At 36.4% G+C, this 144,179-nt stretch overlaps 1 protein-coding gene across 1 annotated transcript; it reads right to left on the bottom strand.

Annotated features, from left to right (window-relative positions):
• Positions 1 to 794: 794 nt before the first annotated feature.
• On the bottom strand, positions 795 to 112,696 carry LOC131035867 (succinate--CoA ligase [ADP-forming] subunit beta, mitochondrial). Its single transcript, XM_057967616.2, has 12 exons — positions 112,431 to 112,696; positions 81,430 to 81,540; positions 62,611 to 62,722; positions 59,044 to 59,108; positions 47,395 to 47,472; positions 34,142 to 34,216; positions 33,182 to 33,334; positions 32,678 to 32,812; positions 32,054 to 32,218; positions 23,100 to 23,222; positions 1,337 to 1,408; positions 795 to 1,208 (listed from the first exon to the last, which is right to left on the bottom strand). Exons 1-12 carry the CDS (start codon positions 112,542 to 112,544, stop codon positions 1,131 to 1,133), a joined length of 1,281 nt encoding a protein of 426 aa, XP_057823599.2. The 5' UTR covers positions 112,545 to 112,696; the 3' UTR covers positions 795 to 1,130.
• Positions 112,697 to 144,179: the final 31,483 nt, after the last annotated feature.

Below are 144,179 nucleotides of genomic sequence, written 5' to 3' on the forward strand. Positions count from 1 at the left end.
CTGCCTTCAAGAGGCAACTAAAGGGAAGAAACTAAAAATGAAATCAACAGCCAAATGCCTTAAAGGTGTCTGAATAAGTTAATGACATGAACAAGTAAAGAATGGTCATATGCAATTTAAAACATAAGGCCTTGATGGGTTAAAACAGAATGCAATGTATTGACAAAAAGTAAGTGAAAATCTGAGGTAATACATTGTGCGAATCAGCAACATGCTTTTTTTCCCAAACTCCATGGCAGAGTCGTCCACATATTGATCTTTGTGCCCTAATCTTCCCCAAGATCAACTCAATCGTATGATACAATAAATTGCCTCTACAAGTAGATAGCAAGGTTACTAGCCATCCACCACACATACATAATTAAAGAACATAGCTAAAATTAAATGGAAGTCAACAAACAATTATAATTAGCAATAACCCCCAAGTGTCTTGCCCATCCAAGAATCTCCAGAGGTGATCATCTGATAGGATCCTTAATCACCACTCTGCTGCTTTTGATTGAGGATATAGCACCTATCCTATAGTGTGGTTAAGCTTCACTATGATGATGATATACTAGAGCTAACTAGATCATTATCGTTGTGCAATTCAGCATAAAGTCTAATTTTGTGGTTGTTATAACCAATACGTTTTTTTTATATGTTTCAATACTTTTTTCTATTTTCCAAGCCTTTTATTCAAAATCCTGAATTTTCAAATGCTAATGACCTCTCATATCCACTAAATTCTTTTAAACTGATTACTACACTTTAGTCTCGCATGTCAAGACAGGGTTAATGTCCAACAGTCCAAGTAAGATGTAAATAAATGTGTTATAGATACTCACATCAAATGCGTTCAAAGCAAGGAAATCACCCATTACATTGCGCACTAGAATGAGTAAACAAACAGGGCCTCTCATGGTACCATATGCCCAAAATGGTTGATTAATGCTCATCATTGATTAAAATAAATGGCCGAAAGAACACCTCATAAATAAATAATAGAACCAAGAATTCTTTCTTGGACTTGCTTTTGTCCGTAGTACATGTTAATCGTGGATTTCCAGTCCAATGGAAGCCTGCACTCTGTATTTGGCTTATTCAAGAATGATGGGCGATATCCTCCCAAATAAGTATTTACAAGTCATTTACTTTACTGCTACCTTCACAGCCTTTTCAGCTGCATCATCCAGATCTTCAGCTGTAATAAGTTGTATTCCACTTTCCTGCACATATTCTCAGTCAAACAATTTGATCATTCAACAGAATGAATTAAAATCGAATAGTCATTATTTCTTAAATGATACAAATGAAGTATCTGGGAGTACAGGGAGGTTATGTGGACATCCATTACCTTAAGAATGCCCTTTCCCAAATCAACATTTGTCCCTTCCAAACGGACCACAACAGGTACCTTTAGTTGAACCTGTGAAAAGACGATCCTAGTTTTCAGTACCAGGTTAAGGTAAGCTAGTCAAAGACATCATTAATAGGTAAACATAATTATAATAAATTAGAACAAGTGAACACTGTATAAAGGAAAGGTAAAAAAGCGATCAAACCATGTAAACTGTACACCAGAGAATCATTCAATAATAAAAAAATAACATAACAATGTAACGGTTATTTAGATTGCCCATTCTCTGATCAGGCAAGATCAAACAGCGTAGTACTTTAGTTAATAAGGTAATTTAACCCATGGACAACTGTTTGAATGGCACAACCTGCTGAACATTAAATCCAGCCTCGATTATGTGAGTTTACTGCATGCACCCTATCATATTATTGTAACATGTTCAAGCATTTATTATTAATTTGTACTACTGGTCAGATGAAGCGAGTGGTCAAACATAAGCCCACAATATGAAAACTAAGTGATAAAATTGCATTCTTTAGATCAAACTACATAAAAGGAAGAAAAAAACAAAGTACAGGAAGTGAATCTTATAACCTGTAGTAGGCTGCCCTGAACGATCTTAAGAGAGGTTTGCTTCTTTTTTTTGTCTTTGTTTGCTTCACACTGCTGTTTAGTTGACCCTGGTGTGTCTAAGTGTTTGAGAGAGCATTTTAATTCTATACATTTTACACATTCAAAGCGAACAAATTTAAAATAATTGCATCAACCGAAAATTCTTATACATTCACTGCTGCAACTTCTCAGTATACATTACTACCAGCAACAAAGTATTCAATGGAAACATGGTATTCACAACTTGAATTAGAACCAATGCACAAAATTGTAACTACCAAATCATTAGAACCTGGTAATGAGCCTGTGACTGGTTCGATCTTCAATAACAGCATTAATACCATTTATCAGCAGCGAACAGGGAGAGAACACTATTTTATTCAGACTGGGCTCAGCTTGTGTTAGTTCAATATGCTAAACTCATTCCCAAAGTCGACCTCTCCAGCTGGTCAGTCTGCAGCGCTAAAGGTAACACGCCCATCACATAATATTCACTCCCAGCAAAGGTACGCACTCAGCACCAAATATGAATCCCAGGTGAATGAATCGTGCCCAGCAGCAATAATATCGTCCAAGGATAAGAATCGAACTCAGTAACTCCTGCGGCTGCAAAATCGCTTCATGTAACACGCCCAGCAGAGGTATGTTGCCGTCCCAAGTAAAATTGTGCCCAGCTACTGCAGTTACGTCTTCCAAGCCCTGGCTGGAGTTCGTGTTATTGTCTCCAACTGGCGGGTATCTATAAAATTCTTCTGATAAACACTGCCCTTAATACGTCCAACCATCCAGATTAGAAAATTAAACCCTGCGATTTTCTCAACTGTGCCTCACAGTCCATTCTGAGAATACAAAAACCACATATAATTCAATGCAAATTTGTTTTTGAAAGTTTCTCAGACCTGGTCTTTCACAGGCATAAGAAATGTCACACTTGAGGGTTCACGTCCCCAAATGCCAGATAAGACTCCTGAACTTCTTCAGAAATCACCAATTTCCCAAATGACCCAATTTCCAAGATACCCAGCCAGCATTAAAAGCTCTTATTTATAACTCCATTTGGGCACAATTACCAATGCATCATAAATGTGGGATAAAAGAACGTAGTAATAAAATATTAATATCCCTTGTCTCCCAAATAAAAGGGAACTTTTAATTTTTCCCCTAAAACATTAGTCCGAGCATTAACTAATCACTAAAGTTAAATATTTAAATCTAACTTTAGGAAAGCAATCCTGATGAAAAATTAAATGCACCAAAATACTGACATCTAAAATTGCTTCAAATATTACCAATCACTAAACCACAACTAACTTACTATAAATAGTAAATATCTGGTAACCCAGTCAAAACACCTCCGATTGGCCTGAACCTGAAATCGCCTAGGCCAAATCCTTCACTGATCACTGTAAAGTCCTGTTTAGCCCTCGAGACCATGGCAAGATGGGCTAACGACAGATTACCTCGTGACTGCTAAAAAGGGGACATGACATAACCACCCCTGTTCTGTCCCAATTTTTATCTTTTCACAAATTCTACTATTAAGACATTCTGTCAAACAGTTTACTTGCTTCAATGTAAAATGGTTCAGCCTTGCAGATGATAGATATCACTTGATTTATTAATAAAGGGCAAGGGCAGACATTTAACATAATGCAACAAGAGGAAGCATAACAGAAATTAAAGTTACTTTTGTCAAGTTAAAATAAGCTCTTTCTTTATTAAAATCTCAGACCACAACTAGTTTCAGAAATAACAACTCCTGACCTCAATGCTTACAGCATTTATTACAGATGAGCTGATTATGCATGAGTTGATAAAGCTTCAGCAGATGCTAAGAATATTGCTGTCATTACAACACTTCAAGGACTGTCATTAACTGCTGGTAACAGCTCCAAGACACCACGTAACCCTCTGCAGTCTCAATCTCCAGCCCAGCCGATGTAACAGTAACTAAACACAGCAAACAAGGATCGGCCTGCAGTAACAACAGCCCCAAGAAAGGTGATACGGTCTCTAAATCAGATAAAACAGCCAGCCAAGGTAACACGCACAGCAAAGGAGAAATACGGCCCAACAAAGAAGTGAGACAGCCCAGCAAAGAAAGTTATATGGCCCAGCAAAGAAAGTAATACAGCCCAGCAATAGATGTGTTTACAGCCTCCACTCCTTCAATGCTTCAAATCGAACCTCTTGGGCTATATGCATATGCCGATAATGAACCAACCAAACTGAAGCACAATGTGAACTCTGAAATAAATCCACCATTAGATGGAATTGGGTTTTTGTTAGTGTTCCATGGGGACGCATCCCCCCCTTTTTGGCCACGTCTCCCAAGAGGAAACATCTCCGAGACGGGGGGACGGGGACGCGACGTCCCCCGCCGTCCCGCCACCGCCACCCAATGGCCACCGAGATGCCAAGTCGTCTCCACGTCTCCCAAGGAGATGTGTTGATGTGGAGACGTCTGGGCGTCTCCCCGTCACTCCAGACGTCTCCCGTCACCCCATGTCAAAAGCAATTAAAAAAGGCAATTTTAAATAAAAATGTGACTTTTTGGGGGGTTAAGGGGTAACCCTAATTGAACGTGGGCCCCACCCTTTCCCCAAAACAACACAAAACCATGTTTTTTTTAGATTTCACTCTCATTTTGGAAAACTGATTTTTTTCCAGCAAGCTAAAGAGGAGGAAAAACTTGAAGAAGACTGATTGAAGGGGTGAGAAAAGTGATTGCAAGCGTGATAGGAGCTAGAAGAAGCAAGAAGAGGAAGAAGCATTTTGGAGAGATTTTTCAAGCACAAAGTAGGGTTTTTCAACTTTTTCTTGTTTTTTTTTGGGGGTTTTAACTTTTATTTTCTGATTTTCATTGTTCTATGTAGAGTTCCGTGACTCGCGGCAAGTCACGCGAGTCAGCGGGCCGGGTGACCCCTGCCGGGTCACGGTGAACCTGACCCGGGCTCAGACGGGTCAGGGAGCGTGACTCGCCTGAATCGCCGAGTCAGGCGAGTCACTCCCTGACTCGTTGAGTCCGAGGGTCATGACTCGGCTGGGCGATGCATTTTGAGCAGTCATTTGTCATATTTGGATAAGAATTCAATTTTCTAAGCTGAACTCCCTACTCCAAGAAGGCTGTACATCTTGCCTTGGCACATGGGAGTTATAACAGGTCTGAAATCTGCTATTTGGTGGCTTATTGACATCAATCTTGGGTGCCTAATACTGCTGGTTAAGGTTCTATCATTGCTGGAGCAGATTTATATGAGTTTGGAGACTTGGAGGACCTTCATACCAATTGCCCTTATCATTTGAATGCCTAGCAGTGGTGTTTGAAACATTTCTGAGCAATCCGTTCATGTATTTGAAGACTATTCCAGGTCTGATTATGTTTTAAATCTGATTTATAATGCTACGTAAGAGTGTGATAAAGACATGGATTTTATATACATTGGACAACATTTATAACTCTATATCTCTATGTTTTCTAATTCCTTCAGCTACAATTTACATTTCTACACATGTGATGGATGTATGTTTATGTATGTGATCAAATTAGCTTCTATTTGATGATGTTATAGTGTCTTTAAGCTTAATTCAATAATGGGTGTATGAAACAAGTTTTAAATCGTTAAAAATCTCTAAAGTTCAAGGGTTTTCTTATTTTGCCGAGTCACGAGTCAAGTCAGCCTTGCCGAGTCAGAGCCAAGTCCGAGTCTAGGAACTTTGGTTCTATGTCATTTTTGGATATTTTTCCCTCAAGATTCAACATCAAATCTCATTTTGAGATGAATAGAAAAAAAAAATATTGTTAAACTAGGCTGATTTTATTTTTATTTTTATTTTGTGAAATGCAATGTCAATTTCACAATGAGCTCCCAAGGCATGAGTGAAGATGACATGGAAATCCATTCTCATAGTGAGAATGATTCAGAATATGAACCTGAAAATGAGGGGGGTGACCATGGGGCTGATCCTGGAGCCCAATCTAGTTCTATGGCGAGTGCACCAGCTAGTACAGGTTGTCTTTCAAAGTTGTTGGCATCGTATGCTAGGGGTCATTTTAATCCTAAGTCTCCTCTAAAACAGTTTGCTTCACGAATATCAATACAATGCACATCACATTCAAGTGGGGGAACAAGGAAGTGGAAGTGCAACATTTGTGACACTGAATGGTTCGGTAGCATTAGTAGGGTGAATGCACATTTTCTGTTTTGGAGAGGAAAAGGCGTGAAACATTGTAAGTTTTTGGAGGAAGCTAAAAATATACAGTACAGAATTGAGTTTAACAGGCTTTGGGGGGTTCTAGATGACACAAATATTTCAATGCCTACTACTTTGTCTGCTAGGGCAGCACTTCAGGGCAACCAGAATCTGCCACATACTTCTCATGCTTCGCAAACGAGAGGAATGATGTTTGGATCTCCATCCACTTCCACTACTACTACCGCCAGGGCTGGGAAACGTAGGTTGCAGACACCACAGAGCAACCCTATTGCTGATATGTTTAATGTGCAGCTAAGAGATGAGATAGATGAATCCATTGGCAAGTTCTTCTTTGCCAATGGCATTCCATTTCATGTTACACGGTCTCCTTATTATAGGGAGATGATGGCTATGGTGGCATCGAGGTGCAGCATAGTTATGGATGGGTGGACAGACATTAGCCATCGTCCACTCATCAACGTCATGGTCACATGTGCAGAGGGCCCATACTTCCTTAGAGCAGTTGATTGTATAGGGCATTGTAAAGATGCTGATTTCCAATTTCAAGTCCTCAGGGAGGCTATTGAGGAGGTTGGGCCACAAAATGTGGTCCAAGTAGTGACAGATGCAGCCCATGTGTGTAGAGCAGCAAGGAGACTCATTGAGGCAGCCTATAGACACATTTGGTGGACCCCATGTTGTGTGCATGCCATGAACAATGCACTCAAGGACATGGGGAAGATTGACTGGATTAGAGGAGTGGTCACCGATGCGAGAGATGTGCAGATGTTTATCTGCAACCACCACACTTCACATGCACTCTTCAGGACCTTCGCGAAGAAGGAGTTTTTGAAACCAGTTGATACTAGATATGCATCCTATTTCATTCTCTTGGAGAGAATGATTGAGCTGCAAGAGGCATTGCAACTCATAGTTATGACTAATGAGTGGAATAGGAGGGTTGAGGCCAAGACAGAGCAAGGGAGAAGGGTGAAGGAGATAGTGAAGAGTGATGTGTTTTGGACTGATGCGAAATACATTGACTCCATCATTTCTCCAGTATTTCAGGTGATCAGATATGGGGATGGGGATGGGGATGCACCTAACCTTGGAGAGGTGTATGAGTGCATTGACTCTATGCTTGACCAGATGAGGGTTGTTGTGTGAGTGAAGGACCCCTCTCTAACATTCTACAATGAGCAAATCCGGCCTATCATTCAACGTAGATGGGGCAAGTTGAACACTCCTTTGCATATGGTTGCCTTTGCCTTGAATCCTAAGTGGTACAAGGCTAGACCGGGTAGAGTGACACTGATTCAGGATGATGAGGTGAAGGCGGGTTTCTTTAGGTGCATACAGAAAATGTTTGATCCCAGAGATGCCGGCACAATTCGCACTGAGTGGGGAAGATTTGCCACTCTTAGAGGTTATTCAGATGTGGCAAAGATGCATATAGACACTATGGCACAGGAGGACCCACTTACGTGGTGGAATTGTCATGGCCTAAAATCTTTGACCACCACTCTAGCCATCCGTCTGCTATCCCAGGTTTCCAGTTCTTCAGCTGCTGAGAGGAACTGGTCTACATATAGCTTCATCCACTCTCTTAAGAGGAACAGACTTACCTCTAAGAGAGCAGAGAAGCTTGTGGTTGTACACAATGTTTTGCGTCTCATAGACCGCAAGACACTTGTGTACAAGGAGAGTCCAACGGCACGATGGGATGTAGAGCCAGAGGAGCCTTTACAGATTGATGAGGATGATCCTACCACTTCAGATGCAGGGCTAGTTGGTGTGAGCTTGAGGGACCTTGATCTTCAGGAGTCCAACAGTTCCAGCGAGGAGGAGTTCGCAAATGATTAGAGGCCTCCATTAGCTACATTTTGAGTTTTGTCATTTTGTCTTCGACTCTAGTCTCTTTTGTAATGCTATTGCTACACGTATTTGTATTTGGCTACTCATTGTAATGATGAATCATGTAATCATCTTTATTATTATAGACTTTGCAATGGCAACAGATATTCATATTTTCGTTTTCCTTTTTCGATATAATAGAAATCTCCAATTTGACAATTTCATTTGTCAAATTTTATTTAGCATTTAGCAATTACTAATCTTGGTATTTCCTATAGTTTCATTTGAAATCTAATTCTTATATTGTTATACTGTCATACATCTTTTCAAAACTAGTTTTTCAAGTACTATATGTATATGTATAACTATATGAGCACCACCACCCCGCCACCCCCTTACCGTCATCCCCCCATCCCCAACGCCCGTGGAACACTGGTTTTTGTCCAATCCAAAGAACCCAAGGGTTTCCATCCTAGACTGAAAGCTAGAAGCTCCCAAATTCTCCAAGAGAAAATTATAAACCAAGCATGCCAAATGAACTTCACTAGTTTGCTTTTATAACATTCTCAAGAGGCTCCACTCTCTTTACCAATCCATGTGGGATAAAACATTTCTTCGTAAATAAGCCTCACATAAGGACATCAAAGGGCCTCCTTTTAAACCAACATTGTGCAACTAGGCCAAGGGGTACAATTCACTTAAGTTGTTAAGTGACAATATAATAGAATTAAGTGACTAAAAATCAAAATATGTTTCTTTTAACACAATTAAACTTCACCCAATGTCCAAGAATGACATATTTCACTACTGGGAAAATAGAGGCCGACTCACTGCTAAAAAAAGACACTTACTACCCGCACAGGTAGGTGAGTTGACTTGTGCAGTGGGTTTGCTCCCCATCGGTCTCGGGTTCGACTCCCTCCCAGATTTAAGAGGGAGGATTGGTTGCAGGCTCCGGATTCTCCCCCCTAGGGAACTAGTCTCGCCTCAGTTCGCCCCTTCCTGACCCCAACTTGGCAATAAATTAAGCCCAAGGTAAGGCAGGTTGGGTTGTTGGACTGGATCATGGGGATACCCCTAGCGTATCAAAAAAAAATAGACACTTACTAAAAATAGAAACCATTAAAAATAGTGTCCAAACACCAAACTGGTCCAATCTGGGATGCACTAAAACTTACTATAAATAGTAAGTGCTAAAAATGGCCACTGCTAAAAATAGAAAGTCTTGGACAAGTTGTCTGAAATCACTCCAAAAGGTGTTGTTCATCTCCATTAATCCATCTGAACTCGCTGGTGCATTGGAAAAACCCCAAATGCCAACACCAACTGCACTACAAGAGAACCCTGAAAAAATGGGAACATTACAAAACCCCTAAGAGTCAGCTTGAGAATAGAATCAACCTCAAAATTGTTTATTGATGGATCCTCTCATGTAACAGCATCTCTATCAAAGGAAAGCTCAAAACCACAACAAACATTATAGTCCCAACCTAAATCTCAAGCTTCCCAACTCAAATATAGAGGTCACTTTTTAAAATTTTATGTTTTACTTCAAGCACTTTTTTAAACAGCATATTTCTATTGCTGAAAAACAGTCAGAAGTACAGGGCACCAGAATCTACCTAAGACTATGACCGTATTAAGCAGAGAATAGTTTCAAGATATTACAATAAGCATTGCTAAAATTCTGCTAAACAACGGTGAAGAAGAGTGCAGAAGTTCTCAAACTTTGTCTGCAGCTCATTGCATAACATCAAAACTAAAAACTTACAAAACCATATAATTTACTATCATATCTGTTGACTACCAGGCTGTCCTAGGAATTTAAAAACATAATATCATCAGCATCAACCAAGTTTGAAGAACACCCAGGGTTATTGAAGTACTTATATAAAATAGCCTTTCCTCAAAACTGAACATATTTGCAACTGATTACTGACCCAACTGCCACTTTTCTCTAGCATCCTTATTTCCAACTGAATGTTAATAAACTGAATATTCATTGAAACTCCTTTACACATCATATAGTATCAATCCTGACATAGAAACTGCGGCCATTGATTTCATTTCAATGCCTATTCGACCAACTGACATTGATCTCCATAGCAAGCTTTTCATCATTCAGAATCAAGTCCATAATTATTATGCTTACAATTATTTTATGGCACAGAGGAATTAGATTACTTGTCTGTTTTGCCTGCCAAAATTCCTTTTCCCCAAGGAGTACATTGCAACTGGCAATGACCATCCTCATGAGACCTGGATTCTCTGAGACACCAAATTGGCATTTCCATGGGCATCTACATGAGAGAGAACACCATTATGGTCTTCCAAGTGAAATAAACTGCATTCCTCTACTGCTGTTATAAATATATGGCTTTGAGACCCAGTATTGAGATCAGCTGGAAGCTGACCAAACCCGAATTTCAGATCCTGAAACAGAGAAGAATGCTTGGTAATAATCAAGTCAATCTCAAAGTCCTTGTGGAGGGAGTAATTATATGTTCAAAAATTAGGCATTATATATTTTCTTTCAACCATGCATTCTGGAGGCATAATATTTAGCACCCATATTGCATATTTAATCATGTAGGTAATATTCACATACAAGTTGCATCATCTAAGTTTTGCTGTCACTTCCACTACTGTGACAAACTTCATTATATGGTACGATCATGCCGGTAAACAGAAACTAAGAAGGGCCAGAAGAAGTGGATCACACCTAGGTGCACATCTTGATGGATGTAGCCACGTAAAAATTTTACAAGAAACTACTAGGAGCACTCCTCTTGACTCTTTGCCATTCAAAAGCATTCTCCTTTCAAATGTGCTCTTCTCAACTCTATGCCACTTTTAACACTTCGCCAAGTTTCATCTCCTCTATACCCTAGGTGCAACTTGGACTGATCTTTGCTACCTAGGAGAACTCCATGCTATCCTTTGGCATAGAAAACTGCCCTGAAGCATGTGCTGCAAGAACCTTTGCCATTAAAATTCATCTTCCTTTAGACTGAATTACAATTAGAAAAATGCTAGACCTTGAATCACGACTTCCTTTTACTCGTTCTCATACATGAATTTGACAACATATCAGCACAACTTTAAAACTGATGACCTTGTTAATTTTAGTGATCAGATTAACATAAAACATAGATAGAGACAAAATACACACATAACACACATACCCTGGGAAAACCTCCCTCTTGGAGAAAAAACCCAGCAACAATGTTCAGATCTTATTTATTAATATCAGCAATTGATCAAATACAATTCACCCTCCTAGGGCAAAGGCAAGACTGACTTATCTGACTTGTAACTTTTGATCTGAACTTGGAATATCATTCAATCACCAGTAGGGCAGATTCTAGGGTAGATTCGGCAGATGACATACACTTAGAACTTGATACTATGAGCAGAGATGATGTTAGCTGAGACTCAGATGAAGATCGCAGGCCTCCAAGGTGTGATCGTTGGTCTCTAATGTGTATTCGCTGATGTCCAAAACAAGTTCGCTGATGCCTAAGGCAAGTTCGCTAATATTGCAGAGATATTCGCTGATGAAGAGATTATTGCTTGAGTGATTGTGACGAGGCATCACTATATCTTGTATTTATACATAGTTAAATTGCCTTATAGGCTAGGTCGGCTAAATACACTTGCCGCCAAAAATACAAATAATGATTTATTTATTACAAGTTATATGTTGTTTGTTCAACCGCCCAATTTGGGTCCTGCCCTAAAACAAGTTACACATTGCTTATACACCCAAATAGGGCCAGCCCCATATGATTTACAAGTTACAAATGGGTCCAGCTTATACGCCGAATTTCTAAGGCCAATGGCCAATTAGAAATTCACGGGCTAGGTCGGCCCAATCAAGGGATGCCACCTAGCTATATTTCAACAGACCTTAGTCAAGGCAAGGACAAACATCAAAGTCACAATCATAACGCCCAGCCTTTATATGTGTTAAATTAACAAATGAACCTAGAGAAATGCAAAACAGGACTTCAGCCTGAAAAGTTTTGTAGGGTACAACATTTAGCAGAACTTGTAAACCACAGTCTTAAAGAAATGGCGAATTGCAGATCCAAGCCAGCAATATGGACCCTTAATCTTGGGTCAAAGCCTTTGCTTGGGAAATTACATTCAGAAATGGATTTCACACAAAGTACTCGATCATATTACTCCAAAAGAAGCATGGAGCAAACATGTCTGATATCAGTTTTCGTATTTTTAGTTCTGATGCATTGACTAACATTCCCCATGAAGAACACAAAGCTACGTAGCCCAAAAGTTTATATTGCATAGTTGTTGGCTACAGTGAAGATGTAAAAGGTTATTTTATTCTTGCACCCACAATGTGATAATCAAAGGGGATGTTCATTTTAAAGGACATTCCAGATATATGTGCTTGCCTCTTCAACTTTGAATTCTTTTTCCTGCTCAAAATTTTGCTACTCCCCAAATTCTTCAAATACTGAAGAGGACACTCCCACTTGGCCTCTCGCTCCTTCAACTTGGCAACATACACCATCTTCATCTTCTACTCCTACAACTCAGCCTATTCCAAAATGGGTCAAAACTGCTCATGTTGATGCAGGTTTTCTGGTAGGTGGTCCTGCTGATTCACAAAAGATTCACAATTAGAATCAGTTGGACCAAATCAATCATTCTGAAGATAATTCTGCTTTTCATACCAAATTCTCAGAGGTTTCTTACACAAAAACATATGATGAAGCAAAAGGACACCTAAAGTAGAACACTGCTACAGAAAAAGAAAAGCATTGTTTGATCAAGGATCAAATCTTGGGATCTTGTCCCTCTTCCCAAGGGAAAAAACTTGTTTGCTGTAAGTGGATCTACAAGAACAAATACTTAGAAAATGGAAGCACTGAAAAACACAAAGCATGTCTTGTGGCCAATGGGGTTTCAAGTTGAGTGTATTGATTAGTGAAATTGTTACACCTATCACCAAGATAAAATGTGTAAAGACTAGTTCTTCCTCTTGCTGCATCATTTTGGAACTGGTGATCTTTATCAAATGGATATGATGAGTGCATTCGTCAAAGGTGATTTGGTGCATGAAATTTACATAGAGCAACCACAAGGTTGTATTGACTCCTCAAACTCTTCATTGGTTTGAAAACTCAAGAAGTCGCTTCATGGTCCCAAACAAGCTCCATGAGCTTCATATGAGAAAAGGGGTATCTTCTTGATATTCAATTTTCTGCATCATTTTCAAATCACGGATTTAGTCTGTTAAACTATTTTCTTGGCCTTTCTGTCTCTCAAGCAGACACTAAAATTTTCTTTCTCAGTCCAAGTATGTGATCTATTCCAAAGGTTGACCCAGCCCCGTTTCACAACAATTGGATAGGAGCCTTTCTTACTTGACTCACAGCAAGCGTAACCTTACTTTTGTTGTCAACGTCATTTCTCAGTTTATGCAAGAACCTCATGAGTCACCAGAAAGCTGTGTGAAGGATACTTCACTACCTCTTGAGGCAGTCATCAATTTGGCACTGAATAAAGCAGGGTGACTCCTATTTTGGTGGGCTTCAAAAATTCTGACTGGACAGGTGACATCAAAGACTGAAAATCTACATCCAGTTATACTTCTCTTCATGGTTCAAGTCCCATCACTTGGTCAAATAAGAAGCAGATTGGCATTGCCCTTTCTTCCACAGAAGCAGAGTATAGAACCACAGTCAATGCTTCTAAAGAAGTTCACCAGTTTCAACAAAAGCCCACTGAGTTTGGTCTCCCAAGGGATGAGATGACCATCATTTTCTATGACAATCAAAATGGTCTTTAGATTGCACACCATCCAATTCAAGAACAGAATACCAAATACATTGAGGTCCAAATGCACTTCATCTGGAAACCCCATGATAACGTCATTCACTTGCTCCTTTTGTCAAATGTAGGATAGTCTTGCAGATATCTTCACCAACTGCTTACCATCTACAATCTTTTGTCATCTTTATTTACTCTTGGATAACAGTTACAAAAGTCACCATTAAGGGAGGATATCATATAATTCCTCTTTTCCTTCTCTCATTCTCTAGCAGTTAAGCTAAAGAGGAAATGATATAATATGTTTAAAATACTAGTTTTTATTATTTACAATTATAATCTATGAAATAATTATTAATAATAATTATATTGTTATAAATGCATATTGCTTTGAAAGGTTACACAAGTATGGGAGAGAGCTATTTGCTAGGCCATTTCACTTTCCGTGAATCTTCTACTCACTGCTCTATAACTGTATTTGGAGTCGAAGTGGAGAAAGCTTGAGAAATTCAATTGATATAGCTTCTCCAGAACAATAACATAGTCTATTAATTGGATCATGGTTTACAGTCATTTGCAGCTATCCATTTTATGTAAAAAGAGTTAAAAGCTCTTAAGAGGACAAACTACAAGCTTAAGAGTGGGAGAATCTACTAACACATCCGACATGTAACTAGACATTCTTTTTGGTTGAATTGATATCCCGGATGATGTTTTTGACAGCTTTCTCTAACCCATAACTACTTATCTAAACATTGCCATAAAACAGATTCACTACTACCAATGCTACTACTTATTATTCTACTTGTGAAATATCTGTGCATGAGAAATTGATATCCATTGGTGAAGAAAGGCACATCACATTGGGCGAGGTAACATAGAGGATCACGTACTCTTAACAGAAGAAGAATCATCAATTTGTCAATTATTCAATCCAGTAGCTATAAACACTACAATCTTCCCCATGGCCACAGGCCACAATCTAAGCCCTAAACACCTGTACAATGCATTGCCAAATACAATGGCATCTCCATTTTCACTTTCATTAGTAATCCACCTACAACTGCAAGTTGTGCTGTGAGTCTGTCATCTGCCAGTTGTTATTATTGTTCATTCCAGTACAGTGCTTCTGCCCTTCAATCCCTACCTTAGCTTGCACATACCATGAATATCTTGCAATGGCTTTCAATCTCAGATAGTTCCCTCATTTTTCTACTCCAAGGCTTTCATAGGTCTTTGTTAAACCTGGTTTTGTGCAATGTGATTTAGAAAATCTGGAAAGAGCGCATCGGACAACCCCCTGCTTCACAGTAACACAGGTGCCAAGCATGTTAGCCTCATGCACCATTCTCTGTTTTGTTAGTGTGTTTTTATAAATGTTTCTAATAGTTCTGCTACCCTGTGGACTCCCAAGTCTCGAGCTTGGATTCAGCAAATCTGAAATGTGGGCACAAGGCCTCATCATGGTGACTTCAGATGTAGCCTCTCAACTTAGGAGACGTCCTCAGCAGTTACCATAAGTAAAACATTGTTTTGCAGTCTCATAAAATCATAAAAATTATAATTTTTTGCAGAAATTTTGTGAATAATCTATTTTGCATACCAGTATGGTTCAAAGAGGCTAGCAGTCAAATACATGTTAAAGAGAAAAAACCTAAACTATAGTTAGGCCTCGTATGATTGATTGAAAAAGCTGAAAATGATTTCAACCTATGATACAGGGTAGGCCTGTACCCAGGAATATACCTGTCCCAAATGGGTCCAGATACAGATCTCAGCCCTAATACATCTGAAACATGCTTATGGATACCCTCAATGGCTTGGGCATTACCAACATGCACCCTGGCAATGAATGTAAGAACATATAAACATATTTATTTATTTATGAAGTAAATGTCAGAAAAACAACCACCCTTAAAAGATGGGCTCTGGCAACTCTTCATGTGTTCCATCCCTTGAAAGAAATTGTCCCATGCATTCATCATCCACTTTGATGTGATGCAATGTTGCATTGGGTTGCCTGTTATGTTTCCAATCTAGTAAATTAGAATATAATCAGAAAAATAACATTCCAGTATTGGTATACATTAGTTTACTTTCTGCCATACCAATTAACAAGTTTCCACATACATACGACTTCACGATACATAGTCCATTGTCAGTTACCAAAAAGCCTAAAAATTATCTCTCTTTTTGTTTCAGCTATGGTGAAGTTATAGGCTGAAATGCAATTTATGATCAGCCATTGACTTCTGGAATAAGGAAAACCATGTACAAGTATCTAAAGTTAAAAATTAGAAAGAAATCCAAACATGGTAGGCAGTCATTTGGTTTGCTTATGGTATTCAAATGGACTAGGATGGAGAATCCTATTATTTAAACTGCTTTTGTAATATTGCACTTATTCTGCCAAAAACTCAAGGCCTTGGTGATCTTGAAGAGTATAGAATGGCATATATTTTTGAATATTTATAGTCTTAGAGCCCTTATCATATAAATTCTGGGCTCACTAAATCCAGATAATTCTAAATGGTCAATAAAGCTTATGTGCTTCCAGAAATTGAGAGATATCAGCATCCTAGACTCTCTAATTACTGCTGTATGGAGGCTTTATGTGATTGTTATTGGGCAATTTTGTACTTCTCATAGTCTCTCAACTTTGCGAGGAGAATCATTGGGGTCAAGCAAGGCTGTCCTCTCTCACCAACCCTGTTCATGATTTACGTTGACAAGTTTGAGGAATTTCTTTCGCAACATACCCATTTACATGATAGTTGTATTTTACATGATATGGTTATCATCATTCTTCTTTTTTGCTAACAGTTTTGACCTCTTTTCCCACTCTGATGAGGGCTTACAGAGACAACTTGATGCCCTTTCTAATTTCTATTAAATTTGACAGCTTGTGGTCAACCTTGGTAAAACTAAGGTCATGCATTTCAATATCTCCAAGCGTTGTCTCTACATATTCCAGTTTTTCTAGAAAGGGGAACTTCTATAGATCACATCAGCCTACACATACTTGGGGATCCAATTTTCTAGTCTATCATTTAGTACGAAGTTTGCCTCTCGTTGAACCTTTGCAAAGGGTGTGCCTCTTTTCTTGTCTTGGAAGTCAAGAGTTTTCAAATCCACTTCTGAACATCCCATCCAAGTTGTGCCTTTTTTATACAATCATCAAGCCAATAATTTTATATGGTTCAGAGGTTGCCTAACTTGGGGGGCATTGAACAGCCACACATTTAAAAGGTCTTGACTCTCATGTTGTAGCACATGATCTATTGCAAACAGATAGTTCCTCAATGCAGCATCCAAGCCACACTTGCCACCTAGCCAATATGCTTTGAGAGTATCCTCGAACTTACTTTCTACATCCATAAACTCCAATCCATGAAGGCCCCAATTTCTAGTCATGAGAGATACCCACTTTTAGCACTTTGTTCCTTTGAGAAGATGGTTTCACTTGTCCCCTCTGATTTAATAGTCCCTATTAAACACAAGCACTACTGGTCCTTCATGACCAAATTGTTTCCTCTTTCTATTGGGATCTCTATAATCTATTGATAAGCAACCTCTTTCATGTAATCCCTAGATACCTGCCCCCAGCTCCTCCCCACATAAGACATCACTAGAATTGCCAAAGAGGACATCTACAAACAATATATTCAAACCACATAAGTCTTCCCCATGAGTTTCCGAACTCCAAGATGGCTTCCTATAACAAGCATTTCTTATAAACGGTGGATGATTTTATTCATTACTGTAGCTATCTGCAATGTCACAAACCCTATAGGTTGAGGTTTCCCATTGGTCAGTTGCACATGGGCTCTAACCAATTATGAGTTGCAAGTCAAACCAATCATCACATCGTCTATCAAGATTAGATCCATTGCCTTTGCTCCATCCAAGAGAGGGAGATCAAGGAACATTTCAGTTTTTTGCCCCATTTACTATGACATCAGGGAAGATTTCACTGCCTCTACAAGAACTTAGGGAATAGTCTATCTCCTCTCTTCAGATATTTAGACCAGAAATGCTTGTCTCTTTTTCTCCATGAGGCCATCACCCTCCAACGTAGATCCCTACAAAGGGAAGATGAGCAACACAAAGCAGCCTTTTATTAACAATGCTTCATATGTCAAAGCTATTAGATCAGTTAAGAAGCACTTCTCTTGCCAAACTATTACAACTCAAATTAATCAAAACCCCCAACCTACCCTCTCTCAACATAATGGCTTCCCATATTCTTGTTACCATGATTCGAGCTACTAGATCAATTAAGCAGCACTTCTCTTGCCAAACTATTACAACTCAAATTAATCAAAAACCCCAACCTACCCTCTCTCAACATCATGGCTTCCCATACTCTCATTACCATGATTTGACCTCATTTTGGCAACATAGAACTACTATTTACTAGCTGTTGACTTGGTGGTCAGCACCTCCTTCGGGGTTCGCGACATTGCTTAACCGTCTCCCGTGGATCTGGGTAAGTCTGGTGTTTGTGACGTTTGTTGACAACTCGAGCTTTTGGCACAACAGCAAACATACCAACAATTGGTATCAGAGCCTTGGGTCACGACTTCAAATCTCGGGAGGTCTCCTTCATTCCATCAGTGCGGAACCCTTAGTCGGTGCTAAGGGTGAGATTGTTGACTTGGTGGTAAGCACCTCCTTCGGGGTTCGCGACATGGTTTAACCGCCTCCCATGGATCTGCGTAAGTCTGGTGTTTGCGACATTCGTTGACAGCTCGAGCTTTTGGCGCAACGGCAAACATAACAACACTAGCTGCCCCCATACCATAGAGGCAAACTCATATTACAAAACTTTCTACGATCAGAGCTACAGCAACCTTCGATGTTAGGGTTGTTTCTAGAGGAAGTGCTTTGATTCCTTCTACGGTATCTTAGCATGGTCTTCTGCCCTTGGATACTCCTCGATGAGCATTATATCTCATATTGACCGATGATGGCCAAGGCAATTCCTTCATTTTAAATTCAAACAAGCATACTCTATGAAATTTCTTTCCTTTGATTCCTTCTATAGTATCTTAGCATGGCCTTCTAACTTTGGATGCTCCTCAATGATCATTATATCTCATAGTGACCGATGATGGCTAAAGCAATTTCTTCATTTCAAATGCAAACAAGCATACACTAATGCAAACAAGCATACTTAAGGAGTGTACAACATTGGGGGCAAATGGTGCTTGAAGAGATGTTGCAAATGTTGTTAAAAGTTGTCATGCAAAGTTACAATGTTCTCATGGTTTGCTTTGACCACTGTAGAAGGCTGCTCATGTATCCCACATGCGAGAAAATGATATGGTGTTGTTGGGAATGGAGTTGCAGATGTCATGTTGTGCTCAGATCAGCTGGTGTGGACAGTTTTGGCCCTGGAATTATTCCCTAAGCTCTCTAGCCTGATTCGGGTTTCTGAATTGCCATACTCCTTAAACCCTAAGTCTTTGTTTGGACATGAGCAGTTTTTTTACTTGCTCAATGACTTGGTTTTGCCTGTAGCTGGCTGTTTAAGTCACAACTTATGCCTTCACAATCATGGTTTCTCCAGCCCCTCATTCCTAGCAATCATCAACCAGATTGGATACATAAACTTTACTATTTCCTAAGTAGGAGGCCTAATGTTTTGTCTGAAATTAATGAACGATCACAATTATATCTTTGAAGATCGGACGGTTCCTACATTTTCGCAAGATGGTTGTGAAGTCCTCTACCTTTGGTTGTGAAATTGTGAAATGAGGACACGTTTGCGAGGTGGTAGGAGATCAAATGGCTCCCATGCGACCGCAAAGAATCTATGGGGCCTCATCTCTTTGGCTATGGGACTGCGAGAAGATGACAAGTTAGATCAAGGATCAACGGCTAGCGCATTTTCGAAAGATGGCTTGTGTGACTGAGTCTCCTTGTTGCAATACCATGTGATGGTGCCACGTGTCTATGGCGGGCCCAAATGGGAAGTCTATATTGTTTATTGAAAGTTTACATCACAAGCATCTGTTTTGCTGTGAAATGGAAAGATCAACAACTCACGTTTAAATTAGGGGAACGGCTAGTTGCTGAATTCGAAATTGTTTCTTAGCGCCTATTGTGAAGCAATGAAGAAAATGGGTTATAGGCCAAAATGTTTGATGCATTTCACTGGTTTAAGAAATTCCTGGCCGACATATAAACAGTAGCTAACTACACAGAAGCATATATATAGAAGACCATGCTTTATATGGTAAGTGTTTGTAAGAATGTGTGAGTGATTGAGGCTACCAGTGACAGAGTAAAATGCTCTGTAGCTCAAGCAGTGGAGATCATATCTTACCTTTTGTTGCTGAAGTGAAGAGTTTAGTGCAAAACAGTGTGGATCAAAGGCTGATAAATGACAAAGCAAAATTGCAAGGGTTGGTGCCCACTTGTTTGATGGTGAATTGATCTGGTTAAGGGGATAGCAGTACTCTTGGGTTGGTGCCCAAATTGATGTATTGGTGAGGGGATTGTAACCTCTTGAAGGTCGGTGCTTTCATAACTGACTGTAATCATTGGTTTTCCTTTGTGACGTAGATTTGGGCAGTAGATCCAAGCAGCTTGCTCATAGTGTTTTTTCCCTCCTAGGGTTTCCATGTTAAATCTTAGTGTTGTGGTCTTTGTGTATTTGCATCCATTGTTTGCACTTATTGAAACTTTTGCTAATGCTCCTAACAAATAAATGAGGATTGGATTTGAAGTAGTTGATGTTCAGATTTGGTAATATACCAATTCATTTGTTGATGTTCAAGATATGAGATTAATCCTATGACATCTTAATCATTCATTTGTATTTTACTTTTAAGTAATTGGAGACTTCCACATGCATTTTGAATTAAACATTTAATTTTGTGGGGTTTAACCTATGTGTTTTGTAAGCCATTTGAAGATGATCTACACGAGTATTCATCACACTAATGACATTATTCCTTGTGTTCTTTTAGTAATAATTGCAATGTAAGGACCCCATGTAACAAACAAGCACCCCTCAAGAATTTGTTAGTAAAGAGGATGAACGATGAATGTAATTCAATGCTTTGGGCTTTTAGAGCATGTATAGCCTTATAGATCAACCTTGCCTTACAGGAATAACCCAATTAACATATTATGATATAAGCATGTATTTGTGATAAGTAATCGAAGGTCATCTATTTGTGTTAAATGGTTGAAATGTTTCATTTTAATTTATTTTTAGGATTTCATCTATGTGTGTTTAAGTCCATCTCAAGATGACATCCATGAGTAGTCACTACACTAATGACATTATTCCTCATGTACTTTTGGTAATAGTTACAAAAAAAGGGGGCCCATTTAATCCCACATTGGTATGAATTAAGGAACAAGTACAATTTATAAGGTATCGCACACTCCAAAAGCACTTTGCCAACGGGGAAAGAGGTTAGAGGGTGAAAAGCTCAAACCAGTAAATGGTAAGACAATATAGAAGATAGATATCATACAAAACAAGATGTTTATGGGCTAGGATGCCCTAATATCCAATATATGCAGAAATAGAATAGACCTTTGAGGTAGAGTAACACCATACAATACTCCTTATAGAAGGAGCCACTCCAAGCTATATCTCCATGAAATCCCAAACACAATACCATACTCAACATATATCCTTCCAATAATATTCATCCCTTTATATAGACCTCCTCCTAATAACATAATGGAGGACTAAATCACTAAACCCATCTAGGCTTCCTGATTACATAATATAATTAGCTACTCAATATAACTAACTTAAGGGATGTGTGTCACATGTTAGCATCTCCATCTACTTAAATAAATTCTAGTATCATATCCCTAGGTACATACTAGTAAACTACATTCCTTGTTCCCCTCCCTACTAACATATGCTTAAAGGTGCTTGTTTGATGTGGGAATCACTTTTCCTTGTGATTAATACCAATATACATGAGGATAAATTTAAAATATCATTCGTGCTATTACTAGCTAAGGAGACCATCTTGAGAGAACTTAAAACACAAGGGTCAAATCCCACAAAAATAAATATCAACACATTATAAAGTCGTGTTCTTGGATTTCTATCACACATTTGGAATTAATGTCATTCTTTATGGGCATATTCTTCTAGTATTTACCTGCTTTAAATTATATCACATTTCAATCATATATACAGGTGTTGTCAATGTCTTATTTAACAGTAATCACTTTTTGCCTTTACTTTGGCTCAAAACATATATACGCAGCTATTTGAAGAGAATGGAAAAACAAACAGCAAAATATAAATTTAATATTAAACGCTGAAATGTAACTGATAAAAAACGGCAGCTCTTTGTCTAGATAGATCTCAGATGCAAAAAAGTACAGAACTTAGGGTTCCCGTAAACTTATAATCAAGGGGAAAAATGCAATCAAATCATAACAAAATATTCTACCTACTAAACTAATGCATATGCCAGAAACTAGAGACAATGTAGGCCATCACATACACTAACGCAATATTGTGTCTAGGTACACAACAATATACCCTCTTGAAAACAAAATGAAAAAATTTACGTGAATTGAGAGCCAACAATCAAGCAATGCTAAATACAATACAATTTGTTCTTCCTCCCTACTTAATTACCAAAACTGCCGTCCATAGAAAACAACAGAGGAAAGTAACATTCTCATTGCCCATTATTCGCCTGGTCCCTTAAAGGTAAGTTGCAGTTATGATGGATTCTGTGAAAACTTTTCACTATCTTCTGTTTATAATGTCTATTAATTAAAATGATTAATCTTCAATATCTATTAAAAACAAAGTACAGTCCATTATTTTACTTTTATTTTATAGATGTCTAAATATCTTCTGTTTATAATGTTTATTAATTAAAATGGTTTATCTGCAATATCTATTATAAACAAAGTACAGTTCATGCTTTTAGTTTTATTTTACAGATGTTTATTGAAGTCATAATGGTCATGATTTATGATTTTCTCTAGTGTCAGTCTTTATTCTTCCAATAGTATAGCAGACCAGAACATTTCTCAGTTCCTTTTTTTAAATGTTTAGCTAAATTGGAGTTATCCTGTTTGTTACTCCCAACAATGCATTTCTTTGTCAGATTACATCAAGTCCCATTTGATGTGTGTGATCATCTGCACACGAATGGAGTTCTTGTATTGTGCTGCTTCTTGTACATAAAATTTCCAAGAAAATGCAAGGTTCTATTAGCCAACAATGTGTGTGATTGCAATCCTTGCACAGTTGGCACATAAGGTACACAAGAATTCCAGAGGGATGAACAGTTACCTGTTTTGCAGCATTTACTATTCCACTTGCTATGACATCACATTTCATAATTCCTCCAAATATGTTAACAAGTATTGCCTTGACCTTTTCATCAGAAGTCAAAATTTTAAACGCCCCAATCACCTGCATGCAAAACATAATGGTGTCATTCCCTATACAAATCTAAGAAGTATCACATTATTAAGATAAGGCTACCATTCATCCAAGTGTATGGGCTCATACTCTATGCATTGGTAACATAACACAGACAACAATAGTCAAACAAACTAGGCCATATTTTCTAAACCTCCTAAATAATGTTCCATCTCATTGGTGACATAATCTACAACAAAATTCTACCTAATAAGTGCGAACAGAAATAGAACAAACCCAATGGAAACGGGTGAAAAACTAACTTCATCCAATGTAATTCAAAAGAAAAAAAATTATATGCAATATAGCACAATAGCTATGTTTGGAAAAAGAAAAACAACTGGAGTAACAAATCAGCAAGAAGGTTACTTCCAACGGTTCCCAGTAAAATGTTCAGATGAATAGCATAGATTCATTTTTGAACAAGATTTTCTACTTGTTGAATCAAATTTGAACTCTATTTTCCTTCTCTATTACCTAAGTCACAAGGTTCGAATTCGAATTCGAATTCGACAGGCATGAAATTTGGATGAAATTCGACGAGGGAAAAATTCAAAAAAAAATTCGGATAAAATTCGCCTTCTATAATTTTGTTTATTTTTAAATATATGTATACTTTTAATAAATTATCAGAATAGCTACCCTTGTTGGAGAAAATCCGAGGGCGACCCAGCAGTTGCAGACACCCATGACCCAATAGATACAAAGCATATACAAATAATACCCACGACCAGCTGAGTTGTGTTTAGAGGCGGATAGCAGTGCTTTATAGAGGAAATTCGATTAAATTCGATTTTTTTCTATAGAAGTTTGAAATTCGATTAAATTCGAACCTCATCCATGAAAATCGCCGTATCCTGTGACTTAGTCTATTACTATGGTATTGTTACAACACTCAAACTTGGGTAAATGACTCAACGTGGAGATGAGATTTTTATTGTATCTTTTAAATGGTTGAGGAGTCATATACTTTATGGTAGAATTTTCGTGAAATTCAAAACTCAAAAGTATTCCTGAAATTCAGAGTTTCACGAAAAATAAAAGACCCTCAGAGAATCAATCCATATTAACAAATTTTGAGTCACACACTGATCAAACTTGACTTTTTAACATTTTATGACTAAATCGAGGGTGTCTCAATAGCAATACTATAATTATCACGTCCTAACTCCAAGGGAACAACCTCAAAAAGTCTATGAAAAGACATTTGGCTTTCATATTATCCTTTTCAAAACGAATGGTTGATGCGAGGTCAGAGAATAGAGCTTTAAAGCAAATTCTCTACCAAATGCCTAGGGATTGATATTCTTTGCCTCTATGTAAGGAACTAGAAAACTGCATTTGATCCCAACTCGTGCTCTATCGCAGGGGTCAAGAGAATCAAAGAAATTACCATTGCTGAAGCTTAAAAAGCAGGTCAAAGGAATCTCAAGGACCTCTGTAGTACTTGGAAGCAAAACTGGCCTGGAGGATCATCACCAAGATGGACTAGCCATGGAACAGATTAATGAAGATGAATACACCTAGACAACATGGAGCCCAAGTGTATCTTCACATTGGCATCACTATCAGATTCCAAAGGATCCCACTTAAGGAATTTTATTTGTTGTTGTAAGGAATTGATCACCAACCACCTGAACCAAGAAATAAGAGGAGACCAAACAGAATTTTGAAAAACGTTATTGACTTCGAAAGAAGGATGAAGGAAGAAAAAGAAGAGAATTGAAAGGGTCCAGCAGAGGTCAGTGAAGATCAGTTATGTGAATCCATCTAAGGAGAAAATCATGATCTTCCATGGACTATGGAAAAGGTATGATATAAGCATTGCGTCTTAAAAGCCAATGCTTTTGTATGCCTGGAAACACAAGAAAAGATGCTGATAATAAACTACGGAAACAAGATTGAACAGGCCTCTATGTGCATACAAGAACGAGAGGAAACTATCAATCACCACCTTCACTGTGATTTTTCTAAATAAATCTGGATGAATGAAATTGGAAAACTGGGCATTGCTAAAGAATGTAAGTTCGCACTGTGTCAGGGTTGTGCAATTCTGAAGGGTCAAAACCATTCAAACTATGATAATGAAGGAAAATGTGCATGCGAATACAAAGGAGGAAAAAGATAGACTAATTAATCAAAACAAGCCATTAAACTCAACACTTCAAGATCGAAATGATAAAACCAAAGCAAAAACACAAAATGACAAGCAATGCAAACCAATATCCTCGCTTTGATTCGATTATTCCAGGATTTGATGTGTGCTCATGACGTCAACGGATGCACATATGGAGGTTAGGAGGAATAGGATAGGGTTAGTTGGGAGGAAAAAAAGGACAAGTGGCTCAACAAGAGGGAAGAGGAATGACATGTGTCCATGAGGACGCGTCTATTTTGGGCAAAGCCACCCAAAAATAGGATATTTTCTCCAAAAAGGGGGAAAAGAGGTTAGGATGTGCACATATGGAGGTTAGGAGGAATAGGATAGGGTTGGTTGGGAGGTTTGGAGGATGACTAGGTTGGGGGAGGTTAGGATAGATAGGGTTGGTTGGAACCCCAAGTTTAGGACAAGGGCTAGGTTAGCTAGGGGGTTAAGGTTAGGAGCCATGTGCTCAAATAGGATTTGAGTTTATTAATTAATTCATGGGGGTTTGGGAAAAGTGACATTTAATTAACTAAAGGTAATTAATCAAATGGGGTGGAAGAACAAGGATAATTTAATTAGGAGGATGGGATAATCAATTAATTAGATTAATTAATTAAGAGGATGGGATAATCAATTAATTAGTTTAATTATATAGGAGGGTAGGATAATTAATTAATTACGAATTAATTAATTGGAAGAAAGGAATTTGAGAGATTAATTAATAGGAAGAAAGGTATAGAAAATTAATTAATTAGACTAAATTCGCCTTAAATAAATGTGTTAAATTTAAAATAACTGTTAAATTTACTTAAAATATGTTAAATTCTAAAATTTATTTGTTAAATTTTACATATAAATAGTTTAAAATCTAAATTGACTATTTTAAATTTAAAATATGTTAAATTCTAAAATTTATTTGTTAAATTTTATATATAAACAGTTTAAAATCTAAATTGACTATTTAATGTATTAAATGTTAATATTAAAAAATAAACTATACCAATATTAAATTTAATTATAGTAAATGATACAAATTTAAATAGCAGTTTAATTTAACCAAAACAATACTTGACATTTGTAGTGTTATAAACATATATTATTAAAAAATTATAATACATCATTAAATTTTATAGATGAAAAATTTTTAAAAACCTTGAAAATAATATAAGAGAAAAATGTTAAATAAATAAGATTTGGCATTATGAACATCTATCGTTAAAAATTTAAATGCTTGATATAATCATATAAATGAAAGAAAAACTATGAAAGAAATAAGTGATAGGAAAATAACCCTAAAATAGAATCTACAACTTGCTAGGATGCCCAATGGCTGCGGAAAAGGTCACGACTCGAGAACTAGAAGAAAAGGCATGCAAGAGCCAAAGGAACAATGCAAAAGAACAGAAGGATTTGGACGGCCACTGGCAATCAATGGTGCCTCAATCTTTGTTGCTCAAAAATTTGAAACACACTCTTTCTACCTTCAACTCAAAGATATTTGCATTCCAGAAATATGCTCATGATTCATTTGGAATGAATTAAAAAGTACCGCGATTTTGAACAGAGATCTCCATGCCTTTTGTTTTTCTTTGTTGTGATACCGTACTCTTTTATCAAAAAAATAACTCGAAACTTGAAAAACACTTTCCAAAAACCCTAAAAAATCCTTTTTCGAAAATATATTTTAATACAAAGCATACCTGACGTTTTATGGTACGAATAGTATGCAAACTTTTATGGATTTTACACAGAAGTTTGAAGTTCGCCAAAATTTGAATTCCATGCTTGAAATTCGGCAAACCCTATGGCATAGGTTTAGAGTCTTAGACGTTGCTTAGGTAGATGAAGTTTGGTACATGCATCTTTTTGCATGGTTGCATGGGTTTGTTATCAATTTTTATTCAATAAACTATGACAAATTGAGCTTGGCTAATAACAAAAAGATGTTTGCATTTTTCATTCTACCATTCAGTCGAGGAATGTAGTGAAATTCCCATTGACAGGCAAATTAGTTGTATTTTTCTCCAATACTACAATACAACATCATGAAATATTCAAGTGTCAAATTATTTGTAATAGAGACTATTTCTATTAAAAGATTTACTGCACATAATATTCACAATGAATGTTCCTGTTAATGGGTGAATAGTTCCTAAGTCAGTTAATTAATCTCATAGATACTTTAATGGTCCCCCTCTTCGCAAGGCTCTCTAAAGCTTAAGTTACTGAATCAGAATTGGGTACGAGCACAAGTACATGGATACAGTGCGCAAGTATGGCAATATTTTGTGTAAAGGTTGGGTACATTCTTGGTACGTCTACACAGAAAACATATCAAAATAATAAGTGTATGTATATATAAATAAATATAGGCAGCCTAACAAATTTAGTATATTAATAGTATATGTTTACTGTTTAACTATCTTCAAAAAAACTATATTAATAGCATACCATCTATATCATATTAGTATCTTTTTTCTAACCATATTTGAAATAGCATATCAATACCATACCGTCTATACCATATTAGTATGGAAACTAATATTGATAGGGATATTATTTATATATAGATAAAAACATAATATCTATAGTAACTAATATCTATACTATAATAAATACTTATAGTTTAATTCAATTCATAAAATGATAAAGCCTAACATTCAAACAATATTTAGTGCTGTAATATTTTGTTGGTTCAAACTAGAAATATCGACCAATACACAAAGCATGGTTCAAGCTTGAAATAACATCTAGCAGAGGAGTGTTCCAAATATTGATACGACTTCAAAAAGAAATTTTGGTCTCACTAGGACTAGTGTTCTTTTTCAAAATCGAGGGGGGCAGCTCACTAAAGGTGTTCATTACTTCCTCCAGGTGAAATCAAATAATGAGGTTGTGATTCATGACCTCTCCCTGGCTATTTTTGTTCAATGTCAGAAGCTAGTGATTGAAGGTGATTGATGAACATTGTTGGGCTTTGTCATGGCTCATGTCCCAATTGGCAACTTTGTAGCCTAATGGAAGCAGCCAAAGTATTGCGTACCCATTTTGAGTATGTTAACTTTTTTTCATTGTTACTGGAGTAATAATTGTGTTACTGATTTCCTTGCCAACTAGATATTTCATCAATCTCCCTAGTCTACTTTGCTTAGTGACTATATACTATATAGACATGTGGCATGGTTTGGAGGACTTTTTTTTATTACTTGTCGACTATGATTTTGTTTCTTTTCAACATCATCCACTGATATTGATAGCTTTCCCTCTCCAATATACTGAGATTAGAATGTGGTTATAAGATTGGTTTGTGATTAAACTGTTAATTGAGCTTGCTGCATGAGTTCTTTTCAATGCAGCTAGTTGAACTACTAACCAAAAGCAAAAACTCGCCAAGGCCTGAAAAAAAACTCGGGAAAAACTCGGCCAGTACTCGGCAACTTAAAAAATTGCTTAAATTTAATTAGAAATGCATTTTTTTTGCAAAATTTAGTGAGGAGATGCATCCAATGAGCCAATAAATGAGAACACAAAAGAAACAAGCTGAGTCTAGATATATTTGATTGATTTAAACGCAAATTGGGTTCAAAATGGCATCCTCTTATGGAATGTTGGTGGCTGATAGACTGAAACAAAATGAAATAGCAAATTGTTTTTCTAAAACTAAAATTGAATACCACATCAAAACATTTTACATCTTCCTCTTCTTAGCTCTAGTGAAAAATAGGGGAGAGATAGAACTAGAGGGTCTAGTCCTAGGAGTCTAATGTGCCTCCTCCACCTCGCCAAAATGAGGTTGAGCGTAGCACCCCTTGCAGGGGTCTGAGGGTGAGAGAGAGAGGTAGAGAGATAGTTCTAGATCTTAGGGGAGAGAGGAGAGAGTGAGATAGAGAGTGGTAGAGAGAGGGGATGAAGGAAGAGTGATAGGAAGATAGATAGGTCTAGAATTTGGGGTAGATAAAATGAGGTAGAGAGAGCGAGGAGTGCTGATAGGAGCCTATTGATTACTGAAATTTGACTGTCTGAAAATTAAAAGATCTTCTAAAACCTAAAATTTGCATTATAACTCCTACAAATCTGAAACCACTCTCAAACATCCTACCAATATAACATGAAATATAACTTAAAGTATAAGAAAGGAAAAAGACATTGAAATGTGACTTGTGCTGATAGGAGCCTACTGGTTACTAAAATTTGACTGTCTGAAAATTTTAAAAAATCTTGCATTATAACTCCTACAGATCTAAAACCACTCTCAAACATCCTGCCAATATATACATGAAATATAACTTGAAGTATAAGAAAGGAAAAAGACATTGAGAAATGTGACTTATGCTGATAGGAGCCTACTGGTTACTGAAATTTGACTAAGTCTGAAAAATTTTAAGATCTTCTAAAACCTAGAATTTGCATTATAACTCCTACAGATATGAAACCACTCTCAAACATCCTGCCAATATATACATGAAATATAACTTAAAGTATAAGTGTCACTTATACTTTAATATTATATTTCATATATATATTCTAATGAAAAGAATGAGAGTGACTTGAAAAAAAAATTAGACAATTTTTTGACATGTTTGGGTCTTTTTTTTATGCAGCCGAGATTTTTCCAAAGACTCGCTGAGTTTTTGTGAAAAACTCGCCAAAAAATCGGCGAGTTTTTGTGAGTTAAAGTCATAAATACTCATAGAGCAAAAAAAACTCGCGGAGCACTCCGCGAGTATTCCATCTATGCTTTAAATAATCCCATTAGTGGTGGCTTTTTTATGTTTTGACTGGCTCTTTACTGGTGTGGTGTTTGTTGGTGGTTTTTAGTTAAATGTGGCTTATTAGTGTTAGGTGCTTGGCACAGTAGCAAAAAAACAGAAGTGGCTGCAGCAAGCATGATACCTACCACCAACGGAAGATTATTGACCATCAAGTAAGGAAATTTTTCAATTGTCTAGATTTGATATCACTCAATCTGCTCAAGAGCGTCTAGGGGATGGATTATGAACATAATGGAGGGTTTATTCAATCTAGTGAAACTATTCTAGAAAAATTTCTAGATAATATTCAAAGAGAATTTTGGCAGAGGACATTTACATGTGGGTAGTGTTGGGCTTGGTCAAATCATATCATAGGAAGGATTTGGATGGTATGGTGGACTCGATGATGGCCTCATCAATCCCACCCAGAGTGGCTTGAGTTGTTTGACGGGCAAGGTTAGTTTTCTCTCTCAGCAGCTTGTGAAGGTTAATCAATCCCAGCCAATGTAACTTGAGTGGTTGAAGGGACTAGGTTATTTCTCTCTTGATAACTTAAGAAGGATAATTAATATGTTGAACGCCTTTACTCCTTTTGCCCAAAGATGAAATTTTATTTACCACAAGGGAATTCATAGAGTCCAATTCTTGGCTTTGGCTAATTAGAGTCACAAGCTTCTCAAATTGAACCGTACAAAAGCAAAGGATGGTCCTTTGAGGTCCTCTAACAAAGTGATGGTTAGTTTGGCATCTACAAATGAAGATGGGTGGCATGATGGAACAACCATCTCAAGTGATAATGGTTGGGGCTTGATGGTTCGGTTTCTTCAACCTCGTGTCTATGAAAATGTTTTAGTTGTTCAGTTCTCTTCTTTATCTGCTACTTCTATTTCTTACCTGGTGAGCTCTCATCTATAGTTTATCTATTGTATTGAGTCAATTTGCACTCTTTGGGTAGGGAACCTATAGGACCCTCAGAAATTTAATCAAAAACATTCGCAAGGTTAAATCACTAAATCCATAGTGTTATAATGTTGGATTGTGGTTGATGGGAAAGAAAAATCACCTATAGACCCAAACATGATAGAACCTAAGAAACTTGTTTAATCACCCACAAAACTGCATCAGTCAAATGCAAAATGGACTCATATTGCTAGCATAACCTTTGGTAGCCCCTCCATAACCTTAATAACCTCACATCAAAATATCTCAATCTTCCAAAGCATAAACTCCCTTACTAGGTTATGTACATGACACCATGTAATTAATAGCATATAAACATTTAAATGGCCGAGTAAAAATTATTCCCATCTTAAAAAACTTGTTGCTTTAATAGCATACAATAAATGCTTTAAGCTTCTCCAAGCCCAAAACAATGCAAGCACAATGAATTGTAGAAGATAGCTGGTTTAGATACAAGTAAAAATCCACATATAGTGGATGGTATGTAGATTTTAAAGCTCTGTGTTGGATGACAATAAAAGGACAAAAAAAAATTCCTTAGAAAATAGAGGTATTAAAGATGTTAAATCCAATTTTATTCAACAATGTGCAAAAGGCATGAGAAGATGATTCCAAACAACAGAAAAAAATTCTCACAACATTTTAAGGCATGAATCTCTAAAGAAATATACTAGTACAAGGACAATTTTCTTGATGATTGGACATTCAAGGAATCGTAGGTTTGTAATGCAAGAGACTCCAATAAGAAGCCACTTTGCAAGCCAAGAGTGTATTGCAGTGGGGCCACCAAAAATGCAGGTATGGTTCAAGACCACCTAAAAGGTTTCAATGATTCAAGAGTTATGGGTTTGCATATTGACAGATGATCTTGAGCACAATGCAGAAAAGATGACCATCATTAAGAAAAAAACAAACAGAAAAATATAATTGCAAAACATGCTGTTTATAACAGAAAATAGTCTAACCTGGCCTTCAGAAGCATTTCCTCCAACATCGAGAAAGTTGGCAGGAGTTCCTCCATGTAGTTTTATGATATCCATTGTAGCCATTGCCAAGCCAGCACCATTAACCATGCAACCAATTTCTCCATCCAATCCAATATAGTTTAAGTCAGCTTCAGCTGCTGCAACCTTCAGAAAATGAATACTGATAAATATTTGTATCACAGAGTAGCAGGTCATATTTTTCACATCATTATCCAGCATGAACAATTTCTCTAACAATACAGAATAAAAATGTGGAATTCGACTCCAAAACACCAGTACCAAAATCAATTCAATAATCATAATAAAGGCATTATCTGTTTTAAAGATTTAAGGAATTAAAAAACTTCTCTTAAAATCAGAAACAAAATTAAAGCACTGTAGTTTCTCAGACCACACAAAAAATATGATGGGCAGAAAAGCTCCATAACAAAGCACAGGTGGTCAAATCAGTTATAAAATTGCAGGCAAGGTATCAATTACTTAAAAGATTTAAGAGACTGGTAAGCTTCTCCTAAAATCTTGAATAAAATCAAAACAATCCATTTCCCACATTTATGTTCAATTCCTGCATAAAAAAGACAGACTGAGGACAAATATTAATACCTCTCTTGGATCCTCTTGAGACTTATCACGGAGCTCAAAAATTTCTTTTTGACGATATGCAGCATTATCATCAAAATTCAGTTTTGCATCTGCAGCAACCAATTGGCCATCTGTAGTCTCTGCAATAGGATTGATCTGCTTGGACACCAGATGCAGAAATTAGAATAATCCTAGATTGTTCCAGTATAGCTACACAATCACATTCATCTCGCCACAAAACAGATTTACTGGGTATGTATCCATATCTACCCAATTATCATAAATTTCTGATGATATTCTCTTGTATGTATATAAAAATCTGCACCTGCAATTTTTGAGGGTCTACACCTTTACACTGTGCAACCCAAGCCCCTCTAGCCTTTGTTCATTATAAACAGAGGCAAGAGTGACAATAAGGATGAAACAAACATGCAAGGTTGAAATGTCCAAAGGAAACAAAGATGCATTACTTTCAAACTAATAAGCCTTCTTAAGTGCAAGGAACATGAATGCAAGTGTAGGCACCTCAAGAAGTGTACAGTCCGCTTCACAGAACAGCTTGTACAGCTTTTTGACCTGATCTATTGATGCATTTCTATCAGCAAGTGTAGGAGCCAAGCCATCTACAACTTTTGCAGCATCTTCATCTGTGATCCCTTTGTAAATGTCAATAGGGACCTGTTATTGCATTCAAAAGATGAGTTGTTTTTAATCGAAAAGTCTAAATCACTTAGAAAATAAAATTAAAGATAGTTTGAAGAAAATCCTTATGTAAATTTCTAATGACATCATTTGATATTTATGAACCACACAAGTTCCAAAATTATCAGAAATTCAAAACATATATTCACACAAGACATACCACATGATCTGTTAAAAACTTATATGAAAGTAAGTCAAAGAACGGTAACAACACAAGCACAATATTAGAACTTTTTAAAGAATATCATTTTAACATATGTTGCCATTACAAGGTTTTATAATTGATAAGAAAGGAAGTAAACTATTATCCTAATCTGAAAGCAAAATAAGCGCAAGAAATCTACTCCGCTAAATACTTTCTCAATAAAAAGCACTTCATCTGGCCTGATTCAGAACTAAAAATTAAAGCAGCACCCTTAGAAGATTTAAAAGTTTTACATATAGGGATTTGCAGAAGGATCATTAGTAGCTCTCAAAAGATGCCATTGCCAGTTAGAAATATTCTAGAATTCAACAAGAGCCAAACAAAACAGTAGCAACATAACACAAATGCATAATTATATTCTACAGATTCTGAATCTAGAGAGTTTAACTCAATTCAAATCCCTTCAGGATTTTGCATTGCCTAAGCTATAAGCTATGGTGTAAGGTTGAGACCTGCAAGCTTTGAATACAAGAGAAAAGAATACAAGTTTTAAGAAAGCTTCAAATGGCACTGTGAAAAATACACCAAATTTTATAGAATAAAAACAAAATTTTAGATTATAAAGTAAAAGAAGTAACCTTAATAATCATGTCAGGATACTTTTCTGCAAGGTCTTCAATGCTGGTACCACCCTTTTTGCAAGCAATTATGACCTGTGTAAACATTGCTCCTCAGTATTCTTTGCAATTGGCAATGAAAAATGAAACAAATGCATTTAATACATATTGTAATCAAAACAACCATCCTTAGAATCAAAATTTAGAATAATCAAATATGGATTCACAAACAAAATTTCAATTAAGACATACAAAGAAAGAATGGGTACAGTTGCAGTAAGATGCACATTCAAGTTGCCACTACAATTGCCGAGTGCTCAAGCACTCATGAATTAAACAAGGCTTGTTACAAAAAAAAAAGCAGAACCAACATCCTTAGGAACTTGGCCAAACTTTAAAAAAAAATTGAAAATTTGAGAGTACTCATTTAACTTACCTAAACTAACAGAATTGTACAGAATGACTAGGTTGTATATGAGATAAATCAAAAAGCTTAAAAAGACGAAAGAAGAGGAGCACTTGATTGAATTGATTTATTCAACAATATACTGCTGGTAAAAGATGAACTGTTAATACCTCTGAAAAAGGCCTGCTGCATGCAACAATACCATTCTTTGGCAAATTTGGTGAAGATACTGGAATATCATTGCATGACAAAATAGATGAAAAAAGTTGACATTTACATTTTTTTAGATAAAAAGAGAATTGAAAGAGACTCTGGGAACTCCTGTATGCACCATGAAACAGCTGCAAATGTACCGGCAACGAGTGAGAAATCTTAGAAACAGGGAGGGTTTCCTGGAAGCGTATTTGCATGTTTGGGATGATTCCAGGAATTCCTGATGATCTTATCATTTTTGAGATGTTAATGGGATTTCTGTTTCAATTTCAGAATCAGAAAGAGAAAAATGGGGACTAATATTATGTTTCTTGCAAATTAGGGTATAACCTGTTAGATTAGTTGTTTTAGAGGTGGGAATGTAAATGTTGTCCATGTTGTGACCTATAAGGCTTCCAATTTGTTACTACTGAAAGGAATGTCATGAATAAGCACCCAACAATTTAGTGGATGCATGGGGCTATACAAACAATAGACTACATTCTAGAGACCCACGTCAATAGATTTGTGTTCATGAACAGATTTGTTGTTTGATCAAAAATTAATTTTTGAGCTCCTGCAATGTCTGATGAACTACGACAAACATTTTTGCCAAGCAAAAAATCTCGAGGCATTTTCATGATTTTCCATAATCTTTCCTACTTCACCAAGAAAAACAAACTCCACTCATTATGCACTCCTTTAGGTAGGATCACCAATATCTGTATCACGTGGAACTAGGAGCATCAGCACCACAAAGGGTTTGCATTCATGCAGCAAAGATGCAGAGAAAGCTATTGAAGAAGTCAACATAGAAAATGTGGACAGCAGGCAGATTGCTATTGACTATGTCACACCAAGCCCTATGCGCTTTGTCATGATTAATTCCTAGCTTACTCTTCCTCGACATCATAGCACTCAACGTGACTCAGACCCATTCCAATGGCAAGGACCTTTGATGCAATAGCATCCAAGTTGACAAGCAATCTTGCATCTCAAAAATATTTGCAAGTTTTGCAGTTTTGGCTTGAAATTTTTGCTTGTACTCTTGTTGTTCATGAGTTTCAAGTTTTGCAATCAATGACCCAACTAATAGAAGGCATCACAATGTCTTTTTGCCCTCTTTGTAAATCATTTGTATCCATTAGATTTTGTCAATTTTTATAGCATAAAGTTCAAAGAATGCTACACAAGAAGTCCACCAAACGTTGGACTATCTTGCATCCACAACTAATCCTATTGTTTTGCATACCTTTGCATTACATGTGATCATGCAAACAATATTTTCCATCACCATTAGTTCAATTATCCCAATTAAGATATTGATGATAACTTGGGTAAATTTAGCTTTACCCTTCCATTCAACCATTTTCAAAAACATTGCACCCTTTGGGCTCATTACAATCACAATGAGCAATGGTCTATTTCTAACATTCTTTCATCCATCACAGATGATAGATATTCCTAATATATTCACTGCAAAGTTTGAATCATCTACGATAATCTATCAATAATGAATCTTTTTTTAGCCAAAACAGTGGTCCAAACCTTCTCATGGTCTATAGACTTTAGCATTATTTTGGCACCTCATTGATTAAATGTAATACAAATTGCAAAAAATACAAAGACTGCACCACATTATGATTAAATGTAATACAATTTGCAAAAAATCAATAATCAATGTTCTAGTCTATATCCACTTGACCCTACAAATTAAATGAGTTTTTGAAGATTCCGAATTGCTCCTGCTCCTTTTATCACTTGTAGATGAGCCTAGTTGTGGATGCAATGATGGAATCTATTTAGAGTTCCTTGATGAAGCCTTCTAAAAGTAGTTGGCCTTTATTTTTTATGCTCAAACAATAATATTAATTTCTTTCTCTCTAATATTTGCAATTTTTGTAGGTCATAACCCCTTCCTCCTTCAGCCATCAACATATAGACCAAGAGATTCAAAACCCTATCCCTATTTTGTGGCAAAGGTGCCCATGAGCCTTGAGATATGAAGCTTTGTACTCCTTTAGGCACTCCAAAAATGTTCATTTATAACCTCCAACACCTTGAATTCGTCAAAAACGGTGACATATTTCCGCAACAAACATGTAGCATTGAGTTTGATCCACTTGATATTCTCTTCACTAACATTGGACGATGATGATGCCATGATTAATTATACTATAATAATTAAAGTTTTGATATAACATAAATAATTATAAATTGAATTAACTCTAATAATTTATATTTATTATTATTATAATTTCACAACTACTAAACCAAGGATACCCGGGGACACGATGTTGGGTGAAACAAGTGAGTTTCGGGGACGGGTACTTGTTCGGGGACAAGGGGGCGTTGGAAAATGTTTCCTTGGCATTTCAAGTTCACTGCGAAAAATGGGAAACGTCTCTAGTCTGCAGGGATGGCTGGCCATCCCCCTCCTTCCCCCGGACATGTGAACTTTTTATTAAAAAGAAAATGCCAAAACTACAAAAAAAATGCATCCTTTCTTATTCATTAAGTAGGCCCCACACCTGCAGCTCGCCCTAAATGAGCAAAAAGATCTAATTTTTCCATTGTGTTGTCAATTTGTTGAGGAGAGCAAAAAAGGAGAAAGAAGCAGCAGTTGCAAGAGAGAAAAAAGAGAGGAAACAGCAGGGTTTGAAGGAGCATTTTGAAGCATTGAGACAACTCCAAGTAAGTCCATTGTTCCATTTTTTGTTTTTTCGTTTCAAAATTTTTTAGAGTTTGAAGAAGAAATGTCCATCAAATGTCTGATTTTTATTTTTTTTCCTCATATTTCAGTTCTCTAAACATGCATTACAGTGATTACACTCATAAAACATGGCTAGCAACAGTGATGATGAAAGTATTGACCAAGAAGAAGTTAGAAGTGAAATAAATATAACTAGAGGTGGGAGAGAGGGTGTTGGGGGTGAAGCACAACCACAAAACAGATTTGAGTGTCCTTGGCTACCTTAAAACCCTATGCACAAGGCCCTTTTAACCCCCAAAAACCTCTTCTTTGCCGTGTTCATCCCATAGATGTCAAAAAGAAACACTCAAGAGGGAGTAGGGTATGGTTAAGTCACATATGCAATACTGATTTTAGAGGGAGCTACACAAAGGTGTGGTCTCATATCTTGGGTGTTTCGGGCAACCGAGTTAAATTTTGTAAAGAATTAAAGGAGCATGAGAAGATAGAGTGTTACAGATTACATATGGAGGCAGAAAACAAGTGTAAAACTAGAAATGTGCCAATGCCAATGCAATTTCCTTCACAACCATCTACTTTCAGCCTATGTCATCCAGTGGTAGTGCTATTCATACTATGGATGCCAAAAAAGGAAAGAGGAAGCCTAGTGATAGTGCACAGCAAGGGTCAGTTTCAAATATGTTCAATGTGCAAGCACGGGAAATGACAGAGACTTCCATTGGTGAATTTTTTTATGCCCATGCCATCCCATTTCATGTGGCCCATTCTTATTTCACAAATATAACTAATGTTGGTTCCTCTTTTGTACCCCCTGGAGATCATAAATTACACACTACCATCCTTACAAAGATTATTCTAAGGTAAGTTTGGTGATGGAGGCCATGAGGAGTACTTGGATAAGCACAGGTTGTTCTATTGTGACGGATGGGTGGACCGGTATTAGATATCAACCACTCATCAACATCATAGTCCCATGCACAACTGGCTCTTATTTTCTTAGAGCCATTGATTGTTCAAGGAAACACAAGGATGCAGACTTCTAGTTTAGCATTTTGAGAGAGGCCATAGAGGAGGTTGCGGCCTCAAATATTGTTAAGGTGATCACTGATTCAGCACATGTGCAAGTTGGCTGGCTCAATGATGTAGGGTGCTTGCAAGCACATCTTTTGGACTCCTTCTTGTGTTCATGTTCAGAAGGACATAGGGAAATTAGATTGGGTAAAGGAAGTGGTGACACAAGCTAGAAACATTCAAATATTCATTTGCAACCACCATACCTCACTTGCTCTCTTTAGGACTTTTTCAAAAAAGGAAATTCTCAAACCTGTGGAAACAAGATATGCCAGTTACTTCATTTTGTTAGAGAGGATGATTGAGGTGAATGATGCTCTACAATCGATGGTGGTGAATACAGAGTGTGGAATAAATGGCCTAATGCAAGCACTGCTTAAGGAAAAGTCATCAAACAAAGGATCCTTAATGATGATTGGTGGACCACTATGAGGTAAAACATTGCTGATTTTCATATTTTATTAAAAAAAATCTAATTTTTTTATATTTTAGTTTTATAGTTGAATCTTTCAAAGTTTCTAAGTTTCCTAGTTGTCAATTAACTTACTCTTATTCTTTAATCTTATCCTTATTTGAAAAATTTTTTAACACTTTGCAGATATGTTTGCTCTATCATCTTGCTTGTTGTAGATGTCATCAAATATGTTGATACGGACTCTTCTAATCTTGGAGAGATATATGAGATTTTTGACAGCATGATTCAAAACATGAAGTAATTTTGGCTAAGGATCAACAATTGGACTTATATGAGGAGTATATTAAGCCCATTGTCATATGGAGGTGGAACACTATGAACACTCCACATGAGAGCCTTTTGCACTAAATCCAAAATGGTATGAGCCTAGGGATGGAAGGTGCCCTCCTTTTGATGATACCGAGGTGAGAAGTGGGTTCATGTAGACACTTCAAAAGATGCATTCACTTGAGCAAGCCGGTATACTTCACGAACAATGGGTTGCCTTCTCAAATCTTGATGGTCCTCTCTTCAACATACCAAAAGCGAGGGTGGATGGAGCAATAATGACACAAAGAAACCCTATTGGATGGTGGCAATGGCATGGGGCAAATGCACCAGAGTTGAGGATGCTTTCCATTCGCCTACTTTCACAAGTTGCTAGTTCCTCTACTACAGAGAGGAATTGGTCTACATATAGCTTTATCCACTCCAAGAGGAATAGGCTTATCTCTAGACAAGCGGAGAAGTTAGTCGTTGTGCATAGTGCTCTACGACTTAGGATCGTCAGGCTCCAGAGTATCGACAAAGTCCGGCTTTACGATGGGATATTAATCTCAAAGATGCCACCCAGGTTGATGAGGACAAGGCACATGAGGGATTGGTTGGGGTTCCGTTGGACGATGCAACCTTTGAGGTTGAGGTTGATAATGGCTTTTGATAAAGATTAGGGGCAGCAGCAAACTTTCTTTGTTTTACTTTTGACCCTTGAGTCTCTTGACTCTTTTAAGACTTTTTCATGTTTTGATTTATGCTATTTTTCATTTTGTTCAAACTTGCAGCCTTTGGGCATTTTGATATTCATATAATTATATGCATATTGACACGGATTATTGAGTCTAGATTCAATGGAGTATATTTATGAATGTATGAAATTAGAATTTGAAGGCAATTTGAATTAACTATAGTTACATAGTATATTAAGTTACAATAAACTTGTAATTTTCAATGTCAACATATGAATATATTTAAATTTTGAAATTTCCTATTTTTTATATAGTCCTCCCCTCTGATGTCCCCTTAGTCCCCTAAAATGGCAAAAAAAAATCCATCCTGAAAACTCGGGGTAACATAGGAATAAACTAAATATAAATTTAAAAAGATATTAAAATTTAAATATTATTTATTATTTAATGTTTATTATTTTGGATTTTACTATTATTTATTATTTATTTAATTTATTTGTTTACATAAAATTAAATGTATTAAAATTTAAATAATAAAAATCAAATCAAATACTATACAATATCTAATAGATGTTGGATTGAAAAATTGCCATTAGGTTTTAAATTTCATTACAAAATTATATATTAGATGATGTATTTGATGTAAATGTGGACATCTTTGTTTAATCCAAAGGCATGCATTTACAAAAAAGCACAAAAGGTAGATGATTTATTTTATGCGAAGGTGGGGAAAGGACATGGCAGCAACAAACATATCATATATAGCAATATGTTAAGGATTGCTGCAATCACATTCACAAGAATATGCCATTCATACTCATTGAAAAGAGAAGGAAAACAAAAGCATTTGTTTAACTCTATTCATGTTATTCAATCTCTACTTACCCCTCTAGTTGTGCCATTCAACTTTTGCTCATGCTTCTCAGCATCTTTGCATACTCATGGGACTATGGTTCATTTGTCTTCTCGCAACCATATTTATGCAAAAAAGTAGGGTTTTTTACATTTGATGGTTTGGATTTTTAATTTTTTAAATCTTCACCTTGATATGACACATATAACCATGTTGTCAAAACCACACATATTTGGTGCAGCAAAAAATTGTTCTCATTTTGGTACAAGCAAGCATGATAACCAAGTTGTATCTAGGTTGTATTGAACCCATATAAGTACCAGGTATGTAGATATGCATACAAGGGGAGGGAAAGTGGCATATCCAGAAACCCTAATTAAACCATCATATCCCTTCTCCTCACTACAAGCCACGTATGTGAATGATACAACTCACAAAACAACCTAACTAATATAGGCTTCAATAATATTTATTTAAATCTATCACTCATAGTTGGCAAACTCAATGAGTTTGACAAAAAAAACACTTGCCAAAAGCATTAAAAATGCAAAACATGAAAAAAGGCAAAAAATACATAAAATTTAGTCAAAATACTCACAATTTTTCCCTATAAATGCATGAAGAACACTTCCTTACACAACAATTGGAGAGCATATATTCTTCACAAAAATGTGTCAAATACCTAATTTCTTCGTTAAGTGATCTCTTCTTATATTAGAAATTTGATTACAATGAGGGGATTTGGGAGTGGATACCAGAATCGACAACTTAGACAATTATCTTTATCACTATCATAATATCATTGATCAATGATAAAATATCATACTATCGAAATCAAAGATTCAAATGACAGTATTATTATGAAATAAAATACAACCTTCAATGTTGCATAAGAAAGGTAGACAACAAATCGGAGGTCATTAATTTGATTAAGTCAAAGCCACAAACACATCCTTCAATGTCGAGTGAGAGCTAAAAAGGAAAGCCAAGATTAGAACATTAGAACCTTTCCCCAAGTTTTCACTAGACTAGGGAGGCGGAAGATGTCAAATGTTGTAACATGCAATTTTTAAGAATTATGATGATGATTTTCAAAAGCAATCATTATAAATTCATAATAGTTGCCAGCTAACTACTGTCTCAAGATTTTATATGATGATGTGATTTTGTACTCAAAAAATGATAATTGATTGTTCGATAATTAGTAATTACAAAAGGAGACAAAAGCTCGTTAAAAAGAGATTATAAGAGCTCCTTATAAAGAGATTATAAGAGGATCTTTCAATAACGGAAACGATCAAGAATAGAAACACGAAACATAGAAAGGAAACATCCTAAAACTAACTAAAGACGAAAAACATAAATGGAAGTTTCTAAATACTAACTAAATGACTAAGATAACCGTTATACAACGTTATGGGGAGACGGGGGTACTTGGAAACGTGTTGATGTGTTTTTCATGCACATGCGAACACAGAATAAAATACCAAGGTATCTTATCCTCTCTTGAACAAAGCTTCCCTGAATGCTGAAGATCTCGCAGAAGGATCAATTGGAGTAGCTCCAAGGTTCTTGTATGTAGGATCTCTACTTGTGGATAAGCTCTTGCGGTATGATGTGATTTGCTGGAATCACAAGGGGACTTGCGTTGATGACCTAAGCATCTGATTTACTTTGGATATCACTGGAACATGGGTCTTTACTGATCCTTGATTTTTTTTTAAAAAGGAAAAAAGGATAAGGGTTGGAGAGGAATCTAATTCTAATGCTAAGAATGTAGGAGCAATGGATGACCTTTGATGAAACTCTAACTAAGTCTTGCTTTGACATGCTATGATCATCTCCACAAGGTTAGTGCGATCTTCTAAGGATAGCTTTATGATGTTCAGATCACCGCTACAAGCATAGACACCGTCAGGTTGATGCATATCAATGAAGAAGCGATAATTGAAGTTAAGCTTAAGTTGAATGATTCTAGTTGACTACGCAAGGCAAGTTTGCAATCAACAAACCGCTAGTAGTATGGATATACAAATTTCACCATTGATCATACAAATTCCTTCCATTCATCTAATAACATGAAATTAAATTTGAGAAGTATAGAGACCATGCAAATTATCGAATCAACACATAGAATTCACCATTTCTTCAATGAAGTTTACATGTCTTTTGCAACAATGTCTTGACAACAATCTTTGCCTTCTCTTTCTACTCTACCCTAAAAGCTAATTGCTCTTGAACTACCACTACTGATTATTGACTATCTCTAACTATTCCCCCGACTATTAACCTTTACAAATGAAGAGCCAGGGCTTTATATAGAGAGCCCTTTACAAATTGATGGCTCTGATTGACTTAGAATCAATGGCTAGGATTACAAGATAGAAACCCTAATTAGGGTTTGTTATAACAAACTTCCTTAGCCAATCAGAAAATTACATTCACTGGGTGTGGACCAATAGGAAGTAGGGGTAGGTACACCGAAGTTTGTGCAATCCCTGATAAATTAGGTACATTGAATCTAGACATGCTAAGGTGGACCAATCCGACTGGAGGAAAAGTGACTGGGATGCCACCTTGTCTGACGTTTGTATCTTGGTTGATCCTTCTTTGTCCTTGATGCGATGAATGATGCACTACTTGATTCTCTATGTGCTTGATGAGGCTTCCTTACTGTCAAGTTCTTCTTTCTCTGGTAGCATACCTCGCCTTGAAGTGTTGGTAAGGTCATTCTTCTCTTGTCATCATGTGGTTTCTTCATGTGGTAGAATGAGGTCTTGAAGCTAGCTTGCAATTCCTCGAACACTTGAAGTCTTCCAATGCTTTAGAAGCACCTTGAGTCCTCCTCCATGCCTTTGAAGTGTCCTTGATAATGATGAGACTTGAAGAGGTCGTCCTTGTCCTGGCCTGGACTCCCTCGAACTTGATTTTGTTGGTCTACAAAACAAACAAAAGATGATTAAGTATACATAATATATTCATTCTAACATAGCATTTCTTACCTTAAATCATCAACAAGAAGACATTAAAATGAAGTTCGCTCAAGATCCTCCCCAGGGACAGGCCCTATAAGAATTTCGCTCTGGAGCGAAATTTGCATTTTAGCTCAAATTTCATTATCTCCTTGCCTTGAACTTCTTTTGACCATTGAATCACTTTCTCCTGAAGACATCATTGATTTGACCTCCAAAAAGACCAAAAAAGAGGATTTTGGTTTGGACCTTGGCCAAGGACAGGACCTATAAGGAATTTCGCTCTGGACCCTTTGGAAGGGTCAGGAGCAAAATTCATGTCTTGAGCTCATTTCTTCATTTTTTCAACTCCAATCCACCTCAAAAGGCAAGGAAACATCACTTCACTTCCATCCACGCCATAAGAACCAAGGTCTTGACCTCATCTAAGGGGGAAATAGGTGTTTTCAAGAATTTCACTCTGGACCCTTTGGAAGGGTCAAGAGAAAAATTCATAATTTAGGACAAAATCCTTCACTCCTCCACTTCTAATCACTTCCTAAGGCAAAAACATGTCAATCCACTTCCAAATATGCCCAAGGAACTAAGATGTTGACCAAAACAAGGAAGGAAATGAGGTTTATGGAGACTTTCGCTCTGGACCCTTTGGAAGGGTCAGGAGAAAAATTCACAATCTTGGACAAAATCCTCACTTTTCAATGTTTTCAATCACTTCCTAAGGCAAGAACATGTCAAAACCTTCCCAACATGCCTTAGAAACTAAGATCTTGGTCTAATCAAGGAAGAAATGGGTGTCTTCTAGGAATTTCACTCTGGACCCTTTGGAAGGGTCAGGAGCAAAATTCACAAATTAGGTTGATTTCACACTCCATTGCCTCAATTTGCCTTTAAGTTTGATCAAACTCACCTCTCCTTGCCACCATCAAGTCCATTTACCATCTACTTAGCTCAAAATCTTCACTTTTCAATGCCTTGGGCAAAATAGAGGGTCAAATGAGGATTTCGCTCTCGACCCTTTGGAAGGGTCAGGAGCGAAATTCTCATTCTAGGTTGATTTTCACCATTTCGTCGCCTCAAACCTCTTCTCAAAGGCAAATATGCATCAAAGCCTTCCCAACACGCGTTAGAAGTCAACAAATTTGGTCATATTAAAGAGAAAAATAGAGGAAAAGTGGATTTTGCTCTGGACCCTTTGGAAGGATCGGGAGCGAAATTCTCATTTTGAGCTAATTTCTCACTTCCCTTCTCCTTCTCATGCCTTGGACATACTTTGTTAGGCTTCCTTCCATCATGATCAAGTGAATTTGCTCCTCAAGTTGGCATCTAGTTCAAGATTTTGTGAAGAAATAGGGTCTTATATGAATTTCGCTCTGGACCCTTTGGATGGGTCAGGAGCAAAATTTACATTTTGGGTTGATTTCTGACTCCATTTCCCACATTTCTTCATTCAAACAAGTGAATTGCCTTCAATAATACCTGGGACATGGATTAGCTCATGACTTTGGGCAATGTAGAGTGTCTTATAGAGGAATTCGCTCTGGACCCTTTGGAAGGGTCAGGAGCGAAATTCCCATTCTTGGCTCAATTTACCTTGAATTGGACTTCACTTTGCCCTAGACTCAACCTTTTGATGTAGTTCCTTTCATATCTTTGCAAATTCTCTCAACCACTCACTGACTTGGGCGAAATCTCAGGTCCTTTGTGAAATTTCGCTCTGGACCCTTTGGAAGGGTCAGGAGTGAAATTCTTGATTAGCTCAAATTTCTTGACCTTTTCATCAAATCATCAGGTCTAGACTTGTCCAAGGCGTCTCCAAAGGACAAATAGGTCAACTTCCCATGAAATCATGCCTAGGACTTCATCTTTCACCTATTGGATCAATCTTAAACCCTCACAGATGATACTGACTCACAAAACTTCACTGAGTTCCTCAAACTCAGGCTAGCCACACCTAGAAATAAGAGCAAAACTTGACCTGGGGAAGGCTTTCAAAGAAACACTGACCTGAAGCATCCACTAACCCACCCTAGCTCAAGCAAAGCCTGCTATCTTAGTGATCCCTCTGGCAACACCTAAAATGCAAAGGCTAACAGACAAGGACCCTAAAAGACCTAAAAAGCAAACCCTAGAAAGCAAAAAGCAGGGGTCCCCATTTGCAATGGGGCGATGTGTGAATAAGTCACAACAAGACGTTGGGGACTAGTACGGATATTGGTATGGCTAATTTTCAAAAATAGGAGACCCGCCAAAATTTTTCATAAAAAATCGTAAAAGAATTCTGGAAATAAATTCCAAGTAAATGCCCACAAATTTATTTTTTTAGATTCGTCAAAAAGACTTAACCCACTTTGATACCATGAAATGATAATTGATTGTTCAATAATTACAAAAGGAGACAAAATCTCCTTAAATAGAGATTACAAGAGGTTCTTTCCATAATGGAGATGATTGAGAATAGAAACATGAAAGACGGAAGGGAAACTTCCTAAAACTAACTAAAGACGAAAGACATAAAAGGAAGTTTCTAAATACTAACTAAATGGCTAAGATGACTATCATATCAATATTACACTATTATTTTAGTACTCAATTTATATTCAAATGAATCAAATTTAATAGAAAAGACTTTTGTACTCATTCATGGACCCCTTGGATATATTTTGTCTTTGAACTTTGCAAAAAATGATTGTTGTTAGAGAAATTTTAGCAACTTTTTCGGAGTCTACCAGCTATGCTACAACTTCCTAAATCCTCATTAATATTTATTTATCACACCAAAATGTTATGAAGAGATATTTATTTCTAACAATTGTGACTTAAACACATTAGCCTCAGAAACACATGATCTAGTGGTCATTTCATTGAAAAGTTCATACTAATAGTCGAAATACACATCCTATAAAATTTCATACAAATCATCTAGTAATAAATATTTAAATTTCTACTATGGCTTCATGAATCACTCTAACAAACATCAATTTTAACTCACTTCAACAACTGATTCAAAGCCACAGTGAACATATTCTAAAACTCGACGGGATAAAGAAAATGTACGAGTCATGACTACAAAACCTATGTTCCCCCTTGCTACGACATAATGTTTATCCTCATTAGAATTAAGAGAGACAAATAAACATTATTCCTTTCGGTATCATTTTCCATTTCCTATTTCAACCGGAAGAGGATCCAACAACCTTTTAAGGATTTCAAACTATGTCTCTTACTGGTTGTGCATGTCAAACACATCTAATTCTAATATGACAAGTAGTATGTTCCCATAAAAAGTCTCCACTGTAGAATAAGTATAGACTCTCTAAATCATAATGTTCTTAATTTCTCAGATGCAAGTTCTGGCGCATAAAACATACATACTCTTCCATCATCTCAACAATATGCACAAATACAACCATGATAGAAACTGAATAAATAGTGGCCCAAAGTAAACATGCCTCAAATAACAGCAAACAGATCCAAGAACCAAATTAAATAATGCAAATCCTTATATATCTACATGTACGATTGATTTTGACACTATTAAATATATTAAAATATATTTACAGAACACAAGATTATATTGCTGCAAAAAGAATAATATCGCATCCTCACACACAAATCCATGGTTGGGAATGACAAAGAAAAGAAACTTACAGGACCAGCAGTTACACGATCAAGGGTAATAGCAAAGTACATTTCATTAGCAAGAGAGAGCTTCTGGCACAAGTACACCTGAAAGCCAGATAATGCATGTTACTCTATCACTTCTGTTTAAAATACAATGAACGCAATAGAAAAATTTACCAAACCAAAATAGCATCATCTACAAAGGAGATCACTGATAAGAAAAGGGATATGGGATGATAAAAATGTATGAAATGCAAACTAAAGAAATATGAAACCATTTAAAATTTTGAAAATTTATTACTAAATCACAATATACAGATCACGTTTTAATATTTTATTAAACGCTTAAATGTCAAGAGTACAAACAGCTAACCAAGTTCCTACCTTACAAATAAAAACCTAATATATACATGATTGTATGATGTATCAACTGCTTGTGGAAAATCATAATCAAACTCTTCTGAAACATATCATTTTCATTTTGGCTCATCCAAGTTTATAGGCAGTAATAACAAGAGGGCAGTGCACATGAAACCTTGTGATACCAGTATTGCCTTCACATGCATGCATACATGTGCAAGTACAAAGTGTGTGTGGTTATCAGCAGCCATTGTGTATGTGTAATTATGTGCATCCATATGCAGAAATATGCATGTGCAAATGTGCACATGCATGTTTGCAAACATGCACACACTAGATCAGTAGGTCAAACTGTGGTACTGCTTTGCAACAAGAGAACATTGCAAACAACTAGTGCAATGTCACAAAATTAAAAATACTAATGTACAGCTTGCACTAAAACTTCAATATACAACAAGTCCAAAGCTTTTGAGCTTTGTTCCTTTTTACTCTAGTTGCATTCTTGTTTTGTCTGTCATTATGTAACGTCCCCATTAGTTCTGCAAGCATTGGTCAGTTTTCAAGGTTTTCCATCGGTTTCCAGATGCACTGCAAGAGTTCCAATGTTCTTGGTGAGCTCAGTAAATCAATTTCAGTGGGTTGTGACAGCAGTTGCTATTTATAGCAAGTGTTTGCACAGCACCTATCTTTCTAGGTTTTTCTAGGTTTGTTCTCTTTGGTCCTTAGAGAACACTGCTATTTATAGTAAATGCTTGCATGGCACCAATCTTTCTAGGTTTTTATGGGTTTATTATCTTTAGTTCTCAAAGAACAATGCTATTTATAGTATGTTCGTGTCAGCATCAGTTATCGCCTTTCAACTTCAATTATGTTCCAACAGGATCAAATTTCTACTTCTGGTGTCTTGGCGAAATTCGTAAGGTGGTGAAATTATATTAAATATTTTCACTGTTTAAAAAAGTGACTATATAATATTTAACTAAGTGTTAATATTTTGAAAAGTTATGTCCCCAAGTTGGACACTTAGGCTATGGGCAACAAAAGTTGTTTTTAAAAAAAGGTTTTTATGGGGGCCTTTTCAAGGAAATAAAATATTCAAATATTTTAAATGGCCTCATTTTTCTCTCCAAACTCTATATGTTGGAGTTTAAACTATCATTTCTACATTTTGAGTTTGCACACATACAAAGATGATGTTGAAATGAGCTTTGGAGTTCTTCTTGGAGTTGTTGGGAAAGAAACCCTCTAAATTTTGTCTAGTTTCAATGGTGAAAGACCCTTTTCAAGGAAATAAAATATTCAAATATTTGAAATGCCCTAATTTTTCTCTCCAAACTCTATATGTTGGAGATTAAACTATCATTTCTACATTTTGAGTTTGCACACATACAAAGATGTTGTTGAAATGAGCTTTGGATTTCTTCTTGGAGTTGTTGGGAAAGAAACCCTCTAAATTTTGTCTAGTTTCAATGGTGAAAGACCCTTTTCAAGGAAATAAAATATTCAAATATTTGAAATGCCCTGATTTTTTCTCTCCAAACTCTATATGTTGGAGTTTAAACTATCATTTCTACATTTTGAGTTTGCACACATATAAAGATGTTGTTAAAATGAGCTTTGGAGTTCTTCTTGGAGTTGTTGGGAAAGAAACCCTCTAAATTTTGTCTAGTTTCAATGGTGAAAGACCCATGCTAGGTGGTTTACTGTTCAATCAAAGAATACACTGATTTTGCTTGAGTTTTTGGTGATGTGGATTTTGCAAGATGAAACTCAAGTATTTTGAATTGGACTTCAGGATTTTTGGTGAATTTCGTGATTTTAGGAGTTCTGGTTGCATTTGTGAGTTTTGGTACGAATTACATACCTGGCCATACACTTCCAGCCACAGGTGAATTCATATTTTGGTTCGTATCTCCTTAAATATCACTTATTTGCTTCTAGGCATTGTTCCATTGCACTTCCCTCAGCTGGGCAACCAGGTTCAGTGGGTCAGTTGAGGGTTTTGGTGTGATTCTGAATTTTCTTGGTGAAATTACCCTAGGGAAGGCTAGGTAGCACATGAGGATTTTATAGGGTAAAATCTGCTATTAGTGGCTGCAAATTATCATCTTCTGTGGCATTTGGGCATTAAAAAGACAAACTGGAGTTTATTTAGCAGTTTGGGGGAAAGTATAGTGTCTTCGAACCATTTTGTTGAATCGCCCTTGTGTTTCTGAATGGGTCAGCTTGCTGGAGCAGAACTTTTGAATCTCAATTTCAGACAATGGGGGGAGAAAAATAATCAAGGAACATTGTTTCTCAGACCTAAGTTCATAAGGAGTCTTGTGCATGGTTTGGAAAGGCTTTAGAACCTCATTGAGCTCTTTGATTTGGTGCAAAGATTAAACTAAAATCGATTTTCAGACTGGTTGCTTACTGTTCTCTTCAAGAGATTGCTGCTACAGGTTTGTTAGCTTTGAATGTTGTCCATTTTCTGTTAGTTTGCATTGTGATCGGTTATGAGTTATTGTGAAGACATGGTTATTGAGCTCTTTAGCATTATCAATCTCATATACATTGTAATCTGCAAATGTTTATGAAACAAAAATGAATAAAGTCAAAACTTTTCCTATCAGGAAACTGTTTATTATTCATTTCTTGTTATCAGTCAAAATTGCAAACAATTTCAAAAAAAACAGGGGTACTCATTACATATAAATGCTGGTCCATGACTTCATTCATGAAACTCCTCAAAGAAGCCCTTCACAAAGTCATGTGTTGTTTGGAACCAATATCTAGAACTCAAGCATCATACAAGATTTGTTCAACTGAGGCACTATTGGAATCATTTCATGTGAAAAGAATGCATTGGCTTGCCAGATATCGCCTTCAGCTGGTTGTTTGGCAACACAATTTTTTGTTAACTTCACGAATTCCTTTTCTTCCACATTTTCTGCAAAACATATTTTGTCTACCATTTTTGCCTTGTCATCCATTGATTCCTTGTTCTCTTACCTTTTTTTCGTTCATCTCCTTCAAAAGATATAACCGTGGTGATAAGTTGCTTATCCTTTTGTGTGAAAATAATGAAATACTACTAGGAGTAATAGAAAAATATTTTATATTTCCAAGCTGCACTAGAAGCTAAACAACCATCTAGAAGATAAAGAACATTTACATATTGTTAAATATGTATATTGTATCTGATTTTATAAATGCTATGAATAGATGAATGGCAAACCTTTCATCGACTATTTTTTCTAGTTCTTCAAGTCCTGTTCATCTGTCAATCTTTTTTTGCATTACATTCTCAGACCTGACATTGGTATCAAAGCAGGTTATTTCCTATTTTCCATTTATTGTTCAAAGACATTATATGATGGTCAGCCATCCTTCCACAAGAACTATTGAAGAAACAGATTAAGTAAGAAGTAAGGTTAAGTTGGTGTGAAGCTTGAATGAATTCAATGTCCCTGGTGTGGCGGTTCTACAACGAGGCTTCCCACATAATTTGTGATTATTTCTATTGCTAGAGCAGCCTAAGCTTAGCTTTGACCTTTTGCCTGTGACACCTCTATTGATTACTAAGAAACGTGAATCACAAATGTAGATATTTTTCAACTATTATTGTTCTACAAAGGCCAAGATCAAGAAGATTGTCCTTAGGTAGCGAAAATATATAACGTATTGGATAATTTCTCTATGGTGGGCTCGATTTATGGACAAAGGAAAAAATCTCAATGGCATAGATATATTATATCACGAGCCACGATATTTAATTATTATTCTCAATTGACAGGTGTTCAAAATTAGTTCATAGAATACACTATTTGTTTTGCGAGATATATATCCCCAAGATTATTTATTTACAAATGACTAGTGTCATTAAATCCACAGTTGATATTTTGTGATTTTGTTGGCTGCTCACCATTGCAAATGTGGTGGCATGATGAAATTCTATTGTTGCAGACAATGATATTCTAAGACTTTTTTCAAAGACCACTCATAATTTTGTGGGGACTTTAGCATTTTAGTTTGGTGATAATCTTTGTCTATGGTGAGTTTGGCAATAATGTAGAAGCTCAAGCATCAAAGACAGATGGCTACAAGTGACGTCTGTAGGAGGCAAAGAAAAATATGACATGTTTAAAATGGGAGCAATAGTAAGTTGATTCAAAGAGAAAACCTGCCACAAGTTGCACAACATGAAGAGTCAACTCCACATGCTAGAAGTTAATATGTAAAATGATGGGTGAAGAAAAAGATGGTATCAATAAAGCATCTTGAGAATGCAGCAATACCACAATAGCCACCTCTATGCAACCATTTGTCATACCCGATGGCTTGCAAATATCTCTGCTACTAACCTGGACTCTTCTACCATTGTTACTGTGCCTTCCCGCATTGTCAATGTTTCATTTCTTTCTCAACTGTGGCTCCTTTGTCGCTCAAAGTTTCAAACTATAAGTATTCTTTCTTCAAACCTTTTGGGATATAGGTTTTGAGTCTAGAATTTCAGTTTCAGGGAGCGTGTCAGATATATTCTATGGTTGTAAAGTTGGGGATGATTTTAATCGTGAAGTTGAAATAGTTGAGGGTGTTTTAAAAAAATTCATTATAAGTCAAGCCATTGTGAATGAACTATTGTAATTGATACCTGATATAATTGCTACAATGGCATCTGTGGCCCTACAAATTTATTGGTGAAAATGACATTGCCGTTTTCATTTTCATTCCCTTTATTCCCCATTCATTGTTATTGTAAGATGTAAATTCTAACTGAAGGGAATTTTGATTTCTTTCTAAGCGAGTCCCAATGAAAGGCTGAATCCTTTTAACGCGTGCTACCTATGTGTCACATACCTCTATATTCACATGGTTTAACATCACTTTCAAGTTTCAACAACTAACAAGTATATCAAAAAGAGCAAGCTTCTCCCACATACCAATGAGTATCTCGAAAGGGTATGCATATTGAGAGGTTTGGTATACTAGTCTTGTAGTATATAGAAAGGGCAACTTCGTGGAGTGATGAGGAACCGATTCATTTCTACTTGACAAAAAAATCGATAAGGTGTTGTGAATTGTATTATCTCCGAACATTATCAGTGGAACCCAATTTGAAAGTGTAATCATTGTAATCAAGTCCAGATGATACAACATAGGCATGTTATCTTTGCAAAATGTTAGCAACAAACAAGAAGTAGAGATAATATTTGTACCAAATACCTGTATACAAGCCTAAGTATGGGACTCAATCTGGTATGGGTCCCCATCCAGGTGAATCCAAGGTACTACCTGGGCGTCTTGGTGCGAAGGAACCACAAGATATTGAGGCACCTAGGTAATACCCTCAACATACAAAAGCTGAACTCAAGCATACCTAGTCAAACCCACGGGCCTAGAACACCCAAAAAAAGCAAACTTTTTAACCAAAAAAACAAATTTATAATTTTGCACTCCTCCCAACAAATGTATTCCGCCCTAATGCATTTGTTTCAAATTTGCAAGTCATTTGAAAAACACAAAGTACCAAGAAGAGAATTTTTTTTCTCCAAGCTGCCATTGTTGGGTTTCGAAGGTTGCTTCATTTTTGTTTGAAGGTGAGAACTACGAAGGAAAATAATTGCATACAGCAAAAGCATAGAAAACATTGCATACACCATCAAAGAAAACTCCCACCACCAATAATAACTACATACAGCAAAAGCATAGAAATCATTGCACAAGGAATAAATTAGCCATTAAAAGTGAGAATAAAGTTTTCAATTATTTTCAAGTTTAAAAAAAAAATTTAATTAAGTTTTGAACATTGTTTTGAAATTTTTATTCATAGAAGTTACAATGTCGAATTTTATTTTTTTCAATTGTAGTGTTGTTCATTTGTAATGTTTTTCATTTTAGGTTCATATAAAATTGCTTGAAGTGCTAGTTTGGCTGCTTCAAATGAAAAGAGTTCTTTTAAATTTGATATAGTGACGCCTCTTTGGCGACATACCAATAATGGGAGTTTTCTTTGATGGTGCAGCCATTGTGGAAAAGAGTATAAGAGCTCATATTTTCAAGTTAAAGCTCACTTATGTGCCATCCATTTACAGGGAATAAATTTTTTTTGGTGCCAAATAAAAGATTTGCCAAAGGACCTAATATTGGCTTATATTAAATAACAAGAGGATGCCGACACAAGAAGTAATAGATCAAAGTATTTTGCACATCTTCTCGTCATAAAAAGCCGACAAAAACCTCCTAATGGCTTCACACAACCAACTGGCCCACATCCTTTCATGCCAATGCCACCATCTTTTGAAGAAGAGAATGTATTGTTTTCATGAAAAATGAAGTCAGAGAGGTTGCAAATCAAAGCATTGTTGGTTGCGTTCATGGCAAGGGGCTTCCTTTCAACTTTGTTAGATCACCTTATTGGCAAGATATGGTGAATACCCTTTGCAATACACCTCCTAATTATGTTAATCCCAAACACGAAAAAAGTGTGAACCACCTTATTAGGGAAAGAAAAAGCTTCAGTACAAACATCATTCTAAGTGATAAAAGATACATGGCTAGAAACAAGCGTTTCCATCATTTCTAATGTATGGAAAGATTGCTAAAATAGACCATTGATCAATGTTATAGCAATGTGCCCTAAAGGGGCCATATTTTTTAAGGCACTGGATAGTAAAGGGCACGTAAAAGATGCAAGTTTCATTGCCAATATCCTCATAGAACCCACTGAAATGGTGGGGACTGAAAATTGTACAAGCCATGACAAACTATGCAAAACATGTAGAGCAGATAGATCTATAGTGAAGGCTACATATAGTCACATTTTTTGGACACCATGTGCAGTCCACTAACTCAATCTAATATTGCAAAAGATTGGCATACAAATTGAATGCATCAAACAAATCTACACAAAGGCCAAGGAAATTCAAATGTTTGTGACTGATCATCATATGTCATAAGCCACATTCAGGACCTTCTACAAGTTGGAGTTGTTGAAGGTAATTTAAATTTTTTTTAAATATATTTCTTTTTTTTATTTTTTATTGTTGATATGCGATGTTTATTTTTTATACCATGTTAGGTTGCCAAAACATGATTTGCATCTCATACAATCATCTTAAGACGACTTTTGAAGGTGTGAGAGGCCTTGATTTCTATAGTCTTCGACAACTTGTGAAATGTATGGAGGTAGTCAAGCATAGAATGAGCCAAAAAAGTAAATGAATTTATCCTAGATGATGAGTGGTGGGCTCGTGTAAAATATGGTTTGAATTTCATTCAGCGCATCATGAGCATGAGTAGGTTTGCTGATACTAATCGCCCATGTTTGGGTGAAATTTATAACGGCATGGACTCCATGGTGGAGAAAATAAGAGCAACAATACAAGCCAAGAAACATGACCCAACAAAAACATTTTCCAAAATTGTCAAAACGATTATCATTGACCGCTGGAACAAGATGACCACCCCCTTAAATCTCTTAACATTTGCTTTATCGCCAAAGTATTATAGAAAAAAAGGTAATTCCATAGACAAGGAGGGAGGCATCATATAGAGATGGGGAGGTTGCTTCTGGCTATAAGGCTGCATTTAGAAATCCAAAGTATTCCCTTGAGCGGGTTTTTAATCTGCTCTTCTAAACAAATAAAGGAAAAGTGCTAGTGAGTGGTGGTATCTACATGGTCAAGAATCCATTTTCTCGCAGCGTCTTGCAATTAAAAGTCTCTCCTAAGTATTGATCCTTTTATTTTTATTTGTCTTGTTTTTCATTGATTTATATCATGATATATATTACATTTTATAATAAAAAAAATTTATAATTCATGTTTTAACATTTAAGTTTTGATTCTTGATTTATAAAAGTAAATACTGAATGTTGTATGCAAACTCAACAGGTTGCAAGTTCTTCAGCTGAGTGGAATTGAAATACATACTCCTTCATCCACTCAGTCAAGTGCAACCGTGTGGTTGCAAAAAAAAGCAAAGGATTTGGTCTATATACACTCCAACCTTCAACTCTTGTTACATAACAAACTTGAATTCAATGAGTGTGACAAAGAATTGGGATCTAACCCCTGAGTATGCTGATTTAGATGATAAAGTTACACAGCTTGTTGAGGCCTCTATAGATAATGCAGCTTCTACACTTGACACGGCTAGTGGGAGTGGCAATCCAATTGATTATGGTTCAAATGAAATGAAAGCAAATGATAACCTTAAAGCTTCTAATGAAGAAGAATATGAATATTAAATATTGATTGTAATTTGAATATTGTTGTCTAATGACATTTTGAGACTTAAGTATTTTCATTTTTGCAAATCATGAATGAGGTATTAAATATTATATTTATTGACAATTATGAGTATCATTTTCTTATAATTTATAATTTTGAACATAACATACATATAGATTCTTGTACCCGTACCTGAACCAACAACTTGGGCTCTAAAGCAGACTCCAAATTCTTCAAAAAATGCACTTTTTAATTTTTTTATATTAATGTGGGGGGATATATTAAGAGTCCCCAACTCTTAAGCTAGAAACAAAATTACATGCTAAAATTAAATGCCTACTTCAGATGCCCTTAATGGATTGTAGAAGGCAAAAAAGCAACTATTTTGGAGGTGAGAAATCCCCCAGCGACCCATGCCATGAAGACCAGGTGCATCACTTGAATGGTCATCACATGGTTTAGCACACCACCACCAAACACCAGCACAGTAAAACCACTCAAAAACTTCCAATAAATCCTTAGGGTATGAAACCAAAAAGAGTTTTCATTACCAAATGCAAGCCTTGACAGAACATTGTAAGGGAGTCAAAATCCATTATGAATTCTTCGAACTCAAAATGCATGGCCTTTCATTTCGTACCAACCTATCCCTCATTTGTGGTCACTTGTTCAACCAGGTTGAGACTTGTTGCCTCTGCCACTGCCTCATCCTCTTGATTGACAGATTGGCTGGAAGCAACAAAAGAAGCTCTAACCAACCCCTTGCCTCTTCAAATGGCACAATATGAGAGAGTTCATCTAAAAAGCCAACTAAAATCATAGCTTGAAAGCAGAGAAACCCATTTTCAGCCAAACCATCTTCCCCTAAGATGCTTTTGACATGATTTAGCAATATTAAATTTGTGCACTTGAATATCTTTTGCAAGCCATTAAGAGGCCACCAAACATAGCCAAAAGGAAACCCAAAAATCCAAGTAGACACAACAGCACAAGCAGTGCTCCAAAACACAATAGTCTCTTAAGAAACAGCCACCAGCCTTTACAAAATTATGAGCTGCCAAAATTCCATTATAATCGCTCACACATGTTAGGAGTTAAGATGCAACAGCCTTAGTCAAATTCTAATGAGGCATATTAATCCTTATACCATCAAATGAATTTAGGTGTATGGGGCAAAAGCTATCCAATCATGGTGGCCAACCATTTTCAATAGCTTTATCAACATCATCCCACTCAAACACATAGGCGCTTTCTAAAATTAATGGATCCAATAATGATTAGCCAATAAGCCCACCATTTTATTTTGTTCCCTCAAGCAATGGGAAAGTGAAACACAATCAAAGCACCTGCATAATCCAATAGCCTCCTCAAAAGGGGCATTAATCTTTCAATTTAGACATTCAGCTTTCTTCAAACCACGGATCACATTCATTGAGTCCCCCTCTACCATGATTTTACAACAGCCCTGCAAAGAAGCCATTGACAACCAGCAATAACCACTTCCCAATCTGCCACATTATTTGTTTTCTGGCCTAATGCAAGTGATCCGCCCTTAATGAATTCCCCTATTGAATCATTGTCTAAGTTCAACTTCTGGAAATCATGCACTTGATGTTTCCATTTCTACAATCTCTCTTTTTTCTTCCTCACTAATAGCCCACCAATGGTAGGAGGCACTCGGAAACTCCAAACTTGAAGAATCTGTTTTCCAAAACTAGACATGGAATCTACCACCTTCTGTATATCCTATAGAACATATTTGAAGATGGTACATTCTATTTGAGCCCAACACCTTTCCTCAAAGAAAGGAATTCTTTTCAAGTCCAATGGTTCCTTTCTAATCACAACACCCAAAGAACACACGAGATGCATCCTCCACAAAGACCATCCAGCTAAACTTCAGCTTCAAGAGTGACCTAGATCAAATATTTCTTGAATAAGGCCAACGGGGAAGCAAATGGTCCCCAGTTTTGTTATACATATATCCATACATCCATACATACATATGTACATGCATCCATACATCCATACATCCATACATACATCCATGCATACATACATACATACATCCATACATACATACATATGTACATGCATCCATACATCCATACATACATCCATGCATACATACATACATACATCCATGCATACATGCATACATCCATTCATCCATGCATACATGCATACATACATACATCCATTCATCCATGCATCCAGATTCCATGCATACATGCATTCGTCCATACATGCATCCATGCATACATACAACCATGCATCCATGCATCCATGCATCCATCCGTGCATACATGCATACATACATCCATACAACCATGCATGCATGCATACATCCATCCGTACATGCATCCGTACATCCATGCATACATACATGCATGCATACATACATGCATACATACATGCATGCATACATACATATATTACATACTATATATTATAGTAAATTAAAATTATGGTCTATTTACCTTATATTTTTAGTATAGTCCTCGCTTATGGCACCAGTTTATTTATTTATTTTTTAAATTTCCATCACTTTACAAGAGTTGCAGGGGGATTTTTAGATGCCCCATACTGGAATGGAATTATCAAGCTTCCAACTTCTTCCCCATTTAGATATGAAGAAGCTGTTCTGTTTTCTGACAATATTGTACAGTCTTGTCTATTTTCTTTGCACAAAAGAGTGGTAAGAGATGGGAGAGATCAAGATGGAAGGGCTGATAAAAATGGTGGTTGTTCTTGTGCAAGAAAACCAATTGTTTGACCAAATGTTCAGCACTTGATCGCCCTGAGTGAATTGTATAGAAGGAGCCCTGTAGTTACTAAAATCTAACATTCTTTTCAAGTTATGAACATCCTGGCAGTTACTTCTGTGAGTAAGCTCAACATTTCACATTCAACATTCCAAGCATCACTCAGTGCATTTTATACAAGAAGCTAATATTATTATTTTGGTGTCAATGGCTGTACTTGCTAATTCAACACTGCATGCAAAAGATGGTTACAACTTACAATATTCCTTATCCCTGCAACCCACTGGTATATAGATCGAAATTATTGAAACAATTAGTAAGAAGCAAATCTGAACCTTATTAACGGGCTTCCCTTCTGGTCCAGTCTGTTTGGTAACAAGAATTTGTCCAAGCATCTTCCCTGCAAATAATATTAAAAGATCATGTGTTAAATGTGAGCATTAACCCTTCAAGAATGTACTCGGCCAAAGAGATACTTCCAAATCTAAGTATTTCTAAAGGCAGAACAAAGATAGGAACAATAAAGACCAGTTTTACAGGATATAAGAACACGCATCCAGAAAACTACATAAAGTACCAACTAAAATAACTAAAGCCCATTAATTACCTGAGGATAGAAGCTCAGCCTTCAAAATTATCGTTTAAAATAATTCAAAATATAAAAACTAAAGCCTGGATTTCATATAACCTTAGTAGCAAAAAAATATTTCTGAGGATTGACTCGGCAAACCAAAAGAAATCTCTTCAATAAATCTGGAAAATATGGAAAATAAATAAATGCTGAAAAACTCGTAGAAATAGAAGAAAAAAACCTTTTTCTTTTTAATTTCATGCCAAATAAAGGAAAAAACGCTCCTTTTCCATCCAGCACAGCACAAAACAAATCTGTTTTTTGGGTTTTAAATAACCAAGCGTGCAAATAAGGTCAAGGGTCAGTGGCCCTTGCACTATCCCTGTCACCATGAAGGGTGGGACAAAGAGAACGAGCCCCTGCCACCAAGACCAAATTAAGGCCATTGACACCACATGGACCTTCATGAGACATACCATTTTCATGATTTTATTGTTTTAACCAAGCTCTAAACCCTTCAAAAAGACATGGCTGTCAAAGCAAGGAACAGATATTCACTAAAGATTGAGTGTTCTTGAATGTGCCCTAATCAATCCAAGGCTTAATTATTTTAGCAAAACACAAATCTGCAACATAAAAATGAGGTTTTGATGAAATTTTCAAAAAGTAAGTAATTTACAAAACCCAATTCATTTGCGATTAAACTGGCCTCAGGGACCATGCATCCAATCAGAGGAAAACACCACAGCTTTGGAAATTGTGCTAGTGATTAGAGAAAATTCAAAATAATTATCAATCTGATTCAGATCAGATCACCGACCAGGCCGAGCAGCGATTAATGATGTGAGTACTTATTTTGTTATTCTACTAGCATTGTAACATTGTTGTAATAAGAAAGGAGCGTACTCCTCTAGCTTGCTGTCCATGAAACAAAAGCATCAGACAAATCTATCTATAGAGCCTGTTATGGAATCTTTTTTCTGGTTGCTCTTAAATATTGAGACATAAATACAAAACATTACATATTTTAATTCTAAGATTTTGGTTTTCTTTCTTACAATAGGATTTGTGATGTGAGTACTAATTGCACCACTCCTTAAAAAATGGACTGCAACCCCATCTAATAAAAACAAAAATATCATTAAAACCTTCCATGGAATCTTATGTGTAGATATAATTATTTTGAGCAGGTCAGGCTCAGGGGACAAACCTAATTTCCACCCAGACACCAAATAACAAAAAACTGAAATTTTTACTAATATTCTACAATTCTCAAATTACAATTATTAATATTGCTTATTTACAAGCTTTTCAACATCTTATTCACAATTTTTTGATGGGCAGTTGTGATGGAAATACCCCAAATCTTCAAAAGCTAGCCCTCTAAATTGTCTCATCCTCGAAGTACTTCTGTGCTTTTGGATGCAAGTAAAATCAGAGTTTGTTTGAGGCCATTCACACAAGGAAGCACAATAAGTTGACTTTGCAATACCTCAATGACATAGGATTTATGCAATAGAACCTTAGGCTTTGCAAAATAGAGGCAGATGACACATCTACACAAGAGCTTATAAACTAGGATGATATTAATCCCTACAGCAACTGATCGTGCAAGATGAGGAGAAGCCCATGTTCACAAGGATGATATCATTGTGTTTGAGAGGTAAACCATGGAGGGTGTGTTTACAACAAAAGAAAAAGTGGTTGGATTGAATGACATCATGCTCGATAATATCACACATGAGGCAAAGGAGGAGCCAATGCCATGTAGTAGCAAGGTCAAGCCACAGCCTTCTACGCAGAGCAAGGAGCCACAAATAAGTACGAGAAAAAACCCTCTGCCCAATTTCTCACAAAAGAATGGAAGCAAAAATTGCAAATCTTCTAATTTGTTACTTTCATGGCTATGCAAATCATGATGATGATTTTCAAAGACAATGGAATTTTATATTCAAATCTAATAGGAAGTACTTCCCCAACATTTTAAAGACTTGTTTGATACATTTTGTTAAAAAAATTTGGCATAAATTTGTGCTGTTTTAAAAAATTAAGTATTTTATTTTAAGTTGCCAAGTTTTTGCTAAGTCAAAAAAAAATGGTTCTACTGAGTTCAAGCATGCACACTGTAGTGGTAAGAATATGACTATGACACTTAAGGAAACTTGCAAAACAAAACAAACATGAAGAAAATAGTTTTTTGGTTGATGCAAGATTGCTCTGACACCTTGGATGCTCCTGCATCATAATCTAAAACAATGTAAATACTCCTTGCATTTTCTGGTTTCCAATTATGGATAAACCAGAAAAAAAAAAATACACAAAATCCAGTTCATAAACAGTGTCCTCAACTCCGGGTCTAAGACCAAACAACAGATCAAGGCAACGAAGTGGAGATTAGCACGAAAAAATAAAAGAGAATAAAAACATTATCAATGTCCACACCTGACCACTGTGCACACAATGCAACACTTATCATATAAAGTCTCTATAATCTGCATGTAGTAAATCCTAAAATTAAACAGCAATTTCCTTGTGTATGTATCCCTATCTTTTCAAAATTTTACACCAAATCCTATAAACAACCAAGAAGCTGTCTATGGGGTTACTAATATGTCACATACAATGTCTTAAGGCAAAGCCTAAGATATCTCAAAGAATTCTTGACCACAACTCTTTAAAAAAAAAGAAAAATATCAAGTCTTGTGGTGTAATAAAGGAGTTGGTGAGTTTCAAAGCACCAACCAGGGTTCAATTCTTGTAATCAGCAGAATTGGGATTTTGAAATATGGATGATTAAGTCATTTCTGGCAGAAAGGTACCTGTAAGCTTAATCAGGTAAGCAATAGCATTTTGTGCATAGAATGCAGCCTGTAGTGGGCATGGTTCTTACAACCAAAGAAAACAAAAACAAATATGAAAGAACTAATATAAAACAATGACAACTTACACAAAGGTCAGAATGAATGTATCCTAATCGCATAAAAGAGTGTGTAATTAATACTGACGTATATAGTGTATCAAACAAGTAATTAAATATTATGTCCAAACTTGTTCAATGTTTATTAGAAAAACAAATGCCGAAATCATTTATTTACATTTTTATTAGAAAAACGACTGCTGAAATCAATAATTTACTTAAACATTGCATTGCCAACAGATATATAATACAGAAAATATGCTTATCCTTACTAAGGCAAGAACAGAATAGAACAAAAACTCCTGGATTTTTTCATTTTTGTCATTCAAATTACATTGAGATAAAAGCTGAAACTAATGTAAGTACAACAGTAGCTTTTATTTGTTAAAAAGTAAAACAAGACACTATATTTACCTGCAACATCCTCTGCTTTCTCAGTTTTAACAATATGAACACCGCCTTTAAATCCATTCTTAAATGTTCCCAATCCTCGACCACCAGCAAGAACTTGACTTTTGATAACAACCTGCATGAGTGTTTATTATGAGAGTGAGAGAGAGAGAGAGAGAGAGAGAGATTTAAATTTAGTCTCTTCAGCTTAGAACAATGATAGCAATAGACCACCACAATAGGGAGCATGAAAGATAACATCTATAAAGTTGTGCTTCACATAACTATAATGCAAGAGAAAAAAACTCTTGAACTTTTACATATGCTCTTTCAATAATGATTGCGGCATTGATCTATTTTAAAAGCCATTACTCTAGAAGCTGAAACATGAAACCCAGGAGGTAACTCTAACCATGCAGATTCAAGAGAAGCTACAGAAAGGATTCTCTTTCAAGCATAATGTTACAATCTTCAGTAATGCAAGATCGAAACGAACTCATAAAGAAAAAAGAATTACATATTTGACAGATAACTATAATAGATCAATGGGGCTCCAAAATGCAATCAGTAGACATTCACATGAATCCAAAAAGAGCCTACAAGATTTTAGCTAGAGCCAAACCATAAGCACGACAGTAAAAGAGACTACCTAACAAAGGGGTTGAATATAAAACAGATGAATCCTGAACATGTCAAGAAAATAAAAGAGGATACAAGCCTAAGCCTAAAACAGTTTCCAAATGAACAGGTTACCATGCTTCTCTATCACCACTACACATGAATTCTTTGGTAGGTTAGCTTTAAAACAAAGGGATTCAAATGAACATTCATTCAGCAGCCAACCCTTTCAAAGATTAAGTCTGTCTCAGACTCTCAACACTCCCCAAATTGAAGACAACCAAATTGATACAAATGAGCTAGGCACATGCAGGTCAAAAGTTCAAATCAAACTTCCCAATCAAAAAAATTCAACAATTAATAAGAGAACACCTTCCCTATAAAGAAAATGTTGTTAACCACCATCCCTTGGCAGAAGATTATTCACCAAAAGAGTGAAAATCACAAAGAACAATGAGGATGAAGAACGTGTTCATACAGTCTCTTCACAACAAAAGTTTTCATGTGTTAGAAGAATGAATGAATAGACTTTTAGAGTTTTGGATGGCACACAATTCACTGTGTGCATGCCTGAGTTTATTATTGTTTGGGGGAAGTTATATTGGCAGTTGTAATTTAATTGTAAACTAACTTCAAGATATAACTAATGTGATGTTATTACATCATTTAACGTAAGCAATAAATTCCTATGTTTACAAAGTCTAGTACCAAGAGACAACTCCAACTTTGTCCCAAAATTTGACAACAAAAATATACATAGAGATTTAGTCAGTAAATCAGCAAATTGTCCCTAAGATGTGCAATAGTGAGCATAAGATAAGTATATTAATGTCCATAAGTGACCAAATATAGGTCAAGGTAACTGAAGAATACATCGGTTTACAATAGAATCTTCTAAGAAGGGAACATCCTAGGAAAGCATGATGGAAATGTTGTCATTGATGTCAAAGGAATTAGATGTCTTTGATGTCAAAGATGTAAGAAGACAATTAGTACTGTCAAAGGTGATGATTTATATAATTGGATAGCTGTGATTTATATGAAGAAGACATCAAGAAGGCATCTCCATGATCAGATTACTGATCAGTATTGAAGATGAACTCCATATAGAAGATGTAGGTATACAGTGATCAGAGCATAGTGACTGAGAATATATACTGTATATTCTGATATATAATACTGTACATACACAGCAAGACATGACTACAACAACAAATGGCTACAGAATACATATATGTTTATATACAGCAGCATAAAGGCCAACGGTCACTAAACCATGGAACAAGTCACAAAGACTACTTACATGAGACAGTGATCCATACATATGAAACTGATCTGCATTACAGTGATCGGTACACAGAGATAACAGACAGTGATGTAAGCAAAGGAGCATGCCATTAACATATGTAGCAATATTCTATGATTGGATTCATGAAACCGTGAATAGTGATGGAAGAAAAGTGAGGATTTGTTATACATGACGAATCTGATAATGAAGAAAGGGTCGATTATAATAATGATCCCATTTAGAATGCGGCTATTATCACTGATATGACAGAAAGGGTGGAAAGTATAGAACGGCGACTATGATTGGTATATGAACAGTGATTCATATATTAAGAAGACAATGTGTTATGATGCACAGCAAACTATACTATCGTGATTTGAAGAAAAATAACAATATAAAACAGATTTTTGGTGGCAGATTGTAAGGGCTTCATCAAAATGCTGACAGTGATTCGTATATATAAATCTGGAAATAACCATTAAGAAAGAAGCAATGAATATGGTTATTAATGCAGTGATTAGTAATAAGGCAGCGATTCCATTCTATGGACAACTTTATCCATGTTCTATGTTTGACAAAGTCGCCTAAAATTGAAAAGTAAAGGCAGCGACTTGATAAATAAAAGATGGCGACTTCATCATCAATATGGCCTACTTAGTGATCAGACCGACTTCATCCATGAATGAGGGTATTAGATGCGTTTAATAAGAAACAATCAATATACTCAAGTCCTTGATTGTATGCAGTGAACAGCGATGTGAATGATAAAGAATGAATTGAGAGCAACTAATGGATATGTTTACATGGTGAAAGTATACAATACGTCACACAGTCAGTTTGGATTGAATTCTATGCTGGCCAATTAACAAAAACTGATTGGTAATTCGTAAAGCTACAATCAGGAAGTGTTTGTGAACAAGTTTTAAATGCAGCATATTAAGTGGCGGAAAGTTTATCGACTTGGGTATAAGGGTATGTGAAAGCGCTTGAAGACAGCCGATTCATATTAAGCCTTTGATGTAATTGACTTAAAAAAAATGCACAGCGACTTTACTATTGAAGACAAATTGACTCATAGAAAGCAGCAGGTTTAATGAAAGAGTGAAAACGACTTTCAAAGACTTTATTTTCACTGATAGATACACAGGCAGATAATCAGGGTCAAGTAAAATACAGCAAATGATTATGTTAAAAGAAAATAAACTAAGTTAACTATAACGTATTGAAAAAACGTATAACTATTACAAGTATCGAAGATAATCTATGGACCGATACTCATAATTTTTAGACAATGTTTAACACATCAAAGTAACCCTAACCGTTAACTATCAAATAATCAGCAAAAGGTTGTATTTCTAATTGGAGATGGATTACATGGCTGGTAAGTAAATTATTAATTTGACTAAACTATTAGTCATAACTCTTATTCATAAAGGTATGACACTTCATGTAGGAAGAGAAGTGATTTATTTCGGAGAGATGTGTCTCCTATAAAGCGGTGACTATAGAAGACATCACTATGGGATATCCTTCGAATGTATATATATAAGGAAGATAAAAATCTTCAGGTGTGTTTTTTTATTGGTACGAGTGAGTGTAGAATGTATGCTGAATAAGTGGTGAGTGTAATAAAAAGAAAAATTCTGAGAAAAGAGTGTGGATATGATGTTGAAGAAATATTTCTGAATTCTGAGATATTAACTCTGAAAATAAAGAATTCATAGAAATGTGTGATGATATAATGCTGTTGTAAAGATAAAGTTATTGCAGAGATAATGAAGGGAAAATCTGGGTGTCTGAAAAGGAAGATTTTGTGAAAAGAAGAATATGTTGTGAGAAAAAATTCATGTGGCATATGTGTGCTGATTTGATGTGATTATTATATCAGTTTAGGGGCAGTAATGCTGTCATTCTATAGCAGATTTCGAAGTGAAGATTGTGGCCATTTTGGTGGCAGATTTTTATCAGACTATAGCAGATTTGTTCAGACAAATGAGACAGATTTAAGCAGACTTGTGAAGCAGATTCAAGCAGATATATGAAGCAGACTTAGAGTAGATTTGAGAGCAGATTTATGAAGTTTATAGGAGATCATTATGAGGAGATTTTTTATCATTATATGATCAGTCTATAGCTGAGTTGATAAGGAAACATTATCAGATTTGTGGAGAAAAATAGTATCCATCATCCGTTGTTATAGCAACATTGTAAAGGTGGAAAATCAGATTTGGGAGTTGGTGCTCACAAACAGAGTTAGGGGTTGGTGCCTCTAGTAGGTCGGTGCCTACATAAATTGTAAAAGAAGAAATACATAAAAGCATTGATTTACCATGGTTTTCTCCCATAAGGGTTTCCACATATATATCTTGTGTTCTATTTGTATTCATATTAGTTAGATTACATATGAATGTTGGTGTACAATGAATATGTTAATGAGATAAGTTATATACTTGTGATTGAAGTTGAAAAAGTTTAAATTGGTTGTTATGCTGATTCACCACCCCCCGGACCTCTCAGTATAACCGTGTGCTCTTCAAAGCAAACAAAAGAGAACATGTTGGGCCTAGAGGGACTCCCTATAGGGATTTGTGTTGAAAGGTCACAGCCTTCCAAAGATAAAGGGCCACGCACTATTGGTCTGGATATTTGAAGAAAGTAGATAAAGTGTTAAATAAGTTTCAATATATGCACTGGCATCTTCCCTAGACCACATAATAAATGGGATGTGGGAAAATGAAGTGTTCCTAGCCTCTAACTTCTAAATGAAGGCAAAGACAAAAAATGCATCCCCTCAACTCATTGCTAGTGAGAGCACACCCTAAACTGGGCAATGAGAGCACAACATATGATATCATCCAATACTTGTAGGAAATCTTCTCCATAAAAAGGCCTAGGACAAGTAGCTCAAGGGGAGAGGTCCAAGAAACCCAATGTACAATTTATAGGTATCCTCTTTCATAGCTTTAGTGATGACCACCTTCATGAGTAGTTGACGATTGATAAGAAGCATCCAAGGAGTACAAAAATATACCATCAATAGAGATATCAATAGATAGGAGAGAGCTATTCTCAAAATACCAACAATGTCAATGTTTAGTGGGGTCCATTAATACAATTCTCTCCAAAGAGCTAAGTGGGGGGTTATCTCACAATCTTATATAAAACCTCCCATGGATCTAAGTCGTTGGATGTAGAAAGTAAGCTTGTAGATAGTCCCAAGGAATAAAGTTTGAGCGGCAAACATGACTTAAATGATGCATTAAGGAACAGTCTATATGCAATAGGTCATGTGTTGCATCATGAGAGTCTAGACCCTATCAATACAAGCCCAATTAATATTTCCCAAACTTGGTCCCTAAACCTCAACACATATAAAATATAGGTTTGATGATTGTATTATCAGAAGGCATACCTTTGACGAGATATCCTTGACGTGGATCCAAAAAAATTTCCGAGACAAAGGCATAATTGAGTGGCAAGTTTCATACTAAAGTATGGGCCAAAAAATGGAACTACCAAGTAGATGTATATTGCTATGATCTCTGATGGTTTCCTTTTGTAGAAGAATTGGAATCTAGAAAGAAAATGTTTGAAGATGTTGAAAATCACAACCTTAGTTTTACTAAGATTGATCACAAGTTGGCAAAGCTCATATAAACATGCAAGTGCATCAAGTTCATGGTAGTGAGGATGACGATAATGCAATTCACTACCAGAAAGAGAAAGATCATCAATGCCAACTAATTGCATAATGTAGTGATGAACCTCAATGTGCTTAGTGCAAATATGATCAGCTAGCTTTGTCAATAACTTCACAACTGCCTAATAGTCACAAAAACATGGATTTGATGTAGTCTAGAGAAAAGCAAATAAATCAATACTCAATACAACCATGTTGCCTCTAAACCAACATTCACAAATGTGTTGTACTCAAGTGGAAGATAAAGCTACAGTGCACTAAAGCTTGTTTTGCCATGAAACAACTATTAAGCTGAAAAAAAAATATAGCCAATAACTGGTCTTTGAGTATCAATTGCACTAGCCCAATATGAATTTGTATATTTTGTCAACTTGGAACCATCTATCCTCTAATACAGAATGCCAAGGTCAAAAGTACCTTTAACCTATTGTAACCATGATTTGTTGCTTGTCAATTAAAAAAATATTTGATTGAGCTTAAAAATGATAGAGATAACTTAATAAAAATTAAAGATCCAATCATCTAGATGTATGATATATCAAATTGCCCACCAATTTGTGCAAAATGACTAATGATAAATGATCATAAGCCAGTAACTTTGGTCTGACCTCTATAGATGTAGGAAATGATTCCAATCAACCATAGAAAACCATTCCAAAAGATTGGTAGCATACTTAACATAAACCATGAAAATAAAATGTCATTTTGCCAAAACTTCAAACTTAAGCAAAACTACATGAGGCCTAAATCTATCATGTCAAGAGCAGAACAAAAATAAAATTTCACATATTGCAATGATGTAGCCCTGCTACCTATGATGGCACAATTATCAACCTACACAATAAGAAATACAATGTCATCACCATCACTTTTGACATTTAGAAAATTTAATCAACTAGACTTCATCTAAATCCAAAATATTGAAGATGTTGTTCAATTTTTATATACAAGGCTTGCTGAATCCACTTAAGCACAAAAAATTAGAAGCCAACAAACCAAATAATCACTACCAAGTACACGAAATCTTTCAAATTGCACCATGTAAACCCCCTTATCTAAATCCCCATTGAAGATGGTGCTGCTATAACACATTTAATACGCCTTCCAACCAAATTTGGCTACCTGGAGAGAATCAACTTAAATGTGACCATATGTGCTATAACAACTATGATTTTCCATCAAGGCATCACATTCAACCTGCATGGGAAGCCTCCCATTCCACTTTACCTTTCATTTTTGCATATCATTGTGATTCAAGCACATTGAAAAGTTTAAAGAAATCAAATTTCACATGTTAAAATACAATGGCCCTAGTACCTATGATGGTAAAATTATCAGCATAGACAACAAGAATTACAATGACATCACCATCACTTTTGACATAGAGAATCAAATCAAATAGACTTCATCTGTGTCCAAATTCTTAAAGATGTTGATCAGTTTTTGTATACTAGGCTTGTTGAATCTACTTAAGCACAAAGATTTAGAAGCCAACAAACCAAATGATCACTACCAAGCACTTGAAATCTTTCAAATTGCACCAAGTAAACCTCCTCGTCTAAATGCCCATTCAAGAAGGTGCTCTTATAACCCATTTAATAGACATTCCAACCAAATTTGGCTGCCATGGTGAGTATCAATGATGATTTTTCATCAAGGTATCACATTCAAGCTGCATTGCAGCATCCCACACAAGTATTCCTTTCATTATTTGCATATTGTTGTGATTCAAGTACATTGCAAAGGTCTAAAGAGAGAGCAAAATGAACATGATCATTTGAAACAACAATCTATTTTCCCATTCACCAAGGTCATGGTTGTATTTTGTTATTGTAGGAGAAAGTTACTGTGGTGTTGTAACTTACAATAAGTTACCTTTTAGACATAACTAATGTTATGTTATTGCATCATTAATATGCATCACCTAACATAAGCAATGAATGGCTGTGTACAAAGTATAGTATAGAATTTCACTATATCTCATAATATGAAGCACAACAATAACAAAAAAAGTTATACAAAAGTACGACAAAATTTCTAAGTACAAGCAATCAAGTTGTGTATCCAGTCAAACTTGGTGTTTGACAAGGGTAGTTATGCCAAAGTTGTGACCAAATTGCCTTGAGTATACATGGAAAAATTCATACAAAATTGCCAACACACAACACATAGCATAACAATATTCTTAAATAAGTCAGCAATCAGACCTTGTATAAAGGACAAACATTGTGTTCCTCATCAATATCATTCTTGGAGACATACAGACGTGTTGCTAAAACTGCGAAAATCCGCCTTCAATTTTGTGCTAAAGAAGTTAAGTCTTAAACTGAAAAGTAGGTAAAGGCACCATTGCCAAATCTTATGCTCAGCCTCAGCAATTCAACAAAATCAGCCTTCAATCAGCACCATAAAAGCAACAAACTCACAGCCATCTTTGGGCAAAAGAACTAAGTCCTTTGGCTTCTACAAGTCATCAATATGACAAATGCCTAGCACGACAGATTTTTATTGCAAAAGAACAGAATCATCCCTCAACATGAAACAAAGCTAAACCCTACATAACATCAAATCTTAAATGTCTGTAGCACACAATAAACAAGGAAATCCTTTAACATCAAACCCAAAAGCAGAAAGCCTGTGCCTTTTCTTTCACAAGCACAGGTCGCCACTCCCCACTCTCTAATTTTAATATTTGGACAGGTCTCCATCTCAATATGGACACTAAAGGCCATAAGAACATGACTTTTGCTAAACTTAAAAGCCCAAGCTTGGGACAACACCACATCCATAGCATTATGCTACTGGTTATCCAAAACATGGAAAAGGCACAAAAATTTTATGAAAAGCCAAATCTGAACCATGTTACGAACAGCTGCTACTTTGGCATACATGGACTTACAAATAAATACCAGCAATAAACAGATCACAATTTAAAACAAATAACGTTTATTCATTGCTAAGATAAGATGACATCCATCACTTCATATTGTCCATATATGTATGATGAAAGGGTTTGTGCCTTTTCTTTCACAAGCACAGGTCGCCACTCCCCACTCTCTAATTTTGAACTTTGGACAGGTCTCCATTTTAATATGGACACTAAAGTCAATAAGAACATGACTTATGCTAACCTTAAAAGCCCAAGCTTGGGACAACACCACATCCATTGCGTTATACTATTGGTTATCCAAAACATGGAAGAGGTGCAAAATTTTTATGAAAAGTCAAATCTGACCCATGTTATTAACAGCTGTTACTTTGGCGTACAAGGACTTACAAATAAATACAAGCAATAAACAGATCACAATTTAAAATAAATAACATTTATTCATTGCTAAGATAAGATAACTTCCATCACTTCATATAGTCCATATATGTATGATCAAAGGGTTATTACCAGTAGCATAATCTAAAAAAGTTTTTGATCAAAACAGCAAATTCTCCAAGGACCTGTTTTGCTGTCTCAACTACCCTCCCCACTAAATGAAATAGCCAGTCACTGGACTAGCTAAACTTGTTCCATAAGGCAGAATGTGCTTGCTGAGTTTCCATAAACTCTTGCAGTAGTTCTCATTCACAAATTAAGCCAAATCAAAATCTTCATTGCAAGAATACCTATGAGGCACATAAGGTGTACCTGTTTTGGCTATCTTAGCAAAAATGGAAAGCTATTTGAAAAAAAAAAATTGGCAATGGCATCATCTGTCTCCCCTCTGTCCTGTGCACTGAACATATACTTGATTGCACGCATGAGCTACTCACAAAACCCTACTCTTTGGTCGTGTTCATGCACCAAATTGTCTGATAAATGTGTCCACAGCATGATCATGACAATGGGAAGCCTAAGCAGTGTTTTCTTGTGCTCAAAAAACCCCCAGTATCAAACCAGCTCCCCTATTCTAACACTCCCTAATCAAAGGATGGATGGAAAAAGAATTGTACAGTAAATGCAAATAAAGGGTCGTGTATCAGAGTGATATATAATTACTCCCAAAACCAGACAATATGCCCCAAATGGATAGAAACTTAACCATTCAACAATAAAATAGCTTATAGCTAATGGAAACTTAACCATACAACAATAAAATAGCTTATAGCTAATGCAAGAGCTAAGAATCACACATAAAACTCAAGACTGAAGACAAAATAAAAGTCACACAATCTCTTATTAAATGCTTCTGAAATACAAATTAGCTAAGGTCTTCAAAACTCAAAAAGCTTGTTGAACACAAAAAAATAAAACAGCTACCTAGACAAGACATATCACATTAGGAGCAACCTCTACAAATTTAAGATACTTTGCTTATTTACTTACATTGCAAACAAATCTAGGCCACTAAAAGGACCTTCAAAATTTATCCTAATCATCCTTCTCATCTAAGTCACAGAGTTCACATTTTATCATAGAAAATGAAAATCCAGCAGATCTCAAAAAAACCCTTCAAATTCATCCATACTTATTTTTGGGGCAATTTTTTTAAATAAAAAATTCTCCACTGGCAAAGCCACATCTGCAGTCAAGTGGTGACAACCATCACTCAGTTGCTACTTTTTAACAACTTGAATACTTGACTACTACTCTTGAACAACAAAGTCATTTGTGAAACAGATAGGGAACCATTTGATGAAAGATGCAACCAAGATGAGTATGTGCAACTGTGGATCCATGAAAAGATGACACTGACAATACATTCGCACACACCATATGCATTGCATTGATCTATTGGTGCTGACCCACTTTCATCAACCCAAATGTACATTCACAATTGCCCCCTCCTGTCCAAAACAAACTACACCTCTTCTGTTTCAATTTGCAGACTTAATGTAAATATGAAGAACGACATTGAAAGAGATTCGTACAAACAAGAAGATCATCTTTTGATCTAGCAACTACGGAAGATTACTAAAATGGTCTCCAATCCCCTATTCATCATACAAGTATCACATACTATCATTATAAAGGAGTGACATCTGCTTGCTGAAGACGTTAGGCATGCTAAGCATAATAGAGCATATGAGACCTACAAGCCTTAACTCAGACAGAAAATTTTCTTTATGTTTTAAATTTAGCCTTTATGTTTTAATTTTTGGATTAAAAATGTTCTTTAACATCTATGTTACTGGTTCTGGTATAGATCCTGGTTTGAGTTCGTGGATCCAGCAAAAAATGTGTGGGTTTGGGTTTGTTTTGGGTTCATCCGTACAAAAAAATGTAAAAATCATATATATAATATATATACCTAAAAGCACCAAGATTAGAATATCACATAACATCATATAAACAACAAAACCACCATAAACTTGAATTTCAATTAAAACATAAATAATAAATATTAGAACATATTCATTGTTCTAACTTCAAGTTCAGTATTAAAATAATAATAATATGAAGTTCAACAATTAGTTTTGAAGATTAGATGAACAGCAAGCAATGTCAATGCCATTGCCACTTGCACTAAAAATGTGTTGGTTGTCGGACTCCTCAGGTGCACTATGTTGGGAAGTGGAAGTATCCAAGTCAGTATGCTCTGACTCTATATGCCAAAAGTTTGTGTACCCTTCCTTGTAGTCATCTTGTTTGTGAGCAAAGAGATGAGAGTTTGAATGCACAAATACTGATCTCACTACTCTTTTTGAGTGCAATCTATTGCCCTTTACTAAGTGGATGAAAGAATATGTGTTCCAAATCCTCTCAGAAGCAGATGTACTCGTAATACATGAAGACAAAATAAAGAAATAGAGATATATATTATAAAAATATAGAAAAATTAAAAACTATAAATGAAAGTTGAAATTCTAAAGATTAAAAAATAAAAGTTTATTAAACTTACTTATGATAAAACTTTGATTGCAAAGTGTTGCAAGTGTTAAAATTGTTGCTCATGGAAGTACCACCAACTATGAGCATCCTTCTTAAACTTATCACAAAGAGCATCAATACTTTGACCATTTGAATGTACAAAATCAATGACCTTGCTCGTGACTACAATTTGCATATCGAGATTAGGGAAGGGTCTACAAAATGTTACCTTGTATCCTTCAACAACTTCAAAATCTATATATGGGGCAACCCTTATTGGCATAGAAGGAATCTTAACACGAGTATTTTGTACTCAATGTAATGGCAAGATGTAGTGAGGTAGTCATTGTGTTCCCTCTTTCATCAATAATTGTATGAACTTATTTGAAGAAATTTTCTTTTGCTCTTTCACATCTATGATGCTCTTCAAATCCTCAATCATTGAACCGATGTCATTACATATCTCTCCCAAAAAAGGCTTGTTCATGTCAATATAACGAATAATGCTCAAAATGAGCTCAATGAAACCAAGAAGATACTCCACACAATCCCACCAAGAGCCATCGAGAATCATACATTTAATATTTGTTGCTCAATGAAACTAAGAAGATACTCCACACCATAGTTGAAAAACTCGGCAATGACTCGGCAAGCCCAAAAATTTTTTAAAACTCGGGAAAAAACTCAGCAATAACTCGGTAACTTTATCGAACAATTGAAAATACAGTCATATAATCATATTACATTTTTATTTTTGCTCAAAACCAAGATAAAAACCTTGGTGCATCCTGTCTCATGGCCAAAAAATAGAAGTTGCGAATCAAATTTGTAATTCCTAACGAGTTTTTCTCGAGAAATAGGGTTTAACCCACGAGATTTCGCGAGTATTTCCTCAAAAACGCTGCATGTTTTTATAGAAACTCAGAGCCGAGTTTAATGGTGAGTGACTCGGCTAGGGTTTTGACGCGCGAGTACTCACGAGTTTTTGAAAAACCCGCAGAGTTTTTCATCTATGCTCCACACAATCCAACCAAGAGCCATCGAGGATCATACATTTAATATTTGTTGCCCTCCCACTGTTGCTTTGCCTCCGTATGGACCAATTTTGGCTAATCACCATGCTAGAAAGTGTCTCTCAAACTTCACAAGTTGTCTCAAGAAAATTGTGTTAGAGGCATATTAGGTCTCAACAACCCATTTGAAAAAAAAAAATAGAATAATTCAAAACAAACTTTAAAGAAGTAGAATAAGCAATCCAATTATGAACATATAAAATTTCATACAACTTAACTTACCTCCAATAATTCCGATTTTAAAAATGATCTATAAATGCCTTAAGAAATGTGGTGATTGGTGATAAACCAGAGAAACGAAAATCGCCCGAAATCGCCCAAACTCGGCGAGTCCGAGTCCGAGTCAGGCCAAACGAGTCCCAGGGGCTCGGACTCGGACTCGGCCGAGTCTGGAGAGTAAACTCGCCGGACTCGGCCGAGTCTGGAGAGTAAACTCGCCAGACTCGCTGAGTTGGCGATTTTGGCTCAAAATCGCCAGACTCGCCGAGTCCTGAGCCCCAGACTCGGCTACTGGCTGGGTTAATAAAATGACAAAAAAAAAACATTTTAAAAAGTAATAAGTTTTTTTGGAAGGGCGAAATTTGACATTTTGGTCTCTCCGTCAGGATTATTTTATGGAATATAACATTTAACTGTCAGGATGTTTGAGAGTGGTTTCGGGCCTCCAGGAGTTATATTGCAAAATCTAGTTTTTGGAGGATTCTTCAGTTTTCCAGACTTAGTCAAATTTCAGGATCAGGACATTCCAGACTTAGCCAAATTTCAGGGCATTTGAAGATCAGGATGACATTCCAGACTTTATCACTCACCAACTTGACCTAGCTCGGACCTTCAAGAATGATACTCACCAAGCAAGACCCAATTAGCAACAAGTGCAAAACCAGGCCCTAAGGAAGACTCTCAAAGAAACCCTAATTCAGACTTGTAATAAGTTTTTTTGGCCTCGCGGGGCGCTGCCCCTCGACCTCGCCCTGTATCGCGACAGGAAGCGCGCAAGGGGCGCTGCCCCTTGACCCCACCTTGGGGGCGCTGCCCCCAAACCCCCGTCGAAAAATATGGGGGAAACTGTGTCGATAGAAGTAGAGAAAATTTAACCTCCGAGTCTGACATTGATTGGATCGACCAGGTAGATATAGAGGTTGAGACTGTAGCCATGGCAGAGGAGGAGCGGAGAGCACGAGCACAGACAGGAGATTCAGAGGCAGATAGTGACACGGATGTTCCTAATGTTGGTGAGCATGGCATGGTGTCACGGGGAGCGGCTATGGCAGTCGAATCATCCAGGAACTACCTTAGACGCCTTCGCAGGGGGCTGGGGCCGGATGGTGCAGGCTCCTCTGAGCCATAGACTTGTAGTTGTATTTACCTTTGGTATTTGTATGAAACATTTGATGATGATCATATGATGACATGGATTTTTTATTCCATGAGTTTTGTAATATTGTATACATTTGACAATATTTATATATCTATGTTTGTTATTTTCTTCAGCTACAATTTGCGTTTATGCTTATGTGATTGATGTATACTTGTGTATGTAATCAAATGAGCCGAGTTTGATGATGTTATTGTGTCTTTAAGGTGTATTCAATAAAGGGTGCATGAAACAAGTTTTAAATCTTAAAAAATCTCTAAATTTTTTGAGTTTTTCACTTTCCCGAGTCTGGAGCCGAGTCTGACGCCGAGTCCCGAGTCCGAGTCCGATTTGGCCTTGCCGAGTCCGAGCCGAGTCTGAGTTTCGTTTCTTTGTGATAAACATTTGGACGTCCTCAACCTCTACATACCAATGAAGCAATAGTCTGCAAAAAATCGCGATTATACCTGATTAATCCTGAATCCTAGAGCTAGCCGATTTATTCCCCAAAAAAATCATTGACCAAGTGTTGATCCAATTTTCAAAGATTTTTTGCATTTATATCACGTTCAAAATCAGAGTCAATGTGGAATCAACGTTGAAAAAGCTTGTTATTTTGTCCATTTTCGGGGGGTTATCATTCCCCACGCTTGTTCAAACCCACGAGCTCAACAACCCAACAAAGGTAGAAAGCCCATGAGCTCAATGGCCCAGTAGGGGTTTGAACCTTGGTGGCTACCTCACCAATGGAGTTTTTCTACCACAACACTAAACAATCAAAGACATATTTCATATATGTAGATATAGATATATGATTTTTAATTTTTAATTGATATAGTTAATTTTTGCTCAAACAAAGACATACAATTCATAATGTGAACAATATATCTAAAGTGCTCCACAAAATAAATCTGAATGACAACAAACAAGCTTACATAGTTGTAATAAAAGACCCTCCAACACACAATCATTAAAATTTGTCTCTACCTAAAATAGTAGTTGCAAGCTAGGTATTGCCAAAACCAGTGGCTTGCTAATCTTTTACTTCAGCTAAACAAATGCCTTTTGTTGAATTCTACCACATATAAAAGACTTACCAATTGCCATCAAGGAATATAAAGCATTGCAACTATGGAATATGATTTGATAGGCTTTCTCAAATATTGAACTACCCCTAGAAAACTCCTTGCCTCAATCACAATGAAAGTCTTGGACCACTTCAAAATGGCTTCCACTTTTACTAAACTCCTAATGATTGTTGGATCTCTGTCTGATAAATTTTGATCTCAGCTACTTCATAGACTTGGCTAATCTTTGATTTCAGACTTAGACAACTATTTGGTGTATTTGGTGACTACCCTTTTAAAAAGTTAAATGAATATTTGCCTATGTAATCAGCAATATGAATATAAACAACAAAAATCTATTTTCTACAATTCATGGGTTAAACTCCTTGTCTCAATCACAATGAAAATCTTGGATCACTTCAAAATGGCTTCCACTTTTACTAAATTCCTAGCAATAGTTGGATCTTTGTCTGATAGATTTTGATCTCAGCTACTTCATAGACTTCGCTAATACCCCTAGAAAACCCCTTGCCTCAATCACAATGAAAATCTTGGATCACTTCAAAATGGCTTCCACTTTTACTAAATTCCTAACAATAGTTGGATCTCAGTCTGATAAATTTTGATCTTAGCTACTTCATAGACTTAGCTAATCTTTGATCTCGGACTTAGACAACTATTTGGTGTATTTGGTGACTGCCCTTTTAAAAAGTTAAATAAATATTTGCCTATGTAATCAACAACATAATTATAAACAACAAAATCTATTTTCTACAATTCATAGATTAAACTCTATTTTATTTACTCTCAATATCTCTATGCTATGGAAATACCCTTGAGTTTTTTTAAAAAAGTAGTTTGTGTCTATTTTTCTACAAATTTTTACGATTTTTTAAAATCCAATTTCTTACCCATTTTTTCAGAAAATCTTATACTTTTGGTTTGCCGATTTTTTCCCCAAATGATTTTTGTTACTATGATAAAAAGCATTGTAATTGTGGAATATGATTTGATAAGCTTTCTAAAATACTGAATTAACCCTACAAAACTCCTTGCCCCAATCACAATGGAATTCTTGGATCACTTCAAAATGACTTTTACTTTTACTATTTGTCTGTTAACTTTTGATCTCAGTTACTTCATAGACTTAGTTAATACTTAGACAACTATTTGGTGTATTTGGTGACTGCCCTCTTAAAAAGTTAACTGATTATTTGCCTATGTAATCAGTAATATGAATATAAACAACAAAAAATTATTTTCTACAATTCACAAGTTAAACTCTATTTTATTTGCGCTTTATATCTCTATGCTATGGAAATGCCCTGAAATTACTTTAAAAAATGGTTTTTGTCCCTTTTTCTACAATTTTTATGTTTTTTTTAAATCCAAAATTTTCCCGATTTTTTGCCGATTTTTTCAAAAAATCTTATACTTTTGGTTTGCCGATTTTTTCCCTAAACGATTTTTGCTACTATGCTACATACAACTCTTTGATCCAATCAATTGCATTCCCAATATTTTGTAGCATAATATTGAGAGAGTGGACCACACAAGGTGTCTAAAAGATGTATGAATAGCATTCCCAACCAACAACCAAGCAGCTTTAGAAGTCTCTATGCTGTATGTTATGACTTCAACAATATTACGAGGTCCCACTTCCTCCATAGCTACGATGAGAATATCAGCAATAAATTGACCATCATTCACCTACCCCTCACTATTCACGACTCTTGAAAACATTTCCCCTTTAGGGGACACTATATGACATTGATCAAGGGTCATTTTTTCGCATCTTTTCACCTCTCCAGAACAATGGAGACCCCTATCTCAACCCATGAATCCCTTATGGGCTTTAATGAACCTTCTACGAGATTGACCTCTTTTTCCAATAAGGTGACATGCACCTTATCATAACTTAAGCTCTTGACCCCTTTGGAGCTAAAACCAATCATATCATATCAGCATACTTCCATAGAGTAGACCTCGAATCTACTTTGAATTTAGGTCAAGCTATGGAGCTAGAACTAACTTCCAATTGATTCCTATGTCAAGATATTTTATAAACAACATATTCAAAACAAAAAATAGATATATAAAACCTAGTTCCTTTGGAAAATAAAATAAACTTAAAAGAAGCAAAAAGTTTGTTTCATGTTTGCAAAACAAAAACAGAGAAAACAAATTTAAAAAACTTACCTCTTTGCAAAAATATTCTTCTACGGTCTTCTTGGCAACCAATGGGCACTTCTAAATACATAGGAATGACAATGGCATCATTGTAGGACTTTCAAAGATCAATCTTCAACTACCGTTGTTGATTCAACAAGCATAAATGAATGTTCAACCTCTTGGAATGATATTTGTTTTTTGCAATAGAAATGAGCTAAAATGAACTTGTTTTTTGGTGACTTTTAGTGAAATTAGGCCACCTAAGTCAAAATCAAAGCAAAAAAAAAAAAAAAATTAAATTAAAAAAGCAAAGGACAGATGGGTTTGCCTAGGTTCCCTTGAATTCATCCCGAGTTCACCCCAACTGAATCGAATGTCTTCACACAGAATTCTGTATAAATCCACAAGTAAACCAAACCAGATCATAGATCAAGTTTGAACCAAACCTAGATTCAGCCAATCTGCAAGCGGGTCTGCAACAAGATTTAATGTTTATAACTTTATGAACTATTGTTATATATATTATAGAGGTTCAATTTTAATATTTTTAATATTAAATATGGTATATTAAAATAGAAGTACAAATAGCAGTCATTTAATCAGGAACTTTTTTAAAATTTTATCACTTGAGGAACTTGTTTCAAATTTCTTCTTCGTTGAACTCGAACACAAACATTAACCTTGTGACAGCTTCTCATCAATATTCCACATCTGCTTACGAAAACACTTTTTGCTAAGATAAAAGGCATGCAAGCCCCAAAATACTAAAGTTAAGGCTTTCTTAAATGTCTTTAATCACTGGCTTACCAATTTATTCACAAAGGAATACTCTCATTCTTTTCCGAACAAAGGAAAAAATCATTTTCTTTTCAACTCTCTTACTCAAGTAAAATATTTCTCTTTTAGCTTTAAACCCTTTTTACTTAAGCCAAGTCTTTTGCCTTAAATAAGAAAGTGTCTAATCAATAAAAATCCCTTAAAAAATATCATGATAATAAAAATCAAATGCACACACAAATATGAACATAGCACTGTCTAATCAATCAGAAGTGTGCCTTCCGACACCAAATACTTAAGCCAAGTAAATTACCTTATGAGATTTGAACTTTTAAAAAACATCAACTCTACCAATAAACTACATTACAAATGCATATTCGCAAGCACACAAAACATTTGACATAATTAAATTTGAAGGAAGCAAATGTGCAAAATAACCATTTAATAGACCCCGAGGAATTTGACACATATTTATGTCACAAGAAAGTGTGAAGGCCTCTGGTATGCTATTAACAAGTAGCATAAATACAACCTATACGTTCCTATTATGCCTTTAGGGAATGCTATGAAGTGGATGTGTACAAATCCAAATAGTGATAAAGCAAATATTAGCAATCATAGTCAAAACAGTGCACTCAAACCCACACAGATCATGCTGTTTTTCATAGTATTTTGATCACCATAATAGAAACATAATTAGTATTATTTCTAAACTACTGTAAAAACAAGCATAGAAAGGTCACACGTGACAAATGAAAACAAGAAACTAGTTTAAGACATCATTATAATCACTTAAAGACTCCAGTCCATTCACATTTATGTAGGTAATTTGCTACGCAAAAGTATATACAAGGTGAAAGATGGCTATAACAGGAACAAAAGCTGCTAACTTTCAAGGCATACAAGTGCATTTCATGCTCAGCACATTTCACTCATTCCAAAAGGAAATTTACCAATTCTCTGCAATGGACTTAATGAATCATCTATATCATACCTCCTCCTCTCCAGGAAAAGTATCTTTGATGGCCTGCTTCACTTCTGCAACTGAAGATACAGCCACACCTTTTGGTACATTCACTCCATATTTGCTCATTAAATTCGCACCCTGTTGACAAATCCCAAAAAAAAGGTAAATGTTTAGTGATACAAGTTCAATGCGTTAATCATGAATATACAACATAACCAATTAAATAGTGAAGACTTTCATGAAACAAGATTGAGCTAACTTATCATGTTAAAGGACAAAAGTTTTATCTCCATATATTGTTGTCCACCAATTACACTTCATATGTGTGTGTGCGTGTAAGTGTGCATGTGCATGGGAGCACCCATACAAACATATGCATGTATTTTTGAATCTTCTATAGTTCCTTATAAATTCAGTACAAGCAACAGAATTAATGTTCAGTTTATATTAAAATAATTACATTTAGTTTTAATATAAGTAAAACTTTTTTGTGAGTTGATTGCATACCATAGCATTTTCCTTTGAGTGTCGATATTTTTTCCAAAACCTGTTATGCTCTTTCATTCTATTCAGTTCTACTTCCAATTTCTATGGAGAGCAATAATGCATGTGTGAACGTTTCATATGGGAAACTGCAGATTACTTCCCTTTAACCCCACAATGCAATGAACAAAAAATAAAAATTTAGTCAAGGAAACATGGGTTCTAGCATAAACCCAGAAATTGAAGGTTCAACATATTTTTCTGCAAGATTATTTTATTTACAATATGCCAGAATGAAAAAAGTAAAATAATAAAACCTAAATCTATTGCCATGGTACTAATTTATAGCTGTATGGCATATGTTGATCACACAATCACCAGAAAAGATCCAACTACAAAACTTAACACGGTATCAACAATCACCATACCCTGTAATATCGGCATTTCTTTGTTGAATAAATGACTTTCCTATTTAGAAACATCCAAACATTATGGTTGTCAAAAGGTAAGATCCACAAACAAAGAATGTCCCATGACTCCTTTTTATTCAATGTTTCGTACTATGATAACTTGTTAAAAAAGGAAAAAGTTACTAAGTCACAATGTCCTCTATGTCCTGACTCCAACAGCATACAGCTTTACTACTTGAACTGGAAAGATTTCAAGAGTAAAATGCATGCTTTGAATGACACAACGGCAAAGTGGTAGCACCCATTGATATTATCAAAACAACAATGCTCCCAGAACACAATTCCAAGCTAAACAAATGCCTGAACATAGCAGTTGGCAGCTGGGAACAGCGAAAAGACAGAGAACTATGGTAACTTGTTAAAAAAGGAAAAAGTTATTAAGTCACAATGTCCTCTATGTCCTGACTCCAACAACATACAGCTTTACTACTTGAACTGGAAAGATTTCAAGAGTAAAATGCATGCTTTGAATGACACAACGGCAAAGTGGTAGCACCTATTGGCATTATCAAAACAACAATGTTCCCAGAACACAATTCCAACCTGAACAAATGCCTGAAGGTAGCAGTTGGCAGCTGGGAACAGCAACCGAGGGAGAAATCATATTCCTTAACTCAAGAAACACCCAAAAAGGGCTGGGGAAAGCCACAAGAATTTTTAGTTTTTTATTTTCCTTTCCTCACAATGTTGTTTTACTTAGTGTAGGAATCTGTGAGACCCACAGAGAACAAGTAACTATTTAAATAAGAGAGAACTTACATTTTTATTATTGTTTTTTAATCCACACCGCACCAAATCTAATAAAGGTAAAAACTAAAAAGGGAAAAAGATAACCAAGACCTCTGCTTTCAGACTATATAATATTCCTAAAACAAAACTAAGATATTCTTCTACCATTGGAGTTATTTTCCTTTTTAGTGGAGCTATCTTATCTTTAAACTATATTTTGAATTTCTTTCCTGCTACGTTTGCAGAGGAGGCACAGTAAGTAGTGAATAAGTTATAGTAGTGATATGTTGTAGTAATTGTTGTTTGTAACTAGGGTTATGTATGGGTTCAGATTGCCTTAAGGCAACATCCGAACCCCCTTTAGGTCCGGGCCCTATCCTAGGGTAACGTGACTCTAATATATGCCCAGCCCAATCCTAAACACACGCCACCTAATTAAATTAGCACCAAAAACCAAAGGAGGCCGACTTGCAATCAAGGATTTCAATGTGTATAAATAAGAGACATTTGCAAGTCAATAATCATCAAGTTTGAATCTCATACAAATGCGAATTAGCTTTGCTGTGCGAATTCTTCAAGAAGGGTGCGAACTTAACTTCAAGGAAGAGTGCGAACCTATCCAGATTGGTGTGAAATTGTCCAAGAGGACATAGTGGATTTTGATGCAAGTTTTGAAGCATGCAAAGGGACAGATCTGATATGTGAAGATCAGATTCAAGCTAAGTATTGTACTTATGATTTAGAGGAGAATATATAATCTGACCTGTGGGTCTTTCATGCTGGGTTTTTCCTCCTTGGAGGTTTTCCCAGGGTATGCTTGTTTGTCTACTGTTTTATTTCTGATTTATGTTGGCTTATTAAATACTGCAAATCTGATTACAATCTAGGGCATAATTAATTTATGTTGGCTTATTAAAATACTGCAAATCTGATTACAACCTAGGGCATAATCAATTATATAAATCTAATTAACATACCTAGGGTTTAAAATTACATGGTATCAGAGCCAAGGTTATTCTAACCCTCAGTTTTCAGTAAGATATTACCTTCAGGTTGCTATTCGTCTTTTATTAAGATAATGACAGGGGTGAAGTTAGCAGGCATCATCGGGTCCTCATCAAGGAGTCATTCTTTAATTCATTGTGGAGATTCGCGTGATAAACAAAAAAGGAGGTGTCTTCTCACAAATGACACGAACTCTTGAGAAGAAGAACAACCTCTCATCATTTGAGGTAGGATATAAGACACCATTCCAGCGTGCAAGGAGACATAATAAGATTCAGATTTCTACATCTCTCTCAGCAGAATTGTGTTGAACTCCAGTGATATCGTTTCCTGTACACATACATCTAATTGATGACCATTTCTGCATAAGGGTATCTGTATATTTCTGCATATTCATTATATTGTATTCTGTATATTTTAATTGAATACTGCCGCTCTGGATATCCATGTTAAACAGTATATTATGTTCATACCTGCTAAAATAAATCTGAATTATGAGATATTACTGATGGTATTCTAAGTATTAATTTTATGATAGAGGAAGAGAAGTGACAGTTAGAGGAAAACGGTGATGGGGTCACCTTCTAGGCATGCCACCTCATGGTATAAGATCAGGGAGTCCCATGAGGCCAAAGGGGTACGGAGGGTGCTGCCTTTGGGCCTATGAAGGATGGACTTCCAGGGCACCCTACTGTGACAGCCCTCCTACTCTTCATCATAATGAATTGATGTGTAAATCATGAGGCATAGGACAAGGATGGCATGATTAGGGAAAATGGTGATAGGATACCTCACTGGATTCTCCACCTCAGATGGTATGGTAGATTTATTTGCTACTAGTCATGCAACTGCTATTTTGTATTACTAACAAAATCAGTTGTATACCCACCAATCTTCAAACCCTAGCTAACTGTGCTAAGGCACATCAAGAGGAGATTGTGAATTATGGCTTTTGAAGATAGACTGCAAAGATAGTTTATTTTGGGGAAGCTTTCAGTTCCAATGTCAATGTTATCTAAACATCAACAGGTGTATTTTCCTTTATTCTTTGTTAACTTTGTGATGAGAGACTTTATGATAATTGAAGATTAAGTATTCCTGTTGAATAACTTTGTCAATCTGTTTACATAGGGTTTCATTTGCTTTTGTGTTTACTTAGTTTTGTAAAACCCTTGTTGGGTTGTGTGAAAGGAAAAAGATATTCTCCTTGATTTAACCCGTATTGGGCCAATCATGTTGTGAGGTTCCCTGTGACAGGTGTTTATCCTTGTAGGTCTGCAAGCAAGTTTGTGCCTGTGTTATCCCAAGTTAACATACTTATTGCATTTGAGCTCATGTCATTAAATGTTTGGCAAATGCAGTTTTATTATGTGTCAGTTATCTGTTAAAATAACTGCATGACAGATTGCTTTCAGTTAATTGGTTATGATAATGCTCCTTCCTACATAGTAGAAGTTAGAATGTATTGTTCATTTCTTAGGACTTTTCTATCGATAACATTTATTGGCAATCTTGCTGTGTAATCTCTTGATGGAATTTATCCCCATCTTATCTCAACAATTGTGCTATGGGTCCACCTTATTGAAAGATAGATGGACAGGATCCTTGAGATTAACATAAAAGATTGATTGTGCAGAAGTTAAGGAGGAGCATCTCTTTCTGAGTTGGTATACTCTAACCTATGTTGGTTGATTAACTTTTATTATGAGTATTAGCATGTAATTCTTTTCTTGAGTCAAGCATTTTGTTCCTTTTTCAATTTCATCATAGAGTATGATTTCCTATCCCGGAGTACAGGAAATTGATTGGATCTTTCAGTGGCTTGGAATGCTTTTGAAACAGGGCATACTAAATCTTCAAGGGAAATTATTGGGATGGGCATACACTCAAAGGAAGTTCAAGTACCTTGGAAGTTGTGATTGGACACAGCTGCTGCTGAGAAGGAGTTCCAGCTATTTTGGTATATCTTAAGAGGTTATGAGATTCAGATGTGCAGATTGAAGAAAGCTCTGTATGGCCTCAAACAGGACTCTCATGCTTGGTATGAAAGAATACTTGTTAAGTTTAGAATTTTGTAAAATGATGCTGACTCTAACATCTACTTTAAGTCATCCAATGATGAAATGCTAATTATAGTTCGATATGTGGATGATTCATTTCTTACTGGTAAAGATGAACTTATCATTAGATGTAAGAAAGAACTAGCTTCAGAATTTGAAATGAAGGACTTAGGTTTAATGCATTATTTTCTAGGTCTGGAAGTATGGCAAAGGTCTAACGAAATTTTTCTAAGTCAAGGAAAGTATACCATTGTTATTTTTGAAAAGATTTAGAATGATGGATTGTAAACCCATGTCTACTCCTATGGAATCTAACTTAAAGAAGTTAAGTGTTTCTGCAGCTAACTCTGATTTTGTAGATCCATCAGAGTACAGGCAGTCGATTGGATCACTGATGTATCTAGTTAACACTAGACCAGACATATGCCTTGCAGTGAATGCTCTCAGTCAGCTCATGAGCTTGTCCAAACATGTTTATCATGTTGTAGCCAAGCACATCATAAGATACTTGCGAGGCACAGTTGATTATGGGCTGAAGCTGCTTAAGTTTAGATTGGTCAAGAAGTGTTACGGACAAGGAAAACTCTTCAAGCATTCACCCACTGCGATCTCTTGGACCTACAGGGGCAGTCCTCAATGGCATTAAGTATTACTGTAGATAAATACATTGTTGCAAGTGTTGCATCGAGAGAAGCAATGTGATTTCTTAAAATTCGTGTATATTGATGCCTGACAATTCAGTGTTTTATGGCAGGACAATCCTATGTTGCAGATGTCCTCACCAAGTCTCTTGAAGCTTGAGATAGACTTGGAGCTGTGGAGAACACCGCCTTGGTTGAGAGGGAGTCTCAATCTCTGTGATACATTGTGTTGTATCAACCTCTGCGGGCAATGTAAAATGGTAGAAAAGATCCTCTCCACCCTCTGCAGGCAATGTAAGGTGGATCTAGTCTATGCTTGTGTGCGAGCTGGAAGACTATGTTATGTAGTTCCATTCTATGCTTGTGTGCAAGATGGAAGACTACAATATTCTGATTATGTCTATTCCATTTCTTGCTTGTGTGCAAGATGGAAGATTATGATGTTACATTCTTCTTTGAGAGAAGGCTGAGGTAAAGACAATGAATGATGGATATGCGTGATCGATGACATGGAAAGACTCCATGATGTGCATGAATAAATTATGTATGTATTCATGACTTGCAAGTGTGCATGTTAAAGTTTGAAGTCATCCTCCACCGGCATTACAAGATGGATACTATGGGATATTGTGCAAAGAGGAGCAAAGAGGCACCATTCAGCTAAAGTATATTAGCTCAGATGAACAGGTTGCAGATATCCTTACCGAACCCTTATCCAGAGTGAAGTTCGAATACTTCGGAGACAGACTTGGTATTGTGGAAAACGGAACCCTGATTGAGAGGGAGCTTCAATCTCAGTGACTATTTGTGGCACTTTGAATCATTCCTTGCTTGTGTGCAAGAATGAATTACATCCAATCTATGCTTGTGTGCTAGACAGATAATTGTAATAATGTAAAGACCCACTGGTGTATTACACTTTCTATGCTTGTGTGCTAGAACCATCCTATGCTTGTGTGCTAGGTGGAAGATGTAATTCTATGCTTGTGTGCTAGATCCATTCTATGCCTGTGTGCTAGATGGAACTTAAAGGTTCAGATTATGTATTCTCCTCCTCCCTAGTTAAGAGGGAGTGTTGTTTGTAACTAGGGTTATGTATGGGTTCAGATTGCCTTAAGGCAACATCCGAACCCCCTTTAGGTCCGGGCCCTATCCTAGGGTAACGTGACTCTAATATATGCCCAGCCCAATCCTACACACACACCACCTAATTAAATTAGCGCCAAAAACCAAAGGAGGCCGACTTGCAATCAAGGATTTCAATGTGTATAAATAAGAGACATTTGCAAGTCAATAATCATCAAGTTTGAATCTCATACAAATGCGAATTAGCTTTGCTGTGCGAATTCTTCAAGAAGGGTGCGAACTTAACTTCAAGGAAGAGTGCAAACCTATCCAGATTGGTGCGAAATTGTCCAAGAGGACATAGTGGATTTTGATGCAAGTTTTGAAGCATGCAAAAGGACAAATATGATATGTGAAGATCAGATTCAAGCTAAGTATTGTACTTATGATTTAGAGGAGAATATATAATCTAACCTGTGGGTCTTTCATGCTGGGTTTTTCCTCCTTGGAGGTTTTCCCAGGGTATGCTTATTTGTCTACTGTTTTATTTCTGATTTATGTTGGCTTATTAAATACTGCAAATCTGATTACAATCTAGGGCATAATTAATTTATGTTGGCTTATTAAAATACTGCAAATCTGATTACAACCTAGGGCATAATCAATTATATAAATCTGATTAACATACCTAGGGTTTAAAATTACATGGTATCAGAGCCAAGGTTATTCTAACCCTCAGTTTTCAGTAAGCTATTACCTTCAGGTTGCCGTTCGTCTTTTATTAAGATAATGACAGGGGTGAAGTTAGCGGGCATCATCGGGTCCTCATCAAGGAGTCATTCTTTAATTCATTGTGGAGATTCGAGTGATAAACAAAAAAGGAGGTGTCTTCTCACAAATGACACGAACTCTTGAGAAGAAGAACAACCTCTCATCATTTGAGGTAGGATATAAGACACCATTCCAGCGCGCAAGGAGACATAATAAGATTCAGATTTCTACATCTCTCTCAGCAGAGTTGTGTTGAACTCCAGTGATATTGTCTCCTGTACACATACATCTAATTGATGACCATTTCTGCATAAGGGTATCTGTATATTTCTGCATATTCATTATATTGTATTCTATATATTTTAATTGAATACTGCCGCTCTGGATATCCATGTTAAACAGTATATTATGTTCATACCTGCTAAAATAAATCTGAATTATGAGATATTACTGATGGTATTCTGAGTATTAATTTTATGATAGAGGAAGAGAAGTGACAGTTAGAGGAAAACAGTGATGGGGTAAGAAGGGAAGGTTTATCAGCACTTCTACTCAAGACAATAGATTTGTTTTCTTTTCTTGAAATTATACACCTACTATAGCTAACAAATGCCCATGCTCTCTAGCAAAACGCAAAGACTAGATAGTATGAATGTAACACAAGAATTAAATTGAAACCAACAAACACATTTCAACAAAGCAGTTAACTGCTACCATGTACAAAGCCACAATAACTTCTTCAATGTAACACAAGAATTAAATTGGAACCAACGAACACATTTCAACAAAGCAATTAACTGCTACCATGTACAAAGCCACAATAACTTCTTCAATGTAATGCTACTGTTTCTGGATTTGATTGTGTAAGATTTTAAGCATCAACATTACGGATCACGCTTTGTGATCCATCATCAGGACGTTAGAGAGCTTAAGGAAATCATCAGGGCGTTAGAAAGCTTAAGGAGATGAAAAAGAGAGCTTAAGGAGATGGATTAAATCTCCTTAAGCTCTCTAACATTCTGATGATGGATCATAGAATGTGATCTGAAACGTTGATGTTTGCAATATTACACAATCAAATCCAGAAACAGAAGCATTAGTCTCATGGATTGTGGAAAACTGATGACATTAAATCTTCAGTATAACCTGCAATATAAAGCTTGCACTTTTAAAGAAGACTATATAATTTGACAAATGAATGAACAGAAGATTACACAAGACAAATTGAACAGTAAATTTGGTTAAAAAATAGGCATAATAATTGCCATTCCATATCCAAGTGCGAATGCCACTTTTTTTCATAAATATTTACAAAGCTTTATAAGAAAATTAAATAATCAACTAACTAAAGTTCCTATGCTATCAATAGCATGCTCACACACAAAACAAGATCAATATAAAATTTGGTCAGCAAATCCAGTACCTTAATTAGAAAATCTTCAAGTAAATTTTGACAAGGATAAACATCCCCTATAACTAGACCTTCTAGAAGATTGGATAAAAGTAGAATGTCTACAAATAGATTCGCTAAAAGATTCTCTCCAAATAGCTATGACTCAAAAACTGCAAAGTTTAAAAATAGAATAGGCTATAAATAGCATAGACTTAAAAGAAGCCAATCTAGTTGGCTACCAGCAATGGTTCTACTGAAGCTCCTTCATTCTAACCATGGCAGATCCTTTGAAGAAGTCATGAAACCCTAATGACCAGTTGATGATTCACCAAGCAATCTTAATGACTTGAATATAATACCATAAAGAGTATAATACAGTTTTTGGTGCCCTGAACCTTGTCTGTGATGAAGAATTTGTATGTAACAAATCATCCATCTTGAAGTTTCCCATTGTTGATGCATAGTAGCTTCAGTCAGATATAAGGATGATCGTTTATATTAATTATATATATATATATATATATATATATATATATATAAGTATGTATGTATGTATGTGTGAACTGACATACATACACACATACACATTTCTTGTGCCTATAAGAATAATTATTTCAAATGCTTTGTAAAACCATCATCCTTGTATTTGATCGAAATACTATGCAGATATAAGTATATTATTCTGTGTAATCAGATTCTATTTCATCTTCTCTTGCCAAGTTTTGAGCAATGATGATTGACAGCAACATTGTTTTATATATAACAGATCAAGAAATGATCGTATTTATTATATCAAACATACCTGGATCAAGTAATGATCAAATGTAATGCACAGCAGATCGGCGGCTTCCATAATATTGGTTTTTGGTTTTTTATGTTAACTAAACCGATTGAGGATCGGGCCTCCTGAAAGCACCCTTTGGCAAGTGTTGTATTGTTTGAGAGAGGGCCATGTCATGAGCGGACATGGCTCCACATTGTGGAAACATGTCCCCTCATGACTATTAGAATATTTAATTATATTTTAGTCACCTATATTTAGTTCCTTGTTTAATGGTCATTTAGCTTTTTAGTTAATTAGCTTTTAAGCTTTATTTAGCATTTAGCTTTTTCTTTTTAATTAATTAGCTTTTAAGCTTTATTTAGCATTTAGCTTTTTCTTTTTAGTTAATTAGCTTTTAAGCTTTATTTAGCTTTTAGCTCTTTAATCTTTTACTTTAACATTATGTTCTAATTATAGAACAGCGTCTTGTAACCTCTATACATACGTGTGTATATCGTTCAATGTAATCATCAGATTATTGAATCATTCATTCAATTTATTTTTCATGGTATCAGAACATGGAAATGAAAAATTTCGAAAATTTTTATTATTAAAATTTTTCTAAGTTTTTTTTTTGAAGAGATTTTTTATAAACTGTTTTTTTTTTAAAAAACAGATTTTTTTCTCTTCCTGGGCAGTTTTTTTTTTTTGCAGGTTGACAATTTTCTTAGGGCTTCTGCAATTTTCGACTAGGGTTTTGACCCTTCTGTTCAAGTTGAAATTTTATTTTGGTTGCAGATTCTTGGTGGTTTTTTCGAGAGCTCAACTAGATCGTCGTCAGATTTTTCTGGGTGCATCGTTTTCTGTGCCTCGATTTTTGAGCCGTCGGATCTGCATTCTGTTTTCAGATTCTTGGTGGGTTTTTCGAGAGCTTTTCTGGGTTGGTATCAAATTTTTCTGGGTGCCCCATTTTCCGTGCCTCGATTTTTGTGCCAGCAAAAATGCCTTGGAATTTAAAAACAGTTCACAATTTCTACTGGATGTTGGAATTTTTGCTGTTTTAAGTGCAAAAAAATTTTATTTTTGGGTTTCTTCCAAACCTCAAAATTCGTGCCTTGGAATTCGTGCCAGAGTTCTCCTATAGGGTTTCAGTTTTTTCAGCAGCTGTTTCTATTCTGCTTTTTTTTTTAAATCAGATTCTTCTGTCTCTTGCTTTCACTTTGTTGACCTCGATCAACCTCGATTTCCGTGATGGCATCATTAACCAGCATCATGTTGGAACACATTCAAAAGTTCAACGGCCGCAACTACAACACCTGGAAACAGCATATGCTTACCATCTTTGAGTATTGTTGCCTTGATCAACTTGTTTTGGGCAAGGAATCTCGTCCTACAACAGCCGGTGATGATCAAGACAAACATGATGTGAAGAATCGAAAGGCTGCCATGCTTATCAAACTCTCTGTCATAGATGATCAACTCCCACAGGTGCCTTCAGGTAAAACAGCAAAAGAGATCTGGGATCTTTTGAAAAATCTTCATGAAACCTCCGACAAGAGCCGAGCTTTCTTTCTGAAGAATATGTTGTTTTCTATCATGATGGATGAGAAGTCATCTATCCACGCACATCTTACGAAGATCAAGAACATCCATGATCAGTTAGAAGCTATAGGCCGAACCATAGTGGAAGAGGATATGGTAGTGATCAAGCTGAAAAGCCTTCCCAGATCCTACGAGCATTTCATTAATACGCTCAATATCTCCTCTACTAGTGTTGATTTGAAGTTTCCTAATCTTTGCAACAAGCTGCTCCAACAAGATCGATGGAAGCAGCAGTTTGGAAGCAGCGCTAGTTCATCCACTGAACAAGCTTTCACAGCCTCAGCTTCGCACAAGTACAAGGATAAAGCTTCGTCCTTCCAGCAGAAAGGACAAGGTCAAGGTCAACCTCAACAGTCTTCCAAAAAGAAGAACTTACAGTGTTCCTACTGTCATATATATGGCCATTTGGTGAAAGATTGTCGGAAATTGATAGCATCCCAGCAATCCAAACAGGGAGGGTCCAAGCAGAAAGCCAATTCTGCCACGCATCCTGATCAGAAGGAATCTGCCTTCTATGCGTTCATGGCCCAAACCTCCTCTGATGATGTTCAATCATCAGCCTGGTACATTGACTCTGGAGCCTCTCGACATTTCACATATCGTCGGGATTGGTTTACAGAGTACATGCCTTTCACTGATTCAGTGATCTTTGGTGGAGGTGAAGAGTATACTGTTGTCGGCAAGGGCAACGTTCAGATTTCATCTGGTGGGAGGGATTTAATATTCCTCAATGTATACTTTGTACCTGGTATGAAGCTCAATCTACTGTCGGTCAGTCAGATTATGCAACATTCACCACAGCTGGATGTCGTCTTCGAGTTGCACAAGTGTAGCATTGTTGACAGGGAGACTCGCACTACAATTGCAGTTGGTATTGAGGATCATGGTCTTTATAGACTTGTTGATTCTACTGGTTCTCAGGAGCTCGCCATGGCAGCTAGGAGTACTTCCATCAGCACTCTTTGGCATCAACGATATGGGCATCTCAATGTCCACTATCTCTCTCAGTTGGTTCGAGAGGATCTAGTCGTAGGATTACCTGAGATTCAAACTCAAAAACATGGAGTTTGCGGAGCGTGTCAAGCTGGAAAGCAACATAGGACTCCATTTTCAAATGAAGACGCTTGGAGAGCATCCAAGGTCTTGCAACTCGTTAATGCAGACATCTGTGGTCACCTATACACTCCATCAGTCACTGGATGCAAGTATTTTCTATTATTTGTTGATGATTTCAGCAAACGCATGTGGGTTTATTTTCTTAAGCAAAAATCAGAGGTGTTCACCATGTTTCAAACGTTACGTTTAAGGCCTTAGTGGAAAAAGTGTCTAGCTGTCAGATAGTCACTCTTCGGTCCGACAATGGAGGGGAATTTTGTTCTACAGAGTTCACCAACTTTTGTGCATCACATGGTATTAAGCATCAGCTTACCACACCTTACACCCCACAACAGAACGGTGTTGTTGAGCGCAAGAACCGTACAGTCACTGAGATGGCTCGGTCTATGTTGGAGCATAGAAATGTTCCAAAACACTTTTGGGCGGAAGCGGTCTTCACTACAGTCTACCTTCTGAACCGGTCTCTCACAAAGGCCGTTAAGAAGATGACTCCGAAGGAAGCTTGGTCTGGCAGGAAACCCAAAATCAGTCATTTGAAAGTTTTTTGCTCTACAGCTTATGTTTGGATTCCAGATGCCACGCGCACCAAACTGGATCCAAAGAGTCAGAAATTGATGTTCATCGGCTACAATGACAACCACAAGGCATATCGGCTGGTTGATATAGACACTAATCACCTCATATTCAGTCGAGATGTAGTATTTGATGAAGAAAGAGGGCCTTTTCAGCCTTCCTCTCCTGATTTGAGCACTGAGGATCACCCTCCAAAGGCTGTAAGTATGGGTGTTCGTCTTCCCTTAGCTCCACTTGATGGGAGGGATTTAGTTGACTCTGAAGTTGTGGGGTCTCCCAAGCATGACATTGCACCCCCTGACTTTCCTCAAGATCTTCTCGATCCACATCCAGAGGAGCTTGCTCCAGATATTCCAGGCACTCTTCATCCTGCAGCAAATGTTGGTACTTCTACTCTCCGGCCTAAGTGGTCGGCCAAGACCATTGGTGATCTTCATGATGATGAGCTCATTAAGGGTAGATCCGTTAGAGGTAAGAACCAACAACACAGTTAATTTTGCTCTTATGGCCAACATTCACAGTATTTATGAGCCTCAAACATATACAGAGGCTAAAGGTGTACCTGAATGGGAAAAGGCTATGGCAGCAGAGCAACATAGTCTTCTGAAAAACAACACTTGGGTATTGTCTAATCTTCCTCCAGGAAAGAAGCCCATTTGCTACAAATGGGTGTTTAAAGTCAAGTATAAAGTTGATGGAAGTCTTGATAAGTACAAGGCTCGGTTGGTGGCAAAAGGGTTTTCACAGAAGGAGGGCATCGACTATGAAGAGACATTTGCTCCCACTGCCAAGATGAGTACCATTAGGCTTGTCCTCGCTCTCTCAGCTCAATTTGGATGGAAAGTCCATCAAATGGACGTCAAGAGTGCCTTTCTCAATGGTGATTTGCAAGAAGAAGTCTACATGACGCAGCCTCCAGGTTTCAAGGTTGCCGGTAAGGAACACCAAGTATGTAGACTAGTCAAAGCACTCTATGGCCTCAAACAGGCTCCTCGTGCATGGTACATCAAAATTGATAAGTACTTGATTGATCAAGGCTTTCAGAGGAGTCCTTCAAATCCCAATTTGTATGTCAATCATACTAGTGATGATATTCTATTTCTAGTAGTCTATGTTGATGATCTCATCATTACTGGCAGTGCAGCACATCTAATCATGCAGGTCAAATAGAATTTGTGTCAGCATTTTGATATGACAGATTTGGGACTTCTCCAATATTGTCTCGGTGTAGAGGTTTGGCAGACTGATAACCACATATTCATTTCTCGGTCAAAGTATGCCAAGAGCCTACTAGATAAGTTTCGAATGCAAGATTGTAAACTTGCATCTACACCTATGGAGATAGGGCTCAAATTATCAGCCAAATCAGATTCACCTGTAGTGGATGAGTCTTCATTCAGGCAACTAGTGGCCAGCCTCATCTATCTCACCGCCACTAGACCTGACATCAGTTATGCTGTGAGCTATATTTCTCGCTTCATGTCAGCCCCAAAAGTTGAACATTGGGTTGCAGCAAAGCGTGTGCTTAGATATGTGAAGGGCACTCTTGATTTTGGCATTCTGTACAGCAGAAGCAAAGATTCTAGGCTGGTTGGTTTTACAGACTCAAATTGGGCAGGTTGTGTTGATGACAAAAAGTCAACTTCTGGGTATGTTTTCAGCTTGGGTACAGGTGCAGTCACATGGACCAGCAAGAAGCAACAAGCAATAGCTCTTTCCTCGACCGAAGTAGAGTATTAGGGAATTGTTAAGGCAGCATGTGAGGCAATTTGGCTACGTAGGATGCTTGCAGACATGCAAATGTCTCAACCAGGACCTACTCCCTTGTTTTGTGATAATCAAGGGGTTCTAAAATTAGCCAAAAATCCAGTCTTCCATGAGCGGACAAAGCATGTGGAGCTTCATTGTCATTTCATCCGCCAGCATGTTGAAGATGGATCAGTGATACTGCAGTACATTCCTACAGAAGATCAGACTGCAGATATCCTCACCGAGTCCTTGAGCCCGGCAAAGTTTCTCAAATTTAGAGGGCAGCTTGGTGTGATAGATAGCATGACCATTAAGGGAGGGTATTAGAATATTTAATTATATTTTAGTCACCTATATTTACTTCCTTGTTTAATGGTCATTTAGCTTTTTAGTTAATTAGCTTTTAAGCTTTATTTAGCATTTAGCTTTTTCTTTTTAATTAATTAGCTTTTAAGCTTTATTTAGCATTTTCTTTTTAGTTAATTAGCTTTTAAGCTTAATTTAGCTTTTAGCTCTTTAATCTTTTACTTTAACGTTATGTTCTAATTATAGAACATCGTCTTGTAACCTCTATATATACGTGAGTATATCGTTCAATGTAATCATCCGATTATTGAATCATTCATTCAATTTATTTTTCAATTACATGTTTCTCCACATATATATTTATACATGCCGATATCATAAAGAGAAGACATATAATAAAAAATGTTCTCCCTCCCTTTAATCAGCAATATCAGACTTGAAGAAAAGAAGTACATCAGCGTCTCATCAATACATTATCATTATTAACATTCATATTTGTTAAGGATTAAATTCTGAATACATACCCTGAAATCAAAAGAAGAAATCAGTACATTATAATCTGCATATTGTAAGAATTGCATCAGTCTGAAATAAATTTAATTTACTTTAACACCCATCACAACTGCTCTGAATGCTAGAAGACTAGAGGCAAGTGTCAATCCTTGAATAATGTTGATGAATGTTGAAGAATTTGTTGTGAGGATGCTAAGAAACTTGCCTCAATGGTGTCCTTTAGCGCTTTGAATATGGAACTTTGACTTATCTGCATAGAGAGCATATTTTTCTAGCTTCCACCCTTGTTTTCAAGTTTCTTTTTTAAATTGAACCCCTCTTAGCTATGCCCAAGGTATTTGAAGGAAATTTATGTTCTATTTCTTCATTAACATTTTACATCAAGACCCTCTTGAGTGCACCCAACCACTTAAGACACTTCTTGGTTTATTTATTTGACATCTTGAGATGGAGAGCTTATTGGGCGTACTTTGGGAGAAGAATGACACTTTTTTACATGTTTGCACTTTAACATTTTGGCATTCAAGTCATCCTACGTGACATATTTCATTTAAGTGCACTTTTGTTATGTTTACACCTTGAAATTTGATTTGAAGATGTCAAATATGAATACCATGATATGAGGAGTTCCCAATTGTCATATTTTCTGTAGTCATTTGCATTTCTTATTACTCCACAAGCTGGGTTGGTGGAATTGAGTTTATATTGGTGTTCCTGATCATTGAAACAACTCAGATCTGAGATTATATTGCAGCCTAGAGTTTCCACCAGAAATACCAGCAATTATAATTCTTAAAATTTGATTCAGATTCTATGAAAAGGTATTTCACTATCTAAGGGTTTGATTAAGTGTTCCAGCCATTTGTTTTCAAATTTAATTTGCTGTTCCAGTTTATTTTGGTTGTCAAAATTCTGAAAATAAATAAAATACAAAAAGGGGGCATTATAAAGACCCACACTATGCATGATGTATAGGAGAATTTTATCTTTTGAATAAAGAGAAAATCCAAAAGGCCTTTCAATTAACACCCGAAGCTAGGGCAACATTAGGTTTGAAAAAATTAACCTTTAATTATAAGAGGGATTTTTTAAAAAAAGAAATATTACAGAGGTGTAAGGTTGTCGCATTACAAGATCATGGGTAATCCAAAATCAAGGCACTTATTCCTAACGAGGAGAATGAACCTTTGGAGACAGCTATTAGAGAGCTTGTACCTTATTTTCAAGAAAGATTCCAAGGTTTCTGTCAATTTTAAGCCTTTAAGGACAAGATGCACGAAATCAAGTATACTCTGCATCTCTAGCTTTTCTTGTGGACAATCAAAATACATCATTAAATCATTTGATTATGGAGAATATATTGGCCAAGCAGTTTCATACTAAGATGCTTGAATCTAATAAATTAGTCATCCTGAAAAAGGTTCAGGAGGTACCCTGTGTCACATTTTCATGTATAACATGGCAAGCAACTAGCATAATAGTGAGTCACAAACTCTAGATCTTCCAAAAGGCCAAGTTAACCCTAAGCAATCATGGACCATTCATATAGATAGGCACCATCAGCATGTCTCTTATGTCATATTTGATAATTTCTTTGTCAACACAAAGTTAACATTAGGGACTAATAAGCCAAGACTAGCAGAGGATACAAGGGAGTTAATTACACCCCGTCATGTACTGCCGAAGGAGAATTGAGGCACAAAATTGAGCAGACCAGTTCTTCTTCAAGTAATTTACTATCATAAGAATATTTAAAGCCAATGTTGCACCCTATGAATTACCACATTACCACATACAATATCTCCAAGATTGGTTTCTTGCAAGTGAGGGCTGCTACATCCTGCTGCTGAGTTTGACTTCAAGGGACAGCGAATGTGTCACATTGTTATGAGACTTTTTCCTGTGGAATTAAATTGTAATAAAAGAGTGTTAAATAAATAATTATGAAACATTATTATTGTTATGAAAGGGTGTGACTTTTGTAACCACCCTCGAGATATTATTTAAAACCTCTAAATCAATAGAGAAGGATATAGCGAGAATAATAAAGGAGAAGGAATAACTAAGGGGAGCACAAAAGAGGAGATAGTTAAGGTTTGTGATTGGGCATTTGGCATTGAATAAGGGGCACACAATGTGTGTCCAACTTAGGGTACGGTGTACACCCGGGAGTGTCCTAGCCAGGGCTGTGTTTATGTCATGTTGTGAAGGCATGCGGGGTAAAGTGTAGGAACCGTGTCCTCTTGGAGTGCTTCCTTGCCTAGAAACCCTAGGCCTATAACTAATCCTCTGCATGCCAGAAAGCAGCCCCTCTGTGACTTACAGACTAAGTCACCGTATTCGGCGAATTTCTGCCATCAAGTTCGAAATTCGCCGAACTCAAAAACCCTCTATGAAATTCATCAAAATTCGTAAGATATTTGTACGGCAAAAGTAACGGATGACATGTTTTGGTAAAAGCGTATTTTATACTCGTGTTTTTAGGTTTTCGTCTCTTTTTTTTAATAAATAGGGCGTCGAACTTAGGATGAACACACAGGTCTATTTGCAGTGGATTTGTTTTAAAATTTGCACGAAGCTGAAGCCACCGCCGGAAGCCAAAGCCGAAGTTGCCGCCCAAAGCTGAAGTCAAAGTTGGAATCTGCCACCGCCATCGCTTTGCCTGCATCATGCTCCGCCCGCGTCCTCCCGACTTACCCAGGTATTCCATTAAATTATTAATGACTTCTGCATGCATTTTTTTTATTTATTTGTTTAAACTTTTGGTATTCGATTCAAAAAATTTGGCTTTTGCATAAATGTTTATTCGATTTTCATATTGTATTATTCAGTTTTTAGTTTTTTATTTTAGTGTAGTAATATTTAATATTATATATTTAATATTTAATGTTTAATTCGATTTTAGTGTAGTACTATTTAATATTTAGTAATTTCTTATTATAATGTTTAATATTATATTAATAATGTTTATTTTTCAGTTTTTTATTTTAGTATAGTAATTTTGTTTTGTTTTTAAAGTTTACTTATCAAAAATAAAAAAATTGTATTATTTTTTTTTTTTTTGTTAAAACATGAATATATTAAAATAAATGTTTTATTAAAATTTAGTTAATGATTTAAATATTAAATATTATTTTTTTATTGACTCATGCAGATCATAATTAAATGGCTCCAAAAAAATCAAATTCCGAAGTATGGAAACATGTGACTCGAAATGGTGTTCATCTCATTTGTAACAGGTGTAAGAAAAATTTTACTGGAAGTAAAACAAGGGCAAGAGACCACTTGCTTGGTCTTACTGCAGGTTCAGGTGGAGGTGTTGAAGCATGTCCAGACATGCCTGACAAACTAAGAGTTGTTTTAGAGAGAGAACAATCCTCTTCAATTGTAGGAATGATGAAGGCGGCACAAAAAAAACAAAGAATTGAAGAGGATGTGTCCAAGTTCACCTCTATTATGTCTTCTTCCATTTTTCCCAAGGCCACGGGTGCATCAAAAGAAAGTGGGAACATTGAACAGCTTTTGGAAACCAATAGAAAAACAGCAGGTGGATGATGCATTCGCTGATTTGTTCTATACAAGTGCCATCCCATTCAATGTGGCAAGAAACCCTCTTTATCGTGATGCAATTCAGAAAGATGCAGAGTTTGGCAAAGGGTACACACCTCCAAGTTTAGAGGCTTTGAGGACAACTCCTTTAGAGAGGTCAAAAGATAGAGTGACAACAAAATTAGCTAAGATCAAAGCCTCTTGGAAGGTAACAGATTGCAGTATCTTGAGTGATGGATGGTCAGATATATGTCAAAGGCCATTGATTAATGTTTTAGTAGCTTCCCCTGAAGGTGTTGTGTTTTTTAAAGTGATTGACACCATGAACCATAAGAAAACTTCAGAGTATATTTTTCAGATATTAGAGGAAGCCATTCTTGAAGTAGGGGCAGAAAATGTGGTTCAGGTGGTCACTAATAGTGCAGCAAATTGTGTGGGAGTTGGGAGGCTGATTGTAGAGAAATATCCACAAATATATTGGAGCCCATCTGCAACCCATTGGCTAGATTTGTTGCTTCATGACTTGGCCAAATTCCCATGGATACATGAAGCAATTCATCGAGGAAAAGCAATTGCAAATTTTATTAGAAATCATAGTCTCACATTGAGCTTGTATAGGCAACATGCAACTAGGGAGTTGTTGAGGCCTTGTGACACACGGTTTACTTCATTTTATATCACTTTGAAAAGAGTGGTTGAAGAGAAAGCAACTTTGAGATCAGTGATTTGTTCCAATGAGTGGGAAAGTTCAGCACTTTCTAAAAGTGCTAAGGGAAAGAACATGGAGCAAATCATTTTAAACAATACCTTTTGGGAATGTGGAGCAAAGGTTTTGAATATATGTGGGCCAATTGTTGATGCTATTCGCATGGTGGATGGTGACACTCCTTGCCTTGGCATGCTTTATGAAAGCATGGACCCTTGCAAGGAATCTATTTAGAGAGCACTCAATAATGTAGAAGCAGAGTACATGGAGATACGGAGATAGTTGATGCCAGATGGAAAATGATGTGTTGGTGTTGGAAATAAGCCACCCGGACCGACGATGGACTGGTCTAAGAGGGGCCAGTAGCTCAGTGGTAGAGCACTCTAGCAACGTATGGAAGGTCCTAGGTTCAAGTCCTAGCTGGTCCATGTCTCAACATGGTATTAGAGTCAGGTCCAGGCTAGGAGCCCCAAGCACACAAGAGGTGTGGCTTAAGGGGGGGTGTTGGTGTTGGAAATAAGCGACACCCAAACCGACGATGGACTGGTCCAAGAGGGGCCAGTAGCTCAATGGTAGAGCACTCCAGCAGTGTATGGAAGGTCCTAGGTTCGAGTCCTAGCTGGTCCATGTCTCAACATGATGCGCACAACTTTACATGCAGCAACTTGCTATTTGGAGCCTAAGTTATTTCGTATTGATAGACAAGCTCATTTTGAAATTATGTTGGGGCTTTATGAAGCCATTAGCAGGTTTGAACAAAATCGAACAACTTCAACTCTAATTAGAGATCAGTGCTGGAAATACAAGAGAGAAGAAGGGTTGTTTGGAATAGAAGCAGCCCAAGAAGATATGTTGCGAGCTGAGGTTTTTGCGTATAGATGGTGTATGAGCTATGGAGCATATACTCCTGAACTACAGCGCTTTGCCATTTGAATTTTGAGTCAAAGAGCAAGTTCATCAGCTTGTGAGAGGAATTGGAGTTGCTTTGACCACATCCATTCCAAAAAGAGGAATAAGTTGCTGTCGGGAAAGCTGGGAGATCTTGTCTACATTCGCAGCAATCTAAAATTGTTCATGAACAGATCAGCAAATGATTCCACATCTTCTTCACAACAACAAATTTCAGAAGACATAGCAGCTGGAGTTGAAGATGAGCCTGACTTTTTGGATGATGAATTGGGCAGTGATACCGATGATGATGCTACAGCAGCTCAGCCATGTGCTCTTGATGACTTGGAACTTTTTTGAAGTTCTATAATTTTGTCTTTTGATTGTACCTTTTTGACTAAAAGACTTCTTCACACTTTTGATGACTTGTAGCCTTTTTGAAGCTCTAAAGTCTCGACTTTTGATTGTATCTTTTTGACAAAAAACATATCAGCAATCATGATTATCGTGATTTCAAATGTTTCTTATGGTATCTGAATGTTCCATCTTAGCTTATTATATCTGAATGTTCCATCTTAACCTATTTGATAAGTTATTGGAAATATTACTTATATTTTTTTTAAAAATAAAAAATTATATAAGGCGAATTTAATGCTGAATTTTTTTTTGAATTTTTTGCTCTTGCCGAACTTCATCCGAATTTCATGGTTGCCGAATTCGAACGCGGTGACTTAGCTTACAGATATGTATTAATCAATTTTATCATTGCCCTAAATGTTTCATTGCCGCAGATTATTCTTATCAATGTTTTATTATTTGATTATTGGTGTACATTAATGTTTATAAAAGTTCATCTGTTAATATATTTGTTGTATAAACGTTATATTGCTATGTTTTAAATGTTTGTTCAATATAAATTCGGGAGTAATTCACTTATCATTATATTAAATAATTACTTTTGAAACTACATTAAATATTGCATAAAGACTTTATAATAAATAATAAATTAATCGCCTTATTTTTAATTATTATTTACTTTAGGTGAAAAGGCTAACTACAAGCATTCTTCCTTCTGCATCTTTCGGAGATTTTACCCTTGAGGATAAAAGTGTTTTTGACAAAGTAGACACATATATAGATAATATAGGGATGTATTTGGCCAAGTTGAGGACTTATCTTTGAAAGGTGTATTGATAAATTGCTAAAAGGTCAAACCAGAGCTGGGTTCAAACACAAGTATAATGATAAAGAAGATTTAAATAATGTTGCAATGATGATGTTGAAGTAAAAGTAAAACAAGGGGCATGGTTGAAGATCCAAATGGTTGGGAGAAATAAACAGATGCTTCACCAAAATTATCAAGGAGCTCTCTCATATATCTAAGATCCAATTCAAACAATGGAAAAGCCCATAAAAAAATGGATATGCATGCCAAGAAGAATGTCCGATAACATGAAGCAAATGGTTATGGAAAGTTCTACTCATCTAAAACTCATCCAGGATAATTTGGAATAGGCCAGGCACCCCATATAATATCCTTCAAGACGAGAAAGTATTCAGAAGATTGTTACAGATGCCTCTCACTGTTTGCAAACCACTTCTTAGGAGAAAGATGCCACTTTTCTCTTGTAAATATTCTAGAATTGTGGAACAAATTCTTGTACAGAAAGATAACTACATTTCCAGATAACGCAAGCAAGGTAAATGCCAATCATCCAAGGGAGATGAGCATTGTCCTCCTGCTATAAGTAACAGTTATCTTCCATGTTTTCTTTTATCTATTGATGTCTTAGCTATTGCTTTATTATTCAACCCAAAACTAAACTCCAGGGAGCCAGATATTGTATGCTTCTTTTTTAAAGATTATTGTTTTAAAACAATGACTGTAAACTCTTTTTGGAATTAATATATGATGGCTTGTTTACATCTACTTGTCCATTACTACTGCAGTGTTTCAGGAGATCCAGATATCTCTAGGAGCACATTTGTTGCTTTTTGTTATGATTACTTGGTCTTCCATCACAATGGATGTACAAGCCTTCTGATCTAACATATGGAATGTTGTGGATTGGCAATGGATTCCAAAGCTCTACATGAAAACATGATTTATCTCATTTTGAGAATATAAGCTTCTAAAGAATATGATACGTTTACATATCAGTCATCTGAGCACAGGGATTTACATCTTGCTTGCATTAACTTTGTAATTTTTGACACTGTCTCCCAAGGAAGAAGGCATTGCTCCTCAGTGATAATAATTTAAATTCTAAGTCGAAGAATATTTTACTTTTGCAAATTATATTATCAATGAACTGCAAATTGCATTACAGGAAATAAGAATTAGTTCACAAAGGTTGTCACAAATATCTTTATTCAAAATGTACTGTTAGTTACAAAGTTACAGTCTATTTAAAGGATCTTTAACAAAAAAATCACAAAAAATAGCCTAGAATTGTATCAATGATAAATTACAGGGTTATTTCATGCCATTAAGGTTTGATCTCTACTTGCTATGTGCTTTATCAATTTTTAATTCTATAAGATCTAAAGGGAAAATCATTTCAAGCGTAAAGAGTAGAAGAGATTGTACCTATTACTGTCAAGTTGTCAACTGGCCCAAATAACTTATAACTTGATTGTAAGGCCCACTTGACTTTAACCGAACTAGCATCCGCAAGGTTAACTTTTCAAAGTGTGTCATTTATTATAAGGAACAATTTGGAGAACCAATAGGACCAAAGGAGGAATATTTGAATTTTTTAAGAAGTAGGTCAATTGGGGTGGTCAAATCAATCTTACTCGCATCCTATATTTTCAGCACTCAGCTCAAATTTTGTTACTTAGGGTGTTTGACAGAGGAGCTTTTCATGGGTTAAGCAATCTTGCATCACCCAAAAATATTTGTTTGTGTTTGTATTTTGCAAATTTTCTTTGTTATCCTGCCATCTTATTTGCTGCAGGAGTAAATTCTTTCTGCAATCTTCATTCAAAGCCACAAATATTAATCATCATGTACCATACTGCACTTGATCGTTATGCCTTCAAATTCTCATCAAAATATCTTATGGGTAACATGAACATGTACATCTGTCCAAGACTTGTATTTATTTTTATTTGTGAGCTTTGACATGATCTTATCATATTATGAGGCCTAATTGAGTTGTATGCCAAGATTTGAATTTCACACCAAAATATAAGGTTACCTCCCGTAGAGGTTTGTGTTTAGGACTTATCAAAGCTTATCTTACCGCATTTAATAGAGAAGAGTCACTTTACAAGCTACAAGGTGATGCATCCAATTCCACGAAAGGATATGAGCAGGAATCATTTAATATTGGGCCCTTGATTCTTATTTCATGCGTATACAGTGATGTACTAAGTTTTTGGTCAATGTTGCCCTACTAAATCAAAAAATCTCTATAAAAGGGTGACAAATCAAATGAAGGGAGCCAAAAGGAAGCAAGGAGATCTAGAACAAGGAGCTGAAGTGCGTATCATGTGAAGAATATTGGCATTTACTTCTTGTATACTGTACTCATAGCTGAGCCTTTCCAAACGGCTGTCGTTTGAAATAAACTACTATATTATGTGCCATCTTATCATTCTAGTTTTAAAATCTTTTCTAGACAAGCTTTTGCTATGTACTATTGCACCAAATAACCAATTGTTAACTCAACTTGTTACCAATGTTGCATCAAAAATGTGAAACACAGTTATATGATTTTAAAAAGTTTCAATAGTCCTATGTTTGTTTTTATCTACCAAAATACACTTCAATGTTTGCAGGCCAAAATAATGTAAAAGTAAAATCTAAACCTAAAACTAATATAATCCTACTCTAACCAAGATAAGAGAAATCAAGAAGAAAAAATAAGGGTAAGGGATATGCAAAGAGGGAAGGAAGCAGTGAGCCTGTTAAGCAGGGTGAGCATCATCGATTTCCAAACATTCTCTGTTAAGTCTGAAAACCATTCCAAGTATTAACCAGTTAACCAAAGATTGAGTACAAGAACAGTGAAATTTTTAAAGGTGAATTTGTAATGTCCCCTGTTAGGAGATAGCCCACTTTCCAATAATTAAACACATCTCGTCATAATTATTATATTTTATCATGCATTTGTTAGCTCTAGGGAACAATACATCATACAAGGGATAATCAACATAGCCAAGTCTAATCCCTAATCAATCCTAATGATCAATCTTAGCGGAGATTGGGAAGTATCTTTGTTATGGTGCCAGAAAACCATCCTCCACAAGTAGTGCCTTTGTATGATGTAACTGTAGACGTATAAAAATGACCATATTCCTAAATGAATATTTAATGTTCATTTTATTCTCATTTCTCTATTTAGTTAAATCTAATTTAATTAAATCACCCACATTCTTCTATTTAATTAAATAAATTATTCTATTTATTTATTTAAATTCACTTTAGCCCTTTATATCATTTAATTGAATAAATCATTTTATTTAATTAAAACCCTTCTCTCTACTTTTTAATTAAATTTACATTTAATTAAGTAGTTCACCCCAATTAAATAAATCTAATTTATTTAAAATCCCCAACTTGCAACCAAATTGAAATGAAGCAATTTATTTTAATTAAAACCCATTATCCCTCATCCACTTGCATTTTCCTACATCTCCCACTTGCCTCCTAACCCTCTTCCTAAATTCTTCTAGAATACCTCTAATCCTAATCAATTAACCTAAACCCATCAATTATCCCCTTTCCCTAAATTTGAGGAGGTCACTTCTCAAATTTGGAGTAAAGTCTTCCAAAGGCATTAAAGCCTTTATGCCTTCAACAAGCTAACTTGTTGAAAACTCCCAAATTAGGAAGGACTCTTACAAATTTGTCCCCAAAGTCTTCAAACCATTAATGATTAATTAACCCTTAGTGGCATGGTTAGAGACTTTTTGTCTAACTCAACCCTCACCTAACCCAGGGGTCTCATCAAGCATTCATTGCTTTGACCATGGTTATCCCTTTAACCTTTGCACAAGAGTTTATCCTTTGGGTAAAAGCTTTATCCAATGGATAATCTTAACCTAACCTTAACCTTTACCCTCTAAGGTAACCATCATGTCTTCTCAAGCATTTTATGCTTCTTACCTCTCCTCTCAAGCAGTCTTATGTTGACAATTGTCACGATTTCATTGGTGAGAATTGCAAACATGGATTGATAACTTTCAATCCTGACCCTTGATTAGATCCTTCAATCCTGACCATCCATTGCCCTATTTCTTCTATAAATAGAGTCCTCATTCCTCCATTTCAAGAATCCAAGTCTTTAGCATCATACTTATACTTAATTTTAAAGCATTTAGCCTCTCTTTGCAATAGAAATTAATCTAATAAGCATTTTAGAATATTTCTATTATCATTAGCTTAAGTTACATAACTAGTATATCATGTTAGGATAGTATTTTTACTAACCTTGTCATCTTATCATCTAGTTTAGTTCATTTACAAGAATCATGCATAAATAGGATGCATTCATACTAAGTTCAATCAAAAGCATCCCTCGTTCTTGCATTCGTCATCCCTAAGTCACTTTGCTCAGGGATTTGAGAGCAAAGGCATTGGCTTGAGGGACCTTGTGAGATAGAGAACCATGGAACACTCCTTGGGAAGTTGAGTCATTCCTCATGGCTCCATAACTTGCACCAAGAGTCCCATGGGTGTGTGGGCAAGTCCTTGAAATATTTCCACATTTTGGATTTCACCGAACCACTTTTCCCGCATACAGTAACATATGCTCATTCCACCGCACGCCTTATCCATTGCCTTACATGATGTAGCACATGCCCATTCCACCGCAAGCCTTATCCATTGCCTTTGTATGATGTAGCACATGTCCATTCCACCACAGGTCTTATCTACCTTGCGAGGTATTAATACCACCTTTCCCTAAAAACACCACATCCAATCCTAGCATAGGCATTAGCAGAAAAGTAAGGATTAGGCTATGAGTATACTAACTTCTCATGTATTATGAATATATATGAAATTAGGTATGATTGTCATACATATTGCAGTCGATATTAATATTACTATTAAATTCTGCATAAGAACATGATCAGGCATCATATATTACGCATACATATTAAGCACATCCCCATGCATACCACCAAGAACAAGGATGTTACCACCTGTAACTTAATAACAGTTCTGATCTGATCTGATTGATGTTGATCTCATTGGAAGCTTTTGATTCCTTTCCTTTATATCTCTCAATGTGAGGGACAAGTCACACCTCTTCATCATGCATGGCCTTTGGCAAGAGAGACACCCTTTCACCGTTAGCACCCTTTGAAAGAGTGCAACTCTTCATTACTTCTACCCTTTGAAAGGAACACAACCTTTCACAATCAGATCTGCACTTCTGATTCCCCAAATTATCCCCCACTTCAAATGAGCTTTCTTCTCCCTTTTATACCTCATATTTGGGAAAGTCACAACTTATCATTTCATGTCTTTTGACCATTCATTAACTTAATTAAATTTTAATTCTATTTAATTATATTCTTTTATATTTTAATTTAATATTTATTTTTATTCGTTTGTATTTAAATTTCATTATTATTATTTATTATTAAATTCAATTTCAAAGTAGGGACATTACAGTCTGTCCCACTCAAGATTGCTCGTCCTTGAGCAATGATCATGTAGTGTTCAAAATGATTCCCAATATGAAATGGCTTTGAAAACACACATAGAATAAACATGCTGGAAACATATCAGGCATGAACCAAACATGGAGCATACACATGGATATATGCAAACACGGAACATACACACAAATACATGTATTGTTAGACTCCTTCTTATTGACTAGAATGATTCATTGATTTGTGTTTACCCTGCAGAATGGCAGGATCAAAGCTCTGATACCAATTGTAATGTCCCCTATTAGGAGATAGCCTATTTTCCAACAATTAAACACATCTCATCATACTTATTATATTTCATTATGCATTTGTTAGCTCTAGGGAACAATACATCATACAAGGGATAATCAACATAGCCATGTCTAATCCTTCATCAATCCTAATGATCAATCTTAGCAGGGATTGGGAAGTATCTTTGTTAGGGCGCCAGAAAACCATCCTCCACAAGAAGTGCCTTTGTATGATGTAACATATGCCCATTCCACCACAGACCTTATCTATTGCCTTTGTATGATGTAGCACATGCCCATTCCATCGCAGGTCTTATCTACCTTGCAAGGTATTAATACCGCCTTTCCCTAACAATTCCACATCCAATCCTAGCATAGGCATTAGCAGAAAAGCAAGGATTAGGCTATGAGTGCACTCTTCTCATGTATTATGAATATATATAAAATTAAGTATGACCGTCATACATATTGCAGTCTATATTAATATTCCTATTAAATTCTGCATAAGAACACTATCAGGCATCATAGATTAAGCATACATATTAAGCACATCCCCATGCATAACACCAAGAACAAGGATGTTAGTGCCTGTAACTTAATAACAGTTCTGATCTGATCCGATAGATGGTGATCTCACTGGATGTTTTTGATTCCTTTCCTTTATATCTCAGTGTGAGGGGCAGGTCACACCTCTTCATCATGTATGCCCTTTGGCAAGAGACGCACCCTTTTCACCATTAGCACCCTTTGAAAGAGTGCAAATGTTCATTATTTCTGCCCTTTGAAAGGGACACAACCTTTCACAATCAGATCTGCACTTCTGATTCCCCAAATTATCCCCGACTTCAAATGAGTTTTCTTCTCACTTTTATACCTCATATTTGGGGAAGTCACAACTTATCATTTCATGACTTTTGACCATTCATTAACTTAATTAAATTTTAATTCTATTTAATTATATTCTTTTATAATTTTATTTTATTTTTATTTTTATTGTAATGTCCCCTTTTGGGATTTCCCTAAATCTTGCCTTAGATTACTATTCTCAATTGATAAGGGAGGGTTAGAGAGAGGGTTCCTTTATCTTCTTAAAGGGAATAAAGTTTGCGGGTCCCTTTATTGTTTTATGTTCTGCTAAAATATTCTCCCTTTTGATTCTTTTTTCATTTAGATCAGAGCATAGATTGAACTTCTGTTTATGTCTGCATATTAATCTATTTGTATGTGTTTTCTATCTGCATAAGGAATTCACTGGTAATCATACCCAGATGCTGTTATAAGCAATCAATCTATTTCGGTGTGGCTTTCTGAAGGTATCTTTAAGTTTGATCCACCTGTGATGTTTATGTAATTCTGAGTGCAGTCTATTTCTTTCCAACTGATTCATGTATTATGGATTAAGTATGAATGTCATACATATTGCAGTCTAAATTAATATTACTACTGAATTCTGCATAAGAACATTATCAGGCTTCATATATTAAGCACACATATTAAGCACATCCCCAACCAAGAACAATGATGTTACTTCCCATAACTTAATAACAGTTCTGATTTGATCTGATCGATGGTGATCTCCTTGGATGCTTGGATTCTTTTCCTTTACATCTCTCAATGTGAAGGAGGGGTCACACCTCTTCACCATGTATGCCCTTTGGCAAGAGGTACACCCTTTCACCATCAGCACCCTTTGAAAGAGTGCAACTCTTAATTATTTCTGCCTTTTTGAAAGGGACACAACCTTTCACAATCAGATCTACACTTTTATTTAAATTAGATCTGCACCTCTGATTCCCAAATTATCCCCCTCAAATGAGGTTCTCTTCTCCCTTTTATATCTCATGTTTGAGGGAGTCACAACTTTTTATTTCATGTCTTTGACCATTCATTAACTTAATTAAAATTTTATTATATACTTTTATATTTTTATTTTTATTTTACTATTATCATTTACCATTAAATTGTATTTCAAAGTGGGGACATTACATTTATTCTTTTGTATTTTAATTTTATTATTATTATTTATTATTAAATTCTATTTCAAAGTAGGAACATTACAGAATTAGTTTTATTCAACCGTGAAAGAGAGCACAATATGAATGTGTAGATCACCACCCACATGCATTACCCACAGAAATTTAAGATATTCATCTTAAGACAACATTTTTCTTGCACATAGAAATCCACCCAAATAACCTATTTTATTGTGTACAATTTTTTGTTTTCCTTCTTCCTTCTCAGACAGGATCCAGAGAATCAGGTCTTCCTGCTTGACCAGCTAAGGTAGTTCATACAGGGTAATATTAGCCTTGATTTCGTCTATATCTTCTACAATGTTATTGCTTGTTTTGATTCACATAAGGTATTTCAGTTTGTGTTGATGAAGTTGATTGTCGAGGTCGCGTTGGATTATCACTCACCTTTGGATCAGGAGGAGAAAAGACAACATTGTACAGAGTGGAAGGCATCAATGGTTGTTTTCCTTTACTGTAGTGTGCATGTGGTCAATTGTTTCGTTAATATTTTAAAATAAAGAACAAGTGTAGAATCGCTGAGACTCCCTTAAATTATATAATTGGTTTTTCCAATTTTCCAAGAACACCAAGATCCCCTTGTCAGGCAGTGGATTACCAGATTCCAAAAATCATTACCATCCTTTTCAAAAGAGTCTTGAGCCTTGGACTAGTAGCATCTCTTTCAAGCAAGCACCGTCATGCTCTCCACATTGGCATGCCAAAACTGGAAATCAAGTTCAACAGCTTATATCTACAATGCAATACCAATGAGGCTTAAGACAAACCTTCCACATGTACGCATTTAATTTTTTAGGCAATGAAGATATACGCTCATTTTAAAATCTGCTGAGATCTTTCCTGGTTGCTATCTAAGTGAGAAATTGACTTCTCAAATGTTGATGTCGGCTACAAAGCCTTTTTCAAAAGCTCCATGCAGGATGACAATGCAAAAGTTGTTCGAGCTTAGAATGCATGTTCCAGAAGCTGACTGGTGAGAGTTTGATTAGGCGTTACTATTTTTCATCACATAGACCAAAGGGCAATCATCAATGATAAAGAGTCATTGGTACATATAATCCCTTTTTACAAAGGAGAAAGCCCTCATCTGCATATTTATTTAGAATCTGGCCAAAGCATCGAATGGGGGCCAACCAGAAGTCAGTAACACAAAGGAAGGAAAAGGGAAAGAGGAGACTTTAAACAAGGCTATGAATGATCAACCTTAGATAGGAAAAAGTCGGATCTTGTGCAGCAATTGCTATAAAGGAAAAGGATGCAATTTTTTATCGCCCTCTCTTACAATCTGACTGGAGGTGACCACACAATGTGATTGCACCTCAACTATCTATCTCGTGGTGAAGAATGAAAATTTTCCATCAGAATCGATACCTTCCCAACTACATGGCAGAAAGCAAATAAATTTGAACCTCTGAGAACATGATTTGTATTATCTGCTACCCAAACCCAATTGACTCTATAGACGAATTTGGAACTAAGTCTTCCATGAAATTTTCTTATATACTAGTAATCCCTTGTATTGAGATTTATGTATATTATTTTATTTTTCACAAAAATAATAAAAGTGAAACTGTCATCTCCAAAATTGGAAATTTAGTTTAGGGCATTTATATAAATGCGTATAAATGAAGCCATAGAAGCCATGCCCTGCCCTTTCTTAATGTGAAGGCGTACGTAGACTATCTAAGAGATACACATAAGAATGTACCTGATATTCGTGGACATTAAGATGGCGTAGTTGTTGGTGACGGTGGTGCTGCTGCTGCTGCTGCCATGATCTGCCCACTCTGCTGATCACACGGCTCACAGTCCCTCGCACCATTTTCACTTGTACTTGTAGACCTGGGTGGAAACCCACGCACTCCCTCCTCTTCACTGCGTTTCCTTAACAATGGATTTCTGCACCCACAATTGACACAGCCCCGCGAGGAAAAATTGGTGGGTTGGTCAGACTGCAAACTGTTCTTTAACGTTAGGTCAATTTTGGTTTTATATAATAGAACATTTATTAATTAAACCATTTAATATTGTAAGAAAATTCTAATGGTGAAAATAAAACATCTATTAATTAAACCATTTAATATTGTAAGAAAATTCTAATGGTGAAAAATTTTTATGCTCTGGAGTCCTTTATGTACAGTGTTTTAAAATAATTACTTAAAACATTGTTTTTTTTTTAATTTGGTTTAGGATATTTCTATATTTGAAATAGTATATTTATTTTTATTTTTTGGGGAATATAGGTAGAAAAAATATTATATTTCTTAATTATTCTAAAAAAAATTATTATATTGTAAATAATATTAAATCATTATAATATTAATATTATAATATTGTTAACATATGGCTATATTATTATGTTTTAATATTAAGACTATATTATATTTTTATTTTGTACTCATCCTTATTCTAAAAAGTGGATTTTATATTCAATCTCCCTTAATTAATAACATTATTTCTAATCTATTGTTATAGTAATATTCAATTATATTGGCCCTTTAATGGGCCTGGTAGGGTATATCCTACAGTTGGAAATGAGTCTTTATGTTGGTGGGGAAACCTGAGAAAGGATAGATGAAAATCAATTTCGAAGGTGTTTCACGAGAAAATCCGGGTATCTCGAGAGCAGGTTGTATTGCTAGAAATGAGGAAGGAATGATTGTTGCAAAAGGTACTCAAAGGTTATCCAATGGCACAAATAATGAAGCTAAGGTGAGAGTCACATTGTTGGTGGTTGATTTGGCGAGTAACCTCAAAGTTTCCAAACTACATTTAGAATGGGATTCAAAGACGATGATGCAATTGCTAAAGGGTCTTCATAGTGCTGGCGAATTAATAAATTTATTAAAATTATTTGTAGAAAATTAAATCTTTTTCAAGATTTTAAATTGTTCCTCACTCGAAGGGAAGGAAATGTGGAGGCGGACAGTTTGTCCAACCTGGGTTGTGAGATGGATCAGCAGTTAGTTGAGTGGTGGGATGACAAAGGGTGTGATGTGGCTTGGGCGCATTGAGTTTTGACATGTGGTGCTTGTGTGCTCGCCATTTTGTGGGGGTGGTGATGAACGTTATTTAAATTTATTTATTCTAAGTTTACCTCTTCATCATTTAAATTGTGTCACCACCTTGTTTGTCATTATTGCAAGCTCTCGTTTATTGGAAGGATGTAAGGTGGCACATGTTTGGACGTGTGATTGAGCTGGGAAAGGATTTCATATCCAGGTTTAATGATTTTTTGCTTCTTTTAATTGATGCATGTCATTTTTTTGAGTTAAGGAAGGGTTGTTTTTGGTGGCATAGCGTGGTGTAAAAGGTTGGCAAATAGAGGGTAGTATCTTCAAAGCATAGGTTGCAGAGATGGAAGCAAATTTCACTCTGCATTCCATCAAACAACAGTTGGCTTTCTTGGGTCGAATCACAGATAAGAGTCTGGGTGGTATTTTCCTTTTTGAAGAGGAGGAGTTTCTGGAGATAATTAAGACTCTATTGGGCAATGAGTTTTTGGTGTTTGAATTCATGTACAAGACTAATATGGACATAATTTCAATGTTTGTGGCTTGGGGACTTAACTTTGGGTTGAAGTAGGAGGTTGAATGGGTGGTTAAAGCATGCGTACCTGTACATTCTCTGTGTGGCTTGGTTTCTTTGTTGGGGAAAGTGATTACTGGGCAAGGTCTAAGGCATCCTTTTGGAGAAGGTGTCATGCTAGAACGCATCAATGTGGAATTCCATCCATTTGTGCTTTTGAGGGATGGGGTAGATAGAGTTGTGACGTCTGAGGAGGCCCGTGAGGCATGGGAAGACCTAAAGGTCTTTATTCGCACCACCAAAGTTGAGAGGAGAATGTCTTGAGATGCAAAGTTGAAGTAGCAAGGCGAGGGCAAGAAAATCAAGTTTGAAGTCGAAGACTACTGGGTGAATGGTCCTCGGATGAAGAAGAATTCCAAGTAGGTTTTTTTGTATTTAGGGCTTGCTCTTTCTAGTAGTGGTTCCTTTGGTTTGATTTTTTTTGTGTTTAGTTGGGTATGGTTGTCTACGTACAGACCTCTTTTTTTATTATTGTCTTTTAAACTTTCATATTGTTTAAGACTTTAGGGTTAATCCCTACATTTTGATCATGGTGGACAATGTTTATATCTTCACTTTTAATATTAATAAATAAATTATACATTTAGCGAATGAAAAGAAAAGAAAATTATATTATATATTTAAAATAATGAAAATATTTTCTTGTTTTTTATATTTATAACAAGTGTCATAACAAGTACTTGCCTTTATAGTATTATTGTAGAATAGATGATAGAAAGTTATGATATACTAATTTGAAGAAAAGATGGATAATAGTTTGAGAAGTTTCATGTATTACTTATTTATTGATTTTTAATAGGCACAAAAATGTCTATATTGATCGATTGATTTAGAGTTAGATCATTATAATGTAGTTATAGTAATTAGTTGAAGAGAAACAACTAATGGTTATTGTAATTATTTTACAACAAAGTGAAAGTATAGTTGATATTAATCATAAGTTAATTTTTATTTGGTTAAAAATTATTGATAATTATAATAGAATTTTATATATTTTGTTGGTTTTGTAAAACTAAAAGTATATCATTATCAATATTATAAATAAACATACAAACAAATAAAATGACTTTTATACATGTATGTATATATTTGTATGGACAAGCATTAAGAAGGTATATAAATTTAAAAAATTATAAATTAAATATTTAAAATGAAAAATATCAATTGAATTATTATTATGAAATATAATAGAAGATTTAATAATTATATGAAAAAATGGTAACTTGTACGGATCCAGGAAGGATGCCCTGTCGCCCTTCTCGGATTTCGAACCGGTTTGCTAGCACTCGTGAGGTCGTCTTGGTGTCCTGTCATGCGAAACATGTTTTCTTCCACGTGTTGCTTTTGTGTTTGAAGTATTTGTTTGATTTTGCCTCGTGTGTGGCTTTGTTGTTCTCTTTTTTCTCTTATTTAATTTTCTCTCATTCAGCATGCTTGTTTTCTTTCTTGTCAAACTGCCCCTGGACTTAGGTCTTGTTCGTGCTCTTTCCTTTCAAAGTCGCTCGTGCAAGATCGATGGGTAGTTTGAGTAATGACGATCCCGCTCGAAGGAATGATGAGGAAGCCATCATTAATAATGAGGGGAGATTGGAAGATGAGGTTGTCATTTCGCAGAAAGAAAAGCATGAGAAGCTTTCCTACAAAGCAGTGGTTTCAGAACACTCGACCACAATTTGTCTGCCTTCTGCATGTTTTAATGGATTTTTCTGCAAGCCCGAGCGCATGGACACTGAGACCACCTCGGGAGGGACCGTAACCGATGGAGATAGACTTGAACCTAGGGATGATAGAGAGACCAACGACCCCGGAGGAGGAAATGGTAAGTCTCGTCCTCTCGAGTTGAAGACCCTCTCCTTGTCACCTAATGAGGATATGGTTAAGGCTATTAGGGCCTAGCAGTCTTGCTTAAGAAATATTGCAGTTTTCTTTGTATGCATGGATAGAGAATCTTTGCCTTTGAGGAAGTTTTTTGATGATTGGATTGCTAATGTGTGGGGTAAAAAATTAGGCATTCATGTTAATTTATGCAAAATGATTCAGAAGGGTTTATTTGTAATTTTCTTTAAATCTCATAACATGCAAGATAGGGTTTTGAAGAAGAATTTTTGGAATATCGAGCGTTCTCTGTTTAGGGCTTTTCCTTGGTCCCCCAAAAGAAATGTAGAGCAGGTTATTGCTCATGCCTCCCCCAATTGGGTCAAAATTGAGAATCTCTAGCCCAAATTTTGGCCTTTCATCTCTCATATTTTGAAGCCACTGGGCTCCGTCCTGCAAGTCGAGGGTTCGAGAACTACCCACCCTCATTTGAATGCTCAGGCCCTTGTTGCTCTTGACCCCGAGGTAGTGTTTCCCGACATTATCTCTCTAGAATTTGAAGGAGAAAGCTTTGCTTGGGAAGTGTCTTTGTTGGGTAACCTGGGGGCATTTTTTTTTTGTAAAAATATTGTACATATGCGAAAGGACTGCCCTTCTCTGAAGAAACCTCATAATGCTAATTTTAATATTGATGATAAAAATAATTTGAGAAGTGACAATAGCAGAGTGCCAAAAGTTGTTTCTTCCTCGAAAGAGGATGTCTCTTTACCAATGGATACTCCATCCGAAATGGGCAAAGACAAGGTTAATTATGGCCTAGAGTTCCCTATTGGTGATAATAGTAGAAATAAATTTGTTTGTCTTTCTAATCCTCTGTTTGAGGATGAATATGAGGTTGGTCAAACCCCTCTCATAAATGATCCCCCCAATATCCCTAGCGGGTGTCAATCAGTACAAACTAAGCCTCTTTTCTTTGATCACGGAAGGGTTTTGAATTCCTCCCCCCAACCCAGATTGAATGCCCAACAGATTTCTCTTGCAAGTATTAAGGAGAAGGCCGATCTTTTAAGAAATGTCACTTTAGTCCCATCCGAGTTGAGGCTGAGTAACTCCTTACCTGGTATCATGAACTTCGTGGTGGAAGGCTCCTCAGATAATTAGATTGTGCCATTTGGCTCGGATGGCTTAGTTAGTATTAATGTTGGCAATTCACAGAGGTGGTTAGTAAAAAAATAAGAAAGAAAATAAAAACATCTGATAGACAATCTCTTTCCAATGATAATAGTAAAAAAGTTTATGAGGTGCCCGAGTGCTTTAATAGACTGTAGAAGAACCAAAAACCCTCCTCCAAATAAGTTTTTATGATGATGCACATGCATAGCTAGAATGTTAGGGGCTTGGAGATGTCTGATAGAAAATATGTGGTCAGAAAATGGTGTAATAGCATCAAGGAAAAAGACATTATATGCCTTTAAGAGATCAAAGTGGTGGGGTTTCAAGCTTATACTATGTTGAGATTTTTGTGGGATCGGGCCATAAGGTTCCATTCCAATCATGAAAGGGGTAAAGGTGGTACTGTCATTATGGTTGGCTCCAAGTGGGCAGATAAGATCATTGCCAATGGTGTCTCTCCCTGTCAAAGGGCCTTGTGGGTTACCTTTAAGGAGAAGGATTGTGTTTTTGGTATTTGCAACATTTATGCTGCTAATGATTACAGAGACAAAGCTAGACTTTGGGACTGGTTAACAACCGGATTGCCGAATGCCCATTGGAACTTTGTGGGAGATTTTAATATGATTGAACATGGTGATGATAAAAGTAGTGGTAATAAACATTGTTGGAAGGGTAATGAACATTTTTTCTAGGCCAAATTCAAAAGAAGATTTAATCTGATTGATCTCGTGGAGAAGAGAAAGGGTTCCTTTTGTGGTATCTGGTTCACATGGTGCAACAACCAAAGTGGTAAACAAAGAATGTATTGTAGACTGGACAGATGTTATGCAGATGCCTCTTTCTTTTCCTTCCTCCCTCAAAGGGGGCAAGCCCCCATTTGTGTATCCCCTGCTAGCATCTCAGATCACTCTCCTATTTCTATCACTGTTGATCTGGACCTTGACCCCTCCTTTGTGATTAGACATAAAAGGGAAAATAGCTTCAAACTTAATGTCTCCTTTCTCAATTATGAGGATAATTCAAAAGCTATTATGATGGTCTCTCAACTGACTAAAGTTTGTTCCTCCCATCTCAGACCTAGGGAGCGGTGGGAGACCCTTAGTGCTTCCTGGAGGAAAATGTTTCAGGTTATTGGTAAGAAGTATGCTATGGACAGGTCTAAGGAGGAGTCCTTTCTTCAAACTAGGCTTAATAAGATTGAACAGGAACTTCAGAGTAAGGGAAATGACCTTAGGCTGGAGGGAGAGTTGTCCTCAGTCAAGGACCTATTAAGGAAAGTGCAAAACTGCAAGATCAAAGGGCAGAAGGTTAGAGCTAGAATGAATTGGATTAAAGGTGGAGATAAGGGATCCAGTTATTTCTTCAATCTTATCAAAGCTAAAAATAAGGGAGAACTTATTGGAGACATTCAAGTTAACAACTTAATCACTAATGATTCGGTAGCCATCAAAGTGGCATTCTTCAGTTTTTACAATAGTCTCTTCTCTTCTGACCATGGGATAGTAATCAGGAGGCCCTAGAGAAATGCTTATTACTAATTCCTAAGAAAATCTCTTGTGAGGATGCTAAGGCTCTGAGTCATAAGATCTCTGTGGAAGAGATCAAAAGTTCTATCACTTCATTAGCCAATGGCAAGTCTCCAGAGATAGATGGTCTACCTGCTGAGTTCTATAAGAAGCACTTAGAGTGGATAAGCCTAGAACTATTGATATTATATGAAGATGTTTTTACACAAGGTTCCCTTGGAGAAAATATCAATAAAGGTGTTATCAAGTTGTTACCTAAAGGTGGGGATAAGACTCTGGTTAAAAATTGGAGACCTATCACCTTATTGAATACCTCATATAAAATTATTGCAAAAATATTGGCAAGGAGAATTGTTGGATTGTTGGATAAGTTCATCTCTGCCACACAGACTAGATTCATAAAAGGTAGATATATTTTGGAAAACTTGGTTACTAGTTGGGAGGCTATGCACTGGGCCAAAGCTGATAATCATAATGTTGCAATGGCCCTTCTGGACTTTGAGAAAGCATATGACAGAATTGAATGGTCATTTGTTAGAGGAATGTTACAAGCTTTTTGTTTTCCTTCATATTTTTGTAAATAGATAGTAGACGTTCTTTTTAAGGACTCATCCACAGTCATTGAGGTTAATGGTGATATGTTTGAACCTATCCCACTAAGGAGGTCTATAAGGCAAGGGTGCCCCATTGCCCCAACCCTGTTTGTCATTGTTGCTAATGCCCTTTATTACATTCTAAGGGCCCTGAATCTTGGGCCCCCTATCAAAGGTCTTACTCTCCCTAATGTTGATGATTTGATTAATGCTCAATTTGCTGATAATACTGCTTTATTTTTAGCCCTGGATGAGGATAACTTTGATAATGCCATGGAGAGACTCCAGTTTTTTTGGTGCTAAGATAGCTCCCCACAAATCTACAGTGCTTGGATGGTTTGAGAGTCACCCAAATTGGATTTCATGCAAAGGTTGGCAATGGGCAAGACCAAACTCTATTGTAAGATATCTTGGTATTCCTTTTGCTATTAATCCAACTACTCAATATATGTGGCAGTGGATATACTCTAAAATTAAAAAGAAACGTCTTAAATGGCAAACTCACATGCTCTCCTTAGCTGGCAGAGTGCAGATTGTTCAAAAGGTTCTCTCTTCACATCATATATATTGTGCCTCTGCATGGGTGTTTGCCAATTATCAAACCAATAAGGTTGAGAGGATTATGAGGGACTTTTTATGGTCTTATGGGATGGGGCACAAGAAGAGACACTGTGTGAATTGGAATTGGTGTTGCGGACCTAGATGTATGGGTGGATTGGGTATCAAGGATATAAGGGCTCATGGAATTGCTTTAGCTTCCAAATGGATTGTAAAAGCCCTATACGACAATGAACCTTGGAAGGTGCTGATAAGAAACTGTATGCGGGAAAAGTGGGCTGATAAAATTCAATATGTGAAAATATTGCAAAATACTAGTCCACACACACACACAGGACTTCTTGATGCAAGCTATGGAGTAACGTAGTGTTACTCAGCTTCCCAAGGAGGGTCCCATGGTTCTCTATCTCACAATGTCCCTCAAACCAACGTTTTTGCTCTCAGATCACTGAGCAAAATGGTTTAGGGATGGCAAATATGAGAACGAGAGATGCTTTTGATTGATTTTAGTATGAGATGTGTTGTTGAAAGGAAATTCGCAGCCAACTTTATGACAATTTCTACATAACCCAAATTCAGATTTTAACCAAATCAACACATAAGATCCACATGCAAAGAATAGACAACATACTCACAAAATGTGACACAAGATATACCCTGGGAAAACCCTCATGAGGGAAAAACCCAGCCTCCAAAAGCATTATCCACCATGTATTATCAGCAATGCGTCCATTACAATACAACTATGGAAAGCCTTCAAAACCCAGCCATAACCAAGCATTCCATGTGATCAAGCATGAATCCACACATCCCATGCCATGCTTCCTTCTTCACAAATGCTAACCTGGCTTCATATCCCAAACAACTACCCTTGTGGTGCTTTTATAGAAACAAGCAACCACAAAACCACTAAGTGGTATTACATCAAAACCATGTGCCCAAAACCATGTGACAATAAAATAATATTTTCCTTACCAACCTTTTAATGTTTTCCTTAACTACCCATGACCCACATTTAATATTGGGTACTTTATCACAATTACATTCCCCAATATAAAATAACAATACCAATGTGTCAATACAACTCATCAAGTGGTTACAAGAATATCCAAAAGGATCTCTACATGTTGCACGTCCATCTAGGTGCTCCTAGGTGCAACAATACAATGATATTACAATTTAATTCTTTGTCCACCTCACACAATAATAAAACAATACAATAATAAACCATTATTATGCAAGGTGTACAACACCATTTCCCAACAATTGTAAGCTATGTATGATGCAAAATGCAGTAAACTAACTATAAGATGACAAGGTTAGTATGAATACTATTTTAGCATACTATATTTAGTCTGTGATTGAACTAAAATGATAAAGAAAGTAATCTAAACATGCATATTTGATCTAAAAGAGGCTAAATGAAGAGCATAAAGATGATGAAAAGCTTGAAAGTATTTGAGCATAAGTATAATGCTACAAATTTGAAAGATGATTGTTAAGAATGGAGGAATGAGGGCTCTATTTATAGCACAAACAGGGCAATAGATGGTCAAGATTGAAAGGTTTAATCAAGGGCCAGGTTTGAAAGTTGGGGATCCATGTGCATTATTGGCACCAATAAAATGGTGACAAGTGTCAACATAGGATTGGGTTGAGAAAAGAGGTTGGAGGCATTAAAGGCCTGAGAAGACCTCATGGTTATCTAAAGGCTAAGGGTCAAGTCTAAGTTAGGCTTACCCACTGGATTAAGAGTTAATCCAAGGATAAACCTTTGTGCAAATGATTAAGAGATAATCATGGTCAAAGCATTAACGGCCTGATGAGACCCTTGGGTTGGATAGAGGTTGAGTCAAAACAAATGTTTTAACCATGTGGGAAGGTTTGAATTAACCATTAATGGTTATTGGAGACTTTGGGGATTAAGTGGTTGAAGATTGGAAGCCTTTAATGGTTTTCAAAGACTTTAAGGGTTTTAGTGGTTGAAGGTTGAAAACCTTCAATGGTTATCAAAGACTTTAAGGTTTTTGAGAAGTGACTTCCCTTTGCTTAGGGATGTGACAAAATTTAGAGGAGGGTTAGGTTAATTAGAAGCGTTTAGAAGATTCTAGAAGGGATTAGGAAGGGGTTTGGGATTTTGCAAGTGGATGGGGGGATAATAGGATTTAATTGAATTAAATGATTTTATTCAATTTGGTTGCAATTAAATAAATTTGATTTATTCAATTTGGGATAACTATTTAATTAAATTTGAATTTAATTAAAAGTGGATAGGGGGGATTTAATTGAATAAAATGATTTATTCATTAAATGGTATAGTGAATTTAATGAAAATAAATTGAGTAATTTATTTAATAAAATAGAAGAATGTGGATAATTTAATTAAATTGGATTTAATCAAATAGAAAAATGAACATAAAATATTCATTTAGGAATGTGGTCATTTTTATACGTCTACAGAAACAATATTGAAAGGTTGGTTGTTAAGAAAGGTAAAACATGGAGGAATATCCCCTTATGTGATATTGTATTAGGGGACTATAGTATGAAGGTGTTTAGCTCCAGTGTATTTGCTTCACTATGGAAGGCAAGGTCATAGGTGAGGAGGTTACTCCCCTCTAAGGATGCAATAGGAAATTCTCCAACATATGTTGTTGTGGATAGATCTATTTGGTGGGTGGTGAACCTGAACAATAAACCCTTTGCTTTGACCCAAAGCTGTTCTGCTAAGATTTGGAATGATAAGGGTATATCTTTGATTAGCAATGTACTGATTGACAACCGACTTGGCTCTTGGATGGAGATTAATTCTAAATATGAGATCCTTGCTTCACAAAAGAAAACACACTCTCTCATTGGTAAGGCTACAGGTTGTTTTTTCCCTGGTAAGATCTTGGATATTGTCTCCTTTTTGAAACAACTTAAATGGTTGGATGGCTCTCCATTCTTGGAAATTTCTACTAAATAGATTTATTTGATGTTGAAGGAGGATTACTCAATCTTCTCTAGAGTTAATAAAGGTTGGGGTCTTGACTGACCTAAGTCCAGGTGGCAATTTATTTTTTATTTCTTTTGGCATTCTCCCATTGATCCTAAGCAGTCTTATTTTAGATGGCTCCTTTTGTTAAAAAAGCTAGTTGTTGGTTCCTTTTTATCTGCTGAGGGTTTCATGTCTATTAAGTGTGTTGTGTGCAATGTTCAAGAATCCTTTGAGCACCTATTTTTTGAGTATGAGTTTGCTCATGGTGTGTGGTCCATTTTCCTTGGCCCTTCTATTGTCTGGAACCACCAGCCTGGTCCTTCCTGGAGTGAGGTCCTTGCTAGTTTTGTAGAATCTTTTGACCTTAAGATGAACCGGTTCTGGTTCTGGTGTTGTGGTTTCTTTGGAAGGAAAGAAATGGAGAGGTTTTTCAGAACAAGAGGAGGAGGCTTACCGAGTTTAATAATAAACTCACATATTTTTATATTATTTCACAGGTTTCTGTTGTCTTGGAGATCTCTAAAGACGGATTCATGACTTTGGTTCGTGAAGGTGCTCTGTAGATTTACAAGGAAGATATCCAGTTTGTCCAGTACTTCAAGAAACATATGGATATGTTGCATCTGAAGGAGATCAATGCCTTGGTTCAGTACATGCAGAAGCTCAAACTTGAAGACTCAGATGTGCTTTCCCTTGGGACTGGAGAGAAAGGCACAGGAGAACATTGAATAGGGTGGCTTCTTTTTGTTACCTTTAGACTGGCCTATGAGGCATTTTGTATTAATCCTTTTTATGTGTTGTTCATATTGTAAGACATAGTCATCTGACACAGGGCTACGACCTGTTTTGATATACATGTGAAAAAAGATATTGTACAAAGCAGGAAATAAAAGAAGAACAAAGAAAAATATATGTAAAAATAGGGCACCTGATAGTATGATGTATATGTTCTGAACTATTTTAATATAAAATTATATGAAAAAATTAAAACGTGGAATGAATGTTTCTTATATAAAATTTATTGACTATAAATGTGTGCATAATGTAATTGAATTAGAATAAACGCTAGCCTAATGGCAAGTACTTATATGTTGTACTCTAATATATAAATATGTATAGGATAATATATTTAACTACATTAAATTTGTTCACATAAATAAGATATAATTATAATAATAATTTAATATATAATAATATTAAGGCAAACAAGAATAAATCTATTGTTGCCCGCTAATGGGCATCACAAGGTTGATCCTATAAAGAGTAGGGAGGATGTAGAATGGTCCAAACCATAACCTAGATGGGTGAAAATCAATTTCGATGGAGCATCGAAAGGGAACCCTGGACAATCAAGTGTTGGGTGTGTTTCTTGGGATGCTGATGGCAACATTCTTGCTTTGAAAAGGAAAAATGTGGGGATAGGTACCAATAATGATGTCGAAGCACAGGTGACATTGATGGTAGTGAGTTTGGCGGAAAAACTGAAAGTTGAGTAGCTGCACCTAGAAGGAGATTCCCAAGTTGTCATCAATGTGATAGCCAATGGGGGTGACCATGTGTGGAAATTGGACAAATGGGTACGTATTATTCAAAATAAAATAGAGAGTTTTAAAATTTTCAATTGTCACATGTGTATAGGGAGGGTAATACATTGGCAGACTCTTTGTCCAAGATGGAGGTTGAGGTGGCAGGATGACATGGAGGGAGTCAACACAATGGTCGAGTTGGTATGTATGAAGGCAGATTGATTTGGCAGTATAATTTTTTGCATTTATTTCATTCGAACTTGGCGACTTCCAGGTTGATAGGGTGGTTGGTGTACATTGAGGTGGAGAATTTAACTGACTTGCATTTGCTCCCCATATGATATGAGTATGAAAAAATTATTGCTTTCTTGTGTGTCGTGGGTGACGTGCTTTGGGGATTTTTTTATCTATAGTGTGGTTATTCATTTCAATTCTTCATGTGGGTGTGAAGCAATAGTGTGTGGAGAAATGTGTCTATGGAAGATGGAAGTGAATTTAAGTCTGAAAGCTTCCAAGCAACAAATGGCATTTTGGGGAAGATCACCATTGAGCGCTTGAAGTGTTTCTTCACCACTGATGGTCCATTTTTTCTTATTCAGGTGCGGTAGGTCCTCAGGTATGATTTCCTACTTGCAAGCCACAAATATCACATAAACATGGATATATCATCCATTTTTTGTGCATGGGAGCTGGAATGTTTGAGCATACAAGAGGTGAAAGAATAATGGAGATATAGCCATAATGGAGCAGGGGTTGGACCCGTTGTTGGAATAGGCAGAACCGGGTAGAGGATTCATCACAACCTTGGGGAATTAGGTGGTCGTGCCTAGCTATCCTTCGCATGTGCACCCCTTCATTCTTTGGAAGGTCGTGGAGGACAGAAATGTGAGAAGACATGAAGCAGTCGAAGGGCAGAGAGCAGTGAGAGACTACATTATAGACTAGGAGCTTGTTCTTGCCTCTAGGGTGTCGCGTGAGATGATGGATCTTACCAAATTGAAGTTCAAGCTAGCAGTTTATTGGTGGGATGAGCAAAATCAAGGTAGATGCATAGGTTGAGTTTCCCATGGCAGAAGAGTGGCATGAGGTTGAAGCTCTGGGAGGAATCAAAGGGGCAAGGAGGTGGACCAAGTTGAAGGTGGAAGGGGCGAGCAAATGCTAGCTTGATATTTTGAAATGTCATCTTTTTTATTATATTTTGTTCTTTTGTAAACTGTATATTTTGGTGAAATTACTAATTTTTTTGCACTGGGGCATAAGTGGGAAGTTTTCATGGGTGAATTTTTGTATACCCGAATGATGGATATAGATTTGGAAGGGTAAGGGTTGGGGTTTCAATACTACTGAGATACTTTGATGAAGATGTTTTTATGTTTCTAAAAAACTTTTATTTTCTAATAAAAAACTAAATATTTACTAACCCCCCCCAAAAAGAATAAATCTATTGCATATTTAACTATAGACACTAAAAATCAGTATCACTTACATTCTCCATTTTTAACCTATTCGCGCATATAATCTTCATTATTCGTGTGATCCTATCTCATTTCCCCTTTTCCATTTTCTATCTAGATCATTTCATTTTCTTCCCATTTCAAGTTTGGGGTTTCATTTTACCCTTAAATTCATCCCCCTTGTGAAAGATTTTTCCCTTGTCATTTTTACAGTGTTAGTTTGCCTAATTTTGTCCCAATTAGGGTTTCTTTTCGCTCCTAATCTAGTCCTGCCACTTCGCCTTTTCCATTTTTGATCTCCAGATCATTTAATTTTCTTCCCAATTCAAGTTTGAGGTTTCATTTTACCCTTAACTTTATCCCCTTTAAGTTAGTTCATCCCCTATATGTCTGTCTATTACACATGTGTTTCACCTTTTTATGCAAATAATTCATCTTTCTGCATAGGTGGTCAATTTTACCTAGGTGGTCACTATTTCTGCACAAGTGGTTCTTTGTTTTGCATAGTTGAAAGGTATACTTTGATTTCTGAGTTGTTTTTTCTGATCAAATTGATAAGATTCCATTTCAATCTTGGCATAGGTTTTTTGGGTTACTAATCAATTTTTGTAATCATTGTGGCATCTGTGAGACGGAGACTAAAACATATCAAACTACTAATTTATTTTATGTCGGATGATTATCAAAGATTAAAAGCTCAAACAAATTTATGTGATTGGTTTTCTATTAGAATAACTCACATTTGGATTTTATTAGTGGGAATTGACATGGATTGCCTTATGTTTAGCTTAGCTCACAACTGCTTTGTTTAAAGGGAATGAACTCATGGTTTTCGTGTTTTGAATGCCCACCCTCATTCGAGATCTTGGGAGAAATAGAAAGGTGATAATGACACCCACATTTCTTTTTTAGTAGAGGGATATCTTTGATTGGAGATTTTATCACCTCACAAGGTTATTTCGAAACAGGAATAGCTCTAGGGATTTTATCACCTCTTAGAAATTTTTGAGCAGTATCTCTCTTTGGGTCGCTATATAAAAGGCTTTGCTAAAAGGTTTCTTGTGGTTAGAATGCAATCTAAATTTGGGTCTTCCAATAAGGGTTGGCAAATCTTTAAGTATCTCGCTTCACAACATTTGCATACCAACTTTGTTCCTCAAAGAAGTATTATGAACCACTGTTGTAGTAGATCAAATCCCTTTGCTTGCTGGTGCAAGAGGTTGGACCTCTGAAGCCACCCCACATTGCTACCATTCATTGTAGAGATATATGTCCCTCTATTCATAAGATCTTCGAATCTTCAAGGTATGAGATTTTGGTATGCCCGAGAAGTGTGTGTCATGTAAGGGGAGCCCAAAATCTCTATTTATCCATATTGTTTCAATATTTGGAGAAATCCGAGTGGAGACTCGACAAGTAGAATCATCTTTCCAACCTAGGCAGTGTATGCTTCAATGCGTTTTTATCTATTAATACCAATAAAATCTAGGCTAACACAAGCCCCTTTCTCAACTCTGAGTGTTTTTCAAAGCCAAGTCACAAACAACCATCTCTGCCTAATTTATCTTCTATGACTATGCATGCTAAACATTTTCAAAATCTAAACACTTATCCAAAAAACTTCAAATGTTCCAAACAATCAAACAAAAAACTTGTCCAACAAATTTAAACCATGTCAAACATCATGTGGGAAATCAAAACTATTTCAACCAAACATAGGTTTCACCTTATATTTCTACATCATTGTCATTATCCTTTGGTTTAGGTTCATTTGCATATGCTTTTTATGGTGCTTTCAGTTAGGAATCATTACCATATCATTATCATTTGTCTTTAGGTTAAGATTCTTTTCCATATCATTGTCATTACCCTTAGTTGGATTCATTTCCATATCATTATCATTATCCTTAGTTGGATTCATCTACATATCATTTTTACTATCCATTATCATGTCTTAGAGTCATGTTTGCATTAATCCACATCATTTTAGTATAATCTTCTGGTGATCATTATCCTCCCTGGTCTCTAGGTCGATCCTAGATTTATTCAAAAATCATTTTATATCAATCTCATATCGTTTTAGGATAAGATTTTACTTAGTCTCTATCCTCATAAGTCATGGGATCAAATCATTACTCCATTTTGCATTATCTTCAAAATTAGGGTGTTCCCTAGTCCAAATCCAAAGTTGTCATACTATTCCATTTGCATTTCCCTTTAGCAAATATCATTACTATCCTCATTTTAAATCATATCATTTCTTTAATATAAATTTTCACATTGTATTTGGATCCTGAAAAAATAGAATTTTTGAAAATCCCAAACAATCAAGTCTTAGATCAAACCCTACGTCATTGTCTAGAAGTCACTACCTTATTAAGAAGTTTTATCCACTATCAATCCTTATCTAGTCAAAACCCTAGCTCATTAGTCCAGCAACAAGCAAGACTTTATCCTCGATTATCAGTTTGTCCTTTTGTGCTATCAAGGTCATGACTTCATACCAATTTCTTAGGGTTATACCTTTAGACTTGTAGTGTTAAGATTTTCCAAGTCTTGAAAATACAAAAAAAATTAGGTTGCATTTGTCCATTTTTAAAATTTTCAAAATCCAAAAAAAATAGGGTTGCATTTTTCATCCCTTAGTTGCATTGCATTTCATACTTAAACTTCAAAAATCCAAAAAATGGCATATAGTCAATGGTTGAAACTATTGGAGTAAATAATTCATACATTAATTTTTCACTTAATTGCATTAATTCACTAAATAATATATGCCTTAATTAGGGACAATCAAATAATATTTATCTCCATACATAATGCAAACTAGGAAAAGCAAACTATGTTTAGATTTGGAGAGTTTTATGCATTTAATTAGTCTATTATGTTATTTGTGCATACACGACTGATTCATGCATTCTATTTCAACACTCATTCTATCTTGTAAACTCCACCATTTAGGGTTTCCATCTTTAGAGTTAGATTTCTTTAAAAGAATGCCATATCCTTCATTGTAACTTGAGCAATTTAATCAATCAATTTTATTGTTATTGTCTTCAATTTTTTTGTCGTTCAATTTTCTTTGTATGTGTGACAGGTATTCTTGCAAAATACAATTGGGCTTGTGGGATTCACACTTCATGAATTCTAACATGGTATCAGAGCTCCAGATCTAAAGATTCTTGTTCGCTTTTTTTCAAGATTATTTGCATACATAGAAAATAGTTCATCTTGGGATAATTTGGAGCACACCATCAGTTTCAGAAGGCTCGAGAAAGTCAGAATCACCTTTTGTTTCACTGAAATCGGATACACAAAGTCCATTTTACAAGGGTTTGAAGTTCTAGGGCTTTCTTTATTCCAGAGGGTACCTGAAAATCCAGAGCATTTTGGGCCCAAACGAACCTTGCCATTGGTTTCAGAAGGCCTTTAAGACAATTTTTGATATATAATTTGCCTATTTCTGGTGATAAGGGCATTTGTGGCTCATTTTGCTTCTCTCTCGATTGTATAGGTCATATCATACAGAGATTTTTACAATTTTCATAAAAAAAAAAGAAAGGCTAATTGCTACCAGACTCAAACCGTAAGCGACCTTCACACTGCTAGCGGTCGGAGTCCTTGCTAGTGCAAACCGCTTCTGACAGTTACTACAGTGACTGCAGGCGCTAACCGCTAGTGGTTTCTTGAAATTGTTGTTGCAGACCACCTCTTTGCTCTGCTCGGTCGGGCCGCTTAGCCAGGGAGCCATCGCACCTCCACCAGAGACGCAATTTTTTTTTCTCCGAGTCCTTTTCGACAGGGGTTTTTTTTTTGCGATATCTCAAGCATATGGAGGTGAAATCACGCAAACTATATATCATTGGAAAACTCTTTCCTTGATCGATTCAGAGGTGGAGGTATTTTTTTCTGATTTTTTCATTTTACAAGATTTTTTGCCCGTTGAAGTCAGAAGTTGTTGTTTGCACTCCCGAGGGCATATCATGTGCATCTGGACTTCATTTTTTATAAATGAGATATCGTCAAAAAGATGATTCAAAGCTCTATCCAGATCTTGGGTCCATTTTTGCAAATTGTTTACTAGATTTCTGTTTCTTCCTTCCAAAGTCAATAGTGCCTTTTCTGGTCCTATTTTGCCTTCCTATGATCCGAGCTTCGCCATTCTTGTTCTCAAAGGAATTTTGTTTTGATTTTTGGGCTCTATTACTATATTATTCTTGTCTCAGATATTTACTTTTTCTAGCATCATGGATAAATGCAACATGCCTCTTTTTACCACTTCTAATTTTCTCGAGTGGAAGTCTCACATGGAGATCACTCTTAAGAAGTTGGGGTTGTATCGAGTCACCATGGGTACATAAATCGAACCAACAGGTGTTGGAGAAAAGAGGAAATGGTTCAATAGATGTGATGAGGATTTTGGCACTCTTTGCATGAGCATCTCTCCTGATCTCTTGTTTCATGTTGAGTCTTGCAATACACCATAGGAAGTTTGGGCACAACTTGAGCTTCTATTTAGTAAGTAGGACACACTCCAGAGTTATCAGTTAGAGAATGAACTGATATGTCTTAATCCTTATGATTTTGACATGATCCAGGACCTCTTCACAAAGCTTAATTCTTTGAGGATTTGGCTAAAGCAATTTGGTATTGAGAAGAAAGATGATCGGTTAATCCTACCTATTCTTGCAAAGCTTGGTCTAAATTATTCTGTCTTTATTTCTGCCTTCTATGCTACAAAGGATGTTATAGGCTCCAAGTACACAATGCCTTCTCTTGATGAGTTTTCCATTCAACTCATGTGAGAAAAATCCAAGTTGATTCAGATGGGTACAATGAAGCCTTCAAAATATTCAACTCTTCTTACTACTCCACCTCAGACGAACACAAAGGCTTCATCTGGCAAAGGAAATAAATCCTATCCAAAGACTATAGGGCAAGGAAAGAATTTTAGTTCACAAAACACCTCTAGTTCACCTTCTCCTAAGGGAGAATAATCGAAGAGAGAAAGACTTATTTGTGCTTATTGCAACAAGCCAGGGCATAATGAGTCATATTGCCATAAGAAGAAGTATGATGGATATGAGAAACAAATTTTAGATTTGACAACTCTTCTTGCAAAGAGGAATATTCCTTCTTCTTCTTTTGACAGGTCTTCTTCTTCTTCTTTTGACAGGTCTTCTTCTTCTCCTTCATTTGAGATAGATGGGCAGGCCAATGGAAAGGGTCATGCATTATGTGCAACCACTAGTCCACCCTCTTCTCGATGACTACTAGATTCAGGTGCTTCACACCATATGGCATCTTCTCATGGCATTTTCTCATCTTTTTAGGCTTCTCTTACACTGCACATCTTGATGGGCCACAACATTGTTATGACAATATGTGGGAAGGGTTCTATTGACATTGATGATGGTACTTTCAGTGATGTACTTTGTGTACTATTTTTATCTACTAACCTTCTCTCTATTTATCAAATTTCTCACAGTGGGACAGGGAAGACAATTGATTTCACACGAGATTCAGTGCACATGAGAGACAACAAGACTGGAGACATTGTTGCCACACGGATAGTTTATCATTTTTCCCGCTTGTACTCCTTTTCTCATTTTGGTCCATCTTCTCCACTGTCTGAGAATCACTCTCTTTTTTCAAGAGAGCATGTTGAGGTGAAGTCAGGTCACTTGAACTTATGTGTTGTTCCTAATACTAGTGTTGTGACTTCTATACCTCCACCTCCTATTGAATTTGCATCCGTTCAACAAGATTCCTCTTCAGCACCGCCTGACATTGTAGCTCCATGCATTCATCCTGCTACTGCTATTGTCGAGGACATATCAAAGAATTTCCATTCCCTCCCAGATGACATATTCGGCACATCCATTATCCCACCATCATTGGAGCTTCCTTTACAGGATCATCATGCATTCTTCTTTGATCAGCATCCAGGCCTTCCAATTTTTCCTTACATGTAGATTTTTCCTCTTCTTTTTCTATTGACTTTGTTTCCTCCACATTGGAGCCACATCGGTTTCATCATCGACACGAGTTCTATCATTTTAGGGGGGCTTTGGAGCCTCGATCCTCTCTCATTGGGGGGTTTGTTGGTGTTGGTGTAAATAAATATTCATCATGGATATTATTACACTTTACTTAAGTTAACTTAAGATAATGCATCTCTTCGTAGTTTGGATATGAGACACTTAGGGATATAGCTTGTAGGAGAAATTCCACCTTTTGTGGTCTTATTTTGCTGTTACACTCCACATTCGGTGGGTCATCCACCTCTTGTGGAAAATTATATTATTTCTCCTACCTACCCCTAGTATTTCTTACCTACCCTTGTTTCTCATTGAGCCACATGTCATGATTGTGTGTTCGTATATCCATATGGCCTTGCCTATATAAGCAGGCCCATATTCATTGTATTGGTTAATTCAATTGATCATTTTGTATATTGATGAGAATACAGTTTGTTCTTGTCATTCTATTGTCTCTCTTTATGCTTTTCATTGTGCCCTTAATCTTGGCAAAATCTCACATGGTATCAGAGCCATTGGGGCTTCATTGATTGGTTTTGGGAGACATCTTGAAAGGCTTCTATTTTCAGATCTGAGGGATTGTGTTTTTTGGAGGCATCTTAGAGGATTTTCAACCTCACCATTGCATCTGGGAGGCCGTTTCCATAAAAATCGTGTATAAACTTGACCTATTTTGGCGAAGATTGAATTTTGGGTGTTGGAGGAATTTTTTGCCCAATTCGGGGGGTACAGTACGAAATTTTAGGATCTAAAAAACAAAACAAAAATTTCTAGTTTTTGATTTTTTTAATTTATTTTTGGAAAAAAGGGGGTTTTTAATTAAAAAAAATATATATTTTTGGGGGTCCGAAGACCCCCCAGCCCCCGTCGTACTTCTTTTTGCAGGACTGTGCAGGTGTCAACAATAGTAGACCCGCCACCACCGCCGTGTAGAGGCCCTGACGCCACTGTCGCTGCCCCACCGGCCCTCCAGCCTTGACGCCTCTCACCGACACCCATTGGCTCTGCCGCTCTCCGACAACAACGACCCCGACACCACCGTTGCTCGGCCCACAGGCCCAACTTCGTTGTCGACACCTCCCGCCACCAGTAGTCCTCCAGCCGACCCTTTGTCATTTGCCACATCAGCACTAGGCCCACCTTCGCATGCCATGCAGGCAGTCGAGCTCACCACCTGCCACCTCTACCTGACACATCAGCAGCTCGGCCCTATCACTTGCCATGTCAGCCGCAGGTGCCCAGTCAGGGCCACCTGGCTTTTTTTCAGTACAGTAAGCTTTTTTTTGCATAGTCAGTGCTCAGTTAGCACCGAGTCAACATTTTTTGGAAAAAAATATAGACCCCTCTCCGTTGACCAATTTTGATTTTTGAGTCAACTTTGGAGGCTCATAACTTGCTCAATTTTGCTCCTTTTTGGGTACAATTTTTTTTATTTGGGCTAATTTTTAGTTCACTTTGCAGTGGTGTGGTTATTTCTAATTTTGGTGCACAGGGTTTTTGGAATTTTCAGATTCTCTCAGCTATACCTGTCCAATCCTCAATTTTGCAACTTCAAAGGCTTCATTTGAGCTCATACAACCTCCTTTTCTGGTGCATATTTTTTTGTCTAGTTTCATAATATATGATCAGTTTTCAAAGATTTTGAGTGGATATTGTACTTTCAGATATTGGTCCCTTTTTGGCCTACTTGGTACTTGTAATTTGCTTGGATCTTAGTTTAGATCTCTTAGATTATTAGTTTGAGTCTCCTTTGGCCTTATTGAGGCAGTTGTAAATTTGAAATCATAAGTCCACTTTGCCATTTTTTGCAAGTGGCCCATTGTACACACACTAAGTATAAAGTGCCAAATCATAATTTTTTTTATTTTTATTTTTCGGGGGGGAAGGGGGGGGGGGGTGTTCTTTGATTGAGTGAATTTGGGGGGGTGTCTTGTGTGATTGTGCCTCTCTTTCCTTGTGCTCTTTCATTTTTGTTGCAATGAGTCCTCATAAATTTCCACCTTTAACTCGACATAATTATGCATCATGGAAAATTAAAGTATGGAGCAAATTAATGGAAAAAGGTCTCACACATTACATAGATGGAACTATAGCAGCACCACCTGATCCTAATGCTTAGTTAGAATGGCCCACTAATAATTGCATGGCTCTTGGAACTTTGTGTAAGTATGTATCAGATGACCTCATTTTTCACATCGAGAAGTGTACAACAATCAAAGAGGCTTGGGATATGTTTCAGAAATTGTATGGTCAAGTTGATGAAATCAGAGGTTACAAGATTGACAATGAGCTCACCAACTTGGATCCCAAGAGTTTTGATACAATCCAAGATTATGTCACAAAAGCAAATGAGCTAAGAGCAAAGCTTAAGTACTCTAGAATTGACAAAAAGGATGCCCAGTTGATATTCAACTTGTTGGACAAGCTTGCACCAGAATATGCAGCATTTGTGTCTAGCTTCCAAACTCATCGTTTGACAGTGGGGAGTTCCTACATTATGCCTTCATTTGATGTTTTCACTGAAATGTTGATATTGGAACAATCTAAGTTGTTGAACATGGGGCTTCTCAAGTCTTCAAAGTCCAAGGCTTTGGTGGCTAGTCAAGGGAGTCAAGGGAGTCAAGGCAAATATTCCAACAACAAGAAGAAGCAATCTAAGTCAAAGCCACAACAAGAAAAAGGACAATCATCCTCTCCATCACAAGGCGAATTTTCATCCTCTTTCAAAAAGGGGACTCCACCTAAGAAGGATAAACCAACTTGTGCATATTGCAAGAAGTATGGTCATGATGAGCATCAATGCCACACCAAGCAAGCTGATGAGTTGACAAATCTTCTTAAGAAAAACAACATCAGCTTGCCATCCGCCTACACAAATAAGTATTCATCTCCTTCCTCTTCCTCACAGTCTAAGGGAAAATGGCAAGCATTTGTGGCTACAACAGGTTCTTCACAACAGTGGATACTTGACTCAAGTGCCTCTTATCACATGGGTTCTACAAAGGAGTAGTTTTCTTCATTGGAGCCATCTAAGGTACCTCACATTAACATAGGTGATGATACACAAGTTGAGGTTGAAGGGAAAGGTTTGGTTGACATAGATGATGGAACATTTAAGAATGTTCTTTATGTTCCTAACTTGTCTACCAACCTTCTCTCTATCTACCAAATCACTCACTATGGGAATAGGAAAAAGGTTGAGTTTACACCTAATTCAGTTGTGGTAAAGGAACTTGATGATGATGCCTTGATAGTAGTGGGACAAGTCAATGACAACTCAAGGCTTTATTCATTCTCCCACTTTGTGCCAAGTTCTTCTTCTAGGGCCTTGCTTACTCATTCAAATTCATAAAGTAAGCTATGTCATGAGTGGTTTGGTCACCTCAACTACCGCTATCTTCAGCATCCCGACACTAAAGACATGGTCACAGGTCTACCTTGAATTAGTTTTTCAGAGGGTGTATGTTCAAGTTGTTCCATGGGCAAGCATCCCAAGGAGAAGTTTGATAAGGGGAAAGCTTGGAGAGCTTTGGAAGTTCTTCAACTTGTTCACAGCGATGTAGCAGGTCCATTTCCAACACCTTCATTTAGTAAGGCTCACTATGTCCTCACCTTCATTGATGACTACTCCCGCTTCACTTGGGTCTACTTTCTTATTCATAAGAGTGAAGTATTTGACAGATTTCAGGACTTCAAGACTCATGTGGAGAAGCAATCTAGGAAAGTGGTCAAGATTCTTCTTATAGATAATGGAAGGGAATATGTGAACAAAAGACTTGAGAATTTTTGTACATTTGAGGGGGTTGATCTTCAGCATTCTGTTGCATACACTCTACAGCAAAATAAAGTTGCATAACACAATAATAAAAATCTCAAAGAAATGGCTAGTTGTATGATACATGCACGATCTCTTGATCCCCCCTTTTGGGCAGAGGCTATCAGTTGTACCACACACATCTAGAATTGGGTTCCTCACAAAGTTTTGCAAGGTATTACTCCTTTTGAGGCTTGGGCTGGTAGGAAACCGATTGTGAGACATTTCAGAGTCTTTGGGTGTCCGGCATGGGCTCGCATACCTCCACAGAAACGCAAGGCATTGGAACCTCAGAGTAGGCCTTGCATTTTTGTTGGATATCCTGAGGGTGTTAAGGCATATAGATTGATGGATCCTGAGACACATGAGGTGTTCATTGAGGGGAGTGTTCATTTTGAGGAAAGCTCTCCTAGCTTAGCCTCTCTACCTCCTCCACCTTCCTCCATTGTGGATAGTGATGCTAGTGATTCAGATGATGAGACTCCTTCAACTCTGACTCACAAGGTTACACCTTTGCAGGGTCCACTTGCAGTTGAGGAGCCTCATTCTCCACCTCCACCTAGACCTTGTTGGGCTTGACAGACACTTGAGTTAGCAGGTTCTCTTGTTGGGGATCCTTCAGATACATAGAGGACTTGATCACAAGATCAGGACCTTCCACATGCATTGATTGCCACCGCTTCCAATTTACAGACATTTCAGGAAGCATTGGGGGTTCCTAAGTGGGACCACCCTATGGACAAAGAGTATAGTTCCTTGATGAGGAACAACACATGGGATTTAGTCCCTCTCCTTAAGGGGAGAAAGATGGTTTGATGTAAGTGGGTCTATTGAACCAAGTTTGCAGTGGATGGTAGTGTGGATAAGTATAAGGCTCAACTTGTTGTGAAAGGTTTCTCTCAGGTTCCAGGTGTTGGCTATACTGAGACCTTTGCGCCCATAGCCAAGATGAACTCCATTCGCTTGACACTTGCTATTGTTGTAGCTCATGGTTGGGTTTTACATCAGATGGATGTGAAGAGTGCTTTTCTTCATGGAGATCTTGATGAGGAGATTTATATGGAGCAGCCACAAGGTTTCATCCAGGATACTTCCTTGGTTTGCAAACTAAGGAAATCTCTCTATGGCCTCAAGCAGGCCCCCAGGGCTTGGTACGCCAAGATGGATTCCTTTCTTCTTTCATCAGGGTTCACCAGGTGTCATTCTGATCCGAATGTCTACATTTTATGGCAAGATGACTCACACTTGATACTTGTGCTCTATATTGATGATTTGATCATTACAGGGAGTATCACATCCATCATTAGCAATGTCAAATCTACTTTGCATGACAAATTTGCTATGACTGACTTGGGTCTTTTGCACTACTTTCTCGGGATAGAGATTTCACAGTCACCTTTTGGGATTACACTCTCTCAACCCAAGTATGCTCTTGATCTACTTGCACACTTTCATATGGCTGATTGTAAACCTGCACCAACTCCCTTTCTTTCAGGAGTCAAGCTTGAGGCTCGATGTTCTTCTCCACCAGGTAATGCCATATTGTATCGTTAGCTTGTGGGTTGTCTCAACTACTTGACTCATACACGCCCTGATATTTCATTTGTGGTTGGCATGGTTTCCCGCTTCATGTAGGAACCACATGAGCTTTATTGGAAAGCTGCCAAATGCATCCTTCATTACATCCAGGGTACACATCACTATGGGATTCACTATGCAATAGGCAGAGGACTTCGCTTGTTTGGTTACACAGACTCTGATTGGGCTCGCGGTCTTGATGATCGTAAGTCTACTTCAGGTTATAGTTTCCACCTTGGTTCGGGCCCCATTTGTTGGTAGAGCAAGAAGCAGCATGCTATTTCTCTGTCTTCGACTAAGGCTGAGTATCGAGGAGTTGTTAACGCAACAACTGAGACCATTTGGCTTCAACAAATTCTTACAGAGTTTGGGTTCACCACTCCACGATCGACAATTCTAAATTGTGACAATCAGAGTGCCATTGCCATCTTGAAGAACCCGATCTAGCACCAGCGGACCAAACACACCGCGATCCATATGCACTACATCCGAGAGATGATTCGGGAGCGGGTCATTGATTTGCAGTATTGTCCTACAACGGAGCAGGTTGCAAACATATTCACCAAACCTTTCACTGAGAGTAAGTTCCAGCAGTTGCAAGCTCCCTTGGGGGTGTGAGATGTCTCATTAGGGGGGGTCAGCTGACTTCTCCTTCCTCTCTTATGGGGGGACTTTTTCCTCTTTGAGGTTTTGTCCTTCTTCTTTGAGCATCTTTTGTACATTCATCTCTTTCTTTTTTTTTTTTTTGGGGGGGGGGGGGGGGGGAGTTTTTTCCCACTGGGTTTTCTCCCTTTCTCTGTTTGTGAGAGATTGCATTGCATAGTTTTGCTTTCATTTGCATATTGTACATGGGTACCTATCGTGGCCTCATAGCCGGGACCCATCTTACATTGTTGACTTGAGTCTTCATTCCCCTAAGTTGCACTTAAGGGGGGGTGTTGGTGTAAATAAATATTCATCATGGATATTATTACACTTTACTTAAGTTAGCTTAGGATAATGCATCTCTTCATAGTTTGGATATGAGACACTTAGGGAAGTGTGCACATAGGGATATAGCTTGTAGGAGAAATTCCACCTTTTGTGGTCTTATTTTGTTGTTACACTCCACATTCGGTGGGTCATCCACCTCTTGTGGAATATTATATTATTTCTCCTACCTACCCCTAGTATTTCTTACCTACCCTTGTTCCTCATTGAGCCACATGTCATGATTGTGTGCTCGTATATCCATATGGCCTTGCCTATATAAGTAGACCCATAGTATTGGTTAATTCAGTTGATCATTCTGTATATTGATGAGAATACAGTTTGTTCTTGTCATTCTATTATTTCTCTTTATGATTTTCATTGTGCCCTTGATCTTGGCAAAATCTCACTGCTGGGTTGGTTGTACATATGTTCTTGAGCGAATCTCTCGAGACATTGGTTTTGTACTTCCTTTTTGTTTCTCTTTTGGAGAGGAGTTTTTTCCCACTGGGTTTTCTCCTTTGCTCCGTTTATGAGAAATGTGCATGTTTGTTCATGCGTACCTCATCAGGTTTTATGTCGAGACCCATCTTACATTCATCTTTGCATGTTTTTTTCCTACATATTTTTTGCCTCTCCCCAGTTGTGCATTTAGGAAGGGTGTTGGAGTAAATAATTCATACATTAAGTATTTACTTAATTGCATTAATTCACTAAATAATCTATGCCTTAATTAGTAATTTATTATTGGCATTTATTATTTAGTTAATTAATTAATTTAAGGATAATTACTTAATATTTATCTCCATGCATAATGCAAACTAGGAAAAGCAAACTATGTTTAGATTTTGAGAGTTTCATGCATTTAATTAGTCTATTATGATATTTGTGCATACATGACTGATTCATGCATTCTATTTCAACTCTTAGTCTATCTTGTAAACTCCATCGTTTCGGGTTTCTATCTTTAGAGTTAGATTTCTTTATAAGGATGTTATATCCTTCATTATAACTCAAGCAATTCAATCAATCAATTTCATTGTTATTGTCTTCAATTTCTCTATATGTGTGACAGGTATTCTTACAGAAGATAACTGGGCTTGTGGGATTCGCACTTCATGAATTCTAACAGAAACGAGGTCTCAAACTTCTCGGGGACAACATTCCCCCTATCAAGCTTTCAAGTTTCATGATACCATGTCATTGCAATCACACAATCAATCATGTCGATCCAACTTGTACATGCCCCCAAAATTGGATCAAATCTATCATGAATAGAAATATATCATCCCTATTTCTCCATCACTAGAGGAAAAGATAGTCTGAGAAATAGAGATCTTGCAACAAAAAGTTAGAAAAAGTAAAGAGAGTAGATCCCAGATGTCCAAACTATTTCAAAAATTTAGAGTTCCAAATACAAACTCAGAGCCAATTGATGTAGAAGCTCTCGTCACACAATCAGGCATACTAGCTCTCCTCTCACAAATAAACACAAGAAACCAATATCAATAATAAACATATCCAACTATGCAAGAAGACATCCAATATCAGCCTCAAAACCCCAAGCTTATCAAAATATTGGGCCAACACACCAAATGACACAACAACAACAACCCACCATCCAACGATATCAGCTAGACCCACAATTTTAACAAGTACAATAACAATATGCGCCACAATATCAATAATAGATGCCACAAGTGCTTGGATTTCAACATCAAATGACTCAACCAGGGGCACAATAACAAATACTGATAGCACCATTGCAGTAACATGGGAAACTACAATATCATCCTTTACCAACAATGCAAGTCCGACAACCGATCCAACAAACAATACAACCCCTAGTTCTAGAAGTAATGGTGCAAACAAGTCAACCTATATCAATGTCACATACAATTACACAACCAACTTCACCTTTGGTCACATCACATGTTAGCAAACATCCTCTTATGTCCTCAAATGCACCATCAAGGGTGTCCTAAACAAACCCAAGTGTAGTTACAAACACTCCACCCTTTGTACATCAACCAAACATATTCAATGTGTCACCTATAACGCAACAAGGTCAATTGATAACTACCTTGTAGCATGCAAACATTAGAGTGATTTCAAAATCAAGATCACCCAAATAGCGAAAACACCAACCTGAACTTTTTGATAGCTTGTTTCAACAACTATTTTGCACACAAGATATTATTTTGAAACATGATCATCTACTCATGTCTAGCAATTGCTCAAATTCCCATTAAGAATTTGACTCTCAAGTAGCCTCTATATCTCCCACCATTTCTTCATCTCCTAGAGTTTTACAAGAGCAAGCTACACCATCTCTATCAAATGACACATCCAATGACGCAATCTCCCAAGGGTAGCATGGTAGGTTTCCAAGCTAATCCAATTCATAATGCAAGTCCCTTTCATGCTTCAGAAATGTAAAACCCAATCACACCATATGCTCTCATTCTAGAGAGTCCCATGCAAATTCCATCGTCCTCATGTCAAAACATTGATTCCTTCCTGGAATCCCCCACACATATTCAAAATCATGCCCCATGTCGTGAGGAAAATCTAGAAAATAAAGAAATAAGTCTTGAAATAGATCAAGATCAAGATCTTAAAACATTCCCATTGCATCTAACATTTGACCAAGATATCTTTTTTTTGTGATCTCACTATCCCTAAACATCCTATACAAGATGATTCCTTTTTACCTCAAGAACACATTGTCTTTCCAAGTCCTATTGACACTGTACTTCCTAAGAAAGATCATGAAGTCCTTCCATCCTTCCTAATGATTTCATTCAAATTCAAGAGAAAAACACCCTTACAATGGAGTCCAATGATCCCTTTCCAAGTCAATATCAAAGTATCCCTTAACCTTCATATCTACCACAAGATCCCATCATCTGTTTAGATCCCTATCAAGATCCCTCCATCTCTTCATCTCCATGTCTTAATCCTACTAGTACCCCTCATGATCACAATATTTATGCGCAAGTTGTTCACGAACCCCTTACATATTGTTGGTTGAAAATTTTGTAAATTGGGGAAGTTCACAAAATTGTGGTTTCAGCCACCATATGGAGGATTAAATCTCTCCTAATTATAAGGGAAGGCTCCCCCTTTTTCTTACTACTCTTCTCTACCTAAAACAAATATTTAAATATAAATCCTAATTTAAACTTGGGCAACACATCATCTTATTCTCTATTTTAGAATAGATGTTATTCTTTTCTCTCTATTTTTTTTTGTTTATTTTTTCTCCAAAAAATAAGTTACAATTTGGAGTAGTAATGATTAATACAACTTTGAAGTCACTACAGAATAAATCAAAGTATGCGAATGATTAATACAACTCTGAAGTCACTACAAAATAAATCAAAGTATGCTAATGATCAATACAAATAACAAGAAGCAAAGTTTTTATGAAAGCAAAAAATCTTTTGTTGCTTCCCCGGGATGAGAAAATAGTACTTAAGCACAAATTCATCAAAACACTATAATCCTATCAACCTTTGATAAATAACTTTTGTAACCCAACACACTTTCTCAAGATAACAAGATAAAGCATAAATTCTTTGTATTGAGATCTAATTACAATTTTAACAATCCTTATTTCAGATAATAAAATAAAGCTCAAAGTATTCACATAGCTATCTCTTGTACTAACTCTATTTCACAAATGTTGAAATGTAACACAAAGTTTACAAGACAATTTTTTTCTACTCTTTAATAATATTTCTCCAAATGCTTTTACTTGATCAAAACAAGATTTTACAATAATAATGACATAAGAACACTCTCACTATAAACCATAATGTATTCAACACAAAGTTTTGAATGCCAAAGGTGCCTTCTTCTTTGATCAAATTTGCAAAATAACAATATGAACTCAAAGTTTCACTTTGCTCTTCACTTCTACTGGGGAGTTGTTATACAAAGTTTTCAGAATCTCTGGTAGTTTGTTTTAGACTCTACTGGAGGGAGGATCCCAGAAGATCAGTTAAGTTGGTAATATTGTCCTCTTAGGAGGTGGTAACTCTACATTTCAGTACATGAATAATAGTTGGTATTTTGAGAAAATAAGAGAAACCCCTAGACATCTATCAATAAAATTGATGCAGGGGAGGAGGTCTCTGCACAAAGGACAAGAAGATCTTGTTCAATTGAGTCCCAAGAAAAGGAACAAAGAGAAGAAATAAAACATGGCATTTGAAGGATATAAGAGATTTCCTAGTAGGGAAGAAGATTCTTTATCTGCTGGCAAATCTGAGAATAGAGAGGAAAATCCTTTTTACAAAATGAATACAAAAGATAATAGACATAGCCATGATGAGATCATGACTGCTGAGGAACAGGAAGCAAAACAATGGGATGAGCTTATTCTTAGAATGGTTGATATGAACATAGATGATGCCAAGATGGCAAGGGCACTTAAAAGGCAACTAGATTGGGTGTTGCAGAAACTCGAAATAGAGAGAAATAATATTTCAAGCCCTAAGACAAACAAGGTAGAAGAAGAGAGGGGTAGTAGACAAGTAGTTCCAAAGTATAGTCCCCCTCATATGAGAAGAATAGACCAGCCTTTTGTAACATGATAACCAATTGGTAAATGAGAGTAGAAGATGGAGGGATATGCATAGGGATCAAAGTGAAGAAAGGCAGGAGGATGGAAGAAGGAACAAAAATGATGGGAATTGGAATAACACAAATAGGGGTAACCATGTAGTAAATAATGGGTATGGCAGCAATCAAAATAATGGACACAATAGAGGTAACAATGACAATTATGGAAGTGGCAATGGTGGAGTTAGGAACAATAATAATGGTAATAATAATGGAAATAATAGTAGCAGTAGAAAAAATGGGAACAATGGTAATTATGGCAACAATGGTGGATTCAATAGAGGAAGTATGAACAATCAAAACAATCATCATGTTGGCAGACAACCTCTGATCATTGAAAGATATAGACAGTTGGATTTCACTGGCATTGTTGGTTATCCAAATCAGATCAGTAATGATTTAATATTATAAATCCCCAAATTCTCAGGAAATGGAACCGATTCAGCAGAACAACACGTAATTAAAGTAAAAAATATCATTGAAAAATTTGAGGTTCCTCACGAAGATGTATTCATGAAATTGTTTGTTCAATCTTTGACAGAGGATGCAAGAAAATGGTATAGAAGCCTTCCTGATAGATGTATTTGCAGTTGGCAGGAATTTGTAATACTGTTCTTGGAAGAATTTGAAGATCACAATGATCCTTCATTTGCATCCCATGAATTAACAAGTATAAGGAAAAATCAAAATGAATCAGTTGCTGAATTTAATAAAAGATTTAACAAAGTATTAAATAGAATACCCAGAGATGTTAGACCTGTTGATTCATTTCTGATTAATTTTTATTTGAGTTCTTTTGATAGCAAAACCCATTATGAGATTTTGTCTCATAGACCTGATACCTTACAACAAGCATTCAAGATAGCTGCTACTATTGAAAATAATAGGAAGGTGGTTGGGAAGGTTGCTAAGAGAGATGATCCAAAGTTGTATAGCTCCAGGGTTCCCAAGAAAGATTATCTTACTCAGATCATGGACATGCTTAAAGACCTAAAGGGTAAGCAAAATCCTAATGAAAGGTCACCATACAGAAATAATAAGCAAATAAATTACAATAGGCCAAGGTTGCATGACATGCCATATAACACAAATTGGAAGGATGGACAACTAGTAAAACCCAACATAAACAAAGAGACTCCTGATCCATTAAAGAAAACCACAAACTTTGTAGATGAGTATCTATGGTATGATGTATGTAATTTGCCTCATGTTG

The sequence above is a fragment of the Cryptomeria japonica genome, chromosome 8 (genome assembly GCF_030272615.1).
Source record: "Cryptomeria japonica chromosome 8, Sugi_1.0, whole genome shotgun sequence".
NCBI lineage: Eukaryota > Viridiplantae > Streptophyta > Pinopsida > Cupressales > Cupressaceae > Cryptomeria > Cryptomeria japonica.

Bases quoted from the DNA above. Each gene is read 5' to 3' on its own strand.
- LOC131035867 (XM_057967616.2), bottom strand. From the start codon at position 112,544: ATGGTGCGAGGGACTGTGAGCCGTGTGATCAGCAGAGTGGGCAGATCA. The intron at 47,473-59,043 runs GTTCAGATTTGC...TCTGGCTTTCAG, and splicing joins AAGGGAAGCCCGTTAATAAG to GTGTACTTGTGCCAGAAGCT. The intron at 32,813-33,181 runs GTGCCTACACTT...GTGTCCAAGCAG, and splicing joins CGGACTGTACACTTCTTGAG to ATCAATCCTATTGCAGAGAC.